Source organism: Grampus griseus, assembly GCF_964374135.1.
Source record: "Grampus griseus genome assembly, chromosome: 16".
NCBI classification, from domain to species: Eukaryota; Metazoa; Chordata; class Mammalia; order Artiodactyla; family Delphinidae; genus Grampus; species Grampus griseus.
The window spans coordinates 25,439,309-25,554,762 of record NC_139010.1 but is presented as its reverse complement, the minus strand read 5'-3'; the positions used below and the strand labels follow the sequence as shown (position 1 = coordinate 25,554,762).

General features: G+C 53.4%; 1 protein-coding gene across 2 annotated transcripts; it reads right to left on the bottom strand.

Annotated features, from left to right (window-relative positions):
* Nucleotides 1-18,433: 18,433 nt before the first annotated feature.
* On the bottom strand, nt 18,434-102,409 carry UNC5B (unc-5 netrin receptor B; the record flags this gene model as incomplete). 2 transcript variants are annotated; one of them, XM_082674042.1, is made up of 17 exons in its annotated part: nt 18,434-18,599; nt 19,470-19,651; nt 20,699-20,863; nt 21,425-21,574; nt 23,652-23,885; nt 23,999-24,167; nt 25,056-25,143; nt 25,772-26,161; nt 26,506-26,700; nt 28,654-28,686; nt 28,899-29,063; nt 29,837-30,004; nt 30,738-30,918; nt 32,254-32,357; nt 32,823-32,966; nt 37,395-37,619; nt 102,331-102,409. In XM_082674042.1, 17 exons carry the CDS (start codon nt 102,407-102,409, stop codon nt 18,434-18,436), a joined length of 2,838 nt encoding a protein of 945 aa, XP_082530168.1. The 2 variants fall into 2 exon arrangements, with proteins under 2 accessions (XP_082530168.1, XP_082530169.1); XM_082674043.1 differs by lacking the exon at nt 28,654-28,686.
* Between the last annotated feature and the right edge of the window lie 13,045 nt (nt 102,410-115,454).

The following is a 115,454-nucleotide window of genomic DNA, read 5'->3' as shown; positions in this document are numbered from 1 at the left end:
ATGCCCTGAGGGGCCGGCGTCGCCTTGTGCCCCTATTACGGAGGGACCTGAGAAATCTGGGCTTGTGGGAACCCCAGATGGAGCTGGGATGTAACACCAGCTCTGTCTGGGTCTAAAACCCCTGCGGAGATGCCCCTGACCCCACAGGGGTGAGCTCAGTGCTGGCTGCTCTCGGGACCGGGGGAGGTGGCAGCCTTGTTTCATGGTGAGGCTCACAGAACACTGTACTTCCTTCATTAAGCAGACCTACTCTGTGCCCTGCCCTGCAATGGGGTCCCATGATATTGTGTTAGAATCAGGAATATATATTTGGTCTGTTCCCTTGTTCTGGACTCGACTGTCTAAAACCCATAGAATTTGCTGAGTGATGGGAGTGATGGGAGAGTCTTTTGTTGTTCATAATGAGCCCCTTTCAACCTTACCTGAATTTATGCTAATGAGGTGGGCTTGGTGGGCTCCAGATAGCTTCCGGATGAGGGCTGGTGGCACCAGAGGAGCCCACCCAGGGATTAGAGGCTTGGAACGTTCAGCTCCACGCCCCCTCTCCAGGGAGGGGAGTGGGGCTGGAGATGACATAATCACCCATGACCAATGAGTTAATTAATCATTCCTACATGATGAACCTCCAGAAAAACCCCTAAATGATGGGGGTTCAGAGAGCTGCTGGGTTGGCAAACACATCCGCCTGCAGGGAGGGTGGCACACCCCAACTGCATGGGGACAGAAGCTCTGGACCTGGTACCCTGTTCATTTGTATCCTTTATAATAAACCAGTGATAGTAAGTTAACTGTTTTCCTGAGTGCTATAGGCCGTTCCAGCAAATTATTGAAAGTGAAGGGGATGTGTGGGAACCCTCGATTTTGTCACCAAGTTGGACAGCAGATTGGGCACCCTGGGTACCCCATACTTGTGACTGGAGTCTGAAGTGGGGGCAACCTTGTGGGACTGAGCCCTCAACCTGTGGGGTCTGAGGCTCCATGGAGTTGGTGTCAGAATTGAATTGAATTGTAGGACACCTAGCTGGTTTCCAGAGAGTTGGACAATTTGTTGTTGGTATGTATATCAGAAAAAAGAAACCCACCACATTTGTTGTCAGAAGTGTTGAGAGTAAAAACAGTGCAAAGACCCAAAGGTGCCAAGGGCTGGGGTCTTGCTTTGGAGGAACTTGTGCTCTCCCTGGGGGGACAGGCAGCCAAGGGCAGAGGATACAGGAAACCCTGCAGCTGCAGCCAACTCTGAGAGCAGACCGATTCCAGGACCAGGGAGGGGATGGGAACGGCTGGGCAAGTGGGCAGGCCCCAGTGATTTGTGGGATCCGCTCCCTTGGCCCGATGTTGTTGTGGGCTGGCTGCGGAGGCCTCTTCTGATAAGGCCTAGGAATGGAGTAGCAACACTCTTCTGCCTGGAGGGCCCTCCCCTCTGTGTCTGGGGTGGGGATGAGGCATAGAGGCATTGCAAGTGGGCGGAGTTGATGCCTGCTTGCAGGCATTGCCAGAGCATGTCAGGGAAATATTTGTTAACAGTACACTGCTGCACAGCCACTGGGCATCCTCAGTGTTCCAAAATGCACGTGAAGAAGAAAAAGAAGGGGGGAGAGAAAGGAGGAGGTGAGGGAGAAGAAGGAGAAGGAGAAGAAGGAGGGCCGGGGAAGAGAAGGGAGGGAGGAAGAAAGGAGAAGGAAGGAAGGAAAACTCAAAACATCCAAGGTGCTCTCCACTGGGTTGATACTTTACAACTCGGCACTATGAGAAAGCATCCTGTCACTCCCAGGCTTGGAAATACCCTGCAAGTTCTGAGTGCTGTACGGAAGCCATCTCACTATTACAAAGGGACTTGCTCCTGGCGCCAGGGAGCTGGGATGCGATGCTATGGACTGGCTGGGGAGGCCACCTGGTGTGGTGGACAGAACTGGAGCCAGATGGCCCTGGGCTTGGATGCCGTTTAGGCATCCCTAGGAAGACAAGTCTGGGTTCCCTCCTCTGATCATCCCAACCTAACAGCCTTCTATGAGGCCCAGAGGGGGGCCCTGCAATTAGTAACAACTGCTCTCAAAAAGCTCTGGCTGCCCTCCCCCTCCCCCCAGCGACCATCTCCTTGAGCCTAACACACAACCCCGTGAGGTCGGTACTCTGGGTAGCCTCTTTTTACGTATGAAGAACCCGGGCTACTGAGAGGTTAGTACCTTGTTTGGAGTCACGCAGCTGATAAGCGACAGAGGCAAGATTCAAATCAACGCCTTTCAGCCTCCAGAACTCAGTCAGGGGTTCCATGAAAGGAGGTTGGGAGTGGGGACGGGGGAAGGCTCACATAAACTCCTCATTTCACCCAAAGCCTTAAAAACCTGTAGGCGATTAAGCAATAAGAAGAGCCTGCGCAGCAGGAAGGCCACCGGGGGAGGCTGAGGCTTCATCAGGCTGGTGCTGCCATCTCGTGGCCTTTCCCCGTCACTGCCATGCTCCCAGGCTGGGCTGGCTCCGTGCATTTCCTGCTTTCTAGGGTTTCCTGGGCCCCCAAGCAGGGCACGTGGCTCCTGAGAGATAAGGAATCGTCCATAACTGCTGACCCATAACTCTCTGCTCCCACATCACTGGTTCAAGTCCTTACCACCTCTCTGGCTCAAACCACCTCTCCTCTGCTTTGCTCAACTGCTCCCTCTGGGGAATGTTCTGGACCTCCTGGAGGCTCCAGCCCCCAACCCCATCTGTCTCCCCTCCCTGCATTGGGCATTTTCCTTCCAGCCAGAGCCAGCTTAGATCCCATGGTCCATCATTTCGGTAACATCTTGGCAATACCCTCAACTCCCATGCCCCTCGTCTCCCAGTGGCACTGCCGGTCAAACCGCAGGTGAACCCACCTACACCTGAGCGGAAGAGCCTTGCTGGACAAAGTCCCCAGCAGGCCAGTGGCTCCACTCTAAATTCATGTCACCAACCTGGGATGGGCTTCCAGGACACCGGCAGTCCCGTGACGCGTCTTCGTTCCTGCTCTCCGCAGGAAGGGCTGCCACCTTCCTTCTCCACTCACCTCAAACACCCGGACACACCCCATCCTGAGATGGCCTTGCCTCCTGCCTCCTACTTGGCAGAGAAAACAGAAGCCACCAGGGAGGACCTTCCTCATTTCTCAGCACCGAATATGCTCCCATCTGCTCCTGCTTTTCTGTCTATCTTTCCACTTACAACAGGAAAGTTGCCCTCTCTGTCCTGGGTCTGCTCCCCCTCCGGCTCCAGATCCCAACCCCCGCCCTCCCACCAGCTCGGGAGCCTTTCAGGATCCATCGATCCTTCTCTTTCTTACACCTTCAACCTCACACTCCCTAATGCGTTCTTTCCACTGTTTCTTTTGTTTTCTTGTTTGACGTTTTCTGATGCAAGTATAACCTACATATAGCCTAGTGTACAAATCATAAGTGTAGAGTTTATGAATGATTACACAATGGATGCATCCATGCCACCAGCACCCGGATGAAGAAATGGGACATTACTAGTGACACGAGCTGGAACCTGTGACCTTTGCAGTAGTGGATGGGGGAGAAATGGCTCCAGGGTGGACCATGAGAGCTGTTTTCAAATATTTGATAAGCTTTCAGGGACTGGAAGCCTTAGACTTATTCCTGTTGGTTCCTAAAATCAGCCCCTACAGTGAAAACAAGCACTCAAATGTCAGCTGTTATTATTACTGTTCATACGTGATGAGTTCCCTAACTCTGCAAGTATTCAAGCAGATTGGTCAAGCCCATGTGTGGGCCATTGTGAAGGGAATTCTGGCATCAGGTGAGGGTGGATTAGATACTGGCCAAGGACCCCCACCTCTGCCATCCTAGAAGTCTGTGAAATGGATCCCAACGAGCCCCTGCAGTCCTCAGGGGCTGCCCTGCCCAGTGTAACCCCCTTGGGTTATCACAGCATTTACCGGTGTGAGTGCAGGGCATCTGTCCCTGAGCTCCTGGTCATAGGGGAATCGCTGGGACCTGAGGGCTGGTAGCTTAGCCCTGCCCTGGGTTTCATCAGGCAGAGGAGAGGCTCCTGGGAAAAGGACGAGCCGAGGCTGCCATCCCATGGAGGGATGCAGGAGGGGGGCTGGGGCAGGTGCCACTGTCCTTCGGATGCAGCTTGGGGAAAGCAACGCCCAGACAGGGGCCTCTTGGCAGTCTGCAGAGAGGGCCAGGGGCTCGGGACCCTGTCCCAGGCAGCAGAGCCCTGAACCAGAGCAGGGCTTCTGAGCCTTACCCTCCTCTGCTTCAAAACCCCTCCGCAGCTCCCACTACCTAGCAGGTCACAGACTGGGTGGGCCTTGTTTGGCCTACCCAGTATTTAAAGAAATTTGAGCCCAAAATTACAAATGGAGTGATTTCCCATACAAATCCTAATCCTGGTTTCTGGTTTCTAAGAGCAGGAGCTTGGAGCAGCCCTGGGTACTCACTCCTGCCTGGCAGCCACCGTTTGAGCCAATAGTGAGGGCCTCCCTTTCCGGTGGGCTGTGGGGTCTCGGGTGAGCCACAGTCGCCACTTTCCCCTATCACCTCCCTGTTGCGCTGAGGCCAAATGAGAGAGGCCATTTAACAGAACACTTACCCTCCTGTTTCCTTGAGACCCGTCTGCTAACAACAGTGGAAAGTGGGCAGTATATGCTGAGACAGCCTGTGTTTCAAGAAACAGCCGAGAGGGCACACCTCTTCGTGAAGTGTTCATAAGGCTGCTTCTCTTGTTCACGTGACTGAGCAGCATGGATCCTGCAGACGTTTCTTTTTGACCCCTGGCCTCAGGGAGCAGATCCGTGGGTGAACCTCGAGTGGGTGGCCTTATGGGGAGCCATGCCCCTGTGGCAGGTGGGTCAGCACGGCCCCTCTGTCCTTCCCAGACTGACCCTGCCCCTTCTCTGACTCCAGGAGCCCTTTGCTCCACTATGGGCTTTCTCACCTCCCTACTTGTCATCACGCCATCCCTGCCACCTGGTGGTCCCTTGCATCCAGCACTCGACCCCATCTCCACCTGCCGAGATTCCACACCTTTCAAGGCGGGCCAGCGGGGGGACCCCTCCCTTCCTCGAGCTCCCTCGTGCTCCGCTGGTGTCCCTCTCAGGCTGGCTGCTGCTCGGTCCTGGTGTACCCACTACGAGAATTCACTTTTTATTCTGCCGAGTGGCTTGAGGGCTGAGTCCAGGTCTGATTCACTTCCCGCTGCACTCCCTGTGCTGTGCAGGTCTATGGATTAGATCAATAAATATTGACTGAATTTCCAGTTATCCAGACCCTCTCCTTGAGGAAGCTTCTTAGGCCGAGGAACTGGAATGGGCAGATTCAAATCCCCCACAGGGAGGCCTGGGCTGGGCCAGCCCCTCGGGGGCTGCTGGAATAGGGCAGACTTGCTGGTGCCACCCCTGTCCCTGCACCCACCCACCCCCCATCTCCCAGGTTAGGGTCATTAAGAGGACACCAGCACACACCCCTCACACTCATAAACGCACCCAAATAGGGCCCTGAGGCCACTTCGGCACCTCCAGCAGACAGCAGCCTTCATATCTGGCCCACCAGCTGCTGAAAGGACAACAGCATCTTCTCTTTGTAAGAAGTTTCATGAAAGAAAATTGCTGCTGACTTTTGCCTAAAAGCATCTTCCACAAGACGCATAATTGCAAAACTGTCTGAGGGAAACCAGCCCCAGCATTCTAAAACATCTTAGTTCCAGAAAGTCTTTGTGGACCCCAGGCTTAGTTGGAGCCTCTCTGAGCGTCCGTGGTCCCCTTGCCCATTGGTTTCCCCGTCTCCCCCTAGGCCGTGGCTCCGAGAGCAGTGTGTGCTGCCTGGACCTGGCACCCAGCAGTGATGGGCACTGTGCCGAGTGAGATGGGCAGCAGCATGGGGGCCGCTCCCTGTCCCACCAGTTTGTGTTTTGAAATATCAGGGCCTGGTGGTTCCTAATCTCAAGCGCCTCCTGTCCCTGCAATGTTGATCCAGGGCAGGGATTATGGTTAGAAACGGCAACCTGTTGAGAACAGTCCTTAAACTCTCCAAGAGCCCAGTTCAGAGACGGCCAGGGCCTTGGTGTGAGATGCTTGCACCTGGTGCAGGCGACAGCTTGCTTGAGGGCAGCTTTTCTGACGAAGTGACGAGGGAGGAGGTCGGGAGGGCGAAAGACATCCCGCTGTTGGGAGCAGGGAGTTGTTGGCTGAGGCAGTGAATGGGGATGCAAGGGGAGGTCAAGGGGGAGGCGTGGAGAACAGGCAGCGCAGCCCCCAGTGGCCTGTAGAGGGCGCTAGCAGGGCCTTCGTTAAAGATGAGGTTGGAGTTCCAAGATGGATGGGTGGAGCCTTAGCAACAAAAATGAATCTGTCTTAACAACAGCAAGGGAGAGAAAAGTTAGGGACCTCCATGGAGACATCATTAAGGGAGGCTGCTATCCAGCGGGGAAAGATGGTGTCAACAAAATGAGTATCTGAGCAGTTATTGGAAAAATAAAACTATTTCATGTTTATACCTTAAGGGCTTGAGACTCCTGAATCAAACCCATTCTATTTAAATATTTACATGAACAAATGTATGTTTGTATATGCATAGATCTTCCTGAGGCGATATATAAGCAAAGTAGCAATTGCGTCCATGGGGGAGGACTGGGGACTGGGGAGGGCGGGAGGGAAGGGGGTGAGACAGGAGGAAGAGGATCTACTTTTCCCCTATTCTTTTGTACTTTAATTTTTAAACCATAAGCATTATCATATTTTGAATTAAAATGGGCAAAATTTCGAAAATTTGCTGAACGGCAGTGGACGAGGTCTTCCTGAGTCTGATCTCAAGGCGTTGGCTGGGGTTGGAATGGAGTTTTTCTCCTTCTGGCCCCTAGTGGAGGAAGGGGCAGCCCGTGGCCCGTCCACACCCAGCAACCTTTCAGGGGCAACAGCGGGTGGCCTGAAGATTGCAGGCTGTGCCAGGCTGGCTGGCATGTGTGGCAGCCTTGTCACCTCACTGCTCTGCTCTAGGGCATCTCACTGGGCAGCTACCCGGTCACAGGGGTGGAACTAGCCCATCTTCTGCCTGCTCCTGGTTTTCCATCATCCACCCTGGGACAGTGACAGAGGAGGGTCCAACGCGTGGGGCTGTCACACCCCTGCCTAGAACGAGGACCCCCAGCCTCAAATTACAGCACTACAGCAGCCAGAGAAAACTTACAGAGCAGCAGGTCAAAGGCCTCCATTTTATGGATGGGGAAACTGAGGCTTGGCGAGGGATAGTGACCCCCACAGCATCAGGACTAGAGCCCAGGTCTCCTGCTTCCCAGGCTGGAACTCTTTGCACCCCACCAAGGAGCAGGTGGCAAAGAAGGCCCTCCTACTTAGGTGGTGGGCAGAGGGTGAGTAGTTTTAAATGGGTACCCTTGACTCCTGGGGGTACCCTAGATAATCTACCTGCCTATGGGGGCTACCTGTACGAAACAACTTCCCTCTACCTGACCTTGCCCACCCCCTCCCTGGGCTGCTGCCCCACCTCAGGCTATTACACCTTTCCTTTCCTACATACACACACACACACACACACACACACACACACACACACACACACTCATGAAATGTGATGGCTCCAGGTACTCTGGGTCCCCAGAAAATGATGACAATCTTAGTGGTGGGTCTGTGTGCATGTATGTGTATGTGCCTTGCCTCCCCCGCCTCCCCCACTAGGCCATAAACTTGCAGAGGACCCAGCCCACAGGTGCTCCCTACCCACAGTGGGACAGCCAGGTCATCCTTGGCATACACCCTAGAGCCACAGGTCCCTGGAAGTCAGAGCTGGCAGGGCCCTTCAGGGCATGAAAAGTTTAGAAAAGGATCCCATAATAGGTAACTAATAAGGACCTACTGTATAGCTCAGGGAATTCTACTCAATAATCTGTAAGGGCCTATATGGTAAAGAATCTAAAAAAGAGTGGATATATGTATATGTATAACTGATTCACTTTGCTGGACACCTGAAACTAACACAACATTGTAAATCAACTATACTCCAATAAAAATTTTAAAAATAAAAAAGGGTCCCATGGCCAAATACCTGTGGGACGCCCTGGATTATGAGACCAGCTTTTTCACGCAGGTCTTCTCAGATCCTTTAATGTGCTGTGACTCTCTACTAAGAAGCCAGAGGGTGCTCTTACCCCAAACTTTAGAGATCACAAAATTTACCCACAGAGCAGGCAATGAATGCTGGACAAGGCTGGGACCAGACTCAACTCACACAGGGAGACCTGAGGTCTACAGGGTAGAGGGGACCAGGGCCACTGCCAGCCGTATGACATCTTTGTGCAAATTAGAAAAAAAAAATCCCCTCAAAACATTTCCAGGACTTGCCTGGTGGCTCAGTGGTTAAGAATCCACCTGCCAATGCAAGGGACATGGGTTTGAGCCCTGGTCCGGGAAGATCCCACATGCTGTAGAACAACTAAGCCCGAGTGCCACAACTACTGAGCCTGTGCTCTAGAGCTCATGGGCCACAACTACTGAACCTGTGTGCTACAACTACTGAAGCCTGCATGCCTAGAGCCCGTGTTCTGCAACAAGAGAATCCACCACAAGGAGAAGCCCGCACACCGCAACAAAGAGTAGCCCCCGCTCACTGCAACTAGAGAAAGCCCATGGGCAGCAATGAAGACCCAATGCAGCCAAAAATAAATAATAAATAAATAAATAAAGACATTTCCATCTATAGGAAAATTAAAACCAATGTGTTGATGTTATTAGAACAAGACCTTTTACTGCCATCTGCTGGAAATATCTCATAGTAAATACATAAACGTACAATCTGTGTAGGAATAGCACCACCCTCCCCCTTAGATATGGCATTCTTGTCCAGTGATTAAGCCCAACCATGCAAGACAGCCTTGGGTCTAAAGTCACACAATCCCAGCCCTCCCATCTTTCCCTTTCTGCTGGCATGATTTTCTTATGTCTCAGGTGAGTGCTCTCAACTGACCTCAGCCTCAGCCCCAGCTGGGAAACACCCTTCTGAACTTCTCAGAGGCAGACAGGGACGCTGAGGGCTTCACATCTGTTGTTCCTCCCACCCATCACCTAGCCCATGACAGGCTCAAATGACTGACTCCTGAACACGTCCCATGAATGCTTACACACTGAGAGCACTTGCTGAGGAGCAGGGACTGGGATCCAGAGGTAGCATGGGCTCTGACTTGCTGTGTGACCATGGGGAAGTTCTTATCCCTCTCTGGGCCAGTTTTCCCTTCTGTAAAATTAGGCAGTTGAACTTGATCATTTCCAGGAGCTCAGAGAGCTCTGGCAATGACCTCCTGGCCCCTAACTTGTGGAATTTTGAGAAAAGCAGGAAGGTCATTCCCAATTGCTGACAGAAAAACATTCAAGAAGACAGCTGATGGGAGTTCCCTGGCAGTCCAGTGGGTAAGACTTCACCTACCAATGCAGTGGGTGCGGGTTCAATTCCTGGTCAGGGAGCTAAGAGCCCTCATGCCTCAAGGCCAAAAAACCAAAACATAAAACAGAAGCAATATTGCAACAAATTCAATAAAGACTTTAAAAATTTTCCAAACCACTAAATAGACATTTCTCCAAAGATATACAGATTGCCAACAAACACATGAGAGGATGCTCAACATCACTAATCATTAGAGAAATGCAAATCAAAACCACAACGGGAAAGGAAATAGTCAATCAAGTCCAGGAAGCGCAGAGAGTCCCATACAGGATAAACCCAAAGAGAAACACTCCAAAACACATATTAATCAAACTATCAAAAATTAAATACAGGGCTTCCCTGGTGGTGCAGTGGTTGAGAGTCCGCCTGCCGATGCAGGGGACACGGGTTCATGCCCTGGTCCGGGAAGATCCCACATGCCGCGGAGCGGCTGGGCCCATGAGCCATGGCCACTGAGCCTGCGCGTCCGGAGCCTGTGCTCCGCAATGGGAGAGGCCACAACAGTGAGAGGCCTGCGTACTGCAAAAAAAATAATAAAATAAAATAAAAAAATACAAAGAAAAAATATTAAAAGCAGCAAGGGAAAAGCAACAAATAACATACAAAGAAATTCCCGTAAGGTTAACAGCTGATCTTTCAGCAGAAACTCTGCAAGCCAGAAGGGAGTGGCAGGACATATTTAAAGTGATGAAAGGGAAAAACCTACAACAAAGATTACTCTACCCAGCAAGGATCTCATTCAGATTCAACAGAGAAATTAAAACCTTTACAGACAAGCAAAAGTTAAGAGAATTCAGCAACACCAAACCAACTTTACAACAAATGCTAAAGGAACTTCTCTAGGCAGGAAACACAAGAGAAGGAAAAGACCTACAAAAACAAACCCAAAACAATTAAGAAAATGGTAATAGGAACATACACATCAATAATTACCTTAAATGTAAATGGATTAAATGCTCCCACCAAAAGACATAGACTGGCTGAATGGATACAAAAACAAGACTCATATATATGTTGTCTACAAGAGACCCACTTCAGACCTAGGGACACATATAGACTGAAAGTAAGGGGATGGAAAAAGATATTCCATGCAAATGGAAATCAAAAGAAAGTTGGAGTTGCAATTCTCATATCAGACAAAATAGACTTTAAAGTAAAGACTATTACAGGAGACAAAGATGGACACTACATAATGATCAAGGGATCAATCCAAGAAGAAGATATAACAATTGTAAATATTTATGCACCCAACATAGGAGCACCTCAATACATAAGGCAAAGGCTAACAGCCATAAAAGGGGAAATTGACAGTAACACAATCATAGTAGGGGGCTTTAACACCCCACTTACACCAATGGACAGACCATCCAAAATGAAAATAAATAAGGAAACACAAACTTTAAATGATACATTAAACAAGATGGACTTAATTGATATTTATAGGACATTCCATCCAAAAACAACAGAATACACTTTCTTCTCAAGTGCTCATGGAACATTCTCTATGATAGACCATATCTTGGGTCACAAGCCAAGTCTTGGTAAATTTAAGAAAATTGAAATTGTATCAAATATCTTTTCTGATCACATGCTATGAGACTAGATATCAATTACAGGAAAAAATCTGTAAAAAACACAAACACAGGGAGGCTAAACAATACACTAATAAATAACCCAAGAGATCACTGAAGAAATCAAAAAATACCTAGAAACAAATGACAATAAAACACAACAACCCAAAACCTATGGGATGCAGCAAAAGCAGTTCTAAGAGGGAAGTTTATAGCAATACAATCCTACTTCAAGAAACAAGAAGTATCTCAAATAAACAACCTAACGTTACACCTAAAGCAATTAGAGAAAGAAGAACAAGAAAAACCCAAAGTTAGCAGAAGGAAAGAAATCATAAAGATCAGATCAGAAATAAATGAAAAAGAAATGATGGAAACAACAGCAAAGATCAATGAAACTAACAGCTGGTTCTTTGAGAAGATAAACAAAATTGATAAACCATTAGCCAAACTCATCAAGAAAAAGAGGGAGAAGACTCAAAATCAACAGAATTAGAAATGAAAAAGGAGAAGTAACAACTGACACTGCAGAAATACAAAGGATCATGAGAGATTACTACAAACAACTATATGCCAATAAAATGGATAACCTGGAAGAAAGGGACAAATTCTTAAAAAAGCACACCCTTCCAAGACTGAACCAGGAAGAAATAGAAAATATAAACAGACAAATCACAAGCACTGAAATTGAAAATGTGATTAAAAATCTTCCAACAAACAAAAGGCCAGGACCAGATGGCTTCACAGGTGAATTCTATCAAACATTTAGAGACGAGCTAACACCTATCCTCCTCAAACTCTTCCAAATATAGCAGAGGGAGGAACACTCCCAATTCATTCTATGAGGCCACCATCACCCTGATACCAAAGCCAGACAAAGATGTCACAAAAAAATAAAACTACAGGCCAATGTCACTGATGAACATAGATGCAAAAATCCTCAACAAAATACTAGCAAACAGAATCCAACAGCACATTAAAAGGATCATACACCATGATCAAGTGGGGTTTATCCGAGGCATGCAAGGATTCTTCAATTATGCAAATCAATCAATGTGATGCACCATATTAACAAATTGAAGGATAAAAACCATATGATGCAGAAAAAGCTTTCAACAAAATTCAACACTGATTTATGACAAAAACCCTCCAGAAAGTAGGCATAGAGGGAACTTGCCTCAACATAATAAAGGCCATATATGACAAACCCACAGCCAACATCATTCTCACTGGTGAAAAACTGTAACCATTTTCTCTAAGATCAGGAACAAGACAAGGTTGCCCACTCTCACCACTATTATTCAACATAGTTTTGGAAGTTTTAGCCACAGCAATCAGAGAGAAAAAGAAATAAAAGGAATCCAAAACAGAAAAGAAGTAAAACTGTCACTGTTTGCAGATGACATGATACTATACATAGAGAATCCTAAAGATGCTACCAGGAAACTACTAGAACTAATCAATGAAGTTGGTAAGGTTGCAGGATACAAAATTAAAGCACAGAAATCTCTTGCATTCCTGTACACTAATGATGAAAAATCTGAAAGAGAAATTAAAGAAACACTCCCGTTTACCACAGCAACAAAAAGAATAAAATACCTAGGAATAAACCTACCTAGGGAGAAAAAGACCTGTATGCAGAAAACTGAGACACTGCTGAAAGAAATTAAAGATTATACAAACAGATGGAGAGATATACCATGTTCTTGGATTGGAAGAATCAACACTGAAAATGACTATACTACCCAAAGCAATCTACAGATTCAATGCAATCCCTATCAAACTACCAATGGCATTTTTCACAGAACTAGAACAAAAAATTTCACAATTTGTATGGAAACACAAAAGACCTTGAATAGCTAAAGCAATCTTGAGAAAGAAAAATGGAGCTGGAGGAATCAGGCTCCCTGAATTCAGACTATACTACAAAGCTACAGTAATCAAGACAGTATGGTACTGGCAAAAAAACAGAAATATAGATTAATGGAACAGGACAGAAAGCCCAGAGATAAACCCATGCACGTATGGTCACCTTATCTTTGATAAAGGAGGCAAGAATATACAATGGAGAAAAGACAGCCTCTTCAATAAGTGGTGCTGGGAAAACTGGACAGCTACATGTAAAAGAATGAAATTACAACACTCCCTAACACCATACACAAAAATAAAATCAAAATGGATTAAAGACCTAAATGTAAGGCCAGACACTATAAGACTCCTACAGGAAAACACAGGCAGAACACTTTATGACATATATCACAGCAAGATCCTTTTTGACCCACCTCCTAGAGAAATGGAAATAAAAACAAAAATAAACAAATGGGACCTAATGAAACTTAAAAGCTTTTGTACAGCAAAGGAAACCATAAACAAGATGAAAAGACAACCCTCAGAATGGGAGAAAATATTTGCAAATGAAGCAACTGACAAAGGATTAATCTCCAAAATTTACAAGCAGCTCATGCAGCTCAGTATCAAAAAAACAACCCAATCCAGAAATGGGCAGAAGACCTAAATAGACATTTCTCCAAAGAAGACATACAGATTGCCAACAAACACATGAAAGGATGCTCAACATCACTAATCATTAGGGAAATGCAAATCAAACCTACAATGAGGTATCACCTCACATGGGACAGAATGGCCATCATCAAAAAATCTACAAACAATAAATGCCGGAGAGGGTGTGGAGAAAAGGGAACCCTCTTGCCCTGTTGGTGGGAAGTTAAATTGATACAGCCACTAGGGAGAACAGTAGGGAGTTTCCTTAAAAAACTAAAAATAGAACTACCATAGACCCAGCAATCCCACTACTGGGCTTATACCCTTAGAAAACCATAATTCAAAAAGATTCATGTGGGACTTCCCTGGTGGTGCAGTGGTTAAGAATCCGCCTCCCAATGCGGAGGACACGGGTCTGAGCCCTGGTCCGGGAGGATCCTACATGCTGCAGAGCAACTAGGCCCGTGCGCCACAGCTCCTGATCCTGTGCTCTGGAGCCCATGAGCTGCAACTACTGAGCCCACGTGCTGCAACTGCTGAGGCCCGTGTGCCTAGAGCCTGCGCTCTGCAACAGGAGAGGCCACCGCAGTGAAAAGCCCGCTCACTGCAGCAAAGAGTGGCCCCCGCTCGCCGCAACCAGAGAGGGCCCATGCACAGCAATGAAGACCCAACGCAGCCAAAAATAAATAAATAAATAAATAAATAAATAAATAAATAAATTTATTTAAAAAAAAGAGTAATGTACCACAATGTTCATTGCAGCTCTATTTAAAATAGCCAGAAAAATAAATAAATAAATAAAATAAAATAGCCAGGACATGGAAGCAACCTAAGTGTCCATCAACAGATGAATGGATAAAGAAGATGTGGCACATATATACAATGGAATATTACTCAGCCATAAAAAGAAACGAAATTGAGTTATTTGTAGTGAGGTGGATGGACCTAGAGACTGTCATACAGAGTGAAGTAAGTCAGAAAGAGAAAGACAAATACCGTATGCTAACACATATATATGGAATGTAAAAAAAAAAAAAAAGGTTATGAAGAACCTAGGGGCAGGACAGGAATAAAGACGTAGATGTAGAGAATTGACTTGAGGACACAGGGAGGGGGAAGGGTAAGCTGGGACAAAGTGAGAGAGTGGCATGGACATATATACACTACCGAATGTAAAATGGATAGCTAGTGGGAAGCAGCCACATAGCACAGGGAGATCAGCTTGGTGCTTTGTGTCCACCTAGGGGGGTGGGATAGGGAGGGTGGGAGGGAGGAAGACACAAGAGGGAGGAGAAATGGGGATGTATATATACACATAGCTGATTCTCTTTGTTATACAGCATCAACTAACACAACATTGTAAAGCAATTATACTTCAATAAAGACATTAAAAAAAAAAGTCCATCCATACCAAAAAAATCTAAAAAAAAAAGAAAAAAGACAGAATACAACCTGAATTTTTTATTAGACTAGGAAATATAATTTATTTCATAAAAATTAATTTTGTTACAATAGGAATGCTAAATGTTATTTACAGGTTGTAGTTTACAGAATAAACAGAGGTGGGATTGGGGCCATCCCTGCAGCCCTGCAGCCCCGAGCATAGAACCATGTCCATGGCCCAGGCGAGTGGTCCAGCCCCTGGCCCACAGGAGAGCTGCTCCCTGCACCCAGGCTCTTGGTCACCTCTCCTCAGAGGGCCTGCTAAGGGACCTGGCTCAGCTGCCTGGTTGCTGGGGAAAAGGGACCAGAGGGTCCTGGATCTTCCAGGAGTGGGGAGGATCCCCCTGGAGCCCAGGGCACTGCGAGGGAAGGCCGAGGGAGAGGCACATAGAAGATACACCGACTGACCCTGTGGACTCAGAGAGGGCAAAACCAGGCACACCAACCTCCAGATGGCCCAGCCTGGACGCAAGGAGGGCACACATGTACACACAGGTGGGGTCACGTTCCCGGAGAGGCACGCTAATGTGCCCGCGGATAAAAGCGCCCCCCCCCCACGCACACACGCGCAAACACACCACAGAGATGAGAGAGACGTCAACAGCGCGCGAGGGCCCTGCATTCCTGCAGTGGCACTTAATCTGCGGTTCTCAAGGTACTCGGCTGTGTGGGGCTGCCTCTCAGGCTCGAATAAGCGGAGGAACGTCCATCGCACCCTGAGGCGGGCAGTCTGCAGACGTAGTCACAGCAGCCGTGGCAGATTGATGGAGCCAGCAAATCCTTTCCAGGCTTTTCTTATAAAGCTGGACAGCTTGAACCCTCCCAGGAGGCTTCAGCCAATTGGTTCCGTGCTCCAGGCCCTGGTACACAATTTCTGAGAATCCGATTAGAAATGGCACCTGGGGGGCTGGCCCGGCCTCACCCACCAAGAGCTCCCGTCCTGGGCACTGAGGAAGCAGCTCGCTTCTGAGGGTGGGGCATGGAGGCGGGACATGGCCGACCACCGTCAACTTCTACCCACTAGCGTTCCCATCAGGAGACTAGAGTGACGTATCAGAGCCCCAAAGTCCTCAGAGAGCAGCTGTGGGGCCTTGGTAGAAAAAGGAACAGAGGCCCCAAGAAGGCCGTCATATGCCTGAAGTCACACAGAGGTTTAATGGCAAAGCTGGAGCTTGAACGCTGACTCCAGGCTGCCCTCGAGCTACCACACAGGCCCACACAGCTCAGACTAGGAGCGAGCCGGGATGCTGAGCCTGTAGTGGACAGGCACCTTTGGCAGGGAAGGCTCACTGCCTTTGTCTGAGGCCACGTCCACACAGGCACTGGGGTAATGAAGAGCCATGGTCTCAGCCTCAGGGGCCCAAGCCCGATGCAGGCCTGGCCCCTTCAGCAGCCCTGATAAAAAGGAACCCTCTCTCTCAAACCCAGCAGGCCCTTGACTGCCCACAGCCAACCCATTGCCCGGGGGGCTGGTGGGTGGTAAGAATCCCACTATCCCCATAAGCTCCCTGGTGCATGGAGGAAAGCCAGGCTGGGGACATTGGTTGGGACTACAGCCCCCAAACCTGCCTTCCTCCCAGGAGACCAGACCTTTAAAGGCCAGGATGCTCATGGACCTGCTGGGGCAAGCCCTGGGGTCATAAAGGCCAGGATGCTCATGGACCTGCTGGGGCAAACCCTGGGGTCAATGCCCAGAGGTGGCACTTGCTTTGGCTCGGGTGCCAAGGAGGAGAAGCCTTTGATGTGGCCTCTGTGCCAGCTCAAGATTCTGGTTCCAGCCAGCACCAGATGGCCAAAAAGGGACCCTGATGGCCCCTTGGAACATCCTGGAACAGGCTGGAGAGGGGGTGCCAGGCTCTCCACCCTGGCAATGCTGCCTGTCAAATCTTCCTTCAGCTCTGTCAGACTGTGGAGGGAGGGTGACAGGGGGTGCCTGTGGAGATCAGAGCTGGGAAAATAGCCCTCCACCCTGCCTCCTCCACCCCGGGCCAGTGCGTAAAGCACAGACGAGCAGCCACCTCCCAGCCTCCCATGCCACCTGCAGGGACGGCTGCTAACATGTTCCTCAAAGCCACACTGACCCCAGAAGCTCAGGCTTCTGCAGCTAGAGAGGCCCTCTTATCCACCCCTTCTGTTTTACAGAAGTAACCAAGCCTGGGAAAGGGCAGATCCCGGGCATTAAGAGAACACCCACCTGCTCCAGCCCACCTGGTCTAGAGGCTGCTGGGTGGGCGTGTCCTGGCTGGCCCCACCCTGGGATGCGGGAGAGAGATGTGTCCTGTCCATGGGGGATTCTCATCCCTGACTTCTCTCTCTCTGTTAGGGTCCTGCTTCTGGGCCGTGGCCCCTCTCCAGAAGCCACCAGACCACAGTACTGGAAATTCTCCCTGGCTCACAGCTGGGCTGGCCCGCCCACACTTTCCATCCCAGGGCCTCTTCATCTGGATTCCTGGGAGCCCAGATGAGACTTGGAGCACCTGCCTGGGGCTGTGAGAGGGAGGCAGGACACCACCCCAAGCCAGACCTCAGGGCTCCTTGGCTTTACTGATTCAGCATCTGCTTAAGATTTTAGGAAGAAACATGGGACCACAGCTCAAACCTCATCTGACCCTGTAGAGCTGTGGAAGCTGAGGCCTTGTAAGCATTTAGTCTAAGATAAAATCATTAGCAGCAAAGTGTTCCCTAGTCAGTCTCTCTCTCCCTGATTCACACACACACACACACACACACACACGCTCCTGGCCAGAACCACGAGCATGCCCACACTCACCCATACTCAAGAAAAGTGTTTTCTATTTTTTTTGTGTTGTTTTTTCATTTTCTTTTTCTTTTTTTTCTTAAAAAGGACTTATCCAAATATCTGGATAATAAATCATTTGCGTTTCCTAAGAAACTGGGTTTTCTTTTCCCTTGTGGTTTTGGTGTTTTTCTTCTTTGTTTGAGCCTTACTAGCAGTCTGAAGCTTTCTTTCTTTCCTTCTTTCTTTCCTCTTCCTTTTTGCTTGTGGACAGGAGAAAGCAGTTTGTCTGAACTGTACTTGACTCTTCGAAGAGGAAAACAGTGTGAAAGGAGAAAGGGGCTTAGGGAGGAGGGAGAAATCAATAGCTGAGGAAGAAAATGAAGAGCACAACTAAAACAGATGCACCCCAGAGACCCTGGGGCACAGGGTGGGAGGGCCACCTCCTTGCTCCCCTAGCTGCCTCCAGAGGCCCCATCCCCACCCCGGTTCCTGCACAGCGGTCTGAGGTCAGGAGAGACAGCAGGAGGTGGAGAAGGACCGCTGGGTCCTCCCAACAACAACGTCCATGGATTTCCTAAGGCTGGTCGTGGTCTGGGTCGGGGGGGCAAGGGGAGGAGGAGGAGGAAGGGCGATTCTGGCTGTGAGCTCGGGAGCAGAGGAGGCCCAACTGCCCCACAGGAGGTTGCCCTGGGTCTGCCTGTGCCAGCCACCTGCTGGTCCCTAACAGCCTGCGGGTTTGGGGCAGCTCAGCAGTCCCCGTCGGTGGCCATGGCCACCAGCATCTCGCTCTTGCCCATCTCCTCCAAGGCACTCGCCAGGCTGTTGAGGTCCCCGTCATCCTGCTGCAGAGCTTCCCAGAGGTCGAGGATCACACCCGTGGGGCTCGCTTTTGTGGCAAAGTAGTTCAGGTACCTGATGGAGGGAAGGAGAAGGACACTGGGCTCCCAAAATGTTCAGCCCCTCCCGGGAGCCTGGGGTGGAGGGAGCACTGAGGGTACATCCCAGGAGCACCGGGACGGTGGGCTCCGGGCTCCCACAATCCTGGGTCTGAATTCCCAGCCCCTCTGCTTGCAGGCTGTGTGGCCCTGGGCAAGTCACTGCTCCTCTCTGAGCCCCAGTCTCATCTCTAAAATGGAAACTGTCCTGCTCATCATCAGTCATCAGCATCGTTCTTACTATCATTGAAAGACACTGGCCCCAGGAGAGGCTGTCCAAACCTAGCACTCCATTCTCTCTCTCCATCCCATATTCGTTGTCTGCCTGCTCTCACCCGCCCCATGCACTGCCCTGAAATCAGGAACAAAGGCTTTGACATCCTTACAGATCCCACCCATTCTGAGTAAGATGTCTTCTACATGGCATCTGCTCGACGCAGGTGTATTAAATGGTTTCTCAGCAAGTGTACCATAACAATAATGATGACTAAATGCCATTATATTTATCCAGCACTTTAAGTTCTCCAGAAGAGTTCTGACACCAGGATGCATCTGTCACCCAGCAAGCATTTCCAAAACACCTGCTCTGTCCCGGACACAGGACTGCTGACGGTGATCACGCTTGGCTGGTATCCTGGCTTCACCTGATTCTCAAGGGCCAGCACTCTGAGCACGACGCTCCTGAAGGGACCAGCTTCTCAGACTTGGCACACCCAAGCCTGAGCTCCTGGTCTACCGCAAATGGCGGATCCGCTCCTGGACCGTCAGGCTGCCTGCCCCACCTGCCCCACGGGGACGGGGGGGGGGCGGCTCTGGTCCAGGCCGGGCGGGCTGTCCCGACACTCACCGGTCCATGGAGAGCTTCTGCGCCAACAACCGCCAGTCACTGCCGCGCGAGTTGGGGGCGTCCAGGCTGTTGCATATCTTCTGGCGGATGGAAACGGGGATCTTGAAGGCGTAGGGTCCCAGTTGGGTGGTGACTGCACTGCTGGGGGCGGAGCAGAGGGCATCCAGGGAGCCAGCAGGCGTCTGGAAGAGCAGGGGGCACGGGTGAGAGGGGCAGAGAGCTCCCTGTGCACGGCTCACTGGGCATCTGCCCCTCCAGCCTTCCTGCCTGGGGACTGTGAGCTCTTGGAGGCTCCGGCCGCTCCCCCGCCTCTGGGCAGGCTCCAGCTGCTCAAAGGGCTCCTCCCCTGGAAGGTGAGCTCTCCAGGGCCAGGGCTGTACACCCCGTCTCCGCCCTCGGGGTGCACACGCTAAGGCACTGCCTGGGCCAGCGCTGGTGCCACCTCGTCATCACAAAGCCACGAGGGGCCTCAGCCCCAGCCTAATCCATGGGGACCTCCTTTTACACAAACGCAAATGAAGTCTGGAAAGGAGAAGTGACTAATCCATGGTCACATGCCATGTTAGTGGTAGAGCTAGGTCTAGACCAGGGGTCCCCAGCCGGTCCGCAGTCTGTTAGGAACTGGGCCGCACAGCAGGAGGTGAGTGGCGGGGTCGGGCGAGCGAAGCTTCATCGGCCATTCCCTATCGCTCGCGTTACCGCCTTAACCATCCCCTGCACCAACCCCCGTCCGTCCGTGGAAAACCTGTCTTCCATGAAACCGGTCCCTGGTGCCAAAACGGTTGGGGACCGCTGGTCTAGACTATATCCAGTGCTCTTTACACTGCACTGCAAGGAGGGCCTCGCACTGTTCCTGGGTGGCCTAGGTTTTATAAACCTCAATCCGGATTATAGTGGTGGAGAGCCACAGGCCTGGGCCAAGCGTTGGCTGGATACAAGGTCCTGATACCGGCTCTCCCTAAAACCTTCTTTCTCATCTCCAGGTGAGGATCCTCGTATCTGTTTCCCTGGCGGTTGTACAGATTTGGTGAGTTTTGGTACAGGCCAAGCCCAGGCTCGGCACTCAGTAAGTCACAGCTGTTAGCAAAGAGTGACCAAGTCCCAGCTCAGACTTGGGAGGTGAGGGGCACAGCTCTGTGGGAGGTGGCCTTTCCCCCAGATGAGGAGGAGCCTGGGGTCTGCACGCTGCAGCGCCCAGCCCCGTGGGGCATCCGCGCTCCGGTCCTCACCTCTGCCAGCGTGGTGTGCAGCTGGAATATCTGGCCCTCTCCCTCCACCTGTCGCACGCAGATCTTGCAGGTGAGCTCCGTGGAGGCCAGGCTATGCCTCTCCAGGGTGAAGGTGCAGTGCAGGGCCTTCTGGCTACCACTCCAAATGTGATAGAAGGGGATCTCCTGGGGGAGGAGGGGCAGGGTCAGGGAGGCGAGGCCAGCCTGCCCTGCCCTCGGGGAATGGAGGCGGAGGCAGGTAAGGGGGCCAGCCTCAGGGAGGGCTGGGACCTCTCCATCCGGGTGGGCAGAGGAAGAAGAACTGGGCAAGGGCCCTTCAGTTGAGAAAGGGAGTATATGGGTGAGAAGGCACGAGTCTGAATATGTGACTGTGTGGGTGCATGTGTCTGGGTCTGGGAAGCCTTGTGGACTCAATGGGGTCACACAGATGGGCGCGGGCAGAGGGATGTGACCATCAGAGATTAGTTTGGACAATCTGCCAGCCATGAACGCTCTTAGAGATGGTAAGGTCTCTTTAAAGATGATGGGTACAGACATTTGTGTGTGGGAGTATGTGACAGGGGTGGCAGGGGGAGGGAGACAAAGAGAGACACAGGGGTGGGAGTGGGGACCAAGGCTACAGGACCGAGGGAGGAGGCAGGGAGGGGAGTTGGTCTTCTCTGGGAAGCCCCCCAGGTGCGCCCCTCCCCAGCTCCATCCCTCCCCCTCCTGCGGCCCAGCCCTCACCTGGTACTTGGCCAGCAGCTTGCTCCTCCAGTGGGCGTGGGGCAGGTCGTGGAGGGAGAGGCGCAGGTTATGGTAACTGTCCTTAAACAGCAGGGGTTTTGGCTCCTCCACTAGGTAGCCACCCAGGGTCCGCTCCAGCTCCAGCACCTCCTGTGGGCCAGGGAGCAATGAGAAGGGGGAGCCCATCACATTTGGCCAAAGGGCCCTTTCCTTCTGCAAGTTTGGGGCTTGGGGACACACATGGGCAGAGGGAACTAGGCTGTAACATTGAAGGCAGGGAACCATCTGAGCCACAGGGCTGGGACTTGGTAAGTGCTCATAGAAGACTTACTGTGTGGAGAGATGCATGAATGAATGGATGGAGGGAAAAATAGATGGATGAATGGGCAGATGGTGGGACAGGTGGATGGATGAATGGATTTACAGATGACTGAATAGATGGACTGATGGATGGATGGTTAAGTAGATGGATAAAGAGATGGGCTGACAAATGGATGGATAGATCAACAGAGACAGACAGACAAAATGTTGTGCAGGTGAATATACAAATGGATGGGTATAGAAACAGAACAGATGGAAGAAAAGATAGATGCGTGGATGAGTGATGGCTGGATGGACAGACAGATTATGGACTAAATGAATAAACAGACAGATGGGCAGAAAGCTGGGCGGATGGATGGATGCATGGATAGATGGGTGAATGGATGGATGGGTGAATGGATGAATGGATGGACAGACGGATGGATGGGGATTGAATAAATAAAGAACGCCATCAAGCCAATATGTGGCAACTTCCCTCTTGATCTCCAATCCATTCTCTGACTATAACTAGATGTTAGCCAATGCCCTAATACCAAGGGATCCACGCTTCAAGAGCATTTCCCAGGAGCCTCTAGCTATGATGGGCCTCCTGCAAGTTCAGGTCAGCCTGGTCCCAGCAGAAGACACTCACTCTCCCACAAGGCCTTTTAGCCTGTGTTGCATCAGTCGGCAACTTGGAGTTTGAGACAAGTCACATGAGACTGAGAGGCAGAGGAGATAGAAAGGCCCACAGATCGTGGGCTGGAGGAGGCCTGGAGCTACAGGAAAGGAGAAGGCTTCATAGCAGCAGGGGATGGAAGGATGGAGAAGGAAAAGGGGTTTAAATAGGGCCAAGGCTCTGTGCTCTTCCACTGTTTGTCAGGATGAGACTGAGATCCTGGGAACTGGTGGAAGGGCTGGGCAGAGAATGGACAGGGTCTTAGAGGCTGGAGGGACAGGGTGGTACTAACAGCTGCCGTTATCAGGTTCTAGGTGCTAAAATCCGGTCCCTTCACCTTCTCTCTCTTCCTGCCCCGAACCCCTTCTCATCTGCCATGCACCCCCCTCGCTTAAGGGCACTGTCCGTTCTTTTGCACACACTAGGAGCTTGGCTGTCAGCCGCCACCCCCTCCCCCTCCCCCCTCCCCCTGTTCCTCCCATCAGTCACTGTTTCTGTCCATTCTACTGACTAAACAGACTCCAGGCCCCTCTCCAGCTGTTGTCACTGTCTGTTGTCCAGGGTCCAGCTGCAGCCTCCCAATTGGTCTCCCTGCTTCTTGTCTACCCATCCCCACTGTGTAGCTTTCAAAATAGCACCCATGAACAGGTGTCCACCGGGTCTCTGCCCCCGCCCACTGGATAGGTTCCAAATTCCTTGCCATGACCCTAAGGCTGTTGGGAGGCTGAGCCCTGCCTGTCTCTCCAGCCCCACCTCTCACACCCCTGCACGCTTTGGCACACAGAACAACACACCTGCCTCTGCATAAGCTGCTCTGTCTCCTGGAATGTGCTTCTTCCTTCTCTGCCTGGAACACCCACCTGTCCCTTGGAGCTTAGGTCTAAGGTCAGCCCTGCTGTGAAGCCTTCTCAGACCCCCTCCCCAACAACCAGGACCTGCCAGCCGCTCCTAGGCCAATGTTCCCTTAGCCCCGCATCAGTGATCCCCTGGTCTGTCTCCCACCTCTAGCCCGCAGCTTGGTGAGCGCAGAACTGTGCCCAACTCATCTCTGTATCTCGAGGATCTGATGCGATTTCAATGTTTGAGGAACAACTGAATGACTGAATGAGGCTGATGGTGGCAGAGGGTGCCTGGCAGGTACCATGATCCTGGGGAGGGGGATACTGGAAGGTACCATGCAGCTGGCCGGCTGTGGGCGAGGTACCCGCAGCGTGCAGGCCCGTGTGGGTACCCAGGGCCTGGCCTTACCTTCAGTGCTACGGGCGTGTCCTCCAGGCAGTAGACCCTGAGGCTGTACTCCAGAGAGGTGCAGAGGGCGGGGGCGAAGATGGCCAGCTGGAGCCGCTTGACTGCCAAGCGAGAGTACGACTCACCCGTGAAGACGTAGGTGCCCAGCTGGTCCAACAGGATGTGGCAGGACCTGGCCTCCAGCTGGCAGTAGCAGGGGGTGTTAAGGGTCTCCTCATCCAGGGTGACCACCTCCTGCAGGGTGACAGTGGAGGTGAGGTGGCTGTACCAGCCAAGGCCCTGGAGAGGGTCCAGGCAGGTTGGGTTAGGGGACCCGGCCCCCCGGCCCCCCGGCCTTGGCTCCTCACCTCCCAGTGGCCCTGGTGGGCCTGGGTCTTGAGCTGGAAGATCCAGTCACCGGCACTGACTTCAGCACAGTGTGGCACCGTGAGGATGACGGGGCGGCACAGCAGGAGGCCCGTGGGCCCGCAGGTCACCGAAGGGCTCAATACTGTCTGGGTCCCTTCCGAAAGCGGGCTGGGGTGGGATGGAGGGCAGCAGGGAGGCAGTGAGGGAGCGGTGCTGGCCTCCGGGCTCTGCCCCAGCTCCTGGGATGGGAGAAGGCAGGACTGCGCCCTGGGGGCTCCCAGAGGCCACGGGTTAAGGAAGAATGGCACTGGCCTTGAGATCGTTTCTAAATTTTTGCTATTACTCCGCAATATTCTCATAGCCAGATCTTTGCTCCCATTTTCAAAGGTTCTGCACTCCAGGGATGTTGTGGATAGGTGCTGCTGAAGTGCCCTCTGGAAAGCTGGCACCCATCCACACTCCCACCGACGCACCTTGGGAGGGCTGTGTTCCCATTCTCTCACCAGTATGAAGGTATTATGACATCTGAAAATAGCTTTGCAAGCTGATGAAGCAAAAAAACTTCCAGTATCTTACGGCTGTCTGAATAACTGTTTCTTTGACTACAAATTAGGTCAAACATTTTCTCATAACCTATTGGCCGCTATGTGTGTATGTGTGTGTGTGTGTGTGTGTGTGTGTGTGTGTGTGTGTGTGTATAAGAGAGAGTGTGTGTGAATCACTTGTTCATATCCTTTGTCCATTTTTGTACTGAGATATTCAGTTTTTCTTATTGATCTCCCAAACCTCTTTACATAGTGAGGATAGTAACCCTTTGTCATATTGTAGCCAGTTGGTCAACTGGCTTTCAGTTTTATGATTTGTTGTGCTGGTTTTGCATGGTTTAAATGTGAACATAATAAGATCTAGCAATGTCTTCCTTGGAGAACTACCTCTGGCCTTAGGATCGGACTTAGAAGGGGAGATGGTGACATTTGAGCCCAAGGTGGGCAAGCAGCAGGGAGAGAGAGGCTGAGGAGGGGGCAGCTGGGCTGGGGCTGGGGTCTCTATACTCACAGGGTGTTTTCTGCCTTGTTGATGAGGAGGTACATCTCGTAGAATTTGCCCTGGGGAATGGCTCCATTGGGCACCAGCAGGCTGACCCCTGGGGGAGAGGGAGGTCAGTAGGGAGGGGCTGGAGGGAGTCCAGGAGCTTAGAACAGGGGATAGGGGGTTGGCCCCCATCTTGGAGCAGGGAGAGAAAGACATCTGAGCTCCTGGTGGCCACCAGCAAGGAGTGGGGAGAGGGGACTGGGTGCAGGGAAAGGCCAGGTCACTGACTGCAGAGGGGCTGTCCAGTAGCGCAGGGGCCACTGGCATTGCGATCGGGTGTAGCGATGGGGCAAAGACCTGGAGTCTGAAGGTGCAGTGCCAGCCCCAGCCTAGCTCAGTGTATGATGCTGGGAAACTGTCAGCTGCTGGCTCTGCAACCTGAGCTGGGCAGCCCTGCCTTTTCAACAGCACTCTGTAGGTTTGTTGACTATATCGGGGTATACTTTCCCACTCACCAGATGGTGAAACTGAGGTTTAGAGAGTTCCCCTGCCCTTGTGAGGCAGAGGCAGGCCTGGACTCCAGGTCTTCTATTTTATAATCACTTCTTCCCCTTGGGCCTCACTTTCCCAATCTGTGAAATGGGACCAGGGAAGGCCTATCTTCTGCTGGGTGAGTGTTGAGACTGTCTAGAGGGGACATGCTGAGGCCAGACTGATGGGTGAGCAGAGCAGGGACCCACCTGTGTCAGGGATGCTGAGCCTCCCGCCCAGGCAGCCAAAGGTGCCGCTGACACTGCTCCCCGGGTCACGGGGCATGCCCAGGAGCTGCTGGGAGCCGAGGCTGGCACTGCGCAGGTGCAGGAAGTGGGCATCCCGGGCAAAATCACCAGGGTACGTGCCGGGTGGCAGGACTCCCAGCAGCTCAGCCCCGTCTGCCAGGCCTGGCCCAGAGCTGGTGGTGCTAGAGTTGTAGACCTTGATCTTGAGGTTGGGCAGGGAGTCCAGCAGGGGCGAGTTGGTCATTGGGATCTTGTCAACCGAGTCCTGCAGGGCGTACATGGGTCCGCGGTAGATGCCCGCACTGGCAGTGAGGTCCGGAGGCACAGATGGGTGCAGGAGCTGCGGGTTGTCTGCAGGGCCGGGGGCTGCAGTCAGACCAGCCGTGCCTCGCTGGCCCTGTCCCACTGTCTGCACCTGCCGGGACGCCTTCCTTTACAAAATCCTACCCAAACGTCCAGCTCTGAAAGGTTCCATTGCCACCTGCGGTAGGAAGCTTAGGGACTCACCACCTAGGTTACTTCTTCTTTCCTGCATCTCTGTAACCAAACTCATCCAGTGATCTTTAGAGAAAACTCTAGGAAAACCTCTTGAGGGAGTCAGGAGCCTCTGCTCTGGTCTGGCTGGTCTGGCTGGCTGTCACACCCCCTGGGAACCCTGCCTGCACCCGCCACCCCAGGCGTTCCCAGGTCCTTACTGGGCCTCGCAGTCTTAAAGTTGACTGGGTGGAAGCCGCCAGTGAGGGCGGCGGACGAGTCGGTGATGTCGGTGTCGAAGTCCCGGCAGTTGCGGCGGTACACGACCACCCCTACCACCACAAGGACGGTCACCACCACGAAGATGGACACCACAAGGCCTGCGTACAGCGCCACATCCCCCGAGGACTCCAGAACTGCGGGGACAGGAGGGCTGAGTGAGGGCCAGGGGGCAGAGGCGCTGGCCCTGAGGGAGCCAGAGATTCCCTTGGTCCCCGGGGAGAGGCAGGGCCTGGGACAGAGTGGTGTTGTGCTAGGTTCTAATCTGAGCCCTGCCAGACAGGCTGGTGACCTCAAGCAAGGCTTGAACCTATCTGAGCATCAGTCTCTATAAGTAAAATGGTCTAAATGTCCCTGCCTCCCTGCCCTGCTTCCCTCCCCGTGTGGCATGGAGAGGCAAAGGGACTCCTGGAGTTAACGCTCCCGAGAGTTAACTCATTGCTCTCTGCCCAGGAGGTGACAAGGCGCCTGCGGCTCAGAGTCACAGGACCACTAAGTGTCCTCTCAGAGCTGGGATTAAGACCTAGCGCCTCACTAGCAGCCTGCAGCAATCTCTATAGGACCCAAGGCCCTGATTCCCAGAAATCTCTGCAAGTGGCCGCTCTGAGCTCACCTTCCATTTTGTGCTGAGGGCAGGAGGTGGGCGGGGGCGGGGAGGGAGGGATGGAGGGGGAACAGGACGAGGGGAATGAGATGCGTGGCAATGGGATGGAGAGGAGGGGAGCAGGTGGAAGGGAAGGAAGGGGCTCAGGGAGGCAACCCATGTCGACACTCCCTGCTCCCAGACAGGCTGCTGGGCTGGAGGAGGTCCAGCTCTGGGTGAGGGGCAGGGCAGGCTGCTGCTCAGCTAGAAGTAACTCCACATAGCTAGGCGAGGAAGTGTCGGGGTCAAGAGGCAGGGTCCAAAGCAGGGCTGCCCAACAGAACTTTCCATGGTGATGGCCCATCCCGTGTCTGCACTGTCCCCCATGACAGCCACTAGCCACGGGTGGTCATTAAACTACTAAAATGCGGCTGGCTTGACTGAGGAAATGAGTTTTTAAATATATTTATTTTCAGCTAAGATAAATACAATTTTCAAGCCACACGTGGCTAGTGGCTACTACACTGGACAGCACAGCCTAGCCAAGACGGCTGCCCTTCTCCCTTGTTTCCTTTGGGAGCTCCGGGAAGCCCCTGTCCACTCCCTCCCCTCCCCAGGGACCCTCGGAGAGGAAGGCCCGCTTTCCTTCCTGGTGGAGGCCTGAGCTTCAGCAAGGTAGGGCAGGGCTCTCAGCCCTCATTTTTGCCTGCTTCTACCACCTTCTGGACCCCCATCTCTCCTCATCCTTGGGCTCCCCAGGAGAGCTGCCCGAGAAGGTCCCCAGGGCTGGGCTCCCACCTCTCTGGGGGCTTCGCCTCATGACATCGTCACTAATCATGGGGGTCACTTGCCTGGTGATTTACAATATCTAATCAGTCACCAGTCTGGCCCCCCTGTGAGTTGCACTGAAGGCCTCATTACTGACTTGATAATTCCAGAATTATTTGGAAATTGTGGTTTAATTACCACACACCAATCTGCCCAAGCAGCTTTACCACAGCGGAGCATAGCCCCTGGGGGATGAATGATGAGCCCCCAGGGTCTGACGCAGAGCAGCGGGCATCCCAAGGACCTAGGAGGCTTCAGTCGGCTGCTGGGGGCACAGTGAGGGGCAGGTGTGGGCCTGCTTGCTGGCGGCCTCCCACAGAGGACAACCAAGGGGTGGGGCTCGGAGCATCAGCTCTGGCCAAATACTTAGGTTCGAATCCTGGCTGGATCCTTGGGAATGTCCCTTCTCTCTGAGAATCAGTTTCTCCTCCTATAACGGGAGGGGTCAGGATGGCATCCTAGGGCCTTTCTGTCAGCTGAGGGTCTGCCTGTCTGACTGTGATGAAGACCATGCCACATGCAGCGTCAGGTGCTGGGAACCCCGTGGAGGGCTGGTAGTGGGCACCTTCAGCTCTCCCTGCCCCTCACCTTGCCCTGCACCCCACCCCCTGGAAAAGCCAACTGAGGAAAACCAGGGATCCCCCCAGAGGAAAGAGAACAGCCATGAAATGGGACTTACGGTGGCTTTTGGGGTCACTTAGAGTTTTCTTATCTGTTGAGGGAAATAAAGGGAAAGACAATGACACAGACGGCAGGGAAAGGGTGGTAGAGGAGGTGACGGGGAGATGCATGGATGAGATGACAGAGTAGCAGGTGGGCAGGGGCCCCGAGGGGCTGCTCCACTGCAGGCTGGGAGGTGGGGGCCAGGGGGCCCGTATCTGGCTCCAGAGCCCCCACCCTGGGCCCTGCCTTCCAAGGACTCACTCTGCACGCACAGCCCGTCGGTGCAATTCTTGGAGTCAAGCAGGGTCCCGCTGCAGTCCCGGCCTCCGTTCTGGGGAGGGGGCGCCATGCACTCGCGGCTGCGCCAGTGCGCACACTCGGTGCTACAGGCCGACCACTTGCTCCACTCTGTCCACGCGCCATCGACTGTGGGGACACAGCACGTGGTGCATGGGGACACACGCATGCATAGAATGCACACACGGTTATGTGTGCACAACACAGCAGTGCATGCACACACACACACACACACACACACACACAGTGCAGCAGGGAAAGAGGAACCCAAGACACACGCATGCCATCCAGAGAAATCCACGCCTCATGCCAGTGCAGAGACGGGAGCACCAGGTGGGCGAAGACAGCCCAAATAGACACATAACGTCACTGACGCAGATACAACCCAGGGCACAAGTGTACACACAGAGGCACAAACCCAGGGTGAAAAACACCACATCAGTCACACAAACATGTCAGCAAAGAGAGAACACAGACCAACCAACGGGGCCACAGAGTAACACAGAAGAAAGAGAGGACTGCAGGGTCAGCGGCCAGGTGTGTCTAGCAGTCAAGGGCAGGAGCACAGGCTCTCTGACCCCAGGAGCCTCTGGGGTCCGGGCCTGGGGGCTGGCGCTGACAACCCTCGGCCTGGAGAGCAGACCGCCCACCCCTCAGACTGCAGCTCAGAGCCTCTGCCTCTGTGTCTCCCGCAGCCCAGGGCAGAACAGGTCAGCGGGCGTAGCATTCAATCCAGCCTGGTGAGCCAGCTGGGGGGCCCGGGACAAGCACCTTCTGTCCTCACCCACCCTAACGGGGAAAGATGGGCTGTTCTGACTGGCAGACACCAAAGCACAGAAGGCAGGGCTGGGGCTGGCATGGGGCTGGGCATGGGTGGACTGCCACCTGGCCGGTGGCCTCACCTGGGCACACGGTGGTGCAGGCAGTCTTCTGGAAGGCCTGGCCCTCACAGAAGGCACCTCCATTGAGTGGGGCGGGGTTGGTGCAGGTCCGTGTGCGCTTCTGCCAGCCGCGGCCACAGCGGTTGGAGCAGGGTGACCACTCGGCCCAGCTGGACCAGCCGCCGTTCACTGCAGGGGTAGCAGTTGTCAGCAGGTTGGCATGGCTCTTCGCCCCGTGGGGCCTCCAAGCCCCATCCTCCAGCCATGATGAGGCGCCTCTGCTGAGGCCTGGCCCTTCCTAGTTGGACCCCTCCTGCCTCCAGGGCTGTGGACTCAGATACCAGCGGGCAGACCTGGGCTGCATCTGTCAGCACCAGAGGCAACCCAGGAGGTCACTGTCTATTCCCTGCCCCATTGTACAATGGCAAACAAAGGTCCAGAGAGGGCTGACACTTACACAAGGTCTCCCCGTGAGTAATGGGGAGCTTGGAACTGGAACCCAGTACAGGGCTCTTTCTACGACACTCATTGTAGCCATGGCTCTGGCCCTCCCACCCAAGGGGACAGCAAGGAACAGATGACCGGCCTGAACAGTAGTCCCTAACTGCTAGAACAACAGGCTCGGGGATGGGGATACCGACTGGGCCCTGCCTTAGCCCTGACTCTCAGAGAACTGGGTTTTCCCCTTCAGGGATAAGCAAAGGGCCTGAGAAGGGGCAAGTGCTCCTGACTTCACCACTAGCTTTGCTGTGTGACCTTGCGACGGCACCTCCCCTCTCTGGGCCTCCTCTTCCTCCCCACCCGTTCACCAAGGTCCTGCTGGCTTCTGGGTAGGGAAGGGTCAGCCGTATAGCCCCAGGCTCTCCCCCTCCCTCGGCCGTGTCCTCCCCCGCACCCCCACCCAGCCCACTCTGGGCCGCACCGTAGACAATGATGGTGGCGGTGGTGCTGCGGCGCTTGGCCACGATATTCTTGGCCACGCAGGTGTAGTTGGCCGTATCTGACAGGCGAGCCTGGCGGATGATGAGGTTGTGGTCGATGGTGAGCAGGAAGTTGGTGTCCTGGGTGGGGTCGATGACGTCCTCGTTCTTGAGCCATTCCACCTGCAGGGGCACGGTTGCAGCTGTGAGGGCCCAGGGCCCGATCCCCTGCACCCCCGGGAGTGGGCCCTCTCTTGGGGGGAAGGGAGGCCTGACCATAAACAGGACTGCAGTTCTAGCCATGTCCACCCATGGTGGTGACACAGGGGGCAGGGCCTCCACGGGCCAGGCACTGTGCTGGACACTACGGAACACAGTGGTTAAGATGACCACCCACCAGCTGAGTGGCCTTGGGAAGGGACTTCCACTTGGCCTCAATTTCATCAACTGTAAGATGATATTTAATAGCACTACCCATAAGACTACTGTGAGAATGAAATGAATCAGTATATGGAAAGTGTGGAGGCCATGCCTGGCTCACGGTAAGTACTGGTACTAAATAAGAACATGTCTTCATCATTAACTCCGCAAACCGACTCCCTGAGCCAGGGTGAGAGGCCTGGCAGGTGATTAAAAACATGGTCCCTGGTCTGGCAGACCTGGGTGTGCAAATGCCAGCTCTGCCACTCACTAGCTGGGTCACCCTGGATGACTGCTTCACCTGTCCCAGTGCTGTGTTCCCAGCCATAAGATGGGATGACAATATCCACCTTGAAGGGTTGCTATGAGGACCAGGGGGCCGAGTGCCTGGCACATGTGGCAGCCACGAGGGGTAGCTATTACAGAAGGTGTCTGTCTGAGCTCATTTCCAGATGGGGGCCGGGGCTGGGGGGAAGCTAAGTGATTAGAGCAAAGGTTCTGAGCTGGAAGCCCAGGGTTCCATCTTCCCCAGTCCTGTTCTACTGAGGTCCCTGGCAACAAAGCTGAGATGTTTCCCCATGCCCTGCTCTGACTAGAGGACCACGAGTGAGGGCAGCGGGAGAGAGGAAGCAGGCCTGGAACACAAGCAGGGCAGTAAGAGGACAGGTGGGCACCACTCAGGGATGCCCAGGCCATGTGGTGTAGGAAGGGGTGATCAGCTTGTGGGCTGAGTCTGTGCTCAGATGCACGTATTACGATCCACTAACGCTGGGGCCTTGGGTTCTGGGTGGGGTGGGGGAAATGGTGTATATGGCCACTTCTCTTGCAGGAGACTGAGCCTGGGGTCAACCCAAGGAGCCCTGGGGGTTCCTGCCCCAGCTCTGCCCCATCCTGTGGGGTTATGCCTATGGAGGGCCCAGCTGGGGTCTGGCATGCGCTGAGTTCTACAGAGGTTGCAGTTCCCTTCTCTGTCTCTAGCCTTGATATCCCCATCTGTGAAATGCGAGGGCTCTGGAAGTCTGAGGCATTGTGGCTGGTGGCAAATACCATGCCTGGCTGGCCTCTGCCATGCCAAAAGTTCCCCATATCCCCACTCACCTCAGCCACAGGCACCCCCTCTGGTGGGCGGCATTGCAGGAGAACTTCATGGTCCAGGGGCACTTCCTTGCCTAAGGGCTCCTGATCGAAGTTCTTGCGCAGGTCTGGGAGAAGGAAGGAAAAGTGTTCCAAGGCACAGTCAGGCGGTGCAGGGAGGAGGCCAGTCAGGCAGAGCTGGATCCTGAAGGGCCCCATTCTAGCCACTAGGTGGCAGTGCACACCAAGGGAATGTTCACGGGGACACCCGGCCTTTACCTGGAGAACTTCTTCTCCAAGATGGGGGCCTCACCAGGTGGACTCGGGGGAACAAGCTTCCCTCCCTGACTCTGGGATCCTATGCACATGGTGGCCGGGGATGGTGAGGAAGCTGGCAGCTTCCTTATATAAAAGTAGGCAAAAAAGGGCCGTTAGAAATCCTGGGGCCAAAGGTGTCACAGGTTCTGGGTCATGGAGCCTTCTGAGCTGGCATCCCTGTGCCCTGATGTCTGTGTGTGAAATTATCTCTCCAGGATCCACAGGGAAGGGGAAAGGGCTCAGGAGAATGGGGTGAGGGTGTCAGGGTGGCATACATGCAATGCGGACATAGGCCCGGCGACTCTTGGTGGTGCCCGCAGAGCTCCAGGCCACGCACTGGCACCAGTAATCTTCCAGCCCAAACAGCTCCTCCACCTGCTGCCGCAACACCTCGATCTGCACCTCTCGCACCTGCAGGCCTGGGAGGAGGAGAGAGAGGCCATCAGGGGGCAGGTCTGAGGACAGAAGACACCAGACGTGGGACCATAGTATCTCTCCTTTCCAACCCGCTGAGTCCTGTGGGCTCCTCTCCCAAGTGCCTCACATTTCCATTTTTCTCATCTCATCTGCCTCGAGCCTGGCCCAGGCCACCACTGCAGCTCACCTGGAAACTCAGTGGCTAACCCAAGCCCGCTGCCCCCATCCAATCGACTTTCCACCCTGCAGATAGCTCTTCAAAAGGCACAAATGGCATGTCATTCCCCTGCTATGTCTCCAGTCATCCCAGTGTAAAGACCCAGACCTTCCACGTGGCCTCCAGGCCCTGCACGATCTACCCACTGCAGCCTCACTGGGTGTCTTCCAGGCCCTCATGTTTTCCTGGCCTCTCTAGCCACAGGGCCTTTGCACATCCAGCCCCCTGCCTGGAACTCTCTTCTGTCCTTTCTGTGTCCAGTGAACTCCCAGTCACTGTCAGCTTTGGGCTGGGCCTCACTTCAAAGGGAAGCCCCCTGATGCTGGCCCACCCCCACCAGCTGTCAAAGTACCGCTCAGCACTCCCACCACTGCACTGGACATTGGTCTATGCAGTTATCATTCCCCACCAGGCCTGATTCCCTCGTGGCACTGACCATTACCTGGAACTGTATTATTTATTGACGTGTTCATGTGTTAACTGTATCTCCTGCAGGAGAATGAGGTGGTGCTTTGCCCTGTTCACTGCTGTGGCCCAGGGCCTGGCACAGACAATGGGCTCAACAAATATGAGGCAAGCATGTGGCCTCTCTCTGGTCATGGCTCAGGAGCCTGTGGGGTTGGAGTTGAGGGAAGGCCCCTTTTCCTGGGAACCCCTAACCTCTCAATGATTCCCTGCTAGGGCCCAAGGGCCTCCCTGAATGACTGGATCCACCAGCCCACAGAGGAGGAATCACTCAGTCTTTGCCAATCCTCCCTTGACAAAACCCTCTACATTCAGGAAAGGGATGAACCCTCCTGGATGAGGGCACCCATCCGAAGCTCCTCCCCAAAGCTTGTGGGAGAACTGTAAGGCCTCCTCCACCAGGAAGCCCTCCCTGACTACCCCCTTGGTCTCGGAATTCCTAAAGCTATTCCTCCTCGCCATCATGTATCTGAGCTCATCTTCTCATGGTTGCTTGTGGGTTCTGATAAGCCCCTCAAAGGTGGGACTGTTGAGTGTACACATTGTAGTCCTGTGGCATGGTGGTTAGGTGGAGGGCTGGACTGCTTCTTGACAGGTTTGAATTCTGGCCCTACCTTCACTCCCCAACTGTGTGACCTTCGCTAAGTTACGTAGCCTCTTTGAGCCTCGGTTCCCTCATCAGAGTAAAACACTCAGGGTAAATTTTAAATGAATCACGGCGATTACAGCACCCAGCCCAGGCTGGACACAAATCTAAGCTGGCAGCTCATCTGGATCTCATCCAGCTCCTTCCTTTTTCATCTGGAGAAACTGAGGCTTGGAGAGGGTAGGTGGCAGGCCCAAAGTCCCAGAGCAAGTTGCCAGCAGAGCTGAGATCAGCTGTCTGGCGTCCTGCCCCAGTTAGAGCTCTGCCCAGTAATGAATGACAGCTCTCTGGACCTCTCCCAGTGAAATCACTGCCTTAACTCTCCTGCATCCTGAGGGAGGGGGGCCCTTGCACTGGGAGCCCAGACAGTGAGGAACCCCTCCTGATGGCCAGGGATCTAAATTGGAGGGGGCTGGTGTTTGCTGTGGGTGGAACACCAGGAGGGAAGAGGCTTCTTGGGGGACAGGGGCCCTGCCTGCTGCCAGTGGCTGCCTGGACTGCTTGCTCTACAAGCGATGCTGCGTGGCCCGGGGCAGGAGAGTGGGGCCCTGGCCTTTATTCACCAGGCTGGGAGCCTGGAGGAGTGGCCCCTCTCTAGGGGGTCATCCATCCAGAATGTTTCAGGAGCACCCAACAGCTGGACAGATAAACTACCACCCAGCAGGGCTTGACACCGTGGCAATGGTCACCAGCAGGCAAAGAGGACAGGGGCCTTTGGTCCCCCAGACTTGGGTCCCAGACTAGGTGTCCCCCTCAGCATGATGGCCAGTGGCAGGCAGTGCCTGGACCAGGACACCCAGAGTTGGGCTGCCTGCCTTGACCTGGCATGAGCTAGTGGGTAGGCTCATCCCACCTGTTTTGGCCCCCAGCCTGTTTTCAAGGCTTCAGAGAGTGCCAGGGAGGGCTAGGGGTGGAGAGAAGGAGGAACCAGCCACACTGCTGCCAAGGGTGTGGCCTGCTGGACCACTGTCCATTCTTTGTAGCTAATGGGGACAACAGTGTCTTGATTTCTAGGGCTGGCAGGACTTGTGTGTCTGGTAGCAGGGGAGTAAGAGCCACCCTGTTACTAATAATCACAGAGTCTGTGAGGGGCCCTAGCAGGATACACTGTCCCCTTGCTCTGCAGGGCCAGAGGGGCTCAGGGGGACAGAGAAGTAAGAATAGGTTTCAAGAGGAAAGAAGCCAACAAAAACCCAGAAAGAAGATGGAGGAAACAGGTGTTTATTGAGCACCTGCTGGGTCCTGGCACTGTGCTCAACGCTGTACAGGTACCACCTTGTTCCATCCTCACCAAGACCTGTTAATATCCCAGTTTACCACGAGAGAAACTGGGGCTCAGAGAGGTTGAGTGACTTCCTCAGGGTCACACAGCCAGAGCATGGGGGCAGCTGGGATATGGGTTTTTTTTCCTTTTAAAAGTTTCTTTTTTGGAGAACTCCCTGGTGGTCCAGTGGTTAGGACTCCATGCTTTCACTGCCGAGGGCGCAGGTTCAATCCCTGGTTGGGGAACTAAGATCCCACAAGCCGTGCGGTGTGGCCAAAAAAAAGAAAAAAAAAATCAGATAAAAAATCCTTTTCTTGGGACTTCCCTGGTGGTCCAGTGGTTAAGAATCTGTCTTGCAATGCAGGGGACGCAGGTTTGATCCCTGGTCAGGGAACTGAGATCCCACATGCTACGGTGCAACTAAGCCCGTGCACCACAACCAGAGAGAAGCCCGCGCACGGCAACGAAGGGCCCGCACACTGCATCCAAGACCCGATGCAGCCAAAAATAACTAAATAAATAATTTTTTTAAAAAATCATTTTTTTATTTTTAGATTTTGAGTGAGAATGAGACTCCAACTCTAACTTTTAAAATTTTTGGAATTCTTTAACATTTTTGGTAAAATATACATAACCTACAACTTACCATTTTAACCAATTTTTAGGGTACAGCGTTGAATGACATTAAGTACATTCTGGGGTATGATTTTAAGCCTGAGTGGTTCTGAAATCTGTCAGCTTTTCACAGAAAAATAGAAGTTGAAGGAGGAAGAAAGAAGGAGAGACAGTGAAAGAGAGTATGTCAGGGGAGAGACACAAGTATGAGACTGAGGCAGAGAGAGAGAAACATAAGGGAAAAAAGACACAAAAGGAGACAAAAGGAGACGGGGATGAGAAGGGAGAAGCAGGAGAGACAGAAGGAAAGAAGAGAGGGCTGAAAAAGGAGGAGAAAGAAAAGGTCAGGGAAGAGACGGTAAAAATGAAATCAAAGCCAAGGCAGGCCCTGGGGCAAAGGAGCCACCCCGAGCCTGGGGTTGGTTGGGGCTGCCCAAAGCTGGCCGTCCGCAGGTGACCCGCAGTGGGTGGCCCCCCTTCTTGGCCTGAGTCGGGGAAAGGATTTCCACCCCCGAAGCTCCTGTACTGTAAACAGGGGCTGGGCTCTGGGAGATGTGAGGAGCCCCAGGCTCTGCCTCCTGCCTGGGGTGGGGGGTGCCCAGGGTCCTGCACACATCCCACGCTTCCTCCTAGTTTCCCACGCTTCTGCAACTCTCCTCTCCTGCAGGACTTGGGCTGCATCCTAGCACCACCTCTATGATTATTTACTTAATATTACAGGCCTTTTAAAAAACTGAAGCCAACTGATTTCTATGAAGGAAGCGTTGCATCATTATTGTGAACAAAAACGGTATCATTTCTCACCAACACAGAGGACCTGTGAAACTAGCGATGGTCTAGAATTCTGGTTGGGTGTTGGGGCAGGGCTGCAAGACAGAGCCGGCTCCTCTTCCTTAAACAGGGAGTACAGCAGGTGCTGGGGGAGCGGGGAAGAACCTTGTCCCCGACAGGACCTGCTCTTTGATGTAAACAGAGGATGGAAGGTAACTGGAAAAGGGAGCTCCCTCTCAGCAAGGGATTTGGTGCTGTTTCACCTGGTCACCCAGTCAGACAGGGCAAGCGGCCAAGCCTTGGGGAAATACTGGTCCAGGGTGAACCTCAGAGGGAGGCCCGGGGGTTGCCGTGGCTGTATGAGGTCTCACACAGAGCCAGGGTGGAGCCAGGCCCAGGACCGTCTGGGCCTGGGGTGACCTGGGGGTGCCCGGCAAGTGGGGTGGGCTCACCGGTGGCCTCGTCCAGGCTCTCCTGCGTGACGTGGTCGTTCTGGCTGACCCACTCGCCGTTGCACTTGAAGTAGATCTGCGTGGCGGGGAAGGCACGGCAGCGCAGCTCCACCGGCTTGTTCTTCACGATGTAGGCGTCCTGCGGCTCCCGCAGGAAGTGGGGCAGCGGCTCTGCCGGCGCCGACGGGAAGGAATCTGGGAGCACCTCGCTGCCAGAATCAGTGCCTGCAGAGGGTGGAGGGTGGGAGGGCTCCGTGAGGCCACAGGCTGGGAGGCCCGGGTCCCCTCCATCCCCTGGGGGCCGTGGCAGAGAGAGGAGGCCAGGGGAGGAGGAGGGCTAGGCAGCTGGAGGAGACCTGCTGGGCCACCCTCTGTGGCCTGGGCGAGGTCTGACACTCCTGTGGCCTCGGTTTCCCCACTGTGACCTGCTTTTAAGAGGCTGTGTTTTGGAGCCAGTCCCAGCCCTGTGATGCTGTGTGATTCTAATTTTTTACAGATGGAGGAGTCAGGGTGGCCCAGGGAGGTGAGGTGACCCGTCAGGGCAAGGACACCCCTCTCCAGCTCTCCCCACCGGCCCTCCCCGGCCTCCCTCCAGTTTCCCACGGCGATGCCACAGTATGTGAAGAGTTGGAAATGGGCCTGAGGCTGGAGCTCAAACCAGGCCGGCTCTGCCCCGAAGCCACAGCTGCCCTGTGCAGCCCCAGCCAGCCAGGCTGATGGAAGCAGGGAGACAAGTCAGGGCCCACAGGGGCGAGGGTGGGCTGAGGTGGGGTGGCAGCAGCAGGCCTGGGCTCCCTGGTGCTTGTTCCCAGAGTGCTGCCTCCTCCAGGAAGCCCACGGCAGGCAGCAGCATGCAGGGGAGACCACCTTCCCTGTAGCCTCCCCCCAGACCCTCCCTTCCTCTGGTCTGTGGCTCTGCTCCACCCCCTTAGCGTTTCCCACTTCAGCCAAATCCACACCCTCGGCCCTATGGATGAGGGCACTCGGGAGGCTGGGAAGGCAGTGAGGCTGTGCAGGCGGCCATCTCCTCCCGCAAAGGGGCCAGATGGAAACCGGCCGGCTCCCTGGAAAGAACAGCACCTCGGGAGGTGAGACAAACAGGAAGGGAGAGGGGCCTGGCCACCACCAGTGTGGGGAGGGAGGGAAACCAGGCTGGGCCAGCCTACTGGTTTACAATCCACGTAGGAAAACTGACTTTCCAATGCCAAGCCCCAAACAATCAGGTGGCTGGGGACAAGCGGCAGGGGGCTTGTCCTCCTCTGCTAACTGCTCCCGAGGAAATACCGAATTAAGCTGCAGGGGTGCATGGGTCTGCCCAGCCCCTCGCCACCCTGCGCAGTCCTGTCACTGTCCCAGAGCTCCAGTCCAGCAAGTGGAGCTGGGGCCCCAGGAGGCCACGGGAATCTCAGGTATGGGGAGTCCCCCTTTGGGCAGAGGGGCCAAAGGGACACATGGTTCTTCAAGAGCAGAATGAACAAAATGTGCCTAACATGCTTTATCAGTGTCATCTCCTTGTGGATCACAGCTTCTGCTAAGTCGGAGGCGCTGAGAAAATGCATGGGCTGTCACTGGCTCCAAGCTCTGGGCTGTGGGTGGGGTATGTGTGCGTGACCTGGGGGACCGAAGGGGAAGCCAGCAAGAAAAAGGATGAATCCAGCATGTTCCCTGTGACCCATGGAGAGCCCTTAACTCCAACCTCGTTACTTTGTCTCTGAAGAGGGAAGGGAAGTGAGCACTCCTCCTCTCTCTGGGATCTTTTGAGGATCATATGAGATAAACATGCATGAGTGCCTAGGAGGAGCCTAGGTACAAACTGCTGCATCAAAATAGCAACTAATGCTTCCCTGGAATTAATTGCTATGTTTCCATTTACACAGTTAACTTACCTAATTCTTGCAACAACTTTGTAAGGTATATTATATTGGTCCCCAGTTTACTGATGGGGAAGCTGAGGCTCAGAGCAGTTAAGCAACTTGCCCAAGGTCACACAGCTGGCCAGAGGCAGAACCAAGGTTTGAACCCAAGAAACCAGACTTCAGTGTTGCCCGGGGCTCCACACTGCCTATCTTTGGAGCAGCTCCATAACACTGTGCGTGTCCCCATACCTGAGATTCCTAATAGACCCTGACACTGGCTGGGTGTCTGCAATTATGGGGGCTCTCTCATCAAAGGGCCAGCAAGGCCAGGACTGTTTTTTGTGTTTCAAAGCTTGGGAAATTGAAATCCATCAAACTGACGCAAGGTCACCTGGTTAGTGGGCATCTAAACTAAGAAAAGCACCGAGGATTCCTGAGGCCAGGCCAGGGCTCCCAAACACCTGCTTTCCTCTGCCAGACAGGGAGACACCTTCTCTGTAGGTAAACTGGCAGCCCCTAGGGTCTGGGAATGTGGGCAGTTGATGGCGAGATGACACAGTGCCCAGGGAGCTGGACATGGGTCTCCCGGTGGCCTGAGAGCTGCTCACTGTGACCCTCCCGCCAGGCGGGCGGTTCTAGGGAGAGCTGGGTGCAGCCAAGAGGACTCCAGGCCCACCTCCCGCCACCAGCATCCCTGCTTCAGTCTCAGGCCTCAGGAGTGTAGGGCAGGGCTCAGGCTTCAGACTCAGACACCCCAGGGTCTGAACCAGTCCTGACTGGCCTCAGGTACCTCATCTGTGAAACAGGGAGACTGGACCCCCCTCTGGGGATGGTGGCCATGAGAGCAGGTATATGGGAAGCCACGGATGCAGCTGCAGGCTTGCCCTACCTTCTAACCACACAGCCTCCGGGTGACGGCCGCCTTGGCTCTCTGTGGCACTGCGGGCTGCATTTATGACTTTGTTTCATGACCCTAATGTGGCTCATTTACAAGCAGGCGGAGACTCGACTGAGGAAAGTCAACATTAGACATCCATTAGGGCAGCAGGCCTGAGTCTGGCGGCCCCGTGCCCCACCCTGCCACCCCACCCCTCCTCTCAGCCCTGGCACGAAGACTCAGCCCTGGTCTTGGCAAGAGGATGGCTGGGCATCCTCATCACTGCCTCCCTGTCATTCAGGACAGTGCTGGGTGGCTCTCTACGCAGCCGCTGCCCGCTTGCCCACATCCCCATCCCTCAGACGTCCTGCAGGAAACAAGGAAGCAGCAGCAAGAGCCGATCTGAGATTCCTCCCCACAGGGACCACCATGGACTACGTGCTGGCCGGCACACAGTAGGTGCTCAGTGAACACAAATTAAAGGTGTGTGGGAGGTGCTGCCAGGGCCTGGGTAGTGACTGAGTCGGGCCCCTGTCCTGACCAGTGGACATGTCCCCTCCTCCTTGGCCCTGGCTTGGGCCTTAGCGGCTGAGGAAGGTTCTTCAGGTGTCCTGGAGGGGGGACACCTGAGCCTTCCCTCTCCAGCTTGGAGGAGGAAGAATCATGAAGTTGGGGGTTCCCGGGTGCTCCCTCTGCCAGAGGCCTTCAGAGGGTTATTTTATATTAACTCACTGAGCCCTGCGGCAATCCTTGACAGAGGTTCCCAAACGTTTTTGGTCTTTAATGTCTTGGTAATTTTTACCCAGTAATTTTATCCCACGGCCAAAAGAAATTCCTAGTGGTTTTGTTTATTAAGTAGTTAGATCCAACCAGCTTACGTGTTGTGGGTGGGTGTGTGCATATCCTAACAACTTAGTATCCATTGGAAAAAATAATACACGTAAATTGAAAGAAAGGTAATATTTGTATTCCATTCCTATATAGCCACAATGACTTATAATGGGGATGTCTTGGAATCATAGGAGACATTGCTGCCCTCACAGTTTGTCTCAGAGTACTCCCAAATGCCAAATTCCCAGCTTTGCAAAGGTATGGGGACATCTAAAGGAAAGAAGTGTGTGTGACGCTGAAATTGTAAGCTATCTTGAGCTAGTAGTTGTTGTGGTATCTGGCAGCTGTCCAGTATTGCTGTGTTTCCATGGAGATTAAAAATATCCCACAGCACCCCCTGTAGCATTCTAGGGTGCCTGGGCACACAGTTTGGGAACCACATCTCTATAAGTTAGGTACTATTATTAACCTCATACTACAGATGAGAAAACTGAGACCAGGAGAGTTTAAGTAGCTGATACAGGGCTATAAAGCTAGTACGTAGCAGAGCTGGGGAGCGCATCCAGACAGGTAGACACCTGAATCTGACTTCTGAACTGGGAATTATTTGCCAGATGTTTCAAATAGTTCATCTAATTTACTCCTCACAACCCCCAAGGTGAGCATTATCTTCCCATGTTACAGATGAAGACATGGGGCATCCAGGGACTTGCCTGAGGTCACCTGGTCAGCGGGAGGAAGCCAGGCTCGGAGCCGTATCCCTCGGTCACCTGTCTCCCTGGCTTCACTACTGCTCTCCCCACCGCCCCACCTTCACAGAGGAGAATACAACACCGAGGAAGAGGTCCCCCAGGAGGAGGAGTCTTTGCCACCGCCAGGCCAGATATGAATTTCCCCCTGGTGGGAAAATGGCCCACATAAAGTGTGGTTTTCCAATGGCAGAATTCATTTGAAACTATAGTTGCAAAAATGCAACCTGCCTTTACAGCTGCACACACGAATGGCCTAGCTAATCCAAAATGAAGGTATGAAAGAGAACACATCCCTGCACAGATGTAACCAAAGACGGTCAAACATAGGAAGAGAACCACTGAAGTCAGGAGCCCTGGGTTTTCACCCCAGCTGGGGACTGGCACTGCTGTGTGGCCTTCCTCTCGGGCCTCGGGGCCTCCATCTGTCAAATCGGGAAGTTGGTAGAGTCAATCTCTTGAGCCCCACTATGGTTCTCACACTTTGAGATTTGAAGATGCCTGATGGGGAATCTGTTAATGTAGGACAGGGCGCTGTTGGGTAAACTTTTTCTGCACGAAGCGAACTTGCTTAAAGTGGGGTCACCTTTCTTGCCAGTGTCATTCCTGGTGCAAAGACCCAGCACCTACTGGGATCCTAATGCACAGCGCTGGGGGGAGGCTGGGAGGGCGGAGGAGGAACTATTTACTGTTGGGCTCTGCCAACCATGCCGCAGCCCACCCACCCCGGCCTCGGATGAAAATGACCACTAGAGTCTCTCTGGTGGGCACCATTCAAACCCGCGCTTCTCATTTACCTATTCCTGCCTGTATGGGGTGTCTTGTCCACGGGGCTCACTTGGATGCACTGAATCACAGGGATAAAGGTCACTGCAAGGGCCATCTCGTACGACATCCCCCTGCCCATCAACTCCGTATCCAACCTTGACTCACATACCTCCAGGGATAGGGAGCTCACCACTGCCTTTCTCAGCCAGGCTCTCCTTTAGACAGATCTAACAGAAAAGCTTTCCTTACTTTCTGCTGAAATTTGCTGTTGGAGGCTCCAGCCATCGCTGTAATTTCAGCCTCTGAGGTTACACAAAACAGTGTGCTTCCTCTTCCCCACGACAGCGTCCCAGCCTCTGAAGGTTGCGGCGTGCCCCCCCTGGCTGTCTAGCCTTTCTCTCAAATATTCACAAGACACCGTTTGGCATCTCCTCACCACCTGGCTTCCTCATGGGCAAGTTCCATTTTGCTCACAATCCGCTTAAAATGTAGGGAGGGGAGGTGACCAGGGTGGGGGTCTGCTGGCGCCTCCCTGCTTCTGGCAGCTCGAAGGCTCCTTGGCAGTTGTGGGTGGCTGCTTCTAGAAAGCAGGGAGCATACCACATGGTTCTTGGTGTCCCCCATGGGGTCCAGGACAGGCTACCCGTCCCCTGGGACGGGAGTGGAGCTTGCAAGACAGAGCCAGGAGTCTGAGCCTGGTCGCCACCCGACAGCAGGACCCGTGCCAGGCCACACGCTCCTTCCCAGAGGCTGGGCCTGGGCAGAGCCTAGTGTGGAGACACACCCGGCAGGTGGGAGGTCCTGATGGGGTGGAAGTCAAGGCCATGGGCTTATTTAAGACGTACCAGAATCTAAGCCACTAGAATAAGCAGAAGCCAGGGGCCTTGGAGATGAAGGAAGTGGGTTCAGGACAAAGGTAAAGAAACCATATTTCCCAAACTACCCCTGAGAGGAGGGGGAGACTAAAACTACAGTGCTCAGACATCCCTGGATGGGAGACTGTCACTGGTTGCTAGGGGAGGCCAGAGGGGTTGTGCTTCCCTTATGGTGACCCTGAGCCTGGGGTCCAGACTGGACTGGCGCATGGTGGAATGGGCTGGCCTGAGAGCCAGCAGACCAGTTCAAATTCAAATCCTCACTCTGCCACTGAGACCTTGAGAGGGCCTCAGTTTCCCTATCTATGAAAAAGGGGCTAATAGGTACTGCCCTGTCAGTTTTGAGGTGTTGTTGTGAAGGTCAGCTGAGAAAACAGATGCAAATGTGCTCTGTTAACTGGGTAGAGCCCATGCCCCAGGGAGAGGCAAAGCTTCTCCGGCTGAGCCGTGTGTGGGGAGTCCTGAAAGCCCGCACTGGCAGCCTCCTCGTACTATAGACACCTGAGCCCCTGTAGGCCAGAAGCACAGCAAGTCGAGTGCAGAGGCACCCGGAGCCCTGTTCTACCGGCTCAGAGAGGGGAAGTGACCAATGCAACACCACACAGCAAACTAACAGCCGAGCTGGACCAAAGCCCCATTTCTGGTTCACGGCTGAGGCGGGAGACAGCACAGCATGGCGTGGCTATGGGTAAAAGCTTGGGCTCTGTTATTTTCCCGTGCCTGGGATGGAAACTCACTACCATCCATCTCAGCCAGGTCCACCCCTGGCTACTAGGGCAGAGAGACCTCAGAGGCTGCAGTGGTCTAGTAGAGAAGGCCTCGATACCCCTGTCCCTTGGTTTCTGTCCTCAGGTGGGTGACAAGGCCAGGCCTGGGACACCCCCCACCCCGGGCTCAACTGCAGGGGGTGGGCATCTGTAGCTGAGCAGGGCTGGCTGGTGCAAGGCGGTGCCACACTGAGGAGCAGGCCTGGGAGGGGAGGATGGGGGGCAGGCGGGAGGTGAGGGAGAGAGAAACGCCCCACGCTGGGCACATTTATCATCCGTAATCACAGTCTAGCCCCTGGACACCGGCTAATTCTCGCCAGACTTGACCTCCCACTGCATGGAAAATCTCTTCCATTCACCGTGAGGTGGATGTGCTCAGTGGGGAGTGGGGAGAGAGCGGGGAGAGGAGCCCGCTTATTATTATGTTTTAAAAACACACAAACCCCACATGGAAGGACCCCTCCCTGGACACAAAGCCCTTCTTCCATCTGGCCCTGGCTTCTGGCGGCTGTGGAGTTCAGGCTGGGGCCCCCTCAGAGGTGGTTACAATGGCCGTTACTGATGACAAATGGGGGCTGGTGGGCTTGGGGGGCCTCCTTCCTAACGAAGGAGGCCCCTTGCACAGCCCTTTTCCCATACCCTCTGCAGACCTGCCCATGCCCATGACGTCACTTCCTCTGCTGGCCACAGGAAGCAGCCTCACCAAGATGGCCAGCTGGGGCAGGAGCCTGCATCCTGAAGGGGTGTCTGGCTGACGCTGAGAAATCTTTCCCCTGGAAGGACTTGGGACAAGTGAAGGATCTGATGTGAGGCTGGGACAAGGCCCCAGGGCAGGTGCAGCCCTGGCATGAAGCCCGGGCTCCATTTTCTAGGGGCCACACTGCTTACAAAACAGAGAGAGGACACTACGGCTCCCGGGTCATTGGTCTATCCGCAGACTCTCAGTGGTACTTGGGGAAGCTATATTCCCACGGGCCCAGACCCCCCCTTCAGACCCTTCCTCTGGCCACTGGGTTCCCTCGGCCTGGGCCTCGGTCCCTCTAGGGCCAACTTTTAGTTCCCCTTCCAAGTCCTAGTCACTGTGCCTGGAGGTCTGGGCCCTGAGGAGGGGGCATTCTGCTTCCCCTTCTCCTCTTACACAAGGAACGCAAAACTCTCTCATCCATCACCCCCCAGATAATACCCATTTATCCAGCACACAGTGTGATAATAAACATCACAGACAATATAAAATCCTGTGAAGCAGGCGTTCCACTTCACAGATGAGGAACCTGGGGCTCAAAGAAGTGAAAAGACATGCTCAGGCTCTCAGCTACCAAGAAACAAAGCTCCTCCCGTCAAAGCACAGGGCCTCCTTTGGCCCATGATGCCCTGAGGGACCGGCAGGCGGCCGCTATTGTTTTGCCCATTTTGCAGATGAACAAATGAAGTCTCTCCAGAGTTCGCTTCCAGGTCTCAGCTTCCTGATGCCAGCACTTGGTCCCCCTTCCTCTGTGGGCCGGACAAGTCTTGGACTTGTATGGGATGCCCCAGCCCAACAGAGATTCATCCTAGCCTGGGAAGGGCCCGCTGGTAGCCTGGTGCAGCCCCTAAGACGTCACACTCAGACACACATGCTCACACCAGCAGACCCACCCAAGCGCTGCTCAAGGTCACAATCCACAACCAACCCCCCTGGACACCCAGAGAGCCCCAACCAGGCTGAGACAGTGGCTCCTTTCTTAGGGCTGCTGATGTCAACTTTAAGGCAATGGCAGTGACTCTGGCCTGTGGGGGACCTGCTATTTTATTTGGTCATCTCTCCCCCATCCAGAGTTGGGATGGGGTGAGCTTGAGTTGCAATATCAGACTCCACCAAACACCCAATAGCTTAGGTCCCCACATGGGGAGACCCCCCTTTCCCTCCCCTGCATCCAACCCGTGATGCTGACGAACCTGGATGCTGCCAGGTAAACCTTCAAGATGTGCTTCAAACTACTCCGCGACTGCCCACCACCACCTCCTACCGTCTCCAAGCCCACGGCGCCCGGCCCAGAACCCCCTTACTGTGCTCCCTTCTTCCCCTCTTGCCCCCTCAAATGCACTCTCCTCACAACAGCTGGGGTGATCTTGTAAAATACAAAAAAATCACTCCCCTGCTCACACCCTCCAATGGCTTCCATTTTCACCCGGAATGAAGTCCGAGCCACCACCGAACCCCCAGACTTCAGAGGCTCCAGGCCACCCAGGTGTGTTTCCTCCCCTTGTACATGCCTGGTTTATTCTCACATCAGGGCCTTCGCTGCTCTCTCCTTCTGAAATACACCCCTCCCCGCCCGTCTACTGATATTCCTGGGCTGACTCTCTGTCACTGAGATCTCAGCTCAAATACCAGTGCCACCTCCCCCGTGAGGCCCTCCCTGACCACCCAGTGTAAATTCACCATCCTTGATGCTATCTTCACATTGTCCTGGTTTGTTTGTTTTTCTTGACAGTGTTCATCTCTCTCTGGAATTACCATCTCCATGTACTTGATTGTTTGATGTCTGCCTGGACAGGTCTACTCTCTGGAAGGCAAGCTCCTTGAGAGCCTGGAAATCCTGTTTGCTCATTTAGCTGGGCCCACTGAGGACACAAGACTTTCTCCATCTGTGCTGCCCAGCCTCTCTGGAAACACCTGGGGTGGCAGGTGGGGGTGGGAGGGAGCAGCCAGAGGAGGTGGGCATAGGTTGGGCTGACCTGGGCCATGGGAACCAGTCGCTTTGGAAACCCCATCCTGTAGGATGCCACCAACTGATGGAACCTCAGGGACCATCTAATTACTGTCCTCTAGGATGGAGACCAGAGAAGGGGTGGGCTAGCCTTAGATCACAAAGCACCTGAGCAGCAGAGCCAGTAAAAGAAACTGGCCTCTAGACGCCAGGGGGAGTGAGGACTTTATTTTAAAAATCCTCCTTTTCGGGCTTCCCTGGTGGCGCAGTGGTTGAGAGTCCGCCTGCCGATGCAGGGGACGCAGGTTCGTGCCCCGGTCCAGGAGGATCCCACATGCTGCGGAGCGGCTGGGCCCGTGAGCCATGGCCGCTGAGCCTGCGCGTCTGGAGCCTGTGCTCCGCAACGTGAGAGGCCACAACAGTGAGAGGCCCACGTACCGCAAAAAAAAAAAAAAAAAAAAAATCCTCCTTTTCTTTCTAGTGAAACTACGTTTTTTCTTGACCTCTTCTGATTACAATTTAGGAAAAAATGAGGATGACGATAAAAATCACCCATTCCCACCCCCAGGTGACCAGAATTAACACTGGACATTTTTTAGATGTGCACATATTTTGTTACTTACTGGGTCTTGCCAGACACAGTCTGTGTATCCTATGCTTTCTTTCAAGGCTGTTAACTGAGGACTTTTAAACCACAGTGAAGTGCACCAGGCATCTCCCTCTCCCTCTCTCACAGTCACACACGCCAGAGGGGCACACGCCAGCTGGGCTGACTGCTCCTGCATGGCATTCCGGGTTGTTGGAGGAGCCGCAGGGTGCAGAGCTGGTGTGGGAGCCGCTAGGCAATGACATCAGGATCTCTTTGCATATCTGGGCGCAGAGCAGAAAGATGCCGGTGTCCTATCCCTGTCTCCCAGAAAAGTCAAAATGCCCATAGGTACAGCCTCTGGCCCAGGGGCTGCCTGACGGGTTACGTCCCCGCTGCCCTTCCAGGTGAGGTGTCCCCAGGCCGCCCTGGAAAGTTCAGGGTCAGGGCTGTTCTTCGAGAGCCCCGAGGCATAAACTTCCCCTGCCTTCCCAGCGTCATGCTCTAGGGTTGAGCCACCCCTCCTCACAAAGGGGAGCTGGCTGCCAACACATTGCAAAGTGGAAAACCTGTGCCATCGTCGCGAACTGCCGTCAGCCCCGTCACCACACCTGGCCAGACCCCACCCCAGTGCTGGTGTGGGCCCCCTGGCAGGCACCAGGAGGTGGCTCAGACCCTGGGCGGCGGGGCCCTTAGAACGAAGTCCAAGCCCTTCACTTCCAGAGGGGGATCCTGAAGCCAGAGAGGAGCAATGCCTTGTTCCCGTGCAAACAGCCAGTCAGTGGCTGCAGCACCCCTGGTATCTTGGCATCACATTGGCATAAAGAGAATCACAACAGGGAGAAAGGAAGAGGGGTGCCCGGACTCTGGCCTTTGTCAACCTATGAAATGGGGCATGGGACAAACTGGGAGAGGTGAACAGAGAGGTGGAGAGTCACAGCAAGAAGGACAGAGAAAGAGAAACGTGAGAGCACCTGGCAATGGCGGGGGGTGAGAGGGGCTCTTTGGGGGTCTCTTGTACTTTTCTGAACCTGGAACCCACTTGGGTTCCTGCTTGGGGCCCTGGAGGCAAGGGAAGAAGGTGACATCCGTCTCTGGCCTTCCTCCACACTCAGCGCTGCCTCTTCCACAAGGCCGGCACCAGCCCTAAGGCTCCATGGGCCCCAGGGAAGGCAGACCTTGCAGACTAGGCTCCCAGGAATACCCTGCAGACCAGAGGTAGGGAGTAACTGGTCTTAGCTCACACAGAGGGTTGGAAGCAAAGCTAGGACTGGAATGTGGGCATCCGGGCACTCAGACCAATGCTCTTGCCCTTGCCTCTCTCTGGTTCCAACAGTGGGGAAGACCCTAGCCCTGAGCTTGGGTGAGCAGCTGAGCTATCAGGGTGGAGATGTGGGGAGACAGGTGGCACTGGCCCAGGGGAAGGCCTAGGTGGCCGCACAGGTGCACCTTGAGGGAGACAGGGCAGGGACTCACCCCCATTCCTTCATTCATTCATCAAACATTTTCTGAGTGCTTCCCCTTGATCATGCCTATAGCAGGATCTGGAGAGCAACAACCAAGCTTCAGTTCCACCAACAAGAAGCTCACAACAAAGATTCAAGGTTAAGGACCCAGACAGCCTGACTCCCAGACTCATGCTCAGTCTGCTTCCAGCCTAGCCCCACAGCCATGTGAGGGTCCTTCTGCCTGCTGAGCCACCATCGGTGCAGAAATAAATCTACAGCTTTGTCTGCAGCTCCCTCCTTCTCCATCAAGGAGTCAGGCCACCTCCTCCAGGAAGTAGGCTTTGACTACTTCTGCCTTGACGACTGTAGGGATTTCTCATTCTTCAGCCTCATAAAATCCCTCGTATTTCTTAGGCTGAAGCACACTGGTGCTGCCACTGGCTCATGAGGTGACCTTAGGTAAGCCACTTCCCCCTGGACCTCAATCTTCCCTTCTGGGAAATGGGGCCACTTTGATTTGCTTCACCCTCCAGGGTTGCTGGGAACATCAAGGTCAGAAGTGTGAAACTGTTTTGCCAGCTGGGCTGCCCTGTGCATTTGCTAATTTTTATTATTGCTTTTCTCAGTGAGAAACAGTAGGCGTACTTTCGCTGGGCTGGCAGGGGCGCTGGCTGACATCTTGACCAACAGCTCCAGGGTCTCCCTCCGGGTTTGAGGTGCCGGCCAGGTGCCCCACTCCCCAATTCCCACCCTGCCCCGGCCTTCCAGCTGCTGCCCAGCCCACTCTGTGATGACACGGAGCTGCAAAAGGCTGATGCAAGCTGGAAGAAGGGAATGAAACAGACTTGAGTGGGGCGGATGGAGCTCCACCCCCAGCCCCATGGGATGCCGGGCCCGGCCCCTGGCTGCTTGTTTGCACCTGCTGATGTAATTGCTGGGCCTCCTTGGCTCAGGGCTAGGCCTGCTCACCTCGGCCTTCAGAGCCAGAGGAAGGGTGTGAGGTCACAGCCGTGTGCGCCACGAAAGGGCTCTTCTCTCGGGGGGTGGTGACTGGGCCCCAGTGAGGGCAGAGGGGAGGAAAGAGCCAGAAAAAAAGCATGAATAAGAGCACAGCTCAGAAGTAAGTAGGACCTGGGTCAACCCCAGCTCTGCCACTGTGCCACTTCAGGGGACTGGTCCCATGTCTCTGAGCCTGGACATAACAGGCACTCAACTTGTCACTGTCTTCCAGGGATGTCTCAAGGTGGATAAGGAAGTCTGAGAGAGGAAAAGAGAAAGGATGGAGGCGTGGTTCTGTGGAAAGAAAACAGCAGAATAGTCCTGGGCTGGCCACCAGCTCACTTCCTGGGGCCTCAAGCTTGTTGACCCATCAAATGGGCACAGCATCTGTAGGCCACCTCACAGAGTTGGGGCCGGAGGTGTGAAAGTGTGACGTGACACTAAAGCATGTGGATATCTCGGGGGACCTGGGGACACTTGGGGAGAGGTTCTTGCCAGGAACCTGGGGCTCCCAGAGGCTGGGTAAGGGAGGTGGGGCTGTCAGCTCTGCACTCTGCCTTGCCTGGTCTCAGGAGCCCCCCCTCGGGAGAAAGGCATGGAGAGCAGCACACACCTCCCCAGAGGCCTCCAAGGAATCATCAAAAACACACAGGTGACAAGGACCAGAGCCAGGACCCACTCCTGGAAACTGCAAGACCACCTGCAGTAGAGGGCTCCCCGCCCCACGAGCCCAGGGCCTGGGGATTGCCCTGTCTCCAGACTGTAATTCTCAAATCTGCTTTCCCTGGAGATGCCTTTGTTCTTTCCCTGAGAAAGGGTGGGGGAGGAAACAGCCTCACATAGTTCATGTGTCTTTTTGGTTGACACTCAAGGCAAAAAGACAGGAACCAGCCAGGTGGGGAGGAGAGGTCCATCTCAGCCGTGCCCAACTCCTCAGCCTGGGAGAGAGGGGTTACCTTTCCTAACTGGGCCCTCAGTCCTACTTGGTTGCACTGGATGGGGAGCTGCACTCCAGCTGGGATTCGCGTGCTTCCCTGGCCACAAAGACCCATCTTTCCCTTTAGCCAACCACAGCTACTGTTTATAGGCCAACCCACTCCCAGGCACTGCGCAGGTCTCTAGGAGTACATCACCTACCTGAATCCTCCCAACAACCTTCGAGGCAGTTACTCTTATTCTGATCCCCAATTTGCAGGTAAGGAAACTGAGAAACAGAGAGGTTAAGTAACTTGCCTAAGGTCACAGAACAGGGTTGTCAGCACTTCAATCTGGATCTCCCTGACTCGAAGACCATACTCATTAACCTCTATGCCAGTGGTTCTGAAACTGCAGCATGTCCCGGGATTAGCTGGAGGCTTGGTAAAACCTCTGCCTCCACCCAGAAGTTTCCACTTAGCAGGTCTGTGGCGGGGCTTGAGAACGTACACGTCTAACAAGTTCCCAGGTGCTGCCGCTGGTCTACTGCTCGACACTCCCGTGCCTCCCAACAGAAATATAAAACACTTAGCACACATAATGGTGCTTAATGCAGGTCAGCTCCTTTCCCTGAGCACTTCCATGATTCAGCTGGAGACCTTTCAAGAGGAACTAGAGGAATTACATGGCAGCATTGGTGCCGCTTGCTTTAGCTTGAATCAGGCCCCTGGTGTGTGGTAATCAAGACCATGATACCCATCACCTGCACCTGTGTTCTTGCAAATTACTTAGCCTCTCTGGGCCTCAGTTTCCTTTATCCGCAAAACGGGAGTAATAATATTTCTAGGAAACACACTATATACACAAGTTGCTTCGAGCAGTGCCTGGCACATCAAAAGGGCTTATTGAGTATAAGCTGCATTACTTTTTTTTTTATTATTACCATTGTTACTATCTACTTCATCTATATTATCTTTCCAACAATGTCTATCCACCTCCACTGTTTACCTACAGTCGCTCAGGGGATAAGTAACTGGCCCAAGTCACACAGTCGCTGAGCAGCAGAGGGAAGATTCTGAGCCGGGTTTGCGACTCCAGTGGTAGAAACTGTCTACCACGAGCAAAGAGCGAAGCCCGCTCTGGCTGCTTCCTCTGGAAAGGATGAAGAGTTATTTTCTTACTTATGTTTCCTGTGCTTCCTTCTAAACTCCTAAGCTTAGCCCAGGGTTCTGTTCAGTGTCACCCGTGAAGGAAGAATGTCTCCAGTAGGGAACCAGAGGCTGCGTCAGCCACCCACACTCAGTGACCTTGGGCGGCCTGACCCCTGCCCTCTGTGTCTGTCCATCTATCCCCTGCTTGCTCCTCCTTATTGGGCACCCTTGAGGTGCGAGTGTTGGCTTGGCATTGGCTGGTCCAGGTCCTGGGAGAGGGGACGGTCACTTGTTTCTCCTGAGACTCCCTGCCCCCATCCCCCCCACCCCCAGGATCCCCAGTTCAAAACAATGGAGGCTTCAGGGCGCCCTTGATGTAAAGGTTCAGTAGGTGGCTAATTTTAGCTGAGAAATACTCGGCATTTTCCCAGCTGCCGTCACTGCCGCACTGTGTGCAGGACAAATGGCCTAGGTTTTCCTCCCCGATTGTTCTCAGCCGGGGGGCTAGGGGCTGACTCCAGCTCAGGACAATTCCCTTTGTGTCTGCTTCCGGGTGACTCTTAATAACTCGTGGGGACAGCCTGGAGCTCCCAGGCCCCTTCCCCCGCCCTGGCTACAGGGCCCCTAGCTTCATAGTCAGCGCATCTCAAAATGTGGCGCTGAAACAGGACTTGCTGCTCGTCAGGGGTGGGGACAGAGAAGGAGGGCTTGTGGCCTGAAGGGGCCTCCTGTGGACAGATGGCGAAGCCAAGGCGCAGAGAGGGTGTGACCGACCTAAGCACAGCCCAGTGCCACCCTTGGCACCAGGTGCAGGAGAAATCCCACCGCTGTCTAAGCTTCCACCCAGCATGGGGACACCTCAGAGAGTGAGACCCCAGACTGCAGGCCTCCCATTCTCTTGGCCTCCAGTGGAGACACCTGCCCTTCCCCCACACCCCTCACCTGGCTGAATCTCTCCGTCCTCAGGTCTCACCTTGAATGTCACCTCCTCAGGGAGCCCGGCCCTGACTGCACCCTCCCAACTATACCGGGGCCCTGGCTCTTCCTCCGGTATTGCTTTTCCTTATTGCCCTCAGCACCTTTCCTTAGTTAGGTACTCATGGTGTATTTCCTTATTTAATGCCAAGTCCCCACCAGATTCTGGAGTCCCAGGGGCAGATACAACATTTAACCACCTGTGTGGGCCCTGGGGCAGGGTCCTGGAGCTCCGCTGTGCCAGGGGAGACCGGGGGTCCCGGGGGAGTGGCTGGGGGCACTCAAGGCTCAGAACAGTCGACCTATTCAGCCGTTTTCAGCAGCACGATGGCCTAACCGGCACTTTCTGCCTGGACACCACCCCTGGCTGGATGACACGTGTATGCCCACTGCTGACCCCCAGTGCCAGCTTGGCACACAGCAGATGTTCAATAGACGCTTCTCGCATGAATGAATGAACCTTCTGGGCTCCTCTGGTTCCTCCTCTCCCTGAGGGAGGAGCCCCGATTTGACCTATGCTCCACCCTTCCCATGGAAGGCTCTGGAAGCAAGAGAAATGAGGCGCTTTGGGGAAGGCACCCACGGCCCAGGGTGGCCGCACCCCCGAGGGCTGTTTGCTGGCCTTGCAGCCCCCAGCTCTGCCTGGCCCCCCACTGCCCCAGCCAGGACCCAGCATGCTATAATTAGAGTCCTCCTTCCAGGCTCCAGTAATGAGGGGTGTTGGGTGCCAGCCGTAATTACAGCCTGGTTAAAGCGAACAGGAGCCGCCCCCAAGCCAAATTACAAAGTCTGCAGCCGGACTCCCTCCTGCCCCGCTCCCTTTTTATGGGGCTGGTTACAGGGAGGGACCGGGGAGTTGACAGAGAAGCCAGCTCAGGCTGGAGCTGTGGTTTCGGAAGAGTGGAAAGCCGAGGAGAGCCCGAAGTCTGGCCTGTGTTGCTTTGAAACTGTCCTTGCACCTCTCCCGGCCCCACCCTCATCAAAAATGCCCTTCCAAAGCCGAGGTTGGGAATGAGCAAAGAAACCAGCTGAGGCTGCTCTTGCAATGTGTTCATCCTCGCCCCCATCTTGGGGCTGAGCTCTCTGCCAGGCCAGGCTAATGGCTCCCCGCACAGTCGTATTTCATGGGCACAGCCAACATCACCCCTGTGTTACTAACCAAGGTTCGGTGCTTAACTAACTTGCCCCAAATCACACAGCCGGTAAGAGGCAGACCCAGGGCTTGAGCCAGGCCCACATAGGGAGAAGGTTCTAGAGGGTAGGTACATTTCATCTTGAGCCCCTGTCACTGCACTGGGCATGGGGTGGGGCACAAGGAAGGGCTCAGTGAGTCCTGAGAATGATGAGTTTTGCACATCATTTGAGAGGTCTAGCTGAGTCCTCTCCCTTTTAGAGATGGAGAAATAGAGACTCTGATTTCCACTGGTGTCTCAGGATCCAGAGGCAGAGCTAGGATGTGGGTGACCTTGTTGGTCTCAGAATCTCAGGATGTTAGTATGTAAGGGCTATAGAGAAAATCTAGTTCAGGGGCAAATACACAGCAGCCTGGCCCATCCCAAGGCTGTGACAGACATCACTAATTGATCATCAATCATGGCAGGCCTGGACAGGGCCTCAGATTCCTTCTCAGCCCAGGACCACACAGCCATACCAATCAAGCAATGAAGAAGATTCCACCATCCCTGATCTGATTAGTTCCCACTCACCCTCAGTTACTCGAGGGGAAAATGGAGCCCAGAGAGCTGGGGTGACTTGCCCCAGTAATGGGGTGACTCTTAGTCCTTAATGACCCATCCTCTGTGGATGCCAACCTGCCACTTCCCACTGCATCCTCAGCCCAGCCTTGTCAACTCCGGGCTTCCTGTGTGGGAAAGACTCCCTTAAGGCTCCCTCCAGGCCCTGCAGTACTCACCCAGCTGGCTGATCTGCTGCTCTGACCAGAAGGTGGCTTTCATAAGGGACTGTGGGGGAACAGGCTTGCTCACTGGTGGAGATGCCCCAGACGCAGCAGCGGAAACCTCTCCACATGGCCCCGAGCTGCCCACATGCCCCTACCTGGGCCCCTTGGCTGGGCTCTCCTCCCAGCCCAAAAAGCTGGCTCCAGCCACCCGCTGCCCACTCACCACAATTGGCCTGTAGTGACTCAAGTCTCCTTGTTACCTCTCCCCCTCCTCTCCCCCACACCTTCTGCCCCTGGCGTCCCCCGCTCTGACAAGCCTCTTCAATAGCGCCTTTGATCCAGGCTCGCCAGCCTCTTAAACAAGGACGGCCTTCTGCCTTCAGCAAGGGGTGTTGGAAAGAGGTGGGTGTGGGAGGACGGTGACCATGACAGGACAGGCACAACCCTGAGGTCCTCACCTTCTCGTGACCCCCCCATCCCCCACCCCTAGCCTCACCAGGATGACCAAAGGTCCTGAGCTCAGAGGCCCTCCAGGGAAGCTGTGAGAGCCGCTGAGCTTTCTGGGAGGTGCCTCTGCCTCACCCAGCAGTGCCAGGCCTGGACCGGAGGGCATTTTCCAAAGGACACTTTAATTAGGGACCAGGGAGGCCAGGCAGCGGGATTACAGGCCACACCCGGAGCCGTCAGAGGCCTCTGAACTACCAGGCCCAGCCTTCTTCTCCAGCCTCCACCTACTACCACCTCCTCCCTGGGACTGTGGGGAGGGGAGATCCCTGAACAGCCCTGTTCGCTGCCCCCATGGTGGGGCCCCAGAAAGGAACACTGGATGTCTCAGGTGTGGTTGCTTGAGCTGAGGTGTGGCTCTCAGGCATGGAAACAAGGGTGCTGAAGACGGTTGGCAAAACTGGAGAAGCCATCCTCAGGCAGGAGGCAGGAGCAGCGGCCACCCTATGCTGGGCCACGAAAGGGACTGGGCACCGGAGACTCCACCCCTGACCCTGTGAGCCCCTACCTCTGTCCACCAGTAGGGACAATGACAAAGGTCTGCTTGTCTCCTAGAGGCTCTGGCTTAGACCCAAACCATGCTGTTGTCCCAGGCATTCTCCCCAGCAGACAGGGTTCTCCCACGTCTCAGATGGGCAGCCTTGGAGCTGCCCGGGGCTGTCTGCCCCTAAATGGCAGGAGTGGGGCAGAGGACCCAGGCCCACTGACCTGGCTGAGTTTGGAGGTGGCTGAGGCTCTGTGCCCACAGGTTTTCTCTGTGACCTGAGTTCCTTCTCTATAAAATGGGGAGACCCGGGGCTTCCCTGGTGGCGCAGTGGTTGAGAATCTGCCTGCCGATGCAGGGGACACGGGTTCGTGCCCTGGACCACGAAGATCCCACGTGCCGCGGAGCAGCTGGGCCCGTGAGCCATGCCCGCTGGGCCTGAGCGTCCGGAGCCTGTGCTCCTTAACGGAAGAGGCCACAGCGGTGAGAGGCCCGTGTACCACCAAAAAAATGGGGAGACCCATGTGAATCTCCCAGGCCTGTTGTTCAGGTAAACAGAGTCACAAATGTGAAAGTAATCGGCACAGGGCCTGGCTGGGCTGCTCAGAAAACTCATGCCGGACTTGGTTAGGGTTGAAGAGCTGCCCATATACTAAATTCATCTCTCTGGGCCTCAGTTTCTTAATATTCAGGTGGGTGAACAGTGCATTCTTCTTAAAGATGTGAAAGTGTTTAATGACCTCTAAAGGGCTGTCCCAGTCTAAGATTAGTCATTGCGATTTTTCTAATGAACAACTACACTTACCCTTCTTCCACCCTGTCCGCGACGCGAGGCTGGCCCATTTCTAACCCAGCTCACTCGTGTGAATCTGGTGACATCTGGCTCACGTGGCCCCATGCGGCCGCCTGCCCTGAGGTTCAGCCTATTCTTGGTTACCTGCCAGCTGCCTCTTGGACAGGGCGGTGACTGGAGGGTCCCTGGGCAGGGAGGACAAAGGCGGGCTGTGGATGCTTAGTTCTCTGGGGAAGAAGCCTTTACCTATTAGGTGAATCCTCTGCTGGGCATCAACCCCAAGAGAAAAGGCAATGTTGGGGTGGGGACCCAGGGGACCCTGGAGGCAGACAGGCATGGGTGGTAGCCGGCTGGGCAAAGCCCATCCTTGGTTCCTCCTGCCCTTTCTCTGAGGGAACTCCAGCAAGGTTCCCTGGAATGCCCCCAGCCGTGTGACCTTGGACAAGTCCCCTCCTCTCTCTGGAAGTACTTCTTCCTCTGAAATGACACTCTTCAAGTACATGGCTTATCCCGCTGCTCTCGGCTTGGTGGGAGTGGAGGGTTCTGGGAAAGGCACAAGGGAAGCCAGCCCCTCCACACAGCTCAGTGAGAGGCCAGGTATCCTGGAGGGGCCGCAGGGCTGGTTTGGAGGGACGTGGGGTGGCCTCTGGACACTCTAGAAGCAAAAGTGGTTGAGACCACGAGGGCTGCATCCCGGCCCTGCTGGCAGCCAGAGGCCAGCATGAGGCAACGCACAGATTCCTCCAGCCTAGACCCAGAACCGGGGAGCCCTGGCTGGAGCTGAGGCATCAGGAGGGTGAGGCCCTCACTCTCGGTGGAAAGAGCCCCATGCACCCAGGAGAGACTCAGCATCAACAGCTGTGGGATTTTAGGCGCGAGGCTTTACCTCTTCGGGCCTTGGTTTCTTCACCTGTATCAGCCCCTAGCCTAGAGGATAACTGGGAAGAATGAGTGGGACTATGTGTGGAATACTTAGTACAATGACAATTCCCCAGTAAAGCAGTGCTGTTCTTGGACATGTTGCTTCAAGTCCCTGGGCCTCTGTTTTCTTGTCTGTAAAGTGGGCATCAGGACCTCACTTACCTCCGACGTATCACATGTATGAGACGCTTCGGCACAGGCCTGGCGTGTAGCAGGCTTGCTAGGTGTCTGTGGAAGCCGCCGCGGCCAGGTGACCTGGCAGACTCCCCCACACACCTGGCAACAGCCCACCCTGGTTCCAGGGAGGGGACCAAGCCTCATCTCAGCCCTGCAACATGTGCGGGTTGTTTCCTCTGCCCTGGTTGTCAGGCCCCACGTGACTGCTGGGCCCCCAGCCAGGGGCAACACCTTCCAAACCCACGTGGCCCCTCTGTGCAGCACCTGGCATGAGGAGGCGGGAGCTCACCGCCCAGCTGGGGATGCCTTCCTGCCAGGGACTGGCAGGGAGCCGGGAGCCCGGGGACGTGGCCTGATTCTGCCCATTTCACAGATGGGACCCATCACGGAGGCACTAGCTACCTATGTGACTGGCCTGGGTGAGCCCGGAGTGGAGAAGGGTCCAAAAGGGGCACCGGGGGTCCTTAGACCCCTGACCTGAGGCCAGCGCCTCCTCTTCACTTAGACTTCCTCTCAGCCCAAATTGCCCGATTCACTTTCTCTTTGGGCAGAATGATCCCATTTAACAGATAAGGAAACAGAGGCTCAAGAGAGGTGAATGGTGGGCCTGGTGAACTGGTGGCTGAGTTGGTGGCAAAGCTGGGGTTCAACCCCAGGGCTTTTCTCTTCCCACCGTGAGGCCTGGCACACCGGCTGGCAGACGCCAGTGGAGAAGGACAAGGCGAGATCTTCGGGTGCCTCTCCCCCTGCTCGCCCCTCAGTGCTAGGCAGAGAACCTCAGGGAGCACCTGCTAATTAACAGAGGGCTCCATCACGGTGTGTTCTTCCAGGGTCCCTCCTTAACCTGCCCCTGCCAGGATAGAGGACACTAGACACCCCCTTCCCGTCCCACTCCTGAGGCTGTCTCAATCCTCCTTCTTAGTAGACCTCCTTGATCCCCGTGCCCTTCCTTCTCCCTGGACCCTCACTGCCCCCCAACCACCAACTCCACATTCTCTGCTTTGCCTCAACCTCTCTGCCTTCTTCGTGGTCTTCCTTTCCACCCCAATAGGCTCCACACTGGCTGGAGTGTTCTTGTGACATCCCAAGGAGGCAGGGAACCTGGGCTCTTGTCTCAGCTCAGTAATTGACTGCTGTGTGACCTTGGACAAGTCCCTGACTCTCTCTGGGCCCCTGCTTGCCCATCTGTCATTGAGGGGTTAGGTGAGAAGTTCTGAGATTCTGTGAATATCAAAACCTACCAAATGGGACTTCCCTGGTGGTGCAGTGGTTAAGAACCTGCCTGCCAACGCAGGGGACATGGGTTTGAGCCCTGGTCCGAGAAGATCCCACATGCTGCAGAGCAGCTAAGCCCATGCACCACAACCACTGAGCCTGCACTCTAGAGTCTGCGAGCCACAACTACTGAGCACACGTGCCACAACTACTGAAGCCCACGCACCTAGAGCCCGTGCTCCGCAACAAGAGAAGCCACCACAATGAAAAGCCCGCGCACCACAAAGAAGAGCAGCCCTGCTCACCGCAACTAGAGAAAGCCTGCACACAGCAACGAAGACCCAACACAGCCAAAAATAAATAGATAGGGAAAAAAGAACCCTACCAAATGTTCAGATTGGTGTGCTGGTGGGCACCTGGGACCCTGGGCTCCTGGCTCGCCTCTCGGCTCCCCACTGGGGCCCTGGAGAAGCTGGTTCAGGGACTGGGCTGCCAGGCGGTACCACCCTCTGCACCCCTGAGTCCCTGACTGGCTCCATCTGTTTTCTCAGAGCCTTCAATGTGCCTCTGTCTCTGGCCTCTGCCTCAGTTCCCTCTGTTCCCTATCCAGTCCTCACCCCATGGCCATGGTGCCTGCCCTGTCACTGGAGCCTGCTCCTGGCAGAATTATTTCCCTCTGTGCTGGGATTCCATTAGTCAGTACGTACAACGGCACGGGTAGGGCACTGGGGGATGAGGTGGCCATAACTCACAGTGGCTCCGTCTCTCCCAGCCTGGCTGCTGACAGCCTGGAAGCTCTGCTGGCTCAGCTGAGTCTCCCTTCCTAGAGGAGTTGGGGCCAGGCCCGGAGTGGCTCTGTGAGGGGCAGTGGCACAAACGTATGGCAGGCACACAGCCACTTACCCCATAACCTCGGGTGTATTACATTGTGATAGCAGCACCCCAGGTCCCTACAGTGTCACCTGGTGATCACTCAAGGAAGGGGACATGGTAGGGACCTTCCTTGGCAAGTCATCGTGACCCAGAGCCTCAGTTTCCTGGTCTGTAAAATGGGGTGGTCATACACCAACCCGACAGAGTTCATGGGAGGATTACCTGGGACCTGCCGACATATACACAAAATGCCACAGAGTATGACTAGTCAATAATCACTTGCCTTCCGCTTGTGTGGGCTCAGAATTGGGAGCCATGGTGGCCTGTCTGCATACCTTTAAAGCCACATCTCTCACACTATACTCTTCCCTTTTGAAGCTGGACAGGGACAGCTCTTCTGCTTGGAATCCAAACTGCCAGAGGCAAAACAATTCTCAGCAGAGCTGCTGGAGTCAGACCCACCGTTTGGAAAGGGTGAGAACTCAGACTGCACTAGGAGAGCACAGGAGTCTTTGGCATCCTCAGTAAACAAAGTTTGGTTGAGAAAATTAAATGAGATCACAGGGGTGATATTAAAAGAGCAAATTGCTTTAAAGGGCTTGCACTCGTTGCAGATCTCCCTGCAGATGGATGGCGCTAATTACCAACAAAGAGTGGCCCCCTCCGTGAGACAGGTCCCTGGGGGCCCCTAGGGACTCTGGAAGCAGGAGCCCTGAGCTCCTTTTGTCTCCAATTCACATTCCCTGCCCCCATAATTAGGGGCACCTGGTGAAGTCTGCAAGCCTGCACTGTCTGGGAAACACTTGTTACCACCTCCCATGCCCATGCATATCTGCCGGGACTTAGGATGAATTGAGAATAACTTTGCTCCAAACCCACAATACAGACACATGTGTCAAGGGGGGCATGTCTTCTCACCTAGAATTCTACTTCTGGGATGCTCTCCCGAGGAGCTCAACCAAGCTGTGTGCGTGGAGATGTTCACTGTGGCGTTATTTACCAGGGTAAACAGAGGGGGAGGAATGGGTTGAATAAATTAAAGTATATCCTGAGTGTGGATGATTCTCAAGTATCAATAGTGCTGTGTATGAAGTCTATGTAATCGCAAGAGAAAGGTCCATGTAACCATGTTAAGTAAGGAGACCACAGTGTGAAGGGAAGCATTAACTTGGATTACACCATGAAACAAACCTGGGCCTGAGCCTAAAAGGAAACATACTAATATGTAAGCAGTAGTTGGGTCTGGGTGGTGGGATAAGGGCTGATTATTTTTCAGATCTTTGTTTTCCATTATTTGGGGCGATATGGTAACATTATTTGGCCTTTATAAACAAACAGACAAATGCTTCTCAGACCCAGAGGTGCTGGGGAGAGGGCCAGAGCCTGGTGTTCTTTCAAAGAGCCTCAGGGCAAGTGACCTTCAGGCTGCAGTTCTGGAAGTAGATCGAACAGTCTAGGCTCATCAAGTGCCTAATAGCCTTGGGGCTGGGAGCTTGTGGAGGCCAGTGGCCATCTACCCTGCTCTGTGCACCTGTCGGCCCAAGAAGGCCTCTCTGGGGATGTCCCGTTGTTCTCTGGCCAGGAAGAAGGTGGGGGGCAGGGAGAATGGCTGGTTCCAAAGCCAGGAAATAAATCTTCTCCCCCAACCCGGCCTCTCCATTCAGGCCAGCTTATTGATGGAGACCCAGGGCGTCTGGGGAGAGAGAGCTGCCTTCCCAGGATGCGTGAGAAAACTTCCCTGTGCTGAGCCCACGGCGTCTTGTAGACTCTGGGGGCCCATCCTGGAGGCTTCCTCTGGCTGTTTCCTGGTGTTGTCAGCCTCACAGCCGGTGAATGCCAGGCACCCACAGTTCAGAGCCGACTTACACGCCTCCCCCATCACCACAGCCCGCTGGGACCCAGGCCTTGGGGCGGGTAAGATGATCTCCATGGGCCTTATCAAATCTGATAGTCTGTGAAGGGAGGAGATCCCCATCAGCCCCCCTAGGAAATGTACCCCCCATGCTAGGTGCAGAGATCCATGGACATTTGCATATGATTTACATTAATTTGCATAACCACCTGCTATAGTGGAAAGAGCATTGAACCAAGAGTCAGAAACCCTGGAGTCTAGTCCCAACACTACTACTGACTCAATGTGACCTTGAGCAAATCCTGTCCTCTCTAGGCATCAGTCTCCCATATGTTGAACTGGGGATGGCACTGCAGGTCTGTAAGTTGACATGGCATGGTGGGCAGTAAAGACACACATGGAGCAAGCAGGAGGTCCCTGGGACCTCCCCCTCCCAGGTAGGGACCCCTACCTAGGACAGGTCCTCTCTGAACACCTCCTGAAAGACATCCCTGAGCCTGGCCTCCTGGGCCGCCCCCGGACCATCCCCAGGCTGATGGGTCCCCGGGAAGGGAGAGTGCTCATATGGCCCTGCCCAGCTCCCCTGGCCCTCCCCCACTTGGCAGCCTTGGGAACGCAACAGCTCTGACACCCTGGAAATGCATTGAACCAAGTGCCAGGGAGCTTGGCAGGGCCCCAGGAAGAGGAAGGCAAAGCCCCTGGCTATCCAGGTATTGAGAGGACTTGCACACGCGCGCGTGCGCACACACATCACCACCACCACCACCGCCACTACCGCCACCACTGTAGCCTGGACCAAAACAGTGTCACTCCCGACATCTGCCACCCTGGCCTTCCTTGAGAGCCTGACCACCTGCCGCAGGTATTTCCTGGGCAATGGAAAAGGAGGTGGTGAAAAAACCCTCATTCCTGGGAAGCTCAGCCATTGCTTCTCCTTGCATCAGGATCTCTGGGGCACAGTGTTGGGGGGAGGGCAGGACGCCAAAGCTCATGAAACTGTCTATTCCGGCACCTGCGCTTTGTGCGGTGGGGTGCCCAGGATGGTCGTACTGGGGTGGGGGTGTGGCCTTTCTGATACTCAGCCTTTGGGGGTCCCCTAAGGCTGGGGTCTACAGTGAGCAAGTGTGGGGAGCAGAGGGCACAGGCCCAGAGCCCACAGTTGATGAGGGGATGGCTGGGGGAGGGGGAGGAGTTAGGGCTCTGAGCTTCGAAGAGCCAAAGAGCTAAGAGGGACAGGGTGGGCTGCCCTTGGACCCTGGGGCCCTGGTGCTCAGGTCCTGCCCTCCTCCCACCCTTTGACTTCTCCAGGAAAACCCTCTTTGCTCCCCTGACCCCCACCCCCTTCCCTGCCTGCACTCTACTCCCTTGGCAGAATAGATTGCGAGGGTCTAACTCAGGCCCTGGTTGTCTCCGGAGCTCTCAGCCATCTCCTCCCCGCTCTGGGTGTACTTTAATGCCTCTAGCACCCACAGGTGCTGTCTACTGAGGCAAGTCCCCATGAAGGGGTCCAGCCTTGGGCAGGTCCTTCACCACTCTGAGCCTGTTTCCTCCACTGCAAAATGGGAAAGATGCGCCCACCCCTTGCTTTGTTCTGAGGACTAAATGGAGGCAATTTAATGCAAGCTCAGCACAGTGTCTGGCACATAATAAGAGCTGGAAAACTGCTAGTGGGTTTTATTATTAGCAACCTCTTGCAGCCTCGGTTTCCTCTTTCGTACAACGTGATACAAGTCCTACCTTCACAGGGTGATTGTGAGATTACAAAGGGATGAGAGACATGAATGCACTATGTAAACAGAAGTGGGTGAGGCTGTAGGCATGAGGCTGCTGTTATCAGCACTCTGGGACTGATGCTGGGCCCCTTGACCTGCTGGTCAAACCTTGCCCCGCCCTGATACAGAGCCACAAAGGGAGCCGCCTGCTGTAGCCTGGTAGCTACATCTCTGTAGCTACACCTCTGTAGCTCTATCACCATGTCTGCTGCCCTGGCCCTAAGTCATCCCATCTGATGGATGAAAAAACTGAGGCCCAGAGAGGGCAACAGACCAGCCTACAGTCACACAGCACAGTGAATGCACAACCCTGAAGGAACTAGACCCAGAGAAATGAAACTCAAGATTCAGACACCACTGAAGACAGCACTGGACAGAGAGTACAGACACTGGGAAAATACTGTAAGTTATACGATAATTATTTTAACCCAGATCTCAAGTTACCTTTTTATTAAGGGAGGAAAAAAAAAAGCATTACATCTCACTTTGTTTACTTATAAAACTGGCATACCTGGTATACTTAAAGATGCAAAGTGCCAGAAAAGTGAGGTCAATATGCGAGCAAATGAAATGGCTGGCTTGAAATATACATCCCCAGCCTGGGATTTTTTCAGAAAAGAAAAGCAAAACTTAAAGAAAAATAAATAACCCCCATTTCTTCCCTGCCTGTGTACACTATGCAGCTGTGAGACTCTCCCAGGACAGGAGTTATTTCTTGGTTCATTCATTCCTTTATCTGCTCGGGACTGACTGTGGGGCAGGGGGTTCAGATGGGGATGGAGCTGATGTAGGGACCGTGTACACTCTGCAACTTCCATCACTTCGCAGGCACAAGCGAAACAATCTGGAGACACAGTATTTAAAAGCAAACTTATTAAAGTGCAGGCCACCCTTGCCATGTACCGGCACATGATGGATTCTCATTTCCCGTTGAAGGGCAAATGGAAAATCGCTCTCGCCCATGGGGAAGGGCTCTGTGGCCTGTGAGTCTGAAGTCCAGGGCAGTTGCCAGGAGAAAATCCAATTTGTCTTTAAATGCCATTTACAGAGTGTTTCTACCACACCAACCACCCACAATATTAAAGGGGAAAAGGTAAAAGTTTAAAAACTGCATGAAGACTTATGAAGACTGCAGCTGTAGGGCTCCGCCTTAGACAGACACATCATCGGTGTATCTGTCCAGGCTTCCTTGAGTTGTCGCTGTGTCCCGCTCACCAGCTGAGAAAGGATGAGGCTTGCCAGGTGAGAAGGCAGAGAGTGTGTGTGTCTGTATGGGTTTATGTACGTGTGTGTATGTGTATATGTTTGGGAGTATGTGTGTATGTGAGTATATGTGTTTCCAGAGAGTGCAAGTATGTAAGCACAAGTGGAAATTTATGAGCACGTGTTGGAAAAGCTCCTGCCTTCCTTACCTTGTCTCCCTTAGCAGGAGCCAGGATTCTCTAATCATTCAACCAAGCAACGGAATGACCTCTGACAGATTACCTCTCCCTGGGTCCTAGTTTCCATATCAATATATTTGGAAGACTGAAATAAAACAGAGATAACAATACTGCGGTATGATTGCTGTCGTGGCTAAGCCCATGACAGGCATCACTAATCAATTGTGGCACTCTTTCTGATGGAGCCTGGTCTCAGAACCAACACAGCTCCTGGAAATCATTATTGCTTGTTCAGAGTTGGTAGGCAAGAGGAAGCCTATTTGCCAACCCTGAACTTGATGGTCTCTAGAGTTCCTTCCACCTCTAGAATGATGTAAGTATTCCCCTCTTCCGTTTCTACATGTATCTGGACTTATGTTAGAATCTATGGGAAACAGATTCTGCTCACATGAAAAGTTATAATCTATATTGGGGTGCTGGGAGTCAGAAAGGGGATACCCTTCATGAAAGCACTAGAGAGTAATAACAAAACTTCGGGATTTAGCCCTGGATCAGTGATTGCAAGTACCTGGCATCAGTGCTACCATATTCCAATCCCGTGCCCACAGCAGATGATGTGGCCCTAGAATTCTTCTCAACGTAACACACCACACAGTCACCCTCAGGCTTTAAAAACAGCCACCTAAGATGAACTGGTTTTTTTCTTTTTGTTTGTTTTTTGTGGGTTTCTTTTGCCACTGCTGCCCTAGATTTTGAGAAACAGGCTATACAGGCCTGGGGAAGCTGGGGTTATCAGGGAAGACTTCTTGGGAGAGGAAGGAATTAAACTGGGACTTGAGGAAGCACCCAAACACCCAGCAAGACCAGACAAATAAGGAAGAGAGAGAGACTGGGGCTGGGGAGGGGCCATGGCAGGGATTCCCAGGAGGACCCAAGAACATGCCAACCAAGGCAGAGGCGTCCTGTTTGGATCCAGCACTAGAGCTGGAGGGTCAGGGTCATCCCTGGAGACCAGGTAAAAGGGGCTCTGAAATCTGCCCCATTGGCACCGCCCCCTGATTAAAGGCATCCTGAGGAGCAGGGCCTGGGGCCGCCACAGGGTAAAAGGCCGTCAGCAACCAGGAAGCCTGGACCCAGTGGGGTGTACCACGGGCTCCCAGTGGCCCTGCCCTGCTCAGGAGTGGTAGGTACTTGTGCCATGGCAGACCCCTGAGGGGGCAGGGAGATGGGCACCTGTGGCTCACACATTTTCCGCCTGGCTCTCCTGGGCCTGGGCATGTGCTTGGCGAAGGAACCACTTTCCTACCCCATCCAAAGCAGCAAGGCCACAGCCTGGGTACCAGAGTGGGAAGCAAGAAATCTGGGCTCCAAAAGGCCCCACAGACACCGGGATATGTGGCCAGTATCCTACAAGGGACCTTTCTAGAGGCCTAAGTATTCTGTCCTGTGGCTTGGTTTTTGCCTATGATGGGCTATCCCAGCAACCATATGTCTGTAATGCCCACTGGGCTGCTTGCCTCCTTAGCCACTTTGTGCTTTGGGGGCCATGGGGGAGGCATGAGGGGTGATGTGAGGGAGGGGCCAGGAACCATGCCAGGGGGCTCTCCTGGAGTTAGGAATGACAGCTGGGAAGCCACCCTCAAGGACAGCTCTGGATCCTAAGAGCCTTGCTCGAGAGCATGGTCTCAGCACAGAGCTATAAGATGCCTTCCCACAGGGCTAAGGGCCCATCTCAGCTGCCACTGAGCTCGGAAACACACGCTCACACATCGGAACATCACTCTCTGTCACTACTGTCCCCACTTCCTGGGAAGCCCCCAGCCCTTGCAAGCTGGCGCTGGGGCAACTGGGCCAGGACTCAAGGGAAGACAGGAGCTGGCAATCCCGAATGGGCTCCCCTTGGCAGCCTGGCTGTGTTGGAGCAAGAGCTCAGGCTGCTGGTGCCCAGGCTGCAAGGCTGGTGCCAAGGCCAGGTGGGTAGCACGCCGCAGACACCCAGGAGGCCTTTGGAGCTGGTGCCAGCCCTTGGCATGTGAGCAGGCTGGAGACATGGCCGAGATCGTGTTCTCATGTGTGCGTCCCACCCTGGGGTCACTCAGGCGCCCGTGTGGGGCTACACAAGGAGGGACAGAAAACCAGCACACAGAATGGCCCACCTGAACACCATCTGGGGCCCCCCAGCCTCTTTGCCAGAAGGAGCTATGTTTGGGACCACCTGGCCAACCGATGCACATACAGGCCTATGTGTACACCGCTGCCTGGAGGAATAAGGAAGAATATACAGGTGGGAGTGGAGAAGGTAGGTCAACGAGGCATGTGTTTTATATCTTTGTGTGTGTGCTTGTGCGTGTGCGTGTGTGTGTGCCCTCTGCCTCAGTGCACGTGCGTGCGTGTAAGAGGGTGCACGTCCATGTTCACTGTGAGGTCAGTGTGCACACAGGAACATGAGCGCAGGTATGTGTAAATGTGCATGTACAAGAGCTACTTTTAAAACAAAGACCCTGGGCTGCAAAGGAAAATGATGAGAGTCTTAAGAACAGCGAGTACAGCAGATACTAGCCAGTCTACTGGGGGCTGTTACACTCACTGTGTATCCATTCTGCCTAATACATAAATTACTAATGTAAATTAAAGCATAATTGAAGCCCTTTAGGCCCAAATATTTAAATTATTTAACAGGCAGTCAGGAATGGGAGAAAAAGGGAGGAAGAGCTGAGTTTAACACCCAGAGGAAAAAGTGCCAATTCAGGGGAAGAAGGGAAGGGTGGGCCTCCACCGGTTCATCCCTCCTGGCTGGGGGTGAGGATGCGCCAGCCCCAGGTGGAGCCCAGGTTAGGGGGGCCCTCCTGCTCCAGGACTCCTCTCCCTGGGCTCCGTCTGTACAGTCTGCCTCCCCCTCTTCCTTCCTCCCCTCCAGCTGCAGCCTCCCAGGGCATTCCTGCTTGGGTAAGCACTGCTGAGGCAAGAAGTAAGGCTGCCTGCCCAGGGAGGGTGGCCAGGGGAGCCTGTCTCCTGCTTCTCAAAGGCTCTGCCATCAGGAGAATGCGAGCTGGTCCAAGGGCCCAGGGCCCTTGGACAGGTCCCCAGTGTGAAGGGCATCTTTATCCCTGAGACATCACACACATGGCAAGGCAGCCCTGGAAGAGGGGCTTGGGGCGGGGGCCACTGAGTCCATCCCTCATCTCACAGAGGAAGATAAAGGCACATAGAAGGAGGGTGATCATAGCTAGCCAGCAGCATGTGTGGTGTTCCCTGTCCCCTCTTCCATTCCCTGAGGTCTCGAGAGGGGTCTCCCAGATACAAGTCGGTCCCCAAATCACTAGAGAGCCTTACTTCCCCTGGCATCAGACCCCAGGGCAAACCAAAGGAAGCATGTCTTTCCTCAGGCCCTCTGTCTGATGTCTATGGAACCTGCTGCCTGGTTTGCCATGTCCCTGTGGCACAGAACTCCCAACCTTGCACTGGCTCCAGTTAGGGGAATATAGGTATTGCTCACACTATCCAGGGCCTCGGAGCCAGGGGTACAGAGGAGAGGCCCAGGCTCAGGTCCCTGAAACAGGTCCGCTGGTCTGGGGAGTGAGCATCAGGTTAGAAGTGCAGAGGTCGGGTCTAGGGGGCGCACAGAGGGTGAGGCCCCCAGCTGACAGTGTCGGCAACACCAGGCAGCTCGTCTAAGAGCGGAGCCCTCGGTGGGCGAAAGAAACAAGCCAGACCTGTTAATTCACCCCCCTCTCTTCTTCTCTCCAGCATGGTACCTGGTCGGGGTGGTAGGGAACCACTGGACAGGCTGGCCACATGGGACAGCGCCTTCTCCATGGGCCCGCACCCTGCCTCAGGCCCAGCTCCAATGGCACCTGCCCTGGAAGCCTTTCCAAAGTGCCCGGGATGTTCACGCCACAGCCTGAGCTGCTGCCGCCTCTGTGAGACCTCTCCGTTCCCAGATACCGTGCGCACCTTTGCAGCAGGAACACACCTTTCCTGTCTTTACTGTCTCAAGGAACCACCGCCAAACAGCTGGTGCTCAATAAATGTTCAGTGACAAGCTTCCTGGACAGCCCTGCTGGGCCTGGACATGCCTTTGGTGGACAGTCAGGGCCATCGACGTTTTCACTGGGTTTGCGCTGGCACCTGGGGAAAGGCTGGCATCGGCGTGCTCCAAGCATGATCGGACGGGCCCTGGACAGCCTGCAGGGTGGGTCCCTGATCGCAGAGGGAATAGGCAGGGGAGTGTGGATACGTCGGTGCCAAGCCCGCCCCACTGCGGGGAGCGTGAGGAAAGAGGCGCTTTTCACGGGAGGCTGCCCGCTGCTGGTCAGCTGCTCCCTGGGTCTGGGTCCTGGTCTTACAGATCCTGTCTATGGAGAAATACTGTGGCTTTTCCTCCCTCAGAGGGCAAGTGGGATCAAAAGCATGGTGGATGTGAAACGGTTTTGACAAATGCAGTATGCTAGGATGGTTATATTCTTCTTTCCTCCCTTCCTTCCTCCCTCCCTCCCTTCCTTCCTTCCTTCCTCTCTCCCTCCCTTCCCTCTCTCCATCCTGTCACTCACCTAATCACTCATCTACTGTTTCTTTTTTTTTTGTGGTACACGGGCCTCTCACTGTTGTGGCCTCTCCCGTTGCGGAGCACAGGCTCTGGACGCACAGGCTCAGCGGCCATGGCTCACGGGCCCAGCTGCTCCGCGGCATGTGGGATCTTCCCGGACCGGGGCACGAACCCACGTCCCCTGCATCGGCAGGAGAACTCTCAACCACCGCACCACCAGGGAAGCCCAAATCTACTGTTTCTTATGAAGAAATATTTAATGTGTACCTATGCTGACATGTGACTTGGTCACCTTCTGTAGTGAAGGAGCTCAGAGTGCACACAAGGGCATTCCCTGTCTGGTCCCCGCTTCCCTCAGGGAGGACTCCTCTACCATCCTGACCCCCACCCCATGAGGACCTTGCCTTCCCAGGCTTGGAGATCCACAAAGCCATTTCTCTGGAAGGAGCCCTCTGGGATCCTCTTCCCCTGGGGTCTCCACCTTGCTGGGACCCCTCCACGTTCCCTCACTCTCCTCAGAATCTCTCTCCTCCAAGCCTGTAGCACCCCCCTCCCCACCTTATACACAAAGGAACTCCTGTCAGCTCTATCCTTGCTTGAAAGGCAGCCTCTGCTCGCCGGTGGTCTCCTGCACTGGGGTCTGATTTTTCCTTAACCTTCCAAAGGTGGGAGTCTTATTTCCCTGGTTAAGCTGGTGGTCAAGCCCAAGCCTGGGTCTCAGGCCTCTCCGGGCATCTACTGGGTCCACCCTGAGCCAGGCGTGCCACGCCTTCTGCAAACCCTCAATGAGAGAAGGAGTGGAGGGAAGACAGAAACGCGGGGCAGGTGTCGGGTCTGACAGTTTATGGGGAAGTCACAGCCCCAGCCTCCTCAGGTCCCCATGAGGCGAGCAGAGCCGATCTTATTTGCTCTGTTTTCACAGAAGGCAGGACCACAAGCCGGGTCACACAGGGATAGAAGAACACAAACTCTGTGGCACCCCATCTGAGAGCCCAGGTCACCTGGGTACAGAGCAGGGACTAACAGAGCCCAAGAAGCAGAGGGTTGGGCTGGTTGGAAACCACTTTACCATGATGTGTGGCCAGGCCTGAGCAGCCCTTAGCCTGCTGCCCTCCTGGCTGCCAGGCCTGGGATGACATTCGGGGGACGAATCTACCTCCTTGGCTCCCACCACCAGGGGCTCGCTGAGCTGCTTCTTCCTTCAGCGCACCCAGGCTCCAACCTCTGGGAGCTCAGAGCCTCTTAGTCTGTACCACCAGACCCGACCTCAGTTCTGCTAAGGAAGGCCTGACGGCAGGGCCCTCCACCCTCAGACTCAGCCCCCATTCCTCACGAACGAGGCAGACCTGGGCCCAGATCGGCACTTCTCAAACTTGAAGTAGGTATGAATCAGCTGAGACCTTGTGGAAATGCAGACTCTGATGAAGAAGGCCTGGGGTAGGGCTGAGACTTTACTTTTCTAACAAGCTCCCAGGGGATGCTGGTCCGGGAACCACACTTTGAGTAGCAGAGCTCTAATGGGCTCCCTGCTCTGCTCCAGCTTCACCCCACTCTTCAAAAACACACAGCCCCAGCTTCCCAGAGAGCCAGCATCACAGAGAGAGGACACGTCATGCAGAATAAAAAGAAATCTTTTCAAAAGTGGTCCCTGAGGGTGTGGGGGAGTAGAGGTCAGAAAGAAGAGAGCCTGGGGACAATAGTGAATAGAGTTGGGATTATTTCCTGAACTCTGACTCCTCGTGGGAACGGGGTTATGGAAAGCTTTTCTTAAAATGGTTATTATTTAGTGGGCTGTCCAAAATAAATACACACACACACTGCACGGAGCCATGCAGGAAGTGAGAAACATCTGGGAGACATCTGGCTGCCGGAGAAGAGGGAAGCGGGTTGGGGAGGGCCAGAGAGAGCTGGAGACTGTCTGTGTGCCGTGGTCACCCACAGACGCATGCTGACACGGCAGCAGGCCCCGCGCCTGCCGGCCAACGTGGAGCACACACATGCACGCACACACGCACATGCACACGCGCACACGGGGCAGTCCCAGTGACTGCCAGGACCCTTGCTCACAGCGGGGCTGAGAACACAGGTTCTCGGAAGCGGACATCCTTGCTCTCAGCATCCGCCTCCCCTCCTTCCCTTCTTGGATGCTATTATATTTATGACTTGCCCCTCTGAGTATGCAAGCTGAGTGTTTTCCTTCCACCTGCTCCCTGGTTATCCTAGAAAAGCAGCTGCGGGAGGCAGAGGGAGCCCTGGAGCAGGCATCAGGAGAATGGGGGGCCACCCTGCTCTGCCCTGAGCAGTGGTGTGACCAAGGGTGAGTCTCGAGGCTCCTCCAGGTCTCAGTTTCCTCTGAAAAATGAGACATGTTACTCTCCTGCCTGGCTCACCGGAGAGAGAACACTAGAGAACATCCATCCAGCTGATATTTATTGCGAGCCAGAAAACTGCCAGGAGCTGGGTGTCATTTTAAGAGATTATGATTCAAACCTCAGCATCCAGGTTTAGGGTGTAGCCATAGTGCCTGAGTGGTCCCAGGGCGGGAAGCCAGGCTGCAGGGACAGACCTGCCGCACCCTGTGAAGGCTGGGGCTCAGAGACTCCTGCTGATGGGGCACCGGGGCCCCCTTTACCATTTCTGTTCAGGGAGTGACGTATGAAGGAGACTCGGAAGGTGGGGACCCTGCCTATGCAATTTTGTGTCTCCAAAGATGCCTGGCCTAATACTGGCCACAGCAGAATAGGTGGACAGTAAATAAACATGGAGTTGTGAAAAGGGCACGGACTCTGGAGACAGACACACCCAGGTGCAGATCCTGGTCACACTAGCTGTGTGACCCTGGGCAAGTTGCTTCACCTCTCTGGGCCTCGGTGTCCTCAACTACGAACTGGGGAGAGCAACTCTTAGCTGCAAGGGTTAAGGAGCATGAATGTCAGGCTCTTCACACAGCGACAGGTAACTGATTAGCACTCAACAATTGTTATTACAAGGCACATAAGTTGCCACTGTGTGTGATCAACATTGCCATAGTCATTATTTTCCTCTATGTTGCAGAAGGCTTTGAGACAAGCAGAGAGCCTTCCAGCCCACCCTGGACTCTCTGGTCCTCTTGCCTTGGCCATTCAGGTCGGGCAGCCTGGAGGGGTGCTCTGTGAGGAGCCCCTCGGGAGAGCAGGGAAGGGGACTAGCCCTGGCTGAGTGCCTACTGTGGTGCTGGACACATGATGGATGGCATCGTCCCAGGACCTTCAGAGCTGTGCTAAGACAGTTGCCACATGTGGCTGTTGAATCTTGAATTAATTAAAATGAAAAATCCAGTTCCTTACTTGCACAGCTGTAATTCCAGCGCTCAATAGCCACATGGAGCAGTGCTACCATCCTGGACAGGATCCCACCTGCTGCTCTGCTGCTGGCAGGGCCAAGCCCAGGACAGAGCGGTGGCACACATGGTTCGCTCCCCCTCCCCCAGGCCTCACCGAGGTGCCTCCTAGGCGTGTATGTGTGTGTGTGTGAGATTCTGGGAGCCCCTAAGAGCTCAGACCCAGGGGTCTACACGGCATGAGGGGTCAGTGGGCACCCTTGGCCTGCAGGTTGGAGCTCCCACCCTCCGCCGGGGGGGGAAGTCAGATCTCACAGGAGATAACGGCCTCACCACATCCCAGCTGCAAAGCATTCCTCCCGGAAGGTTGGTGCCCACACGCGGTGTCTGTCACTCTCAGAGGGCTGGCCAGGCAGACAGTAGCCCCTCTGCGCTCACCCCCAGCCCCCCAGGCAGAAGAGGGGAGTCCTGACTGGACGCTGCAGGAACCAGATGAAGATGCTGCCGCCCCTCGGGAGCCCAGGGCAGTGTCCCCTCTCCCTCAGCGGGCTTCCTCTTCTGGCTGCACTAGATTGGGGGACCTCACAGCACCTCACCATCGATCTCACTACTCTCTGGCCTTGTCGTGTGGGGCACCCAGAGCCTCTGCTCCCTCAGCAGCACAAAAGGTGATCCTCTCGCCTGTGGCAGGATCAGGTGAGCTCTTGTGTGTGAGCACCAAGCACAGGGCCTGGCACGCAGTCAGGGAGCCTACACAGGAAGGGAGACAGGGAGGGCTGAAAGCAAAGTGGCCCCCTGAACCCCACCCCCTCCCCACTCTATTCTATGGAGGCCGGCGGGCGCTGGCTGTGGTTAGCCCAGGAAGAAGTGCTTGAGGCCTCCGCAAAGCAGATCAACAAGGTGGGCTTCTCTGCAGCCTCTAGGAGCACCAGGCCACGTGTGAGCATTTCACTAGTGCCAGGGACTCCGGGGCAATCCTCACCTCCTCGCTCTGGGACTCCAGGCCAACCCCACATCCTCTCTGGGTTGTAACCTCATCGGAGGTGATGTACAGGATAACAGGGCAGTGGCCTGGGCTGTGATTAGCCTCATGGCCAGAAGTTTATTATTAAGATTAACCTGGCCTTAACCCACTCTAACAGGCCCGGGAGCACCATGATGATCTTGTGTCCTTGGGCGGCACTTAGAGGCTCTGGCCTGGACTTGGGCAATGGTAATGGGAGGCTCCTTCCAGCTCTGACAGCCTATGATTTAAAGATAGAGATCTCCTGGGGAGGTGCCAGGGCCAAGAAGAAGACGGGCCTGTCTTGGGCCCAGTTACTACTGTTATTGTTCAAGTCCAGCCCATGCTCCCCAGGGACAAAGCTAGATATGCCCGATAAGCACATTTCCCCTTCCTCCCAGCCCTCTGCCTACCCAGATAATGTGGGGCTACCTGTGCAGTGCTCAGCAGGGGGCGGCAGGGGTGGGGAAGGACAGCAAGGCCATTCCCAAGGGCAGCTCTTGGCTCTAGGGCTCACGTGGCTCACTGTGGCCTCTGGCTCATTCCCTGAGCAGACCAGGGCCACTGGGGCCCGCACTAACCTTGGACATGGTCAGCCACCAGGTTCCATGACGCAGGTCCTCTGACTTCAGAGGGCTGAGCTGCAGTACAGACGTGGAGTGTTTGAGGAACCCTTCAAACGTCTTTGCAACGAGCCCAGGCAATGGCGAGGACATGCGTGGGGAGCTCTTGCTGCACCCATGTGGTTATTAGTCTCTCTAGGGGGCCCCTTGGGCATCTGTGAGCCCTTAGGCTTCTCAGGGTTGCCTGGGCAACCTCTCCCCAGAGCCTCAAGATACAGGCTCTGAGAGCTGTAGAAGGCAGCCAGGCATCACAGAGGCAACGGTGGTAGCGCTGCGATTACGGGTGTGGGGTCTGCAGGTGTGCCACCAGAGTGTGAGACCCAGCTAGGTGCTTGGCTTCTCTGCAAGATGGAGATAGGGTTTCCACCTACGGAGGCTTTCAGGAGTAATGGAGTCAAAATAAACAGAGAGCACAGAGCTGTCCCTGCCATATGTGGAAGCTACCAAGATGACAGACTCTTAGAAGCATCAAGCCCTGAAGCAAAAACATCATAGAGTCCTGCACTCCCAGGCTGTTAAGTGAAAAGAAGCGAAGCAGGCCATCCTGAACTCCCCTCCAGGCAGGAATTCCCGCCAAAGTCTTCTTCAGCCCTTGGGGACTGCTACCGAGGAGCTAGTGGCCTCCTCTTAACTTCTAAGGGCTGGCAAAGGAACCTCCTTCAGTTTCCTCAGCCACAGGTGTCCTCGGGCTAGAAGAGTGGCCAGAAACATCACATATGCCTTCTGCTTTCCCCTGCCCCTGGAGGAGTAGTAGGGGATGGATGGCGGGGACAGGAGGGGCTGGGTCTCTATCTTGGTCAGAGAGGAGACAGGCGTCCACCAGGCAGGGAGGAAATCACTGCTGCTGGCCTCTGCTTAGCTGTGACCCTAACAGGAAGCGACTGCGTGGGCCCCTTGCAAGGCTGGACCCTGAGGGAAGAGAATGCAGGACGAGGGATGGAGACCGGACCTTCCAAACCTCGCCGCCCACGCCAACCCTGCTGGCCCTGTGCCCACGCTGGAGCCTAGCAGAGGCAGGCCACACGCATCACCGTCACCTCCACATCTGGGACACTGGTTCTTGTGGGCACTGCCCAGGCCCTGAGAGCCTTCGTTCCTTTCTGAGGTTACTGGGGTCCTCGGGGAAGGTGAAATTAAGACTCGGGAGGTTACGTCAGTAGAGGAATTGTTGTTTCCTTAGTGGCAAGTGGCTGGCCCGCTTCCAGCCAGTGGAAGCCAGAGGAGGCAGATTTAGGCTTGTTCCGTTCAAGTCATCCCCAAATGGAGCAGGCCGCCGGCAGGAGAGTGACAGTGCCACTCGGGGTGAGGAGCAGAGGCTGACATGTGAGAAGTATGGCTTACAAGCTCTGGGGCTCTTTGGGGGGCAGAGCTTCTGGGGGAAGAGGAGAGACCATGGGGGAGGAGGTGGGGGCAGGGGGGCAGGCTCAGCAGGGGCAGCATCTAACATGCCACCCTCTCGCCCTGTCTGAAGCCCCAAGAGCCCCTCCGTTCCCACCTCCAAGCACCCCACATAGGACACCTATTTATTTCTTCAGGAGCCGGAGGCCAGTCTCCCCCTTGGAGCGAGCAGCTTCCATAGGGCAGGGCTGGTGGTTTCTATGTACAGGGTGTACCTGCAGAAACAGGAGAGAACCCTGTGAAGCTGACCTGAGAAATCTGGGCTTCAGGCTCACCCAGGAGCCCTCTGGCACTCGCTATCACTCACGGCCCAGGAGCCTGCTGCCCACCGCCCACCTGGGGAGCCCTGCTCTTGCACTGATGAACAGAGAACGGGGTGGGGTGGGGTGGAGGTGGAGTCCAGCTTAGCACCAAATACTAGTATTAGCATCAGGAGAGGCACAGCATACACTTCCGAGCAGTAACAATTTACCAGCCCTGAGCCAGACACTTCTCTGGGATCCTCAATAGACCCTTCCAGGCTCCTAGGCGGTAGCAACAGGGGTGATGGGAGGAAATGGGGTGCAGGTGAAGTGATCGGGCATCCGGGTGACTCACGGGGGATGGGGGGAGCTCCTAACTGCTCGGCAGGATAGGGACCCACAGCCTGCCTTCCCTTGGGCCACCCACCCCACTGATGAGATGGCTACCGTCAGTCTCATTCATTCCCTGCACCTGCTGCCGCTTCAGCGCCCCTTCCCCTTGACTAGGCTTTCCTGGGGGGGGGAGTCTCTGTTGACCCTAGATTATGGAAGATGGTTCCCCTTCCCAGGCTGCTGCTAAAACCCACCCTACTACGCCCAAAGTCATCGCTGCTGTGTGAACCCCAGACTGCCAGGTGTCTGTGAGGTGAGAGGAGCTGGTAAGTCAGCGTCTCCTGGGTCACAGGCACCTCAGGAGTAGAGAGTGTGGGTTTGGGGTGGCTGGAGGACAGGCCACTCAAACCTGAACCCACCCTCTCCCCCACCATCAACCATCTAGGGTGGCTCAAGGGCAGGGAAATAAGTTACCAGGCTTCAGTTTCCAAGTCTGAGCTGGAGGAGGCCCAGTGGGACTGCAGATGCCATGGGGAGGGGAGGTGCATGGAGCTGGGGCCTCACGTGCTGGCAAGGTCAAGGCAGGTGGGGAGGACTCAGGACAAGAGTGAGTGGAGCTGCAAAGCTTGGGGTCACCGGAAGCCTGGGGAAGACAACAGCAACTCTGCAGAAGTGATCCCCCAACGGTTCTGCCTCCCTGCTCCCTGGGCAGGGACCAAGCCTGTGTGGAGGGTGTCCGCCCCCTTCGGTAGCAGTCAGAACCCTCCAGGACAGTCTACCCCTGGGCTCCCTGAGCAGTCCCTTCCCAGGACTCCAAATGGAGATTGGGGTTTCCAACAGGAAGCAAGCTTTCCCCCTGGGGCGGGGGCCACCAGCCCTGTCTTATATTTAATGATCACACTCCTATTTATTTAGTTTCTGAACGTCCCTGATTTCTGCCTGAGGGAGTTACAGGCAGTTGGGCTATTTGTGGTGAAGTTAATGAGGCGACACAGTGGAAGCCACGTCTCTCCCACCCCCCTGTGGGAAGACAGAGGAGGCCCCTCCATCCCCAATTACCTGCCCGACAGGGGCCTCTCCCCACCTTCCCCAGCCTTCCCAGCTCAGGTTACCACCCCCCCTCTCCCAACTCCCTCTCCATGAACAAGGAAAATGGACTGGCTGGTGTTTTACTGTTTTTACTTGCCTTAGGGTAAGCATTAAATGTTTCTTAAGACATAAAAAAGGACTTAAGGAGCCCTGGTAAAGATCATTCCTGCTCTCAATAAAGCTGTCCCTTCCCAAACCTACAGAGGCAGCAGGCTGAGTGAGGACGGAGGCAGGGGCTCCCAACGCACACTTGACCCTACGTCTACTCTGTACCAGCCACTGTGTACGCGCTGCACATGGTAGCAGCTCACATGGAATCTTCACTACTCTTACCCCCGTTTTACAGATGGGAGAACTGGGGCCTTGAGAGGTGAAATAACTACCCAGGGTCACACGGTTGGTCAAGAAGTAGAACTGAGTTTGGGATCCAGGCTACCAGACTCCAAAGACTCCTGACCACTGAGCAATAGCCCCCCTCCACATGCTCTCATTTAAATTTTATGACAATGGACGTTATGGGGTGGATTGCTATTAATTCCATTTCGAGGCTGAAGATGAACCTCAGATAAGCTAACTTGTCCCAGGACACACAGCTAAGGAGTGGGGAAGGGGGCATTTGAACCTAGTCTGTTGCCAGAGCCTGTCCACATAAGCACGAGTCTAGGTGACCAAGAGACAGAGGGTCCTCAGGGGATGTGTTCACAAAGCTCTATGGCTCTCACAGCCCCAAAGTTCAGGTCCTGGCTACTTGGCCTCTGCCACTCCATACCCGCCCTGGGCTCTGAGCTGTGCTCCACCCCCCGGCAAGCCCATTTGCCCCTACATTCCTGCTTCCTCCAGGAAGCCTTCCTCTGCCAGCCACGGAGACCCCTCTTCCTCTATGCCAGCCATGGAGACCCCTCTTCCTCTGAGCTACAGAAAACGTGAGCTCTCTCCTTAACCGCAATTTTGAGAGCTCCTTGGGGCAGGTTCTGGGTCCCCTTAGGCTAGGCACAGAGAAGGGAATTAGAAATAACGGGGGCTTCAATGTTCTCAGGAGGAGAAATCCAGGAGCAGATCCCTCTACAGCCTCTTGAAATCTCCAGGGACCCCTGAGCCTAAGCCTCCCATCCATCCCCCCATACTTCCTTTGTACAGAGGAGAAACCAAGGACAGCTAGTGGTGGGAATGGGGAGGAAGCACGAGTGGCTGGTGGGTTTAAATGGGGGCTCAGGCAGAGGGAGCCCAGCAGACATGGGAGAGGAGGCCGCTGTCCATCCGGGGGGGGTGGGAGAGCCCTGGGCCCAGCTCCGAGGAGCTCCGAGAAACACTTTACGACTTTCTAAGTGGGCGCTCTGCTGACAGCTTAACGGCCGGCTCCTCCCAGCCCCGGCTTCGGCTTCGTATTTACGAGCTGAAGGCTCTGAGGGGGAGGCTGAGGAATCCAGCCCACACCACCCCATCCTCAGCCCTCTGGCTCCGGGGCCAGGAAGCCATAAAAAATGATCTTGCATCGCTTCCCTTCCCCCAAATGGTTTCAGGGGTGTGGGGGAGGGGACGGTGAGCAGAGGTTGGGGGGCAGGGAAGGTGTAGGGCCTTTTCCAAAGCCTGCACAAGCAAATACTCATGGAGAGAGAGGGCTGGCCCCTCAGCCTCCTGACACCCCATGGCCCAGGCTCCTGCGGCAGCTTTGCCAGTCCTGGGGTCCCCAGCCTGTGCTGCTAACAGCTGGCCATATTTGTATTCATGGAGCGCCGACTCCAAGCCAGGGTATCACTTCCTACATCTCATTTAATCTTCACAACAACCCTGGGAGGTCTGACAAGGTTTGGAGAGGTGGTATCTGTGGGCTTGGGTCTCTGCTGTCACCTCCCACCCCCACTGAGGGAAGGCTGTGTGTCCTCATTCACACAGGCTGCCCTCCCCCCCACCGCCCAATGTACAGCTGAAGAATGTAAGGCCCAGAGAGGGAAAGAAACTTGCCCAAGATCACACAGTGTGTTGGTGGTAAGGCGTGGGCTCCCAACTCCCAGTAAGTGGAGCCCATGATGCAAACTCCTGACCCCTGGAAGACGGAAGAGCATCTGACCTGCCAGGGGGGTGAGGTGGGCATGATCCCTTCTCACTCTGAACGGGTCTCCTTGTCTGTACGCTGCCTGAATGTGACCAGATGCACTCCAGGGGGAGCCCGGGCCTGTTAAGGCTGGGCTTCTCTGATGGTGCCTAGTCCTAGGCCCAGGGGACGGGGATGCCCCTCCTTTTCAGGCTGAGGCCAGGAGGCCATGCGAGCCCTGGCCGTTCTCTGAGACCAGTCCCCAAGAGCTGGAGGCTGGGAGCCCTCCAGCACCCTCCCTCCCCTGTCCCTAAGTGTCCTCAGCCCCTGTCTGGCCTGGGAAGGGCCAGCATCTCCCACAGGATGTGGCCGTCTGGCTGGCGGCAGCCTCCACCACATCCCCTCTGGGCATTGTCCAGGCCCAGTGCTGAGGAACGCTGACCACGGAATTGACCCCACCCTCTGTCCCCATCCCAGCCCCCAGCCCACATACCTCTTCTTCCCACTGAAGTGGGTCAGTCCACCCAGGGAAACCAGTCCTCAGCTCTTTGCTGAGCTGGGGGCTCAGGCTGCAGTGGGGGCTTAGTAAATGGCCATCAAGACCCCAGGTGGGTGGCTACATGCCTCCTGGTCCCCCTCCCCCACGCCTGTCTCTGTGCTCTGAGCCCCCTCCCAGGTGGCCCCCCTACTGAGGGGTTGTCTGCAGATAATCAGGGAACAGATTCGGAAAGTAGGAGGAAAAAAAGCACTCAGGCGCCAGACAGGATCCTTATCTCCTGGGGCGGAATGTCAGAGGCAGCAGCAGCAGGGCAGGAGTCCTGCAGCAGAGGAGGCCCTGCAGCTGCAGCCGGGGAGGGGGAGGGTGGACCCGCCCTGGGCACTGGGGAGGGAGGGGGCCGGCATGGTCTGCTCTGGGCCAGCAGAGCCTGAGAACCAAAGGGAATCTGGCCTTGCCCAGGAGGGGGTCTAGACGCCAAATCTTCCCCTCTCCAGCCCAGCTCTCAGGCCCTACTTGTTCAGACTGGCCCTGGAATCTCCCCAAGAGAACCAGGGAGGTGGGTTGAGGTGAGTCCCCGGACCCTGCGGCCCAAAACTGGCTGGGCCACAAGACTCCGGCCAAGTTCCTGACTGGCCATGCCTCAGCGCTCTCACGTGTCGAATGGGGATTAAAACCCCTGCTGCCTCTTGCACTGCACTACTGGGATCCTCCACAGAGACGTCTGTGGAAACCAGCAAGGGCCGTGCAAAGGGGGGCTGTGCTCTGCCTGGTGCTCCCCACCCAGGAGGCTTCCCTGCCGGTGCTCACACAGCGTGGGAGCCCAAAAGAAGTCTGCGGGGGGCTCTGCTTCTCGGCATTGGCTCCCCACGGGCAGTGGTCCCTCTCACAAAGCAGAAAGCAGGTTTTCTGATGGCGCAATGTTTTCCCAGGGTGGTCCATAAACCAAAAACAGGATCAAGGAGCCATGATCCCCTGGCCTGGACATTCTCCTCTGGGGCTGGGCTAAACCCCAAGGATGAGGCGTCATCTTTGTGAGGCCCTAACAAAGGCCCCTGGAGAAGGGCAATGTCAGTGGGAGTTAAGGGCACAGGCCCTAGATGTGGGTTCAAATCCAGGCTCTGTCACTTGTCTGGCTATGTGACCCTGGGCAGGTGTCCTCACCCCCCAATCCCCACCCTGGGACCTCGGTTTCCTCCTCTGTAAAATGAGGGAGATGTCTCTTTCACGCTAACATTCTGTGACTTTACACTTGACCCAGCAGCTGGGGGCCAGGAAACACGTACTCATAAACATATCAGAGAAACATCAAACTGAGTGTGAGCCATGTATCTGGGAACACCCTGGGGCCACCTATGTGCACCCTGGTCCTAATTTCCTGGTGGCCTCAGCCAGGAGCAGTGAGAGTGGGGCAGCTTCCTGTGGATTTCGGCTAGTTCATCTCCCAGGGTAGAAGCCAAAAATGCCAGGGAGTGTCCACGAAGAAAGGCTTCTGGCAGGCACTGGGCATTAAAGGCATGCTCCCCTGTGCCCCACCCGTCCCCAGCCCCGTGAGGGCCTGGCTGGCTTGTCCCCCAGCTGTCATCGGCAGGGCCTGGTTCTCATTAGCTGCTGTGGCAGCTGGGGGCGGGGGGATGTGGGTTTGGGGGCAGTCTGTGAATTAAAGCCAGTCTGGGACAGCACCCGCCTTTGGAGCTGGAGTGAATGATGGACAGGGGATGGGGAGGGGGATGGGAGGAGGAAGCACAGAGGCGTGGCCAGTGGCAGGGGCGAAGGTAAGAGCTGGCTGGAGCCCCAGCATTTTCCGGGCTGTTATTCTGGGCAACTTTTTATTTATTCAGAGGCTGGGGATGCGGCTTAGCATCTGTCAGCTCAATATTTATTACACGCACATTGGCCTTGTACCACGGACCCCATGCCGGGGCCACCGCAGGACCCTCTCCCCATATCTCCTCCCTGCCAGGGCACTTGAACACCTGCAAAGAAGAGCTGCAGGGCAGCACCTTCCCAAAAGACTATCTAATCCAATTCTTTTGGTTCACCTTTCGGGAAACTGAGGCCCAGAGGGAGAAGCAGCCTTGCTCAAGGTCACAGGGCACTCTGGTACCTGATCCCTGATCTCTCGGCTTTCAGGCCCCCAGAACAAACACTCCTGCAGTAAAAATACCACAGACCACATGGCGAGATGGGACAGCGCCTTGCCCGCCAGTCCCCCGCCAGGTGCAGGTAGAGCGGAGAGGAATCCTGGCACAAGGCCAGCTTTGCCACAGGAGTCTTTTACGAGGTACTCAACCCCCCCACCCCCCGCCTCAGTTTCTTCCTCTGTACAAGCAAGGTGATCACACCCACCTCACAGAGTGGCTGGGAGGATTGCATGGAAAAAAACCTGGAAATGGTAAAGTGCTGTACAACTGGAATTTGTTTATTGATTTAGATGCTGCACAGGCTGGGCTGGGAAGAAGTGAGGCAGGATGGCCATGGGGGAGGAGAGGTGTGTGTCCGCGGCCACCAAATCCCTTCCTAATCCCAGCCTCCAAGGCAAGCCGGGAGGCAGCTGACACGTCAACAGCCACAGCACCCGCTTAACCAACTGAAGATGCATAAATGACCCGGAACAGCACTGCGGGCACCAGTTGGCAGAGCTGGCGTGGACATCACATTCCCTCCCCACCCCCCAGCTCCCAGCCTTCTAGCAGCTGTGAGGTCAGCTTGCAGAGTGGTAGCACCTCCCCCCAGCCACCATGCAGAGCTCAGAGGAGCATGGCACTGCCAGGGCCAGGGCAGGCGCCAGCTCGGATTCCCCAGGTTCCTCCTTCCTCCTGCACCCCCTCTGCCGTCGCTTCTCCTCCAGCCCCCTGATCGCATCCCAGAGCATTTCCCCCACCAACACAAGACTGCGGCGTCTCATATAACACATAAGCTGTGGTGTGAACTTCTGGTAAATGAAGATCTTATTTAAAACTGTGTACTATCAGGGGAGAGGAAGAGACAGGTTCCAACACAGCTCGGCTGTCTTGCCGGGAAAAGGAGGTTGGAGAGAGCAGAGAGCCACCAGTGGCTCCTGGGAAGTCACTGGAGAGGGGCTACGGGGCCCTGGGAAACGCTCCCAACTCACCTACGAGGGTCAAGCAGGGTGTCACTTTCTTTATCTGTGCAGAAGGGTAGGGCAAGGAGCTGACCCCCGTTGGAGGTTTGGAAGAAACAGTGGTTTAACTTTGCAGGGCTTTGCAAGAATGGCAGACCTTTGGACCAGAGAGGCCTTGGCGATGATTGGATCCTGGGGCCTCTCCATTAGCAGCACGACAGAAGCACTTAAGCCACTCTGAAAGCTCCCAATGGCCAGGCCAGACCCTAAGCCCAGTGAAGTTAGAATCTCTGGGCGGGAACCGGGCAGAGGTGGTCCCACGGATCAGCCAAGGCTAGGAACCAGCAAGCCCTGTTCTTTGTAACAAGCGGTGTGCCTCTGAGTCACCTGGGTGCTCTGTCAAGATTCATATGCGCAGACTCCTAAACCAGAGCCACTAGGGGCAAAGACCAGGCACGTGAATTTAGAAAAAAACCAAAAAACCAAAAACAAACTCTAGGAGATTCTTAAGTACAAGCCTGGTTATTTGTTCACGGAGCACCTGGACATCGAGGGCCCAGTCTGTGCTGGGCACTGTCCCGGACCTGGGGGTACAGTACTGAGTGACGTGGCCCCGTCCTCGTGGAGTTGACATGCTAGAGGGGGGACCGACGATAAGCCAGCAAGCATGTAAGTCCATACACAAATCATAATTCCCGACGGTAATAAGCTAAACGAGGCAGGGGGATCGGGGAGGGGCTCTCCGAGCAAGGGGCGTCCAAGCTGGGACCCAGATACAGGAAGGAGCAGGCCACGCCAAGGTCCATGGTGAGAGCACCCCGTGCAGAGGCATGTTTACTGACGTGGAAGCTGCAGCCTCCTGTCAGCTGCAGACCCACACTCTCATCAAAACCCCTGTTTACAGGTCCTGGCTACACAGGAAATGCTGAGGAGAGGCCAGTGGTGTCACAATTGCCCTCTTTGGCTCTCAGGAAATTCAACAGGTGGCTGGAATAAAGGGATTTTAGAAAATGTACATCTGTCAGGGACCTCAGAGTTCCCTGGTCCAGCTTCCTCAGTTAACAGATGGGGAAACCGAGGCTCAGCAAGAGGCAGTGATTTACTTTGGTGTGGCATCTCCGTTCTGAAAGGGTTCAACGGGACCACAACTCCACCATGTGTCACCGTCAGGCCCAATGTCCACCCTTCCCCCAAAGTCCCTGCTGCTCTTTCTCTCTGTATCAACAACCTGTGTGTTCCAGGTACAAGGCCATGATACACCCAGGGGGCTTGGGTGGTGGGAAAGTGAGGCCTCCCCCCATTGTCTCTCTGAGGGTGGGGAGGTCCTTCCTCCTACACTGGGAAGCCCATCAAAGGTCAGAGAAAATGGTGCGCGATAAGGCCATGGAATTTGGAACTTAGTGGGAGCTGGAATTTCCCCATGTGGAAGGCTGGTCCCTGCTGCCCACCCCTGGTGAGCATACAAGGGAAGGGTATGGCATATTCCGGGGAGGGGGCGGGTGGCCCAGGCACTCAGGGTCAGAGGACGGACGTCGAGGGGAGGGCAGGGTGGGCAGAGAAGGTGGCTGCCTGTCTCTGGAACATCCCTGCCCAGGAGAGGCAAGCTGGGTCACCAGGCCACTCTGCGGACAGACCACTGAACGAGGCCACTGCTTGTTCCTGCTCAGCCCTTATTTCCACCGTGAATGTGGTGTGGACAGGAGGACGAGGCCAGGGGCTGCGTCAGCACCTTCCCTAGCAGGGCCACAGAGCGAGGAGAGCTCCTGTTCCCTGTACAGCTGTACCCGCTGCCCTCTCGGACCAACCACAGCTAAAGCCCCGGTAGCTCCTCTCAATCTCCCTCTGAGTTTCCTGGGTAAAACCTGTAGGTAAGACAGGTTGCCCTGGAAGGACGATCTTCTTAATCTTTCTCAGCCACGTTAAGAGTGGAGAGGGGCCGGTAAGTGGGGAAAATCCGGCAGCGACAAAGCAAGTCCAGAGATGATGTGGGTAAGTCAACCCCCTCCCTCTGCCCCTGTCCCCCCAGCTGTAAGCAGGGGCCGGGGTGGTGGTGGTGCAAGCACTCACCCGGACGATGTCCTGTGGTTGCTAAGAAGCTCAGCTTCACGTGTGAAGGTGCTTTTTGCGTGAAGTACTCCACACCTGCGAGCGATGGGCACCAGCTGGACGCGTGGTGGGTGGGGGAGCCAAAGACAGCACGCGGCTGATTCTCACAACCAGCTCTTGCTCAAGCAAAGAGGACGCTGGGCCCTCATGTGCCCCTTTATAAGGTCTGCCAGGCTTCTGAGGCAGAGGGAGGGGGTTGCCCACATCATCTCTGGACTTGCTTTGTCGCTACCTGCCTTCTAAGGACTGCACCCTCCCTGGCAAGCACTACAATTCCCTGGAAGGAGCCTTGGAGAGGAAGTCCAGGGCAGTGTGATGGAGGTGCCCAAGCACCTGGGAACTTCTGTGCAACCAGCTCTTGTCATCAGTGATCAGGGCCCCTGGGGGCTTGGGCGATCGGTCTGGTCCAGTGGGCTGTGATGGGGAGGTGGAGAGGTTGGTCTACTTCAGGCTCCCGGTGGCCTCTCTCCCTCAAGAGTCCAGACCCTCAGCTGGCCCTGCCCTTCCTTCTGCAAGCTGCAAGGACCCAGGGTGGGGCAGAGGAGGATGCCGTCAAGGGTGTAATAAACGACTTACTGACTGGCAAGCAGAGTTCTCAGGGCTTGGAGCTTGACCTTCCGGCAATTATGCCCTCCACCGCCTGCCCAAGGCCCCTCCTGCTCTGTGGAGACTCAGGTCTGGCTCGGCCCCTTCCCCCCAGACCACTGGACCTGCAGGGGCCCCCCTGCAGCTGCTAATGCTCCTCCCCAGGTGCCCACATGAACACACACCCTCTTGGACCAATCCTTAAAATGGCACAGGCCGTGGAGAGAGGGGTCGGCTGGTCATGCTGGCTGGGACCAGCCTGTGGGAAGAGCCCAGTTCTGCCCAACGATCCACAGTGCTTTATTGAGGCCAGAATCACATCAGTGGGGGATTCTGTACTTTACAAAGCAGCCCCGAGTTCTGTTCACTCACCACCCAATCACTCCACCAGTTATCACCAAGCAGCTAGCGCTCACGGGGACACCCAGGGAGGCACACAGGGGATAAGCCCTGATTCCGGCCCTGGAGAGTGGATGCAGAGTGGGCTCCTGGAAAGAGCACTGAATATGGAGTCCAGAGGCTAGGGTCAGACCTAGACTAGACTCTGACCCAAAAGCTGGGAGGCTGGCGGGGGGCGGGGGTCACTTCACTTTCCCTGAGCCCCATTTTGCTCCTCTGCTAGGACCTTCCTCCCAGAGTCATTACAAAGCCTAAATGACACAATGTGTTCGAACTGGCCAATGTGGGCACGAGAGAAGGCCCAGAGCGGGAGGGAGGCCAGGGGCTCAGAGGGCCTGAAACACACCTGGCAGGCAGACGGAGCGTATGTGGATGGGAACCTCACAGGTAAAGGAAACAGCAAATAAAGCAACCACCTCAGCATCTTCCACAGTTCTGTATAGAATGGAGTGTGTGTGTGTGTGTTTATATGTGTGTGCACGCATGTGTGTGTTCCAAGGGACTGGAAAAGAGGATCCAAGACCCATCTGAGTCCCAAGGAGCAACGTGCAGAGCCTGTAAGTAAATAATAAATAACATATTCCACATCATGCAACGCCCTTTGCACACATGAACTAATTATGATGTTGGTCCCACCTTTTGTCTGTGTGACCAGTGGTGTAGGATTCATTATCCCCCATTTGACAGAAGAGGAAAGCAAGGCCCAGAGGGCTGTAGGACCACACGAAGCCAGGAGTCACAATTTAAGCCAGGGCAGGGATGGCACTTGGGGTCCTGTCCTCTCCTCTCCATCTTCCTCGGGGGCAGCACAGAGAATCTGTCTCCCCACACAGGGCTCACTGCTTGGATCTATAAGCAGAGTGGGAAGGGGCATCTGATGAGGAAGCAGAATGTATTCAAGAGGCCATGAAAAAAGAATAAGAAGAGAGGTCTGGGTCTGGCCTGGTCTTATATCCATTTCTTTCTTACATGAAAGGTTGCATCCTATAGACACTACTTTGTGGTTTGCTTCTTTTACTTGTCAGTATGTCCTAGGAATCTCTCCATATCAGTTCTTGAAGAGTTCTAGCATCATTTTTTTAGAGCTGCATAGTACTCGAGTGTGTGGTTGTACCATAGTTTATTCAGCTCCTCTACTGGGGTGTTGGTTGTTTCAAATATTTTGCCATTATAAATGACGCTGTAATGAGTCACCACGCACATAAGCATTTTTGTACTGATAAAGGTATATCTTAAGGGTAGATTTCTAGAAGTAGGACTGTTGGGCCAGAAAATAAAGTGTACATGCAGTTTTGTTAAGTATTGCCATATCAGTTCTCCAAAGGATTCTACCAATTTGCACCTCCTCCAGCAGTGTCTGGAAGTGCCTGTTTCACATAGCCTCCCCAATGGAATGTGTGGTCACAATTTTTAATTTTTTCCAGTCTTGTACGTAAGAAGTGGTATCTCAGAGTTGTTTTAATTTGCGTCTTTCTAATTATGAGTGAGTTGTAACATTTTTTTCATGTGTTTGAGGGTCACTGTTACATCTTATTTTGTGAATTGTCTGTTCATGTCTTTTTCCCACTTTTTAATCAGATTTTTGGGTCCTCTGTCCCTCAATATTTTAGACTGCATTATGTATTAGGGCTATTAGTCTTTCATCTGTAGCATATGTTACGAACATTTTCTCTTAGTTTGTCAAATATTTTGTCCTTTGACTTTCCTTAGGGTGCTTTACTGTAAATTTTTAAAAAATTTTATGTAATAAAATTCATCAATTTTTAATTTTATCATCCTGGATTTTGAGCCACAGTTAGAATGCCTTTCGCTGTCCCAAAATTAAAGAGAAATTCACCTGAGTTTCCATCTAGTACTACCTGTATGGTATGACTGTTTACATTTAGATCCCTAATCCATTTAAAGTTTATTTTTCTGTTTGGTGTGAAATATGGATCAAAGTTTATCATTTTCTAAATGGCTACTCAGTTGTCCCAGCACCTTTTTTTTTTTTTTTTTGAGTTTTCTAGTGTTATTTATTTTAATATCATGCAGAATACAGAGTGGGCAATACCTTGTTCCCAACGCTTTTGTGATTGGCTAATCAACAAGTTATCACTAAGGGTAGCTGTATTCTAAGAAGCAGGTGAGAGGGACGCAATGTCCAGCACCATTTATTTAAAAGTCTATCTTTATCCCAGTGATCTGGGATACCACCCTTGCATATACCACATTTCCACATGCATTTGGGTCTAATTCTGGGCTTTCTCTTTTCTTTGAGGGGCCTATCTGCCAATTCAGGCTCCAGCTCCACATTATTTTAATTATAGAGGCGTTATAGTATGTTTTAATATCTGGTAGGGATAGTTTTACTTCTTCTTTACCCTTTTTGTGCCTCTAATTGATCTATCTTGTTAAATTACATTGGATAATACTTCCAGCACAGTGTTGGATGGTAAAAGAGATGGTGAGCGTCCGTGCTTTATTACTGATCTTAATGGAAGTGCCTTTAGCGTTTCCTCATTAAATAAGATACTGGCTTTAGGACTAGGATGTGTATATATATATATATATATATATATATATAAATATAAATATATGTGTGTGTGTGTGTATTTTATTATACTTAAAAGTATCCCTTAATCCCTATTTCCTTGAATGTTTATATCATGAATAGGTGTTGAATTTTGTCCAAGGTTTTTTCAGCATTTATAGATATAATATGATTTTGTTTCTTTAGATTCATTAATATGGTATATGATATTAATTTGGCACACGCTATTAATATTAATAGATTAATTTTGAACCAACCTTTCTTTTCTAGAATAAATAAGGGGACTTCCCTGGTGGTGTAATGGTTAAGAATCTGCCTGCTAATGCAGGGGACAAGGGCTTCAGCCCTGGTCCGGGAAGATCCCACGTGCCGCGGAACAGCTAAGCCTGTGCGCCATAACTACTGAGCCTGTGCTCTAGAGCCCGTGAACTACAACTACTGAGCCCACGTGCCACAACTACTGAAGCCCGCGTGCCTAGAGCCTGTGCTCCGCAGCATGAGAAGCCACCGCAATGAGAAGCCCACACCGCAACGAAGAGTAGCCCCCCCTTGCCGCGACTAGAGAAAGCCCGCGTGCAGCAACAAAGATCCCAATGCAGCCAAAAATAAATTAATTAATTTAAAAAATAGAATAAATAAGATTTAGTCATTATATATTATTTTCTTCAAAAAAAGGGGGGGATGGAATTGGATACCAATGACGACAGCTACGATTTACTGAACAATTTCTCTGTCCTCTGTATGCATCATTGTCTGATTCAATCCTCAAGATACCTATGTGAAGCAGGCTTTATCATCCCCATTTCACAGATGAGGAAACTGAGATTAACAACGGTGAAGTAGCCTGGCCAACATCACACAGCTAGCAAATAAAAGAGACAGGGCTGAGCTTCCCTAGTGGCGCAGTGGTTGGGAGTCCGCCTGCCAATGCAGGAGACGCGGGTTCGTGCCCCGGTCCGGGAAGATCCCACATGCCACGGAGCGGCTGGGCCCGTGAGCCATGGCTGCTGAGCCTGTGCGTCCGGAGCCTGTGCTCTGCAACGGGAGAGGCCACAGCAGTAAGAGGCCCGCGTACCGCAAAAAAAAAAGAGACAGGGCTGGATCTTGGGTCTCAGTGATTCCAAAGGCCTTAGTACTACACAGGCAGCATTATTTAGCTGTTATTTGGATATATTAAAAATGCTTATTATTTGATAAGGTGTTGGAAGGGGAACACCTCTGTAGGAACTGGGGTGAGGGCCTGCCCCTACTTCCCAGAACCCTGAGCTTCCCTCCTCAGCCCAGCCTGCCCGAGGTAGCAGAGGAAGGCTGTGATGGGCTGTGAGGGCTGCCGACCATGTGGCTGCCCCAAGGCCAGGCAGCAAGCAGCCCTCAAGGCCTGCCACGTCCCCTTCCAATCTCAGCCTTGATCGGTCCCAGCATTTATGTCTCAGGCTCCAGACAGTGTGGGAACAACCAGGAGAACGAAGACGGGTCCAGGGAGGTGCTGGGCTGTGAGGGAACAAAGCAGAGGGAAGAAAACCCTAACCTCCACTCCCTGCTGGTCCTGACTGTCCTGTTTTCTAAGAACAGGCAGCCGGCCGAGGGATTATGTAACTTCTGGTGGGCATGGCAGATGGCGTGCTGGCTGGACACCTCAAACCCAGCACTGACACTAACCTTCCCTGACGTGGCACCCCGGCCTCCCCTACTCTGGGGTGTGGAGCAGAGAGGGATGGGAAGCGACCCAAACTCTTGTCATCTACCTCAATAGCCGTGGCCATCTAGGCCACGGGGAGAAGCCAGGGCCCACCCGCCAGCGGGAGGTTCCAGCCAGGGAAGTGGAAACGCAGGCCCTCTCCTGCCTGCCCCACAGCGAACAGCTCTCTGCATAGCCCCTGGGGGAACAGAGCCTGCTGTGCCGGCCTCCTTCCACCTCAGATCAGTGGCCCCTGGGGTTTGGAGAAGTTTCCAAAGCACCTGTCCAGGCATTTTCTCCCTGGGCCCTACCTAGCATTCAGCTTCTTTTATTCCTTTTGCTGATGGGTAAACTGAGGCTCAGAGAGGGTGAGTGATTTGCCTGTCACACAAAGACAGATCTGGCCCTACATTTTCCTGCTGGTGCATCCCACTCTGTACGGACACAGTTGACCTTAGGGCTGCAGATTCCAGACTCCTCGTCCAGTGCTCTTTCCAAATGCTATGACAATGCAGGCTTCCCCTCAGGCGGCTCACCAAGTCACCCTGTGGGCCATCCTGAACTTTATGTCTAATACTCCCTATGTCAAGAGGGGAATATTGGAAAGAAAGGAGGGGTGTAACCAGCGATTTGCAGATTGATTTCCTCCCAGGTAGAAAGAAAAGGGGGCTGACCTTTACTGACCATGCCTCATCTCGTTTTCATCTCCCCAACAACCAATCAGGACCCACATTTCACAGGCGATGCAGGCTAGGGGAATTACAGCTAGTGTCGGAGCCAGGACTTGAACCCAATTTACTGATTCTAGGGCAGACTCTCTTCCACTGGACAGATGAGGCCACTGAAGCCCAGAGAGGGAAAGGGACTAGCTCAATGCCACACAGCAGATTAGCTGCTGGCCAGGATTAGAATCCGCGTTTCCCACTCCTCAGCTTAGGACTCTTTCTGTATGTGTGTGTCTGTACAGAGTGGGACGAACCAGCAGGAAAATGTGGGGCCTCACATTTGCAGCAGGGGTTGCTGCGTCCATCAGCTCCGGCTATCTCGGGCTGCCAGGCAGGAGTTCCAGATGAACCTGTGTTAGGGGCTCCTGGCAAGGGCCGGCGGGTGCCCAGCTGTGAGCGTGGCAATGGGCCCAGGACTACTGCTGCCTCGGCTAAGGGCCTGGGGGTGTTTAATCTCCCAGGGATGCTCCCTGAATGTTAACACTGGACGCAGTGCCAAGGGGAGCCTGGCTTAGCCAGACTCTGCAGCCAAAACTGCTCCCCTGTATCAAAACCAGCTCCTGCCAAGACGCTGCTGGCAGTTGCTCTGGAGGGCTGAGGCCTCCAGTCAGACCCTGCCCATGAACCTTCAGATATACTGTCTCAGCCCACACCTGCTCCCAGGCCCCAGGGCCAGTGTCCCTGCAACGGACTTTCTCTTGAGCCACTAGAAGACAAGGTGGAGGGGAATGATCCATGGGCTTGAGACTGCAAATAGGAAACAAACATCTTTTTTTGTTTGTCTGTTTGTGTTTGTTTCTTTGGCCGTGTCGCCTGTGGGATTTTAGTTCCGTAACCAGGGATTGAACCAGAGCCCTCAGCAGTGAGAGCACAGAGTCCTAACCACTGGACCCCCAGGGAATTCCCAGGAAACAAACATCTTTAAAGGGCCTGGACCAGCCAGCTATGGCTTGTGAAGGCCACCATGCAGATGAGTACAAAGTTTACCAGCCCAGCAAATGTCTGCCAGTCTGCTTTCTCCACACAAAGGGGCAGAGGGCGCTTGACGGCAGTCCTCGATTAATTCTTCGTGGTTCCACTGGATTTAGTGAGTCAATTCTTTGCTACCTAGGGGCTCTGACCACTGAAGACTTGGCTCTGACATCCATGGTACCCTGTGCATAGTAAGTGATCAAAGATGGAAAGCAGGAGAGAATGAAGGGAGAGAGGCAGGCAGAGTGGGGGAGGGGTGGGGCTGGAAGCAAAGCAACGAGAATCTTCTAATTCTTTGGTTGCGCATCTACGGTAGCAAGTCCAAAGCGTGGCAGGGAGTGAGTCACAGCAAGCTCTTGGGCGAGGAAGGCTTGCGGGGATCCTCATTCATCTGTTCTACAAGTGTTCATCACGCACTCTTTGTGTTCCAGAACTGTGCTGGGTGCCAGGGACATGCGAGTGAGCAAAATCAGACCGAGCAGACCCAGGCTCCCTAGGCACCTAGTGTCACAGTTGCTCTCCTGTCACCCAGTTGTTTCAACCCCATCCTGTCTCCACCCGCTGACCCTGCCTCCTTGTCCCCAGGGCCCTGGCTTGGGTGACAGGAAACAGAAGGGTGGGAACCTGCCCCATAAGACATACCCCACCCCACCCCAGGTCACCCCTCTGTCTCTGAGTCTCTGTCCTGCTTTTTCACAGAATGACCAAAGGTGGGATGGAGGAGGGGAGCCAGGAACAACATTCCTGGAATCCCGGTCAACTTCTTATAAGCTCTGCATCCTCCATGGGTGCCCAGGCTGATTGCATTACAGAGCTGCTTGCCTTCGGCTCTGTCTCCTGACGCCAGTAATGCCTCCAGATACCAGTCAGGGCCTCTGGGGGTTACAGCCTCCTGGGTGATCTCAGCAGAAGACGTTCCTCCCAGACCCTAGGGATGCCTCCTGATATCCACCAGGCCCAGGTGGGCATCAGGGACCAGAAACGGCAGCCTCCTTCTTCTTGCCCCTCTCCCTGGCTCTCTGGTTGACAAGGAAACTGCCACCAGGAACTCTCTGTCCCCCTGCTTTCCTGCCCAGAGATGTACAGGGAGAGAAGCAGGGCCCAGGCCCAGCCAAGGGGGCAGCCAGACTGGGGGCAGGGAAAGGCAGGTAGGAGGGAGGCCAAGGGGAATCAATGGAACCTACTCTGTGCCAGGACTGCATGTTTATCTCACATCACATCACCATCCAGTGAAGTCAGCGGGGTCATCCCCACCCCACAGATGGGGACGCTGGGGTACACAGAGGTTGAGCCACCTGGCCCAGGCACTCAGTAAGAGTCAAATCCTTTTAATTCCAAAGCCTTGGCTCTTCCGACTAAGAAGGGACCCCTGGCTCCAGAAGTCTTGTTTTACCAGATGGTCAGGTGGCTGAATTCAGAATCCGTCTCCTGGGGGATGTGTCAGACATTCCCACCCCACACCTTCACATACACACCCCCTACCAAGAAGGCCCTTTCTGTTCACCCAAGCTCTGCTCATCCTTCCAAAGCCAGTCAAGCACCATCCTCCCCTCCTCCAGGAAGCCTTCCCTGAACCACAGGAGCTTCTCTCAACAGCTGAAGGATTTCCTGTTGTTATCACCCAATACATGGCACCAATCACAACAAGGAGGAGGAGAAGGAGGACAGCGAGTTTTACTGAGCGACTCAGAATGTGCAAAGCATTTGCATACATTATCTCATTCATCCCCACAAGGATCTGATGAGACTGGTGCTATTACCACTCCCCCTTTACAAATGAAGAAACTGAAGCTCAGAGAGGGTAGACAACTTGCTCTAGGACACACAGCCAGATGCTGGAATAGCCAGGATTTGGACCCAAGTAGTCTGACTGCACAGCCCGCCCTCTAAGCACCATGCCAGACCCCTCCCAGTACACACATCTTGGCTCGTCCTCAGAAGGGCTCCTCTCTGTTGCCCCATCATACACTCCTGTTGCACCCCAGCATCACAGGTCTGGCATGTGGCTTATGCCTCAAGAAGAGACACAAATCAATTCAAGGGTCAGGCCGGTACTTTGCCCACCTCTGACCCCAGAGCCCAGCAAATGCTCAGACCGAACGAATGTCCACGTGCACCAAGTTTTAGGGCTCGGTGTGTTCCAACACCCAATGTGGTGACAGGAGTCCTCACTCCCCACCCCCGCGCTCAGCCACCCTCCACTCCTGAGAAATGAAACAGTGGATGGGATGGCCAGGTCTGGACAGTGTGTTCCTGCCACACCCTCCAGAGGGCCCCCTTGAGCCTTGTGGCAGCGGCAGGGTCAGGCAGCAAGTGCCTCTCTGCTCACATGCCCAGGATGCCTTTGGCGATGGGGTCCTTCTCTGCCTCCCGGGCCCTGCTTGGCATCTGGGGCTCTGAGTCTGTGAGGCAGGAGATGCTCATGAAACAAGAAAAAGGGACGGAGGTCCCAGAGGGTGATTTATAGCTTTGGAGAGAGAGACCCGGGGCCGCATAATGCTCACAAGGGCATTCTAGTCGATATATTGACTTTCTGGAGGGGCCCTGTAAACACAGTGGTTCTGGGCCATGGTTACCTCTGTCTCTTGTTGGTTGCTGGGGCCTATTCACATGGAACCAGACAAAAACCCCAGAGCCCCTAAGGATCATCCTTCCACCTTTCCCCCATCCCAAATCTACAGATGGGACCCAGAGAGGGAAAGCCACTTGCCTAAGGTCACACAGCAGAGAAAGAGCAAAAACCAGAGTCCCCTAACTCGCAGGCCAGGAGCTGCTGGGCCTCCAGGCCCTGAGCCTCCCTGCTTTCTCCTCCCCCCACTCCCCTGGAGGAGGACGTCTCTGGCATTGCTCGGCTCTCTCCTGAGGAGGCTTTGCCTGAGTGCTCCCTGAGCTCTGTGTGCCAGGCCCTGTACTTTATAATATATCAGGTCATGTGATCCTCAAATAACCCTGTGAGGACAATATTATTATTATCATCCCCATTTTACAGATGAGGAAACTGAGGCAGAGCACAGTTACGTGAACTGCCCAAGGCCACAGAGTTAGTAAGTGGCAATGCTGGGGGGCTATGCTAAACTCCTCAGAATCCCAGTTGGCCACACCATGCACCCACAGCTGAGGCCCTGGGGAGGGGCCTCTGTGAGAAGGGGTAGGCAGAGGGGCTGGGGCTTCCTGGAGGTGATGAGAAGTGAGCTTGCCCCCTCCAACGGGCTCATGGAAGTAGCTGGGCTGAGGACTCTGTGCTTCCCTTCTTGCCCACTCTGTGTTCTCTGATGGGGGCCTGGCAGGAGGCAAAGAAGTATACCTCCCCATGCTTCCATCCCCAACATAATCCCTACCATTTCTTAAAAAGCGTTTTCTGGGCGCACTCCATCTGCAAGAACCACAGAGAGCAAATCAAAGAATAAGAAATCTTTTCATCTCCAGTGCAAGAGGTAGCTAAGAGGGGCGGGTCCCCCAAGGCACACCCCTTCAGTTGGGCCTGGGAAGGCCAGGATGGAAATATGGCCGAAGGTTGGCTCACCAAGGATTGGTGTCCACGCAGGATAGAGGCCTTGCAGATGCTGACAGGGCCAACTTCTCAAGAGTGGGAGAAGTCTCGGGCCTTCTTCACCCCACCCCCATCTTTTCTCCTCTTCAGAAATGCTCTTAGAAAGACCCAAAAATGAGAGTCAAGGTCTGGCTCACATCACCTCCTCCAGGAAGCCCCAAGGCTCTCTTCCCTGAATAGACAGTTGACTCTTGAACAATACGGGCTTGAACTGTGTGGGTCCACTTATAGGCAGATTTTTTTCAATAAACGTAGTAGCTATATTTTCATTTTACAGATCTTTAAGTTAATTGTGGGGATGAGTTTATGTTCAATTAGAGATTACAATATGTGGAATCAAAAGAACTAGTGTTTGAGTCCTGATTCTATCCAAACCATTTCAGCTTCCTGCCTTTGGGTGAGTCGCTTATCAATTCCTTTATTTTTGAGGCTGAGATAGCAGACAGAGGATTTTTAACTGCTGGGGTGTCAGCGCCCCTAACTCCGAGCTATTCAAAGGTCAGCTGTAGTGTCGTTGCTCTCATTTGCTACATACAGGGGCTCTCGGAATGTCATTTACCATTTTTTGGAGTGGAAATCAGCATCCCTCCCACACAGTGACCACCTTGAGGGCTGGGGCCAGGGATGCTCTGGCTCTGACCCAGGTCTGAGGTGGGCTTCCTAAGTGGCACCCACCTCCCCAGTGGGGTTCTTACAAGGACAAACTGAGGTCTTACGTATGAGGGTTTTATAATCTGTAAAGCAATATGTATACCGGTGGAGCTGTGATTTTCCTATAGGTCTCTCTGGTCCACAACAGCACACCTTATCCTAGAGTTAAGGAAGGCAGGGGAACTGGGAAAGCAGGGGAGCCCTTTGTGACCATGGAAATGAGGAACAGAGGAGTCCAGGGCTCATGTGTGTGTCTGTGTGTGCATGTGTCCTCTTAATTGCATCCACGAGAGTCCCAGGCCCAGCCGTGCCTGCCCACGTTGCTCTCCATGAGGGATGCCACTCACCCAAGCTCTGCTTGCCTCTTCTCTGGCAAATTCCAGTGGACACCCCACTCCCCCTGGAGGGTGAAGCGTGAACCGGACCCAGATCAGAGCAGATCTTCAAACCACAGGCCCTGTCACTGTTCTAGGGAAGCTGGGAGCTGACTGCAGGAGACCCCAGGACTCGGACCCCTGTCCTCCTGGGGGTAGGCACTGAAGCTCCTGGACTGGCTTTAGGGCTTGTCTGTGGCCAGTCTGTCCCACCTGCCCTCAGTGGGGGAAGCCAGCTTCCTCCCTTCCAACTCCACAACCCGGCATTCAGACCAAATGGACCAAATCCTGCTCACCTGGGTCCCACCTCAAACAGGCAGCCCTAAGAATACAAGAGAGGAGCTTCCCAAGCCTGGCGGTGACTCACCGTCCCCACACAACACATTCCTGTTTACACACAAACACACCACAGCTGCACCCATATGTACACTGCATACCTCCCCCACCCAAACACACACACAGCCACCTACACCACATCCCATATGCAAAAGGCACAACTCAGCACACACACTCATTCCTCCTGCACACTTCACCTCCATGCCCAGCACCCAGTGCAGCACCACACCTACCCTCACCTCCCACTGCACACTCCCGCCCCCGCCCACCTCCTCCACACACATTCTCACCCCACTCACTCCTCCATGCACGCTCTCACACCCACATCCTGTCTTCCTCGAGAAAAGAGCCGCCCAGTGGCGGGGAAGTTGTGAGGCACTGGGGGCAGCCTGCTCTGGGAGGTGAGAAGGAGGGAGGCTCTGCTGCGAGCTCACTCCCTAACCAACCATGCCTTGAGAGGTGTGGACTCCCGAAGACTGATTTAGCTCAGCAGGGGACGGGGTGGAGGGGACTGGCCAGGGGGCCGAGGGGGATCAGGGTGGCTCAGGATAGGAAGGGAAGGGGGAGCGGGCGGTGCCAAGGTGTGCGCAACCCCCAGGTACCCGCGCTGAATCAGCCCACCAGGCGGAGATGCTAACCGGGCCGCTGTGTCCGCAAGGGTAAATTCGGAAGCTTCCAGCAACCCAGGGCTTTGGGAGAGAAGGAAGAGGAAACAAAAGGGGTAGGGTGGGGGGAGCGGGGAGGCGGCTGATTTATGCCAGCACTTCAGCAAATGTTTTCGCTGCCATTAGCCTCGCAGCTTAGGAGAGAAAGGGGCGCCACGGGGTACCGGTGGTCGGGCCTCGCCAGGGCTTGCCTGCCCTGCGGGGTCGTGGGGGGCAGCGGCTGGCACAGAGGACGGGGTCTCACCTGGCCCCGGCTCGCCAAAATGCACTCGGTCCGGTGGGGGAGAAACTCCCCGGGCTCCAGGCCGGGTGCGGGCCCAAGGGGGGCAGGAGGTGGCGGCCCAGGCCCCACTTCAGAAGCAAATCAAAAGGATGGAGGGCACACATTCCCTCCACCCTTCTGAAACTGCCCTTCCTCATATTATTCTAATTACGGTATTCTAAATTTTCCTTTAATAAAAGGAAAGAAACAGAAAAGCACAGAACATACTTGTTTGGTTTCATTTTGCCTTCATAGCTTTAATGATTCCGTTTGTAGAAGCTGTTTAGAAAACCGGGGAGGACGAAGAGGAGGAGGAAGAGGCCAGAGTCACCAGCTCTGGCCTCAGCGGCCAGCTTCCTCCTCTCTGCCCCTGGGTGCCAGCCTGCCTAGGCAGCAGTCTCTCTCTACTCCCCAGCCCCACGAAGCCAACCCCTAAACCCCAACCTAGGACCCCTGTCTCTCCTCCCTTTCCTCCAGGCCTCAGGGTGCTCCAAGGTGCCTCCTTGTTACTCCAACCCCAGCGATAAGGTTCAAATGACCATATGTTTGGCCAGCAGGCCCGGGAGGAGGCTCCAGGATGGGCCAATGAGAACCACCAACCAAGCGCTTGGAATGTAAGAGATCCACCTCCCCTCCAGCCTCATCCTTGAAGCCCCAGGCAGCCCAGACCCTCCCTAGAAGCCATTGCTGGTAAAAGGGAAGGGGAAGTGGTAGGCAGACCTGACGACGTGGTCTGGCAGCCAGGAACAGGTCATAGTACCTCAGTCCAGGAGAAACTCAACAACAAAGTGAGTGCAGGAGATGAGCCCCCGAAGCTTCAAAATAAAAAAGTAAAAACCTATTTTGCCCCCAACTATACAAATAGGTACAGAGCTCTGAGGCTGGCTTGTGATTTATCTCACCTGGGGCAGGTGGGGGCTTTTTCTGAGAGGATCAGTGTTGGAAGGCTACCCCTGGGCACTTGCCTGGTCTCAGGGTCTCCCCTTGATCTTTGGTCCAGCCCTGTTCCACCTCTCCCAGGTCCCTGCTCCCAATTTCTTTCCACCATCCCCCAGCAAGTCCCAGTCTAACTCAGCTACCAAACCTACTTCATCATTAGCTGCCTGCCTTAGCTGGGCCTTGATTTCTGAATCTCAATCCCAGACCCATGCGGCCAGTCTGCAGCCCAGGTGGAATAAAGGAGCCACAACTAGAATGAGGTTTATGAGGCCTGAGTTCAAATGTCAGCTCTATCCTTGAGTCCCAGTGCAGTCCTGGGCAAGTCAGGGCCTGTCCCAAAGCTTCAGCAGTTAAACAAGCGGATTGGAAGAGACAGGAATTGTCTGGGATCCTATGGAATTCCCAGTCTGTGGGGTGGGGAGAGAAATTACATACAAAATTCCTCCCCTGCAGTGGTACTTTCACTTTAATGAGAAAACCCAGTAAGAGGCTCTTGATTTTCCATTTGTTTAAGTGAAATGGGCATTTGGTACAGAGTAGAGGAAGACAAGGACAGGCCACCACCACACATACATACACACACACACACACACACACACACACACACACACACAGCAGAGACATTAGGAAAACTCCGATTTTAATTGCACCTTAAAAAGAAGTGCTATCATGACACCTTGTTTCCTTCTCAACCATCCCAGCCAGAGGCCAAGGAAAGGCTCATTAAAAGCTCCAGGAAAGGGCTTCCCTGGTGGCGCAGTGGTTGAGAGTCCGCCTGCCGATGCAGGGGACACGCGTTCGTGCCCGGGTCCGGGAAGATCCCACATGCCACGGAGTGGCTGGGCCCGTGAGCCATGGTCGCTGGGCCTGCGCATCCGGAGCCTGTGCCCCGCAACGGGAGAGGCTATAACAGTGAGAGGCCCTCGTACCGGGAGGAAAAAAAAAAGCTCCAGGAGAGGCTGAGGGGTGGGTGGGAGGAGATTCCCAGAGCCAGCCTGGGCTTTTGAAGTGGCCTCTCCTGGCCAGTCACTTGCTGAAATCTTCTAAGAGTCTCGGGTTTATGGTTCCAGGTTTGATTTCTCCACCATCAAACTTTATGGCTTAAAAAAAAATTCTCAGTGCTGGAAAGGGAACTCATTCCCATATTCACTGGGAATGGGGGTAGGGGAAAGGAGAGAGAGGTGCCTGCTCCTTGAGGAGAGCTTGGACACGCCCAAGAAGGAGCTTCCCCCTCCCATGGCTGGGACCAAAAGGAGGAGTCCAAAGTGGCCCGAATCAGCCCGCTATCGGACAGGAGCCCTGGATACAAATCTGCAATCTGCGGTCACGTGAAGGCAAGATTTGAGGAAAGGCAACATCCTGGACTTCATTTTCCCCATCTGTGCAATGGAGCTCATGAGGAATCACTGGGAAGACCTAAAGAACATTCTGAAAAATGTTCTGTGCCTGTGGCATTAGAGTACAAGGGCTGTGTAGGAGGAAGGGGCATGTTCTCTCTCCTGAAGGCAGGTTTCTGAGGGCAAAGGGAAGGCAGCAGGCTGACCCCACCAGTTGGCCCCTCTCCAGGCTGGTGGACAGGCAACCCCTGCTGCGCTAAGTAATGAGCACAATTCCAAGGCCAGTTCTGCTCGCTAGTGAGAAATCAAAGCCCGGTATTAGCCACCCATTTCTGGCTGGGCACCAATCGTGCTCAAATCCATCAAAGCCTTGGGCCTGGCGTTTCTTCTGGGGAAGGTGGGGGCCAGAGGCTTTGTTAAGCAGGCAAGGCAGGCCACCCCCAGCCTCCCCAGCAGAGCCTACTCTGCAGCTCTGGAGAACTCTAGGCCAACCGGTCTTGTCTTTCTCCTGCCTCCCCATCTCCCCACCCTCAGTAACCCCAGTATTTATTCCTGATACCCTTGCCCTGCCGGTCCAAACACAGCTTCCCAAGACCCAATCCTGCCCATATGCCATTTACAGAGACTTCACCCAACCCTCCAATCACCTCCCCTCAAACACCCCCAAACCAGAAACCAACACCCCAACCCAGCACCTCCCACACCCAACTGCACTCTTTAAAACAAAGTTGGTCACTCAGCAGCCTGCTTCCTCCCCCATCATTACCTTCCAACTTCAAAACACTGCTTTAAATACCAGAGTCTACCCAAATCATAATTAACGTGGATCAAATGATTGTGTCGTAACTTTACAACACAAGGCTGGCCAAAAAAAAAAAAAGTGGGGTATGTGCTAAAATCAAGCCCTCACTCCTGGGCCATGGGAATCATTAATTCCAGAGTGAGGAATAGCTGACTGTAAGTGGGGGAGGCGGGCGTGGGACGTTCGGGTGGGGGGGCGGGGAGGAGGGCGGCGGACGTCAACATCCAAGCGGAAGGTAGAGGGGGGAGGGCTGCGTCATCTGTCCACTTTGTGCACCAGTTTTCGGAGTCAATGCAGGATGCGGCCCACGCCCACCCAACCTCGGAAGCCCGGTGCTTGGTTTCTGGGGGGAGAGAGTGAGAGAGACGGAGGGGGGGAGGGAGGGGGGGGAGAGAGAGAGAGAGAGAGAGAGAGAGAGAGAGAGGAGAGAGGAGAGAGGGAGGGGAGGGGAGAGAGAGAGAGAGAGGAGAGAGAGAGAGAGAGAGAGAAGAGAGAGAGAGAGAAGAGAGGAGAGAGGGAGGGGAGGGGGGAGAGAGAGAGAGAGAGAGAGAGAGAGAGAGAGAGATGGGTTGGCTCCCGTGTGTCCACCCGCTCCCCAGGAAGACGCAGCCCAGTCAGCTACGCCCGGCCCAGCTACAGACCAGCGAGACGTGTACACAGCCACGGCGGGAGAGGGGGAATAGGGACTTTATTTTAGGAGCCCAGCGACTCCCTTAAGGCATCTTGCTGGGTCTGGAGTAGGAGCGTGGAGAGCGCACCTTGTCGGCTTCCCAGACGGGGAGACTTGTCAGTGATTCATTTAAAAGGAAACTCGTCAGGATCACTACGTACTCCTCCCCACAACACACAACACCAACACCCAGAAAAAAATTCTTCCAGGCCTGCGGATCCCAAGATCTCGAGGAAAGCTGTACGTGCAAGACAGCCCTATTCCCTTCGATAACAAAACCCTACAAGCTGGCCTCATCTGGCTGGCGGAGCGGACCCGCGCTTCCCGTGTTCCCCAGGTTTCTCGCTCCCTCCTTCTCATCTGCGGATTCGGGTCTGTGCCACGCTAGGAGTCTGGGCGAGCCGGGACCTGGACTAGGAAGTTGCCGGCGAACAGCAAGCGAGCGCACACCTGGCCTGTGCAGCGACTGTGGTTTTTTGGCGCCGCTGCCAGGCGCGCGCGACGCCAGGGGTCCCCCGGAGGCCGGTACTCCGGGAGGCGCACACCCCGACTTGGACACCGTTCCAGGGAAAAGAAGCGATCTCTCCCTTCCAGGCGGGAGCTGGAGAGCCTGAGCAACACCCCCGCCCCGCCCCGCCCCGCGAGATATCTGCGCCATCGCCCACTTTATTGGGGCAGAGAAATCTACCTTTTAACTTGGGCGCCCTTACCGCTTTCCCTGTGCGCACTGACGGAGCGATAGACCACCTCAACTTCAGAGCAGAGTGAGGCGCCAGGGTCCCCTCGCTCGCCTCGCTCCCCTCCCCCATGCCCGAACGCTCCCTACCTGCTTGGCTCAGCCTCAGGTCCCAGCAGAGCAGGAGTGTCAGCAGTAGCGCGCCCCGCGCTCCGCTCCGGGCCCACATGCTCCCGCGGCCCGGCTCGGGCGCCTCTCCCCCAGGGCTCTCTCCCTGGCCCCAGCCTCGCCGCCGCCGTCTCCGCCGCCGCCGCCTCCTCCTCGCCGTCCTCCCCGGCGCCCGGCCGCGCCAGCCCGTGCCCTCCGTGGGGGCAGAGGCAGCCACGCTTCGCAGAGGGCTGCCCGGCGCTCGGAACGCTATGGGTACCCGGCGCCCGCTCTCCGGCCAGGCTCCGGCGTGCCCCTCTCTGCGCTCCTCAGGCTCCGGGGCTCGAGCGCTCCTCAGGCTCCCGCGTCCTGGTTTCGAAGTTGCGCGACTGAGGGTGAGAGCGCTCAGCGGCGCCCGCAGCGGCCAACGCCGCGCCGTCCGAGCCCCCGTGCGCGCCTCCCTGCGCCCCGCCGCTACCCGCGGCTCCGGCGCCCTCGCCGGCCTCCGCCGCCTGCCACAAGGCCGAGCGCTGCCGCTCGCTCGCCCAAGTGAGTCCGCGAGCAGAGCAGGACAGCGCGCGGCCGGGGCGGGGCCTGGGCGGGCAAAGGCGGAGCCGGCGGAGGGCCTTTCTAGGGGGTAACGACGGCCCCTTGGGCGCGGCTTTGGCGGAGCTGGGGGCCCTTCAGGGGGGGTCCGCGCGAAACTCTGGGCCCGGAGCGTTGGAAATCCCGGCCGCTAGATCGTAGCTGGAAGCGGAGTCTGCCCAATTTTTGTTTCCAGAAACTAAAGAAATGTATCTTGGCGCTTTCCTCTGACTTGGCTGTGTCAGCTTTCTCCTCTGATTAAACTCAGGACTCTGTCGTTTTTGGCTCCCTGGTTTGTACTACGTAGAATCTACGCCTTCTACAGGGGGCGGGGGGGGGGGGGGTCTTTACCAAAAAAGCTCCTTCAGTGAGGAAATCTCAAACACTCAAGTCCGTGGTAAGCAGGGGCTTACAGCTATGTGGACTTGGATCATCCTGTTTGGCCCTACTTGTGGGTATGACCTTGGGCAGAACTGTTTGACTAGACCCCTCTGAACCTCCTGTAGCACCCAGGGCCTAGGATGTTACTCCCCCACCCCACCCCGACCCTCCGCAAGTGACAATGGGGCATAGGGAAGCCATTTTTGGCTCGGGTGGGTGTAAATTTGGGCTCTGCTCCTTACCTGCTGTGTGACCCTGAACAAGTTACTTAACCATTCTGATGCTTCCTTCATCATCATCTCCAAAATGGAGAAAAATGATAATAACAATTTTATAAGGGACTGTAGAACTGATTTTTAAATATATATATAGAAACTGTAGCATAAATGTCAGTAATCTCTCTTTCCAAGATCTCCCCTCTCAGCCAATCTGATTCCTGGTGGAAAATCCTGACCACCCAAGGGTGAGCCAAAGGGCATGTGGAGTCAGGTGGAGGTTGGGCGGTGGGCGATATCTTGAGATTGAAACCCAGTGACATTAGAAGGGGTGGATCAACTAACACTGGCAGGGTCCTTGTATGTGCCAGGCATGGGGTTAAGCACTTTTAAACACTTTATATGCATCACTTCAGTTAATCCTCACAACTCTCTGAGGTAAGTACCATTTGTATCCCCCTTTTATGGATGAAGAAACTGAGGCACAGAGATGTAAAGTCATTTGCCCAAGATCACACAGCTTTTAGTGAATGAGTGGGTGAGTGAAAAGGGCAGGAGAGAGAGGACTGGAAAGAAACCCTCTGAGCTGGGGATCCTCGACACTTACACCTCTTCTGGGGCTGGCAGGTGAGAAATGACTGGCAGCCAGCAGGAATGCCTCCTCCCCACTGATCTGTTCACTACTGATCTGTTCACTACTTGGGATTTTTCCAGAACTGGGATCTGGAATCATTCCTCAAATACAGAGGCAGTGGCTGCTTCAGGAAGGGGTAAAGGAAGGCAGAGAGAGGTCCAGCCTCTCTCTGGTCCAGGCCCAGGAGTCAGTAGGTGGGTAGGCTGGAATAGGGTCAGTGTCCCCAGGGGCGCTTCCTAGACTGGAGGAGAAAGGACTTGGGGGCCAGAACTGCAGGCTGGAAGGGTTGCTGGAGGGGGTAGAGAAGCAACAAGGGCCTGCCCCAGCTGTTTCCCCAGAGAAGAGAGAATGGCAGGACTGCCCAGGAACCCCTCCACACACACTCCCCTCACAGGCTGGGGTCTGGAACATGTGGGGGAGTGTGCATGTGGTCAGTCCACCTCCTTAGACCTCCCTGGCCAGGCACCCAGGACCAGGAGGGTGGATATGGGTGAGTGAGACTCCCTGGGAAGAACTTAGGTCAATTGAGAAAGGTCCCCGTGGACAAAGATAAGTGGGTTATTTTTAGCTTGGCCCAGGCAAGGGCAGTGGGTGAGGGAGTCAACAGCGCATCACACCCAGCCAGCCCCACCCAGCCACGGAAGTACAAGCACACATATGCACACGCAGCCCTAGACAGTTACAGGCACACCTACAAAGGTACACACAAGCAAACATACAACAAACATATACAGGTGCAAAATGACCCTCCCAGAAACATTACAGGGGCACCCAACTGCAGAGACACCCACATAGTTAAGACACAGGATTTTAAAAAGCACACATATACACCTCATCACAGACATGAACACACACACAGGCACGCACATCCAAAAGCACAAATACACTCTTGGGCAGATGACGCTAAAGACAAACAGATACTTAGATGCTTAACTTTCACCAGGCAACACATATAGGGACACATCCGAGGCCCAGCATCTGACTGTCAACACCTGGCACAGGCACAAGGTCAAGGGCTTTATGCTGGACAACTCAGCAGGGACCTCAGTAGAACCTCGGCAGGCAGGGACCACAGGGCAGGCGCGCTCACTCTCTCTGTCTCATTCTCTCTCTTAACCAGAAGGACGGTGGGTTATTGGAGATTTTTCAAAAAAGTTCCAGTGCTCAGAACTTTGCTGTTCAGACAGTAACTGCACCAGGCAGGCCCTTCTAGTCCTAATGTCAGGTTTCATGACTTTGATTCCTAACTGGAGAGAAGGGGGACGGGGGCGGTGTGCAGGCAAAAGGAGAGTGGCCATTTCCCTGTCTTCTGCTGGCCCTCGTCCCATTTCCCCCAAGCCCCAGCGTAGAAATATGCCCATGGGAGGCCCTAGACCCTGCTTTCCCTCCAGGGCTCCCCTACCGGGGTAGGGGACTTACCACATTAGGGTCCTTCCATAACCCCCCTGCACCCGATCCCCTGCTGTTCCAGTGTTCCAGTGTCCAGAACACCCCTTCCCCAGCCACCTGCAGCTAAGCAACCACTGCGGGTGTGGCTGCTTCCCAGCCTGGGCATCTCCAAGTGCTGGCCCTCAGCTGGGGCCAGGGAAAGGACTTCAGAGGGAGTCAGACTACCCTGAGCCCACACCTTTCCCCAGTATGGGTGAAGAATGGGCAAGGCCCTGGCCCTGGGATGACACACTGGAGTAGCTGGATTAAGACTTACCAGGGTGTTCCCAAACCCAGTGCCATCAGACTCACAGCAAAGAGGTTCTGCTGTGAGTTAAGAAAGAGAATGAGGGACTTCCCTGGTGGTCCGATGCAGGGGGTGTTGGTTCCATCCCTGGTCAGGGAACTAAGATCTCACATGCCGCGTTGCGCAGCCAAAACATAAATTAATTAAAAATAAATAAGTAAATGAATGAATGAATGAGGATGAGGCAGTGAGCTGCTTGGAAGCCAGGCCTCCCCTTTCTTGCTCACCATGATATATGCAGCACCTCAGACTGTCCCGCGCATAGTAAGCATACATAAATATTGGTTGAGTGGACGCATCAGTGAGGCTGGGGAAAGAGGGGTTACTGGTTAAAGGGCCAAATGAGCCCTGGAAGGAGCCTCCCACCTCCTCTCCATTTCCTAGGGGGTTTATGGGGCCTGAGGCTGGAAGTGGGGCAGCCTTTGTGCAATATAGCAGCTTTGAAATCAGTCTCAGAGCTAGATCTGACACTTAGCGGGGGCTGTAGTGCTTCCATGGGCTACCCTCATTTATCCCAAATCACAAGTGAGCGTCGGAGACAGAGTTCTGGAATCTGGAGCTGAGCTGGTGGAAAACCAGACGTCGGGCTGCTCTTACCTGCTGGGAGAACTTGGGCTGGCTGCTGAGCCTTTCCAAGCATCAGTTCCATCAGTTATAAAATGGGAACAATAACTAGCTCGCGGGATTAAAAAGAATATACAGAATGCCCTAATCTGGCTGAGTACAAGCCACTTATTTTATAATAAGGAGCAGCTGTCAGGGTGCCCTGCAGGCGTGGCTGGAGCCTTTGGCTGGCGCTTCACCCTGCGGCCGGTACTGGTATGCTCGAAGGGGCCACTAGGCGGCGCGCTGCAGCGCACACCTCTTCCGCGGCCGCTTCAGCCTGCATCCCAAAGCAGCGGGTCTGGAAGGGAGATTCGCTCCGGCTTCCACCTTGGGGCCTCCCAGGAGTGGGTCTCCACTTCAGGTTGACGGGGGAGGGGGCTCTCAGACCACTCGGTTTGCAAGATCTTGGGTGGGAAGGTTTGGGGATGAGTACATAATCCCTCCCCTGACCCATCAAGGCCAGGATGGACCCCAAACGCCTGGACCTTGCTGACAACAACCTTATGAGATGGCTACTGTTACTACCCCATTTACCAGATGAGGGAACTGAGGCAGAGAAGAGGTAGCTTGCCCAAGGTCGCATACTGCTAGTAAAGGGTACCCTGGAGATTCAAATCCAGGCAGAATGGATCTCAAGCTTGTACTCTTTTTTTTTAAATCGAGATAACAAAATTTACAACTTTAACTATTTTAAAGTGTACAATGTAGTGTTTTTTAGTATCTTCACATGGTTGTGCAACCATCACTACTATCTAATTCAATAACATTTCATCACCCCGAAAAAAACGCACATACCATTAAGCAGTCATTCCCCATTCTCCCCTCCCCTCCCCCTGCCCCTGGCAACCAGGAAATCTACTTTCTGTCTCTACGGATTTGCCTATTCTGGGAATTTCATATAAATGGAATCACACACTATGTGGCCTGAGTCATCAAGATTGGGCTCTTAACCTCTCTACTAAATAATGTGACAACCCTCCACCTCCTCCCCCATTCCATACACATCTTTTCTCTTACCTCCAGGGGAGGGCCTTCTCCTGGGAATTCAAGCAGTGTAAGCAGTCATTCACAAAAGCTCTGGGGTCAGGCAGATCCGGGTTCAAATCCTGACTCTGTCTTGGACAATTTACTCTGCTGTTGTGTTCTCAAAATTCTTTGCTGTGGTTAATTTTTTAAAAAAATTTAATTTTAGAGCTGTCTTAGATTTATGAAAAAATTACATAGTACAGAAAGTTCCCATATGTCCCTCACCCCTGTTTCCCTTATTATTAATAACTTACATTAGTATGGTGGATTTGCTACAATTAATGGACCAATATTGAAATATTATTATGAACTAAAATTCATTTAGATTTCCTTAGTTTTTACCTAATGTCCTTTTTCTGTTCCAGGATCCCACATTACACATAGTAGTCAGGACACTAAGGGCTTCTCTTGGCTGTGACAGTTTCTTAGACTTCCTTTGTTTTTTGATCCCGACAGTTTTGAGTATTATTCATCAGGTATTTTGTAGAATACCCCTCAGTTGGGATTTGTCTATCTTAAAGTTCTTAATAATTTTTGAACAAGGAGCCCTGTTCAAAATAATTTCACACCGGGTCCCGTAAATTATGCAGTAGGTTCTGCTTGTGGGTTGCGGGGCACAGAAAAGGCAGGTGAAGCCAGAGCTGGAACAGGCTGCAGACTGTGGCCACCATGGCGTGGTCTTGCCTGCACTGGTGGAGGGGGCTTACTTAGTGCTCTGAAGGGGAAGCGCTGGGGGCTAGACGGAGGGGTGAGAAGGAAACTGTAAACGTGAAAGAAGACTGCATTCCAGGCAGAGGGAACATTTGTGAGGAAGGCCTAGGGTCAGGAATGTGGATGGTGTGATTGGGGGTAGCGGCTCCAGGTCCTCACGTGGTGAGTCAGAGGTGCCTATGGACTTCCCAGCACACAGCTGTGACCGCAGCACTGACCAGTGATTACAGCAGTGGTCGCCGTCTTGAAAAATAACAAAGCCAGCTAACGTACACTAAAGCAATTGCAGCAAGCCAGATACTGTGCCAAGGGCTCTGCATGAATTAGCTCCTTCAGTCTGTGGTAACCAGTGAGATTGAGGCTATGATTATTCCCTCTTAGTGAGACAGAGGCCAGGTTCCAACCCAGGCAGCCTTGTTCCAGAGCCTGCACATCCAACAAATCCCCTGGGTGTAGTTTTTTCTTTTTTTTAATCATAACAATGTGATTTCCCTTTGTTCATTTCCATTTTTCTTGGAGGTAGGCGTTAATCATGGGCCCATTAAAATGGAAACTGGGGCTCGGAGAGGGAAAGGGACATGCCTAAGGTCAGCTGGTAAGTACTGACTCTGAGCTTTAAACCCACATTCTTATGACCAGTCCACACTACCAGCCTTTTCCATATCCTCTCTGGAATTCAGTGGGAAATTATTGATGTAGAGGGAAGAGGAAGAGGAGAGGGGACAATCTAATAGGGAGACTATAAAATAGCAAGATGGACCTTTTAAACGTTCTCATACTCTGTTGTTATAAACATTCCAATTTAAATGTATTCAGGTAAACAGCAAGTTACTTTGCCTAATAAAAACATCAAGGCACTTCACATTTGTTTTAAAACTATAGAATACAGCCCTTGGCATATAGAAATGCCTTTTGTCATTTCAAATATGTCTAATTTCACATACAGATGGCCAATAGGCACATGAAAAGGTGCTTAACATCGCTAATTATCAGAGAAATGCAAATCAAAACTACAATGAGGTATCACCTCACACTAGTCAGAACGGCCATCATCAAAAAGTCTACAAATAACAAATGCTGGAGAGGGTGTGGAGAAAAGGGAACCCTCCTACACTGTTGGTAGCCATGTAAATTGGTGCAGCCACTATGGAAAACAGTATGGAGGTTCCTTTAAAAAACTAAAAATAGAGTTGCCATATGATCCAGCAATCCCTCTCCTGGGCATATATCCAGACAAAACTACAATTCAAAAAGATAAGTGCACCCTTATGTCCATAGCAGCACTATTCACAATAGCCAAGACATGGAAACAACCTAAACGTCCATCGACAGATGAATGGATAAAGAAGATGTGGAATATATATATATACAACGGATAGTATGCAGCCATAAAAAAGAATGAAATAATGCCATTTGCAGGAACATGGATGGACTTAGAGATTATTATATTAAGTGATGTAAGTCAAGAGAAAGATAAATGCCACATGATATCACTTATATGTGGAATCTAAAATACGACACTAATGAACATATCTACAAAACAGAAACAGACTCATAGACATAGAGAACAGACTTGTGGTTGCCAAGGGGGAGGGGGTTAGGGGAGGGGAGGATTGGGAGTTTGGATAAGCAGATGCAAACTATTATATATAGGATGGATAAACAAGATCCTACTATATATAGCATAGGGAACTATATTCAATATCCTGTGATAAACCATAATGGAAAAGAATATGAAAAAGAAGGTATATATGTATAACTGAATCACTTTGCTGTAAAGAAGAAATTAACACAACATTGTAAATCGACTATACTTCAATAAAAATTTAAAAAATAAAAAAACCCCAAATATGTCTAATTTCAGAATTGCTCATGTGACATTTCCAGTATTGTCCATATAATAAGGATGGTTTATCAAATTAAACACAATATTTAAACTATCCAGAGACTACAAGATAATGTAAATAATTCACTCACTGAGATTAATACTTAAATCAACTTTATTTACAAAACACTATCTTGATAATTATAATTCTGTAAAGCTTTCTTTTGGGCAAAAGTATGACCACCTTAGTTACAGCAGTTCCTTAAACTAAGACAGAGAGAGAATTCAAAATTAATTTGGAAGAGAGGCAAAATTCCTGCATTTCTTTTGTGGTTGTGGACTTTTAGGAGCAGGTTCTTTTGAAGCCTAAGTCAACACTGAAGATAACTCACTATTGTTTTCAGGATACACACCAAAGAAACCCTACAGTGAAAAGGATTCTTGAGGTTGAGCATACAAGCTTTCCACAGGACCAGGAGGAAGAAGAGGTCCTTGAGTTGTGAACTCTGTCCCCTGGGATGCATCAGCAAGAAAGATCTTAATTGGAGGAAGAAGCAAAGGAAAGAAACCCCATAGGAGAGGGTGTGTATAAGGGGAAGGGTAGTGAAAACCTTTCCTTATCGGGAGCATTCCTTGTCAGGTCCTCTGATCCTCTGTCTTTCTTGCAGTATCAGCCATCAACTCATCTGGTTCTCTTTGTTCTGCATCTTTGCTGTAAAATCGACTCCACTCTGAACTACGAAGATGGACCTATTTAGCTTTCATTGTTTGCTTCTGATGTTCCTGATGTCTCTGTTCCTGATGTCTCTTTATCATTTTTTTTAATTGGGGTATAGTTGCTCTACAATGTTGTGTTAGTTTCTGCTGTACAGTGAAGTAAATCAGCTATGTGTATACATATATCCCCTCTTTTTTGGATTTCCTTCCTATTTTAGTCACCATAGAGCACTGAGTAGAGTTCTCTGTGCTATACAGCAGGTTCTCATTAGTTATATACTTTGTACATATTAGTGTATATATGTGATGATTCTATCATGCTGGCATCTTTTAAGCAGGACTTGAGGCTGTCAGTGTGAATGCCTACATAGATATACATATTCTGTCTTAATATGGCTAAGTTTCTTGAGAGTTTTACCTTTTCTTTCAAGCAGTTTGGTTAAGTTGTATGGTGAGAGATTTTTTTAAATAAATATATTTATTTTATTTATTTTTGTCTGCATTGGGTCTTTGTTGCTGTGCATAGGCTTTTTCTAGGTGCAACGAGTGGGGGCTACTCTTCATTGCGGCGCACGGGCTTCTCATTGCAGTGGCTTCCTTGTTGTGGAGCACAGGCTCTAGGCATGCGAGCTTCAGTAGCTGTGGCATGCAGGCTCAGTAGTTGTGGCTCGTGGGCTCTAGAGCGCAGGCTCAGTAGTTGTGGTGCACGGGCTTAGCTGCTCTGTGGCATGTGGGATCTTCCCGGACCAGGGCTCGAACCCGTGTCCCCTGCATTGGCAGGCGGATTCTTAACCACTGTGCCACCAGGGAAGCCCAGGTGAGAGATTTTTAAACAAGTGAAAACTTCAGTTCCAAATTAAGAGAGCTATTAAAAATTCCAGTGGCTGCTACCCAGAGCATCATCACCCAAAGATGTGCAGAAATCAGGACTTAAGACTGCTGTCACCTGGTTGGCGTCATCTGCTGGAACCAGGAAAGCCCAATGGTGAAGAAGGTCAAGTTTGAGGAAAGGAAGTTAAAGAACTAGCACACCCATGTTCCTGCCCAGTGCGTCCTCTTCTCTCTCTCTTTGAAAAAAATTTGATTGAGGTGTAATTTACATACAGCAAAATGCATAGGTCTTAAGCATAAAATTCCATGACATTTGGTAAGGGAAAACACCTAGTAACCATGATCCCAATCAAGATTCGAATAGTTCCATCATCTTAGAAAATTCCCTCCTGTTCCTTCCCAGTCAGTCCTCACCCTGCAGGGGCAACCACTGGTCTGATTTCTAACACTAGAGACTAGTTTTGCTTATTCTTGAATGCCTCATACATGGAATCAAATAACACGTAGTCTTCTGTGTCTGGCTTCTTTCTCACAGCTTAATGGCTGAGGTTCATTCCAGGGTGCTGTGTTGTTGTGGTAAAGTGGAAGTTCATTCCCCGAGACTGTTGGGAGGATTAATTATTTGAACACTGGGTAATTTGTTTATCCCTTCACTTATGTTGGACATTTGGATTGTTTCCCATTTTAGTCTAGTATGAATAAAGCTGCTGAAAATATTTTTAAGCAATTTTTTTTGTGGACATAACGTTTTCATTTTTCAGCAGGAAATGTATAGGAGTGAAACTGTTGGATCATCAGGTAAGTATATGTTTAATTTTATACAAAACTGCCAAAGTTGTTTTCCAAAGTTATTATAACATTTTATATTCCTACCTTCACAGGATGAGCATTCCAGTTGTTCCTCACCAACATTTGATACTGTCTGTCTTTTTGGTGTTAGCCAGTGGGTGTGAAGTGGTATTTCAGTTTAGTTGTAATTGGCACTTCCCTGATGACCAGTGGTGCTAATCACTTTTTCATATGCTTATTAACTATTTGTATATCTTCCTTCATGAAGGATCTGTTCAAACCTATTGCCCAATTTTTATGGAGATGTTTGTCTTTTTATTATTGATTTGTAGGAGTTCCGTAAACATTCTCAATACACATCCTTTGTCAGACATATGTTGTGAATACTTTTTCCCAGTCTATAGTTTGCTTTTTCATTTTGTTAAGCGTGTTTCAAAGAGCCAATGTTTTACATTGATCAAGACATTTTTATACTTTTTTTCTTTTATGGTTACTGCATTTTCTGTCATAAAGACAGTCTGTTTCCTTCCAGAAGTTTTATAGTAATTAGCCTTTTTATTTAGTCTCCAATTTTTAAAAATGTATAATGTGAGGTAGAGGTTCATTTCTTTCCCATATGATTATCCAGTTTTCTAGCACCATCTTTTTGAAAAGACTTTCCATTTCTCACTGAATTGTTTTGCCCCCTTTATCAAAATCAATGGACTGTGTTAAGTGTAGATCTATTTCTGGATCCTCTATTCTGTTTCATTAATCTATTTGTCTATCTTTACCCCAATACCACGCCATCTTTATTACTATAGGTTTATAGTTAATTTTTAAGCCCTCTACCCCTGTTCATTTTTTTCAATATGATTTTGGCTCTTCTAGATCATTAGCGTTTCCATTTCCTTTAGAATCATCTTGTTAAATTTCCATACAAAGTATATAGATCAATTTAGGGAGAACTGATGTCTTGATATTTTTTCCAACCCACAAAGAGGCATACCTCTCCATTTCCTTAATTTCTTTCAGCACTGTTTTGTAGTTTTCAGTGTAGAGGCTTTGTACATTTTTATTAAATGTCTTTCTATACATCTTATAGGTTTTTGTGCAATTAAAATATTTTTAGCTCATTTTCTAATTGTTTGGATAAAAATATCATTGACTTTGTATACTGACCTTGTGACTTACTAAATTCACTCAGTACTAGTTGGTTTATTCTCAATTCCTTTGGATTCTATACATACACAAACATATTATCTATGAATAAAAAACATTTTACTCATTCCTTTCCAATTGTGATGAAGTGTATTTATTTCTCTTGCCTTATTATACTGGCTAAAATCTACAGTACAAAGTTGAACGGAAGTGGTGAGATGGACCTTCCCATTTTCTGGATCTTAGGGGGAAAGCATTCATATTTCACCCTTAAGTATAATGTTAACAGTCAGATTTTCATAGTTATGTTATCATATTGAGGAAACTCCCTTCTATTCCTACTTTGCTGAGGTGGGTTTTTTTTTTTTTTTAATATCATGAGTGGGTATTGGATTTCATCAAATGCTTTTTCTGCATCTATGGAGATGATCATACTTTTTTTCTTCTTTTTCTCTTAATGTGATGAATTATGTTGATTTATTTTCAAGTGTGAAACTAGACTTCATTCTTTTTTTTTTGCGGTACGCGGGCCCCTCACTGTTGTGGCCTCTCCCGTTGCGGAGCACAGGCTCCGGACGCGCAGGCTCAGCGGCCATGGCTCACGGGCCCAGCCGCTCCGCGGCATGTGGGATCTTCCAGGACCGGGGCACGAACCCGTGTACCCTGCATCGGCAGGTGGACTCTCAACCACTGTGCCACCAGGGAAGCCATAGCCTTTATTCTTGAAACAAACAATACTTAGTCATGATATCTTTTTTATATATTTCTGGATTTGATTTGCTAATGTTTCGTTAAGGATGCTTGCAACGATGTTCATGAGGGATATTAGTTTATAACTTTATGTAATATTTTTGTGAGGTTTAGATGTAAGGTTCTGCTGATATCACAAAATGAGTAAGGAATGCTATCTCGTTTTCCAGTTTTGAAAAGAGTTTGTGTAAAATTGGTATTATTTCTTTCTTACATATTTGATGGAATTTACAAGTGAAGTCGCTTGGGACTAATGTTTTCTTTGTTGGAAGGTTTTAATTATAAATTCTTTAACACACTTAGGGCTTTTAATATTTTCTATTTTTTCTTGGGCCAGTTTTGGGAAGTTGTACTTTGATGGGATTTATCCATTTTGTCTAAGTTGTCATATTTATTTGTATATGGTTTTAATATGTTTGTGGAACTTATAGTAATAGCCCTTCTTTTGCTTCTGATATTGGTAATTTGAGTTCCCTCTTGCTCTCTCTCTCCTTTTATTTAATCCAGCTAAGGGTTTATCAATTTTATCAATCTTTCAAACAACCAAATTTGTCTTTGATGAATTTTTCTATTATCTCTCCATTTTCTACATTGTTTTCCACTCTTTATTAATTCTTTCCTTCTACTTAGTATGGAGTTAACTTGCTCTTCTTTTTCTTACTTCTTAATGTAGATGCTTGGATCATTGATGTTAAGTCTTTATTCCTATCTAACATAAGCATTTAAAATTGTATTTTCTTATTTGCAAATGAAGCAACTGACAAAGGATTAATCTCCAAAATTTATTAGCAGCTCATGCAGCTTAATAAGAAAAAAACAAACCACCCAATCCAAAAATGGGCAGAAGACCTAAATAGACATTTCTCCAAAGAAGATATACAGACTGCCAACAAACACACGAAAGAATGCTCAACATCACTAATCATTAGAGAAATGCAAATCAAAACTACAATGAGATATCATCTCACACCAGTCAGAATGGCCATCATCAAAAAATCTAGGGCTTCCCTGGTGGCGCAGTGGTTGAGAGTCCGCCTGCCGATGCAGGGGACACAGGTTCGTGCCCCGGTCCGGGAAGATCCCACATGCCGTGGAGCAGCTGGGCCCGTGAACCATGGCCGTTGAGCCTGCGCGTCCGGAGCCCGTGCTCCACAATGGGAGAGGCCACAACAGTGAGAGGCC